This window comes from Botrytis fragariae (assembly GCF_013461495.1).
Source record: "Botrytis fragariae strain BVB16 chromosome Unknown tig00000260, whole genome shotgun sequence".
In the NCBI taxonomy this organism is placed as follows: domain Eukaryota; kingdom Fungi; phylum Ascomycota; class Leotiomycetes; order Helotiales; family Sclerotiniaceae; genus Botrytis; species Botrytis fragariae.
The window spans coordinates 1-112,535 of record NW_023501005.1 but is presented as its reverse complement, the minus strand read 5'-3'; the positions used below and the strand labels follow the sequence as shown (position 1 = coordinate 112,535).

The window sequence follows — 112,535 nt, the reverse complement described above, 5'->3', positions numbered from 1 at the left end:
TAACAGCCTAAATCATAATCACCAGAACAATAGACCTCGTGGAAAGAAATCAGGAATGAAATAAAAACTTTGCTTGTCTACGCAGACATCCTTCCGATCCTCACATTCAAGCGGTTAAGCTCCGCCGAAGGATTTGACCTCTAACTTTGATTCTTTTGCCTAGTAGGATTTTCAACTGAAGCTCTTGATAAAGGTAAAACCAATAGCGGTTATTTATCTGATTTTCGTGGTGGTAGGAATGCTTTTTCGGGTGAAGAAATATACCTTGGGTGATGACATGGAGGAAGATTTTTGATCTTGAATAACTTTGAAATTGACCGTTTGATATATGAGATGGCGATCATGACTATACAGTGACGCAGAGAAGATAGATTATTGAGGTTTATGCCTTAATAATGATATCAAAATAAGGAATTCAATGTCGTTCACTTGAAGGTTGATGATGAAGATTGATGATGAAGATTAAAGACCCAGATTGAAGTTTTAACATCAGAGAAAAGTATCATATATAGAGTGATAGAACTGTTGTTAAAGGGAAGGTCAATGGATACATCTCTTTGGCCCAACCATCACATCACTTTGAATTGAAACACATCTAGAAATAAACTCACTTGAGCTTTGTGAATGAAGTAAATCCGGCAAGAAATAGAAAAAGAGTCTTTCTTTACATATTCACAAACAACAACATGCACACATACAGAGCTACAGAGCTACAGATATTGATTCACAATTACTCATCTCTGGTTGGTTGGGCACAGACTCCCTCTTTTGGTATTGATGGTGGGGGTGAATCTTTATCTGTTTGCTATTCATATTCGAACTTCAACCTCATCATCTTTCATCTTCTACAAACAAAATCTCTCGCCATCTTTTTCTTCCAAATAGTTCATACTTTCTTTCCCTTTAGATTCTTCTTCAATTTACATTTGATACAACTCCTCTTCGAATCTGTACGCTCTCTTACAGCCATTCCATTACACAACCGTTTTGCATATTCGGAGAATATCAATACACGCACAATCATTCCAATCAATCGCGGGGTACCCAAACAAGAAACATGTCGTCCATCACCCACGAAGCAAGTAACCAGGCTGGTAGGTCGCACTACTTCTTTTGGATTCCTCTTTCCAAATCAAAATACCATGTGTCTGCATGACATTTGTGATACATTCTAACGCAAAGCTAATAGAGCCTTCGATTCTTGAAGCTGCCGCTGCACAACAATCGTGGTCTGTGGAGAAAGTAGTCCAGGATGAATTCCCCGTCGTACCAAAAGAGAATTCGGAATCGCCAGTACCATTCTTTCACATGCTGGAGAGATTGAAGACGACCAAGCGTGAAGGATGGCGTAGATTTGGTATCGAGAGGCGAGTTGCCCAAACAAACTATTAGATTGGATCAAGCTAACAGTCTCTTCACAGAGGAGAATCGATTTCCGATCACATGTATCGCATGTCACTCATTACCATGTTCGCACCCAAATCTCTCTCTTCCAAGATCGATATTGCACACTGTACCAAGATGGCCCTCATCCACGATATGGCCGAAGCACTGGTGGGAGATATCACGCCCGTTGACAACGTACCGAAAACCGAGAAGAATCGTCGCGAAGCTACCACGATGGATTACTTCACCAAGAATCTTCTAGGTCGTGTTAATGGTGGATTGACTGGAGAGGAAATCAAGAAAATCTGGCAAGAATATGAGGATTCGGAAACTTTGGAAAGCAAATTCGTTCATGATGTCGATAAGGTGGAATTAATTCTTCAAATGGTGGAATATGAACGTGCGGACAAGAATGGATTGGATTTGGCGGAATTTTCCTGGGTTGCTACGAAGATTGTTCTTCCCGAAGTGAAAGCTTGGGCTGATGAAATTTTGGCGGAGAGAGAGGAATTCTGGGCGGGTAGAGAACATAGGGTGTTCAGTGACCTTCAGAAGCCGGATGAGAAGAGAGTGGCTCAACATGATCAATATTATGGAGGAAAGGAGAATAAGATTGCGGAAGTTTAGACGTAATGGAATGGATGAATATTGAAAGGGTGAATGGCGTTGGAGAGAGGTAGATGATACCTTTTTTGTTGTAATAGATAGTTAGATACCAGATACAGATGCCAGACACAGATGCCAGACACAGATATCAGCATCGTTAATAGTTTACTCGAGTAGCAGTTTGGGAATTCCAAACATTTAATAGACATTCTGCACTATTCTTTGAGCTTGTATGTTATACGTGACTTGGAATTAGATGTTTGAATTGGAATAGATATAGATTGAACAATTTGATGGATATTCTACGAGTATTCTATTGAAACACTCCCATTGAAAAGTGTTATAGAGCTCATCAATTTGGGATGTATCTTGTAATTATACATCTGCATTTACCTATCTAAGCCAAGTTACTCAACACGTACGTACATGCATATATTATGCCCCTCTTGATCCTTCCCGTTTCATATTATACCCATCTGCCTATAGCAACAAGACATGTAAAAGCATAAAAAGGCATCTCATCGTATCAGAGAGCTCTCACGAACCAATGGGGATTCAACGGTGAAATGGATCCATGGAGGGTAAACGCGTGATTTGTCAATATTGAAAGATTTCACCCGTGAAAGGATGATTGATTCACCACGGCAACCATGGTATGTAGGGACTGTACTGTAGTACTGTACTGCACTGTACTGTACTGTACCTACTTATCATTAGTGAGGGAGGCTGAGGATAAAACATTTATGTACGCAGGGTATTTGAAGCTCCAGCGTGGAATTGGAATAGATCAAGATCAAGTTCAAGTTCAAGATTACCAACGTAGATTCACCGCCATCTATGGTTGGAAAAAATAAATAAAATACTGGACATTCTATTCCATCTTTTTTTTCTCTTTTTCTTTCTTTCTTTCGTTTCTTGCTTTTCTTGATTTCTTTTTATGCAGAATCAGAAGAACCAGAAGAACCAGAAGAACCAGAAGAACCAGAAGAAAACAACCACAGGCAGAGGACAAGTCTACATTTTCTGCGCATTCGGATCCATCTTCTCCATCTTCTCCATTTAATTTGATTTGATTTTGGGTCTTTGCGTCGGGTGGTGTCGCCTCTTGATCTCAGATACCTGCTTCGAATCCACAATACGGAGTCCAGGAACGTTGCGTCTCCATTCATGTACATACATGTGTTGTGGCGTGGTTGATACTTGGAAAGTTGAAAGATTTTTTGATAGATTGGATTGTTATCACGAGGTTTGGAATTCTGTGGTATTTGGTGGTACGAAGTGTTGATTCAGGATTCAGAATTCAGAAGTGATTGAGAGATCTTGATCTTGACATTGATCTTGATTGATACTCTTTAATACTCTTTAATACTCATTAATACTCATATTAATACTCACATTAATACTAATCACACAAACCGTTACCAATACCGACACCATCAATACTCATACCACCGATTGCGATTACGGATGACCATCTTTCCTACGCCTCGTTAAGATAAAGCAAATCTCTCAGCCTCGGGAAGATATCTACAAAAGATACCTACATCGATCATCATCATCTGTCCCGTATAAGCCGTGGAAGCTGTATTATCCATTGCATTTCATATCCGTGAATCTTTGGGGAATTCAACTTCAACTTCCTTTACTTTCATCCATCACATTTATTTCAACAGATCGAAAAAAATGTCTTATTTCTTACACTCCCTTCCAGTATCAGAAAATATGCCGGGGACTTTTGGTCTCGATTCTCCATCTCCTCAACATGACGTACCAATTGCAGGTTCCAAATCGAATATTTATCTTCCGCCATCAACTCCATCAGCATCTGCCACTTCGTCTTTATATCTCTTCGATACGCAATCAACGACCAGTACCGATTTGTTGAATGCCGGAGGTACAATGGTCGGGAGAAAGAGAATGAGAGATAGTTTACCATATGAATATGGTTACGAACGAGGAAATCAATGTGATGAGGGAGATTCCAATTTGGTTACGCCAGGAAGTCCCATGCCATTTGTGAACACCAAATATCGATTGGCAGGAGGTTTGGATACTCCGCAGGCGGAGAGACAGAATCGGGAAATGGGAATGGGAAGAGAAAGTGATTTTGGTGATACCAAATATCGAAGGGAATTAAGTGATGTAAAGGAAACTTTCGAAGCCGAGGGAGAAGGTCAATTGTATCGAGATGAAAATGGAAGACCGAGAGTTAGAGGACAACCAAAGGAAGATGAGAAACGTGGATGGATTAAACCTATGGTTAATGTGGTGGGTGGTGTGGTTGGAAAGATGTGGGAATTTTGTAAGATGGGTGTCGCATTTAAAGGATTCCAAGCCGGTGGTGGAAATGGTTATGTGTTTGGATCGACAACTCCAATGGAACCGACGTTTATGGATGAACCGAAGAATAATATGTGGGAGGATGAAAAATCTCCTGGTACACCGGTACCGGGTGGGTTTCCGATGGGTGGTATGGTTGAGAATTATATGGATCGAAATTACGTTCCACCACAGGAAGAGACAACACCTCCGAGACCAGCAAAGAGACGTCAAACTAGTTTTACGGCTCAATCAACTCCAGATGATATGTCACGAAATTGGGTGGTTGTTCCTCCACCACAAGTAATACAACAACCTCAACCCGAATATCAAGCACTCCAACCCGAATATCAACTCAATCAACAATATCCAAAATTACCACCAGTGCCTGCAGATGCATTTGCCATTCCACAATCTCAAGCACCTAAATCTAGACTGTCACAACAGAGAAGTGGAATTGCTCGATATAATATACCTACGACATCGAATTCGACTAGGAGACATTTGGTTCAACCTCAAATCACATCAAGTAATATGGGTGCCACCCGAAGACCAAATTATCAAAGTAATCCTCGAGTTTTAAATCCTTCACCCACTCTATCAAATTATGAGCGTGGTACAAATTATTCCACTCCCACTCGTCCTAGTTCTTCTCAAATTCCACGCACAGCTTCACCAGCAGGATCACGCATTCCTCGTTGGACACCGAATAGTCCAAAAACAGGACCAAATTCAAATGAAAGTCCAGCAGCAAGAGAAGCCAAAGCATGGAAGGCGAAACAATTGAAAGAGGAAAGGGAACAGGATGAGATGATGAGGAAGTTTGATAGACAGATGAAGGAATTGATTAGACAGGGTAATATGGCGTTGGGAACGAAAATCGAGGATATGGAGGTTGATGATGAGGATGTTTATTAGGGTGGAATGGAGGTTGAGGTTGTGGGGGTGTAGATGGTAATAGGGGGGTATGCATGTATGTTGCGAGTGGAGGAAATGGGGATGGTAATTGGGGGGAAGGGAGATATGCATATATGTATGCGTGGAGAGGAATTTGCACATACAGATGAAATGAACAGATGAAAGGCGTTGGGAATTGATGTTGATCTGATCTGGATGAACATGGCATTCGCACATTACGAATAGCACAGATTGCTGTTTGCTTGTCTGCCGTTTGCTCGCTCATCTCATCCTTTCTAATTCTTTGTTTATATGGAGTTGGATGAATGAATTATTCATCAATCATGGACAGAATTGGGATTAGGATTTGGTAAACGGCGTTTGTTTCTAGTTTGCTTTCTAGCTTGCTTTGCTTTACTTTGGCTGGATTACCTAGTTTGGTTTGGGTTGGTTTGGTTTAGATTAAGTGCGTCTTTGCATTGAGCGAATTTAACGATGAGATGATTTGATTTGATTTGATTTGATTTGATGGAGAGATGGGGAGATGGGGAGATGGGGAGATGGGGAGATGGGGAGATGGGGAGATGGGGATGGATGAGGAGGGCGAGAGGGGGGTTGTAGAAATGGGGGTGTTTTGCCTTTTTTTTTTCTTTTCTTTTTTTTCTTCTTTTTTGAGAGATGGGAATTGGGACGTTGGGAGATACCATGGTTGTTGCTTTTTATTTCTGAAAGGATGGAAGGGGAATGGGAAAAGGTGAAAGGGAGAGTGGGATAGGGGAATGTATGTAATGTAGATAGTGGATGACAATTAGGGGAGAAGAGGGGAGAGAAAGTGAGGGGGATAAAGTGATAGGGAGCAAGAATGATATAGGATACGATGGGATTGATTAGGACGCATTGGGTTGGATTGGGTCATGGATAGGTTGGGAAAATTAGGATAATGAATACATAAATCCCTAAATCTCAAAATCAGAATGATATAACAGATATACTGACGTGAGCTTGGGTGTAAATAAGTATATAAATATACGTATGCATATATATACTTGAGAAAGTAGAATCTTCTTTATATGAATGTATCTATCTATCTATAAATATAAATATAAATACAAACTCGATTTGTAGTAATGTAGTCTTCGAATTGAGTAGGTAGGTAGGTAGGTAGGTAGATAGGTATACATATAACAGATAACAAGATGATGGCAAATCTATTTACATATTCAGGATTATAAGATTACACTCACCTCCTACACATCTCCCCATATCACATCAGAAAATTATTTCAATCCAAGTTTCAACCCGAAACACGCACCTCATCTTTCCATTTCTTCTTTCTTCTTTCTCTCCTCTGCCATCCCCATCTCCATCTCAAACCCAAACCCAAGAATCAAGAATCATTCGGCTCCAGCCGAATCGAGTCAAGCCCCCCTCCCCTCCCCTCCACTTACTTACTAACGTTAAAGCACTACGCTCGCGCTAAACCCCATTCGGCCGTACTCGTTTAAATCAAAAATATGGATACGGATAGATATCCTGCCCGCCAAGCACCTCACACGACTACCACGCTCCAAGCAAGCAAGCATGCGCCAACCCAACCCAATCAAACCAACCCAATCAAGAAACTCGAATTTGGGGACGAGCAAAGAAAAGAAAGGATTGCCCATCCCAGCCGGAACATTCTTCCCCATCGAGTCGTATCGTGTCGTAAAGGTGCTGCGTTGGGTCGCTCGGTTGTGGGGAGGGGCTGTGTGTTTTTCATGTGCATACATATATGTATGTATGTATGTATGGATGTGCCTTCTCGTCGTTTGCGTTTCCTACCTGTCGGTCTGGTTATCATATTGAGCATTCTTCTGTATCTAAATCTATATGTTTGTTTTTACTTTATCGATTTGGGGTCTTGAGTAATACTATACTATACCATACTACAAGTGCGCAGACGTCTATTTGTACTGTAGTGTGTATTGGATATATAATAAAACCCCATTTATTTTTCATCTCGCTCTACCGCGATTCGCTCCTCAAACCCTTTCTTCCAGAAACATACACAAAGGCGCCGTCCTCCCTCCAACGACCAACAGCGAAAATGTCCGACTCCCCAGTCCCGACAGACAATCCAGTCTACAAGCTTTACCGCTACACGCCGAACATAGCAGCGGCCGTGATTTTCCTAATCGCCTTTGCAGCTACGATGTTGTATCACGTATACCAGATGATCCGGAACCGATCATGGTACTTTACCCCTCTTGTTATCGGCGGTACTTGTATGTCTGATTTCTCCTTTCTTCATCTCATCTGCATCTCGTTCCAGCCCCGCGTCCCCCATTCAAGATCGCAATCTCATGCAATGCGCAAATAGTCGAGGTCGTCGGATACATCTTCCGAATCATGGCGCATTCCAACAAAGAATCCATTCCCATCTATAGCATCACCACGATTCTGATCCTGCTCGCACCGGCGCTCTTCGCCGCCTCGATATACATGGTGCTCGGACGACTGATCGTCGCACTCGATGCCGAAGACCTGTCGCCCATCCGCAAAAAGTGGATGACCAAGGTTTTCGTCATTGGAGATGTCATCGCCTTTTTGAGTCAAGCCGCCGGTATGTTTGTTCTGTGTGCTCGGGTCCCCCTCCCCCGAATGTCGATAGTGAGTGAGGAATCTACATACTGATCGAGAGGTGATTTGATACAGGTGGAGGAATTATGGCTAGCGGAACCGCTAGCGCTTTGGCGACCGGAGAGCATATTACGATCGCGGGTCTTGCCATCCAGCTTGCCTTCTTCAGCGTCTTCATATTCACCGCGACTATTTTCCATCGTCGATTCCAGAGAACCGCAAATACCGCGCCGATGAGAATGTCCGTTCAATACATGATGAAGAACAAGAACTGGGAGGCTCTGCTGTACGTTTTGTACATCACGAGCGCACTGATCCTGATCCGTTCGGCTTTCCGCTTGATCGAGTATGCTGGTGGAAACGACGGGTATCTACTGTCGCATGAGGCTTTCGCTTACATCTTCGACGCAACGTTGATGCTTTTTGTAATGGTGATACTCAACATTTTCCACCCATCCGATGTCATGGGAGACAAGGCGACCTTGCACGGAAGCACGGGCATGTCTTTGCGTAGCCGGGGTTCAGGATATTGAAGTCTGAAGAGGGATAGCTGGAATTCCTGGCGGATTGATGAATTGTAGCTTTTTGGCGACAATGATATATCTTGTAGCATAGATGCGAAGCAAAGATGTAGAGCGAGATTGAATATAGCTGTAACTATGGTAAAACCCGATTATGTCGATATTGAATATACCTATAGAGTTATACCGGTATATATTTGTGCACTACAATACACCAAGAGACCTCTTGTCAATATTGATATAAATGTGACAATGAAAATAATCAAAAAATCTGAAAAGCTTTTATGACCTAACCATTTTTTATAAAGAAAAATCCGGGACTATCGAGACTAATTTGTTCACGTATAAGACTGAATTAGTCACATATATACCGATAATTGTTGATCGAATTTTGTGAATCAGTATAACCAGGTTCTACTGTATAATGCCCGAAAAATTAATTTGGAGAAAGCTGACCCCGTATGGCAATTTGACCTTGACCCTTACTCAAAGGCTGGACTTTGGAGTTTGTTCGAGGCTGCACCGATTATCAACATCACATAGCCTCACCGCCGCTTTCGGGAAGGCAAGGAGATCAGCGTACGAATCGCCCAAGATGGATGCGCTTGTCTCGACCAGATGCTTTCCCCACCCCCGGAAGAACCAGAACGAGTCGAGCCGACGCAACAAAACTCCAAAATAAGCCAGAATGAGAACGGCGAGAGGGGTTCGTTGAGTCAGAAGAATGAGATAGTCTCTGGAAATTAGAGCAGGCCACATAAGTCCAGCTATGATTGGCGACGTCGAGCCTCTGTCTACTGTGACCTCCCTGATAATCTCGAATGAATAAAGAAGCTGTTGAACGGCATCTTGGCAAACCTTAGATGTGTTCGTGCATATGTCGGCCTCGCAGCGAGCAACAAGATCGGATAGAGCACGCAGCTCTGTAACAACGTCGCCGCCAATGTCGGGGTATAAATTTGTAGGCGGACCACTCCGTATGGTAGCGTAGAGTTCATCACAAAAGATGTTTTCCTGCCACAAACTATGCAAGCCAACCATGCCCCTGACCAAGTTGGCGCAAGCCAAGAAATCATCAATGCCGCGACTGCCCTTGTTTGACTCGGGTAAGTTTCCATCTGCGCGAATAAAGCAAAATCCAGACATGGCCAGAAAGGCTGAGAACAAGAAGGCGGCGCGTTGACTTTCTGGCGAAATGTCGCCGGTGTTTATGAGACGCCGGTACTCTACCAGTGCCGCATTTTGGTGGTGGGCAGCCTCCGCCACCAGAACTTGAGGGTTTTCGCACCCATCAAGGGCAATATGTAAAGCAGATAGAGAAAGAATCCCGCGAAGGAGAAAATCATTTCGCATGGCTATCTGTACGACGGATGTCTGCCATACTTTCTGCTGTGGAATAATAGTGCTGAGAGAGTCATAAACATTGATCGTGTAGTGGTGAAGAAGTTTGAGGGCTTCAATGTTATATGCTTGTGGCATGTGAAATGGTGATAAGGGGGCACCAGGTGATGATACTATGGCTTGGGAATGAGTACCAGACATCTGCTGTGAACTCTCTCTCGTGGAGGTGGAAGGTAGTGGTTTTTTCTCCCACAGATATGTGCAGGTGATCCAGCGATCATGACAGTTCCCACAATTGGGACGACGTTCATCACACTTATTGATCGTGTTAGATATGGATATTGTGGCAAACTGCGCTGCGTAACTCATGATTACATACCTTTAGGTGCTTCTGTTTGCAGGCGGTGCATCCCTTCCGCGACTTCTTATGAGGCCGTCTAGTGGCCATAGGAGCAAAGCAACAGAATGGCCATGAAATTCAATGACTAATTACAATACTTGCATCGAGCAAGCTAGGAAATCAAGTATTGGACGAAAGAGCGACAAAATGTGTGGGGGTAGATGTACGGATGTTGACGGCGTAAGTACTGTGAAACACACCAAAAGGCGACCGAGCTTTTCCCCATTTTTATTAGTTTGGCCAATCATCACACTAGCCTTAGTTCAAGGCTAGCTTGGATTAAGCGATTATTATTATATAAGAATTAAAGATATTCCTTGAGAATCTCTTTCCTCTTTAGCTTTCTTATTGTATTTGATTGACCTCTATCGATATGCTCTAGTATGTGATCGTAACAGGAATTGCATGACAAAGCATTACAATATACGATAACTAAGCCCCTGATCTCTTATATTTCATCGATTTCATCTATCCCTTTCCCTTATAAATTAGATAAGATGAGAATAAAACCAAAGTTTGACTCATTACTTGAATTTTTCTTTTCTTTAAAATTTAAATCATAAATCTTACACCCCTTCCCTTTTCTCTCGCTTTCCCTCCTCCACTTCCTCTTTCTCCTCTGGCTTCTCCTCCCCCTACTCTCCCTTGATCTCTCGCTTCACCTCTCAACCCACCATTGACACTGTATTTCCGTTTAATTCGTACTTCTCGCTCTATTTCCTCGGAAGTGTAATCGGAAGTGGAAGTGGAAGTGCTCGATGATCTGTCCCTGCGTTTGAATTTCCCTCTGCTCGTACTCTTATTCCTTCCTCCATCATCGCGAGCAACATGAGAAACATGAGAGAGATAATATATCCTTTTCCTCTTACTCGTACTCGTACTTCTATCTTCATCTCTACCTCTCAACCTTGCTCTCGACATCGACTTCAACCGTGATAGTGACCCATCTCGAGGAACATCAATTGTTCTTGTTATATATCGAGTTCTTTCTTCAGTGTTCCCTCTTTCTTCTTCTTCTGTTTCTTCTTTTCTTGACTTCGATTTGGATCTGGATCTGGATCGAGATCTGGATCTTCTCGGACCTCGATTTCGATTTCGACTACTGAAATTCTGAGACCTCCCTCTCTGATGGTATATGATGTGGATATCTGAATTTTTCCATTTGGATTTATCTTGACTTTGATCAAGATCAAAATTTCGATCTCGATCTCGATCAAGATCTATATATTCAACGATTCCTTCTGACTTTATTTCTGGCGCTCTTCCTCTCTTCTCTCCTCTCTGTCTTTCTCGTTCTCTCTCTCTCCCGCTCAATCTTGATCTTGAGACTGCATCTCTGATAGGTATTGAATTCGGAGAGATGTAGTTATATTCCAAATCGCTCGCACTCTTTCTGCCCCTCTCACAACTTCTCACATTCCTTTCCCCTCTTCTGCATTGACATCTACCACCATCCCTACACCAACACCTAACGAACCCCTCATAATAAGGCGTAGGTGTTCTATTTCTTACACATCTCCACCCTTCTCTTTCACTTTCTCTCTCTCCTCTTCCCCGCTCTCTTCCTCTACTGCAACTTCGTGCTCTACTCCTCCCCCTTAGCCTCTCGTCCTCCCCACACCTTGCTTCTCCTTCCCTTTCTACGGAAACTCGAACGCCTGTTTCTTTTTTGCCGGCGTGTTGAGGAATGTAGTTGGCGTTTCTATTTTCGATTTCAACATCGGTGAGGTTTTTGATGTGGACTCGGGTCGTTTTGGTTGTGGGGGATAATATTGGTGGTGATGATGGTGATGGCGAAGTGATACGATAGGTGGATCTACTACATTCCTCACATCTCCCATCCCTATCCCTATCCCAATCCCCATCCCCACACCTTATACACTCCATACACCCCCGTCTCACCCATCCCTCCTTACCCCTACTCCTACTCCGACCCCTAGCACCATACAGTCCATACCAATCTTTCCCATTCCCAGAACCCGAAGTACGATATCTAAAATATGGAATGTCCTCTCTGCATGTATATGTATGTCGAATCTTCGGATTTGAAGCCCTGGGAGTGGGAGTCGTATAAGAAATCGATGTTTTTATTTCTTTTTTCGGTTCTTGACTATCCGCTCGACTATATACTTGGCCATATTCTTCATGATAGCTAGGTCTAGATTCAGTTCGAAGAAGCGATACAGAGCGATTTCTTCGGAGACGTGGTGATGGAGATGAACTGGAAGTAAAACATTCCTCCCCCTTCCCTCCTTTTCCAACCTTTCCAATCACATATCGCGGGCGATGAGGAGTGGTATCGATATATATGTACTCATATCTGACTGGAGAAAGAGATGTCATTGGTGATGAGGATGGAAAGTAGTGTCGATTCGAGTCTCGCAATGGAGAGGAAGAAGGAGAGTAATAGCGACGTGTCGAGCGGGTTTTGGTAGTACGGGACATGGTTTTATTGATTGGGAGGGGAATTGAGTTGAGAGTTGAGGATTGTTTGGGGGCTGAATTTGGAGATTTGGCTGTCTTTGATTTGAATCTTGGAGATTTGGATTTTGAGCTTGGGACTTGAGTTTAAGTTTTGGATATGTATGCACATATCTTGCCCTTCCGAAGTGCAAAAATAATCTCCTCTCAGACTATTTTTTATCTTCCACGAACACAAAAGAGAAAAACGAAAGGAATAGAACACGAGACTATGAATCTGCTTCATAACAGAGTGAGATAAAATAGAGAGGAGACAATAGCAGAATAAGAAGAAGAAGAAGAATAAGATTTAATGGTACTTCGCTTGCTGACTTACTACGTAGCTAGGAATAGGTCGATAAATATTCTCAGTGGTCCGATTAGAGGGAGTGAATAATCTCGGATCACAAAGGGGGGTGAGATGAAAGGGGCATTTGATGGTGGTGTGTGAGTGAGTAAGGGGGTAGGTAGTGAGGCTTTTGGTGGTGAGTGTGTGTATGTATATGTGTATACATGCATTCATTTTTCTACATACATATAAACATACAAACCAAATTATTCCTAACGAATATAATATAAAGACAGAAGAAAAAGTCCCAACACCATAACAAACGGAACTATGTCTCGAACATCTACAAACTCCTCCAATGAAACATTCTGGAAATGATGCATATACATCAAAACATACAACACGACGAATCTTCAACAACTTCGTCGCCATGACATCCTATCCTTGACTTTGCCATGAAACCACAATCGCAAATCGCATATTTCAAATCGCACACTTCCATCCTCATCCACATCCCCGTCTCCATCCCCATTCCCATCCCTATCTCCATCACCATCCCATCACCTAAACATTAACTCTCTTCAACTTAACCCACAACTCCGGTTTTTTCCACAACGCATAAATCCTATTCCTCTCCAACCAACTCTCACTATCCCTCGCCCCCTCCAAATCAAATCCCCACACCACATTCCCTAACAAAACCCTCATTTCAGCATACGCCAAATTCTTCCCAATACAATTAGCGGGTCCCACACTAAACGGTTGACGAGCTTTCCTATCATCGCCCTCAAAGATTTTCGGATCAGTAAGTTTCATATCCGGGAACGCGGATTTCAATTCTTCGACATCCGCGGTACCGAGCCATCTCTCAGGATGGAATTCATACGGAAGATGGAAATTTTCCGCAGAAAGTTGGGAGCTTATGAAATTGACACCGACGGATACTCCGGCAGGAACGTATTGACCAGCGACTATACTTCCACCTTCGGGAACTACACGGCCAAGAGTAGATGGGACGGGAGGATACATACGGAGTCCTTCTTCGAGGACGGCGTTGAGGTATTTACAGGAAGCGAGAGCATGGAGACTGAGATCTTCTTGGGTTTGGAAGGTACTTCTTAGTTCGAGAGTGAGGTTTTGAAGAACGGTAGGGGTTCGAAGGAGATAATATGTTACGCCATTGAGAAGAGATGCAGTCTTGGTTGTGTTAGTCAAGTTACAGAAACTTTGAGAAATGGAGGAATAAATACCGTTTCACTACCGGCGATAATCAATATGCTTGCATTTTCTCCAATTTCCTCACGGGTCATTCCTTTTTCCGTATCATTGTGCTTGAGAATATAGCTCGTGAAATCAGGTTTATCCCTCGGTGTATCCAGGCGTCGGTTTGCTTTTTCCCTTCCAAGTTGTCTATGACGTTCAAATCTACCTTTCATACCTCTTGGAATAAAAAAGAACGCAATAGCCCCAAGAATTGGATATTTTCTTGCCTCATTGATCACGGTACCTATTTCCAGGATCTTGAAGATTAAGTCAATCCAATGATGTGTTTCTCCAGTCTTGACACAACCAAAAGGTTCTCCAAATGCGAGATCACCGATCAAATCGAAGGTGGTATAATTATACCATTGACCGATGTTAATATCATTATCTGAAGTGAGAGAAGAAAATTTGATAAGTCCAGAGATGAATTGTCGAGCATAATCTTGAATAAGAGGCTCTTGAGATGTGAGGGCTTTGTCGGAGAAAACGTGTGATTGAAGGCGACGAAATCTTCGATGATCTTCTTCATTTGCGATTATTCTTTAATTAAAACATTAGCTCTTACAGTTCGAGTAACCAGTGCGGTAGAATGATGACTCACATATTACTACCTTGATTCTTCTGAACACCCCGTTCCTTCAGATCCTTTGGGAAGTTCTTTCTGTGATGATCCTTCACAAAACCATAAATGTCTTCCCAGGCGACAGAGGAATTGTAGTCTAGAAAGTTTGGAGCAACTCTAACCGCATCACCATATTGATCATGAAGTTCTTTAATCTTATATGGAAGAACACCTTTTAATTTCCAATATGTCATGGGAATTCTACAAGCCGCCCATAGTTTTGGTCCTGGGTAGGATTTTAGAGGGTGAAAGAATAGGTTATAGATGCAACAACCGAGGAAGTAAAATAGGGATCCTATGGCCACTGCGGCGACAATAATAATGAAATACATTTTGTTTTGATTGAATTGAATTTCCTGGAAATATAGTGTGCTACGGCCATTTTATTCTTCAAGATATCATTAACCTATATACACCACTGACCGATATTATATCGATTATAGCCACTGGTTTCAGCTCAGGATGCGGGGGAGCGGAATTTGTTGAGCCCGGCGGGTTCCCAAAATTTGAAACTCCGTGCCGACCCTCCATTACATTTTGTGAACTCCACATTGCCGATTGACGAATTAGATGTCAAATAAATAAGTCCTTTCGCATGTCGTACTCGACGAGTCATTGTGTGATTAAGTAAGTTGCCGAACGGCATTCAAGTGATTGGAGATAGATTATAGCCGGAAAGGACGCAGCAGAACAGGCAACCACGATAACTGCAACAATGGAGTGATACTGGAAGATGGTTGCGAAGACGCTTGTAATACAACACTCCGTCTCCTGCTGAGGGCGCGTGGCCATGCAAATGCGAAGATTTCACCGGCTTCTTTCAGATCCAGCAGTGATTTATGCATTTAATAATGCAATTTGCCTCAAAAGAATTATGGTGAGCCAACTTTGGCATTCAATAAGCATGATTATGCAGGAGTACTGCATTTCTCCGCTTGAACAGTGGCCAATGAAACAACAAACAAGGAAGGTATATAGGATGATATGAAGATCACTTCATCGTGCATTTCGGCATTGAGAATTGATCCCACCTACCCACGACCATTCATCTGCATCCAATAGTGTTGGGATTTCCCGGGACTGGAGGAGCGAAAATAGATCGATGGTAAATATTCCATCAAACACAAGATATTACCTAGTCTCATATGATTCCTATACATCATACCCTCGTGGCATAAAACTTTTGCGCCTCATCCAATTGTACAGTATAAGCCTGGTATATGCCATGATTTCCTTCCAACGCCGATGCTCATCAAATATGCAGTTTATCATAAATGTTGCGAATTCCAGTTTCCCTGATCATAACTCCATATCCTCATCCTCACTGTCACCATCACCCCCACTTCCAGTACCCTCTTGTTCTTTTTCCCTTCTGGAAACTTCCCTAGAAGCTCCTAATTTTCGTAGTCCATCCATAACACCTGTAATGAATCCTCGTCCCTCACTGACCTCCATTGCGCCAACACCTTGTAGACTGGTGAGCCCACCTCCTTCTACTACTAATGTGCTGCTCCTCATTTTTGCCATCCTCACTTCTCGTAGATCTCTGAGTAATTCCCGAACTTTATCTGGATCTTGTATATCATCACTTGCAGCTTCCAGTAAAATTTCACCCATATCAATCCAATGATATGGTAAATAACCAGGCTCTGAGTCTGCAGTATTCGACGGTAAAAATGGCGGTGATACTGCAGACGATGTGCTATGGTCGAGTGGCGGAGGAGGAGAGAAGCTCTCAGGATTATCGGTCTCCATCTTGAGTATTCTATCGAGGGAATGAGGATGAAGCCATGGTGGTGGTATAATATTGGCACGACGTTGTCGCTTGAGGAGTAGAGCTAGCCACAAAGGTAAGGGAGCACGATGCGGTGGCCGTAGAGAAATTGTCTTGCCCTATAGATACCATATTGATATAAGCTTTGAGTTTTGGTTACTGTTGTTGGAGGGGTAAATGGCGGGGTAGCTTACACCTAATAAATCGAGGCTCTCAAGTCGTTGCCGAGGGACAACTGTGACCATTTCCATTTCACATAGAAATGCAACCTCCATTGGTGTTAAGCCAGGTGGTAAAGGTAAAGCCATATCGAGCTACTTAGGTATGTTACTCTTTTGACTCCACTGAGTTACAAACATACATTGCGATCAAAAGCGGGCGCGCCTCGAGCTTGGAGTGTTTGATGCCTCAGGCACTCAGAACTTTAATTCCATCTCGAAGTCAGCTTGAGGACGACATTACTTTAGGAGATCTTTCTCACCACGTCCACTTCAATTGGAAGATCATAGATATGATTCGTTGCATACTTTCATTCTAATACCCTATCTATACGTTATTTGCCTCTTCAAAAATGACATTTCGATTGATTTTACAACTTCCAAGCATTTTTAATCACGAAGCAAGGGTGCAGCAAGTGCAGCACAAACTGTCATCGGGACATGTCTCAAGATGATCAAGATGCGGCATATTGTTGTTCAAAAGAAGGTTCATCTTATTCTGTATCGCTAGAGTGACCATGGTGTAGTCCTGTCATACATTAGATTCAAGCTGAACCTTTTGTTGTGCAGTAGGACGTAGTTGTGTATGGGCATTTCCAAACCGCTTTCGTCGCTAAGATATTGATAGCTCCACGATCGTACTAGTATCTCACGTAGGACCTTTTTCATTCTCGTGGCAGTTTGAAACCTGATTCGCTTTTTTGTGGGAATTTTCCTCGAGATACTCGCCTCATTTGGATGAGTTTATCTGCATCATGTCGTCCCAGCGGCTTGTTACGTCTATCGTTAAACATTTGATGTCTTTATCACGTTGTATCCGAAAGCTTCCGTAATTAAAAGTTTCAAAGAGCATCTCAAAAATCAAAGCTCTCTTCAACACGCTCGTCTCCGCAAAGAAGATACTCTATTTCATGTGCTTGTTCTTCATAATAATCATAGAATATCGTTGAATTCGCGACTTTTGAAGGTCTATTATTAGTCTTCAACATAATGTGTGTATATCATCAGATTCAAAGACTCAATAGCTACTAAAGATGCAGGTGAAATTCTCGCAGCTTATAAGATCACGCCGAATGATAGATGATCTGTCCGCATACTAATTCACGATTTTTACGTCATGTTTCCCTTTTTCTACAGTGATGTGCGCATGCACTCTGTTGCGTTGCATGTTGCTATGTTGTATAACTTGTTTTGAATCTCATTTTAATGTGGTTGGTTGGCTGAGATCGCATATGTTCACTCAGTGCGCCCCCATGGTATCACTTCATGACATATCAGGAATCTACTAATACTCCATCAAAACCCTATGATACCAGAGATCTCATTTCTTAGCTAAAATTTAATCTTGAACCATTGAGAAACATGTCGACTGCCCTTCACAGGATAAGTTCGGGCGTCTTTGCAGGACTACAATTTTACGATGAGGAAGAAAGAATTTCAGAAGGACACAGTAGAATTAGTTCTAGAGTGCCTGATGGAGTTCAAATTTATAAGGAAGAGAAGACGTCTGAGTCCCATTCTGGAGACTCTATAGCTGCTACAGGATTTGATGATGCTGCAACGAAACAGTTGATTCGGAAGCTTGACATACGTCTCATTCCAATTCTTTCTACTATATATCTGTATAATAATATACCAATTTGTCTAGAATTGCTGATTACTAACACTAGGCAGAGTATGCTTTCTTGATCGTGCCAATGCTGGCAATGCACGACTCGAAGGACTGGAAAAAGACCTTCACATGACCGGCCTCGACTACAATATCGCGTTGTCTGTATTTTTCCCCTTTTACGTTGCAGTTGGCGTTCCTAGCAATATGATAATCAAGAAAGTTTGTCCAAATATATGGTTGACGGGAATTGTATTATTTTGGTCAATTGTTATGGTATGCACGGGCTTGGTGCACGACTACGCAGGCTTTCTAGTTGCCAGATGCTTTTTGGGCATCGCAGAAGGTGGCTTGTATCCAGGTGTAGTTTATTATATCACCATGTGGTATCCTCGAAATGAATGCGGCTTTCGCATAGCATTATTTTTCTCTATGGCAACAGCAGCAGGAGCATTCGGTGGGTTATTCGCCCGTGGAATTTCCGAAATGTCTGGAGTAGGTGGTAAAGATGGATGGTCATGGATATTTATCATCGAAGGGCTTCTTACCTTTTGTGTTGGGTGCATATCATACTGGGCCATCGGGGATTACCCAAATAGGTATATCACAAGTTCCCAGATCATTTTTCATACATGTCGTTGTGTGTGATACTTACGTGAACTTAGTGCAAAATTTCTCTCGGAAACGGAGCGAAAAGAGGTTATGAGACGACTTACGATTGATCGAAACCTTCTCTCTGATGATTGGAATTCAACATACGTCTGGCAAGCTTTAAAAGATTGGAAGATTTATGTCAATATGGTGTTAGGGTTTTGCTTGTCCACGCCTATATATTCATTGTCTTTGTTTTTACCCACAATTGTGAAAGATATGGGATATACCAACAATGCTGCACAGCTCATGACCATTCCCCCTTACGTTGTCGCATGTTTCTTCACGGTCTCTGCCAGCTTTTTTGCCGATAGAATGAAACAGAGAGGCCGTTTTATTCTAGGATTCTTGGCTGTGGGCATAATTGGATCTGCACTACTTGTATCCAGTAATAAGACACCTGTTCAATATACGGGCGCTTTCCTTGCAGCTCTTGGTAAGCAAAGCAGCTTAAACAAATCAAACCACATACTTATAACAATAATTGTGTAGGTGTCTTTCCAACTCTGTCCCTTCTCACCACTTGGGTAGGAAACAATCTAAGTGGGAGTCTAAAGAGAGGAGTCGGTTTCGGTATGGTCGTTGGCTTTGCCAACTTCGGGGGTATCGTAGCAGCTTTTATCTATCGCTCTGTGGATGGTCCTAGGTAAGATTTTATTCCATTTCAGTGCATCAATTCTATTGTCAGTTTCTCGGTTCTCCGATGATTTATCTATACTGACTATTAACTTTAGATTCATCGAAGGACATACAATATTCATCAGTCTATTGTCTTTGGCTTTTGTTCTGACAGCTCTCATGATGATCTTTTACAAAACAGAGAATAATCGTAGGGATGCTAGAGATGCAGAACAAGGCTTAACTGCGGATACCTATACCCCGGAAATGAAGCTTCAACAGAAAGATGAGGGAGATGATGCAACGTTTTGGAGATACACTATATAATTTGGGAAACGAGCTAGGACACAGAGTTCTCGAGGATCGCCCCCAAGGAATCCTGATGGTATCTGTATGATATCAAAATTACTCGAGATTGCCTTCCTTTTGAGGTGCTATGTCTCGTTCTTCTCGATGCATGGATACAAACATGAGCGAGTCCAGATGAAATGAGCAGATCTAGCTAAGTATTAAAGACGGTCTAAGCCAAGAATGCTAAGCTTCAACACTTTTAAAGTCCGATCCTAATTAGATGACACATTCGCGCTTATTCTTCTTCGACGTCTCCAATAAAATTCCAGCTGCTAATACTCCACTTCATCGTCTTTGGTTATGTATCGTTACCACAATCAAGTACTGAGTCTTGTCATAATAACTTTGGTGACTACTGGCTTGAATATACAGACTGACTCTGAACAACGTAGAATTAACCTTATCTGATACCCAAGGCCGACTGTCCCCATATTTGTGTGGGATAATACAAGACTAATTATTAGTACCATACCATGCCTACAAGTGCGTTACTTCGGAGAAAAATGCAGACATGAAGATCATACTACCATATATACAAAACTAATTTATTTACATCCGACAACCAATCGAAAATCTTGAGTGACAGTCTTCTAGGCCCATTTTTTAATCTACAATTTAGGCTTGGGCACCATACCCCTCTCTTTAACAATCCTGGCTCCTTCGCTCCTCAACTCGAACTTCTTAACTTTTCCACTACCCGTCTTTGGAGTTTCCATTTTCAATCCTTCCTCTCCAAACCAAAATACATGGTGAGGAGCCTTATGCCATCCCAACTCTTTTCTTGTCCATTCTCGTATCTCTGCATCTGATAACTTCTTTTTGACCGCAGCTGAATCTTCTTCAATATCTAGGAATGCACCAACAACTTCTCCATATTTGGGATCTGGGATTCCAACAACTATAGCTCGAGAGATGGCAGGATGGGCATCGAGACGAGTTTCGATTTCAAGGGGATAGATATTTTCACCACCTATTTGATGGTTAGTTTCATCAAAAAATCGTACGATGGGAGGATAACTGACCTCGGATAATAATATCCTTAAAACGTCCAGTGATGGAGCAATATCCTCTCTCATCGAAGGAAGCTTCATCTCCTGTTTTCAACCACAAAATCCCCTCTTCATCTCTAACCATTACTTCTGCCGTCTTCTCCTCATTATTCCAATATCCTTTTTGTAGCGAATATCCAGATATGCAAAGCTCTCCTCTTGCACCTTGTGGGACGATATTTCCATCTCGGTCGATAATTTTAGCACGAAGATGTGGAAGGATCTGTCCAACAGTCGCTAGACGAGTGTCGATGGTATCATATGTATAGGCATTAAAGCAAGTGGGTGAGGTTTCCGTTAATCCTGTCAACTGTTAGTTATATACACTTCCATCATGATCATTCTAACTTACCATAACTGGATGTGTATTCTCTCATATTAAGTTCTGTCAACAATCTCTTCATTAAAGGTCTTGGTACTGGGGCACCAGCTATTATTCCTGTTCTCAGATTGTCACAGTTAAAACCCTCCGGTCGTGGGAGACTCAAGATCTCCTCGAACATGGTTGGGACACCATGGAGGGCAGTACACTTCTCATCTGATACCGCCCGCAGTACCGCAGAAGCATCGAATGTTTCCGCAGGGAGAATGATTTTTGCGCCATGTGTAATAACTGCCAAAACTCCAAGTACGAGACCAAAGCAGTGAAAGAGCGGTGGTGGACAGCACAAGATATCTTGAGGTGTGAAGGCCAATCGGTCGCCGATTGAGTTGGCATTGTTGACTAAATTACTGTCGAAAACTGTCAGAGTATTTTCCTCGAGTCCGGATAAAATTATGCTTACAAGTGTGTAAGCATTGCTGCTTTTGGACTTCCAGTCGATCCACTTGTGAATTGCAAGTTTACGATATCGTCTGGCTTTACCATGCTTTTTACTCTCTCGAATTCTGCCATTGAACTTGCTCGACCTTGACGTTTCAGTCCGTCGTAATTCATGAATCCATCTCGAGCACCCCTCAACATCACCACTTTATCCAAGAATTCAGAAGTGCCATTGTGCTTTGGCAATGGCCCTAATTCAGAAATAAGTCTTTCGGTACTCTGTTTCCCGATCTTTGGTACCGTAAACAAGACTCGACAACCTAACATTCGTCAGCGGTAATACTCAGAAATCTGAAAAGCCGCCTTACCAGCATGTTTCAGCCCGTTCTTAGCCTCTTGAGTTGTGTATGTATTATTCAACACCACCAATATACATCCCATATAAGCCGCGGCGAAGAACACCGAAATATATTCCGCACAGTTGCCAGCCAGTATTCCAATTCTATCGCCCGATTTTATACCTAAAGATAGCAATCCACGAGCCACGGCAATACTCTCTTCCTGTAACGTCCCATAGGTCCATCTCGTTCCCAGTGAAGGGCAGACTAGACATTCATTTCCAGCACGAATTCTTGTTTGTTGATCAAGCAAATCTCCTAGAGTAAGTGCTAACAGCGGCGGACTCGACGCTCCCTGGACAATCGACAAACGAGGAGTCTCATTCTCAACTTCGTAGAGAGATTGCATGGTGAAAGAGAAGCTGAAAATCTACTAATTGAATTGCAAGTACGAAGGACACACAAAGAATAGATCGAAAAGATCAGATAAGATAATAAAACCAAGGTGCATACAGGAACCAAGCAGCCGCCAAATGCCTAGGTTGCCCCACGGGACAGAACATACGGTATGAGTCGTGCATTGGCATGACTAAAACTTTGTCGGAGAGAATCTAGATGAGGATTCGGAGTTCCGTAAGAAGCGGAACCATTAATCGTTGCGCAGTTTTGCTGGAGTGGACGAAATTCCCACATGTCAAATCAATATGCATTTCGTGACGTAACGAGGCAGAGATCCACTGCATCCGTCACTAACTCAGACAAGGGTTCAACACGAGGATTGAGTTGGTGTGAAGTACGCCTATAGATCAGCATCATCTTCGAACCGAGCAGCTTCCGGATATGGGAGAATGCAACCATGAGTCGTATAGCAACCATTCACCCCCAGGGAGCCTTTCATGCGTCGGGAGTATGTATCCAACTCGGAGTTCTCGCATGAAAAACACAAAGACCGCCCAAAAGCTATCACATCATCCACGAAGAAAAAACCTTTTGCACCTCAAACTTGGCTCCATTGAAAAGATCTCAGATCGTCACTCATGCAGTAATAAAAACTAGCCAGTGGGACCCAAAATTCCACCCTTATGAACCCCGAAATATACCCCAATACTACTCTATCATTCGTTCAATCATGTCTTAAAAACGAAAACCCCACCAGATCCCCATCAACTCCGTCATCTAAGCCCAAAGCGGCAGCTCAAATCCATCATATGCATTCAAACTCTGCATATGATATCCCGGACGTAAAATTTTTCATCTGATTAGATCGATTGATAAGATTAAGCGTTACGAAACGATCCACTCTATTTGCGCTAAAAGATTTTTGCCGGGAATATACCATAAAACTGACATTATCAGATTGAAAATTCCGGATTCGGAGGAGAGATTATGAAATTGACAGGTGTTGATTTAGTGAGTGGGTATTTATCATGGAAGGTGGGCAAGGTTGCCCCTGACATTAGCCGGGGCGTCCTGCAAGATGATGTGGAGACTTGTTTTTTGAGATTTGTGTTGCGTGAGGTGTTGAGATATTGAAAGTGTGTTCAGCCTGAAAAGATTTTGGAAAGCTTGACAACTCTTGAAAGCTGTCAAGCTTCTCGGCTTTGAGTACTTGGTTTTGACGCGAATTTGCAATGTCACGTGAGATGGACGTAACTTTTCTTCTTTAGCTTTCAGCAAAATGTGGTGAAGTCGCCTTTTGGTATAAGCTATGTGTTGTCAAGAGTTTTGTGTAGCATTATGATAGAATGGAACTCTGAAATCTTACCACCTAACAGGATGGGATGATGTTGGGATGCTGGCTTTTTTTTACTTCATCAGTTTTGCTCTCAAAATCTTTATTAGGGACCAAAAATACTTATGTGCTGTTCTCTCTGAGCAAGGCTTCTCTTACGCATAGTCTTCGTTTCACTCTCCTTTCTGCTTGCTTGTTCTGTACCACAATCTTGATCTCTTTGACTCAGGCGTAGGGTTTTCTTGCAAAGCTAGTATTTTGCCGGTATCTCCCAAGACAGGTGGAAGAATGGCTGGATAAATGTCCAAAAATCTAAATAAGATTCAAGGAATGTTTACTGGACATTGAATGTTCTGCACATCTTCTGCGTCGGCAAAGGACCCAGGATCTTTTATTGGGACCTTCCTTGAGATCATCCCCAGTATTTATATCACACAATAAGCATTGCATATATATAAATGATACTACTCCACAAATGCCACTGTCCTGGTACACATCCCACGCATTCGCATTAATTTAACTTGCGTATATGACCCCGCATGATGTAGGGAGAGATTATTCCCTTCTATTTGGAATTTGTCCTGACGACTCAGGTCATGTTCAAGATTCGCCGATCTCATGTACTTGAGGTATTCTTTGCAAGGATTGTGAGAATTGTGCGGAGACACATGCAAGGCTCAAAATGGAATCTAGTTGGAGAGGAGGAGATCTTTCAATGTTATTGGCCCTTGGATCTAGCTACGGGGAGCGACAATGATGATAAGGATTGAAATTCTGCGCAATTTCAGTTTCAATATCAATGAGCTATAGCAAAGAGAGCATTGCGAGTCATCTCTTCAATCATTGCTTATAGTAGTTGAGTTAGACTAAAATCACATCTTCAAGCTTATCCGAATTCCATTCTTCTCCATCCATTATTCCATGTACATAGCAGTCTCCAATTATCTTATATTCCTCCTTACCTTTCATCCGACGTAATATATACGGTACTTTCCCGCCCTCGAGTAGGAACAACTGGTCGCCAATCTGCGCATCCATAGGTACAAGGCCTATCCACCTGGGCTCTTTGGCTATGAAGAATCTTCTCATATGAGTAGCAAAGTAGACCAAAGTATGGAAGCGAATGATATCTGAGTTTGCGTTTTCGGCATTCAGTAACTGCTTCCCTCCAAGACGAGGAGTGCCTTCGATCTCCGATTCCCACCATGAGTGGTGATTTTTGCGCGCTTGCGAATCGTTCGAAACTCTTCTATAATAATACTCGCTCGCTGAATTATTGCTTTGGGATGAATCAGAGGCTATTGACATACAGAGAGTTTGAGAAAAAGCATCCGAGTGGGCCGTAATTCGCGAGGAACTCGGATATGGCTGGTCGAATTGAGTCTCACTCTGCGCCAATTGCCTCCACTCTCTGTATGTCATGGCCATCTCCTCGTCATTATCAACTTCAACATCGTTTGGTCTACCGAGAACCTGAAGAGAGTTTAAAAATATACCACGTATGACGATCCCTAATTTTCGTCTTTCTTTCACTATGGCAGAACTTTTGCCGGAGGCTGAAAATTTAGGGAACAATCTGTAACGCTCGCTTACAGTATCCACCAAAACATGAGAGGGTCTTTCTGCTGTCCAGTCGCGGATCCAAGAAGGGCCTTGACCAGCCAAAATTCCCGTGCAATGCCACTTTCTTGGCCACAACTGGCTGAGAATATCGAGATTTCTCGCCTTATTGATTATATCCATTACTGTATTTCCATACAATAGGACAATATCAATGCTATAGTCCGGGTGGATGAAATTGACTTCTTCAGTCGCAAGAATACCTAGTAGACCGTATATTTTGTCTCGTGGATCTGAGCAACGCCGTTCCCCAAATATATTGAGAAGTCCTTCCAGACTACTTGATGCATTGCCATCTCGATATTCACGAACAAATCTCATCTTCATCAATGAAGTTGTAATGAACCCACTTTTGCGTGGATTACAACCGTCCTTGGAATGTGCAAGTTGACTATTGAAAATAGCCGAAAGGTCATTTTGTAATATGCTTCTCCTTCCTGATATCAAGAGGGTGTCTTTCCCTAAAAGAGCTTCTTGAACTGTCCACATTCGATTCCACCAAGGGTTCTCAAAAAGCCGGATGATCCCGGCGCCTGTACGTAAGTTTTGGGTTGAAAATGAGGCAACGTCATCAATATCACTTTCCCAGTGAGCTTCGAGATCTTTTAACATTTTTTCGAATGTATCGAAAACCAAATCGTTGTCCCTCTCCTCGTCAACATCATCTCCTTCCGGTATCAACTTATCCATCCACCCAGCAGTGAAGCTTGAAGTCAAGCATTTGTTCGTTTTTGGTTCCCCTAGCCAAGCAAGGACAATTGATGATTTTGAGTAAATTGTGCCCATATATTTAACCTGTGAGTTACGCTCGGGTATATCTTCTTGGTTGATACAGATTGCGTCGATCCACAAAACTCTTGGTAGATCACGATACCTCAAATACCGAAGCGCAGACTCCAGATTGGTGGTCACTGGAAAAGAAAGACTTTGGAGGTTGATATCGCATTTGTTTGTCAGATTCCCCCAAACATATGAGAGAGCCTCGTAGAATGGCTTATCTATCAAGGAGACCGTTGTCAATGTGCAATAAATATCTTCTGAAAGGCCTCCAGGTAGCAAAGTGACAAGTCTCACTTCTTTTTTGGAGACATCAAGAGTATGATATAGCTGCGTTCCTTCCATCATGATGGAAGCCTTTTTCTTTTGAAAATTGGCCTTTCGACAAAAATATACCTCTTTTCCTCAAGAAGGGGCCTTTGATCAAGGGAAATTCATCTCATGGTGTGGTAGCAGATGACTCACGATGACGAGAACTGTTGTGATACCATATTCGCAATGTATTACAATCATCAGCTTCTCAAGTAGCGTCTGGGCATTTATCGCGTTCGACCAATCAAGCTCAGGCTGCTTTGCATTCTGGATATTTTTGCATCTTGGCGACGACGCCCTGTTATACTGAGCTGGGGCTTGTCGGAAGCTGTTCATTCCGAGAAAAAACAATATCACAAAGTAAGCAGAAAATTAGAAACTGTGATAAGCATACATCAAGGATCGTCATTCCTACGCGTCTATAGCCGCCGCATTCAAGCATACCTACTAGGCAGCTACCATTTTTACGACTTCCTTTATTAATGGAACTTTGTTCTTTATACAGTATGAGTATACTCCAAGTACTGGTTGCAGTAAGACAAGATGAGAATGATGTACTGAAATAAAGCAATGCTACCTTGATCCAAATATAAATTTAGTAATCACCCCCTCCGATCGTCAGTTTACGAAGGCAATTCGGGGGGAGGATAGAAAATATGTATTGCTGCGAAGCCTCTTTGATCTAAGAAGCTGATCTCCTCTATAAGTAGCTAAGATATCCATGACTCTGAATTTGGGGTTCCTAGGTGGTCATTGAACCAGAGTGTACTCCAACTCCCCTATTCACAAACTCATGCTGCAAACATTCCAGCATCTACAATTACCTGATAATTTTGCTCGTAATTTCTTAGATTAACGTCCAGTCTTTCATTCATCTCAACTGTATAATCCTTTTCGCTACGAACGCAACACCATTAGGTGAGAATCTCTACCCAAAGTCCCAGTCCAAAGATTTCAGAAACCAACTACCGTTGATCCATTCCCATCTCGAATTCAAATACCTCTTCACGACACATCTCAATTATACCATGTGTGTACAACGCAACACTGTTTACTCGGGATGCGGCGATGCCACATTCCGTATCTATGGCTGCATTAGACAACTACAGCTACGGTGTAGTCCTCCAAATTGCCCTCGGTTTCAAATACAAGTGGTGGAAATCCCTGGAGTTTGCTCTGGCTGTGGTGATGGACGTCGTCGCCGTGCCCGTTGTAAAAGTCAAGATTCTGCTTGAGAAACTGAAAATTGGAGCGAGGATGGGATTTTGGCAGAAAATCCTGGATGGGAGTTGAAATATTAGTTGGTCAAGCCATGGAATTCCTGGCAGGAGCGGCTCTACACTGACTGGCCATGGATATAAAAATATAGCAATAGAATCTGAACCTAAAATCACTATATTATATTCGCAGTTCTTCCTCTATTCTTCTAGTTGAATTCCCGTGTATATACAGATGATTTTTCCGGGGGGGAAGAAAGAAAAACAGCTTCCTTTTCAAATCATATCATAATATTACGATTTAATCCTGCATTTCTCCAATACATGTTTATGAAATGAATGCCTAGTGATAGTGTAAATGAGCGAGTTATAATTTGTAACCCATCATATAACTTGCATGACGATATTTTCATTAGGGGTATTATTCATGTGGATCCTCTTCTGAATTCCAAACTAGTTGAATTGTTGTTCCAGCTCCTAATAACAAAGTACCAAATATGGCTACTTATGTGATGTTTAATTCAACATACATTCACTCAATTTTTTTTATGAATGAATCGTAAATCCCACTCTAAACAAACTTTTTACCACACTGCTCTTATAAGAGGCCACTTTGACACTGCTCATTTTCTTTTTAACTGCAGAAATTCTTCCACGGCCAAAACCTTCACAGCCTTCAAGACCTAGATTCTCAAGTAATCAAAATAACTCTCAAAACACGGCAGCGATGTGCATAGAACAGTGGACAAACTTCCCATGTGGGTATACAGCCATTCGCATACAAGGATGCCTTGAACAGCAGCAGGCAAATTGCAATCCTTCTTGTTTTCCGTTCTACCAAGTGACCTTTCTCAATGCCCCCATGGTTTTTGAACCAAAGCCCGATCAACAAGATGAGGGATTAGTCTTACGGAAGTCACACTTCTTAGCACCCGATGGCAACAAGATTGAGGATGAAACCGAAATACAACCACAGACTAACGAGAAGCTGGTGAAGGACCGGTAGATGGAGATATAACAGATGAGAGTCTTGGGTTTGAAGCCATCATGCAGAGAGTCTTTAGAAACTGGTGACACTGATGGCTGAATGCCTTGTATCGAAGTATTTTCTTCTGCGGGATTTCAAGACAGATAGAATCAAAAACGTCGCATTTCCATCTCTGCAGACATGTCGTGTTAGTATCCGTGTGCTCGCTCTTTTACAAGATTCTCCTTCGATGCTTGAAACTCCGTACACAAGTGAAGCAGACAACCCATTCATCATTCACTGAAGTTTCTATCAGGTGCCAATAATCATGATTGCTAATCTCGGTATGCTGTAGTAGATGAACACTAATTATTAAAATCAAATTAGAAACATTCACCTCAATATTTGCAATTTCCCGTACTAAGTGACATACAGCTACCCCCTCAGCCATCTCTATATCAAGGTTGGAATCCATTTCTGAATCATGATTTTCCATCTCCAAGAAACTCGAAGATTCAAAATCCGTCAAAGTCAAAATCCGTCAAAGTCAAAAAGTGCAGTCAAACTTCAAAACCTTCAACCAACACCTCATCAAGCAAGAGTCCCGATCACTTCGCCAGCTTCGTCGATACCAGCACATTCCCTCACAGACAAATTGGCGAATATCTTAATTCAACCTACCTCACCATGTGTTCAAGCTTGTTAACACACTTCGCTTGCGGACACGCTGGCATGCGTAACACCGAGAAATGCCCAAAATTTAGTCAACTCCAGCTCAGCCATGTGGCAGCCTGCCCAGACTATAAGGGGTACCAGCAAAATCAAGCCGGAAAGTGTTTGGATCCCAAATACAATTGTCACTGAATGTATTTTGGTGATGGATCATGGGGAGTGTGGAGGAAACGCTGTCAAGAATGGGCGAGAGGTTAGGTGGAAATGACGGAGCTAGATGACCAGATGAAGAATGAGAAGTGAAGAGTGTAAGAATGATGATATGGTTGATGTTCACAAAAAGGGCTGGGACCTGGTAATTCTAGTGGAGAGACGAAAGGACGACGACATCAAGGGAAGGGGTAGCTATTCATCTTCCGATCACAGAGCAGGAACCCTACGAATCTGAAAGAAGGGTCGAGAGTGAATCAAGATGAATATATAGCGAATACAAAAACATACCAATCAAAAAGCACTAGCTCATAGACTACAAAGCAAGACTAGAAGTGACTTTGATGACCCCACAATCCCCGTATGTTAATAATCCACTTCCCCACATCAAACGCATTCAAACTATTGTACTCGAATACTCTCTTGTACATCTGTTTTTCTCATAATTGTCCTTGTACACTTGATATTTGTCTTCTTCAGCTAGTCTAGAGGTATGAAGGGGATTGCATTATAATCGTCACTTTCCTCTCCCCTTGTACCCTCGCCATTCCGACCACTTACAACGAGATGTTTTGGGGGAGAAAGCCAGAAACTTTTCTTGGGAGACTTTGAGAATGCGTGCAGTCAGTTTTGATCTCCAAAAATGTACGAAACTACCAAAATTCGAAAGAAACACATGCCTACTACTGGAATCGAACCAATGATCTTAGCATCGCTGAAGTATCTTCAATACAAGTGCTACGCGTTACCACTGCGCCAAGCAGGCTAACCTATTAATTTTCATCGCATGAATTTTATATATGATACTACTACACAAGATGTTTTCTCGAACTCTCGGCAAAGCTACCAAAACAGGAAACTCATGATGAACTACATCAATCCCGTTCACTTCACGATCCGGAGCTCCATCGAAATTTCCAAGTTTCACACCGCTGAATGCGTGGCTGAGAGGTTTATGCCTGTTGAGAAGTGTACGTCGAAGTCGATGAATCATCACGCGATCTGGTACCATAGATTCCCCGTTGAGGTTGTGACGACCCTCCGCGAGGATACTGTTCCAAGTACGGAGATGCAATCCGGTAATGAAAGAAATCGCCAATTCTGAGAATGTGGCCTTGTTAGAGTCAGAGAAACCTAGTCCTATCATGAAGCGGCGTCTAATATCCGAGCCTTCTAGATGTCAGGAATGCAGAGAAAATGTCTCAAATTCTATGGCTCGTTCGTAAGACTTTCTAATACATCAGTTTTCTCCCAACGCCAGAATTTTAAGCATGTATATACGTTCGTTATTTCACAACATCCTGCCCACGATTCGGATCAAGTTCATAGGAAACAGCCCCGGGACGAAAAAAACGCCATCGAATTTTTTGGTGTAACCGGCAGAAGTCTTTCGGATTGGGCTTCCATCAACCACTGCATGTTATCCCTGATGACGAGTTCTACCTTCTTTCTTTCTTTCGTCTTGAGTTAAAACTCTTGACTCGGCAGTTTCACCCCACATAGAAGCAGGGGAGGAACGGAGCGATCCCACCTGCTCCACTTACGGCGGTATCGGGAAGGTGGGGGTTTGATACAGAGACACCCAGCTTCGAGCTTCCCAGCCAAGACCTTATTGCAGGATAAAGCTTTCAAGGGCGAAGCTTGCTCGTCGGTTGTCTGAGCTACATGCATGGCTTGATGTGTGAATCGTTGTCATACATGATGCATCGTGTATCTTTTCCGGATTTATCGAAAACAAATCGGCAGAATCTTTTTTTTCTTCTCGAATACGAGATTTGTGCGAAATTCGTGGCCAGAATGATAAAGTAAAAGAGAAAAGTAGTACTAAATTATTAGAACGTAGACGTTTCAAGGCAAAGCTAAGCATCAGTAGTTTCCATATTATGTACATTGATGTTTTCAAAATCTAAAAGTTCTACTGGTATTAGCACCAGAAAATGCGCCGAAAGGAATCAAATGAGGTCCCTGAACACCTTCCATCTATCATTCAATATCGTAATAACCGAGCCAGCCCGAATATCTACAACAATGCTCTGACCATTCTGCTCGCTTGTTCTTTCTCGTATTGTGATAGTAACTTCTCGTTTTGTGTTGTGAGTGACGCTAAATTCTATTGGAGACATGTTAGGCACAATACGCAGAAAATCTGGAGAAGGGAAAAAGGTAAACTTACAGTAGATGAGACCGCCGCGCACAAGTTTTGCAACGCATCTGTAGCTTGGAGCATGTCTAATTCCTCGCTTTCATTTGCAAAGGTCATAGACTCTTCACTCCCATCCAAAATGATATCCGCCTTGAACATCTCTCCAGAAACCATAAGATCAATGGCTCTTCCATTTCCTCTCTGCTCGGCTCCCTCTACGCTACCTTCAGAGAAGTCAACCCATCCTTCTTCCCTAACAACCTTAACACACCACCTGACATATTCTGTCCACTCTTCCATACTTGGATTCATTTCCCCTTTGGCCATCCATTCTCCCAACATCCCCTCCTCACTTAGATAATTGAGGAATGTATATCGACAAGTTGGATCTAAACTTGTAGCAAAATCTTGCATGAAGACAGCTTCATTTTTCAAGCCTCCAAGATCCAACTCAGGAGTTTGACTCAGGAATAAGATCGACAACGGACTCCGTTTCACCGTCGCGGTAATAGCGAGACTGAGTTGAGCGATGGAAAAGTTTGTTGAGATGATGTCGTATGCGCGCGCGCGGTTTGTGAGATGAGGATGGGGCCGGGGAAGAGATGTCTGGGGGGGATCGTAGCTGGGGGTTTGGAGAGACATTATGCTTTTGTTCTTGTTTCTTTTTCTCGGTCTTCTTTTGCACTAATGGTGACTGAATTGTAGAAGATGTTGGGGAAGTTTTTAAGGATTTCGAGGGCAATGAGACATGAAATGGGGTGGTAGAGGTGGAGAGAGGTATGATGTTAGATGTTGAAACAGAAGAACAAACTAGCATAGCAGGAGAGTCGGTCAAGGAGAATTCTAGAACCAAGGAAATTAATGTTGAAGATTGTTTGTCCGATCAATAGCCAGCAAGTTGAAATCGTGAAGGCGGTCAAAACATCAATTAGCTTTAGGTAATCTAACAATAAAGTTTGATAAAGCAGGGTACAATTTTTCCGCTGGGAAAGGAAGGGATTAGAGACGGAAACAAGAGTCATGCCATTTCATGTGATAAAATGGCAACAGCCCCTCGAGATCCCTACCTGTTGAATTGTTAGTTGATGATGCAGTCGCCAGTATCGGGACCGATGCCTAATCCATCATTATTTTTTCCAGACTGACTAGATTTTAGGTGCTCACTGCGGTGATCATGCCATCGTGGTGGCTAAATTGACACTAACCGGACCACGTCCAATGATTTTCAATCTGATAACTTAACATGTTCCACAATTTTAGGGTTCCAAAACCTTGCAGGAGAATTTCCATCTGATAAATATCCTTGGTTCTTGAGTCCACTTCCGATCCTCTACCATTTTTCGTCCTGGTTTGACACTTATTAATTTCCACCAAGATAATGCGGACAGTATGATACAAAGCTTGGGAGCTCGCCTGAGCCTGATTGAGTTTTATACCCGAGGATGAAAGATTCATGTGAATATTTCAATGGTTCTCATCTGATAAGATCAACCTTCTGCTTGAGTGGTTGCACCACATTACCCACAGGCAAAATGCATGTTCCTTGTAGTTGCATCTGGCTCTGAAGCCTGCTAATAAGCAGTGGACCCGCCATCGGCCCGGTACTGAGGGAAAATCGCAACACAAAACCCTATAACATAAGCTTCCGTACTTATGGGATTTGGCATAAGAGAACGTCAAGATCCGACAAGCCTCGCGCCCAGCTTTTAATAGAAAGAAACTTGTACCGGAGCTTTCTGTTTCAGGCTCTTGGTGCTTTAGACTATACATTAGATAAATAATCACGTTCTCTTTGTGGATACAAATATTCAATGAAGAGTGTTAAACACCATTCTTCTAGGTAGGCTTCATATCTGCTCCCTGGGGTCTGTGATTGTCGCGAAATATGGAGGCCAAGTTTGTGTGAAAGTGTTCGAACAATCGACATTTGAAAATAGCCGCGAAATTGTTATCTGATAAGATATGAATGAAAGTCACGTGGGTCAGTTTCGGCTTGAAATATGCTGCGCTTGGAACCGGTCCTCTGCGACATCAATCTGTCGCATTACTATTGGCCATACCCATGCAATGAATAACGAATACATCATTACGTTCAGATGGCTTCGTGATGATTATACAAGACTACGAGATGGAACTGAACTGTTTGAACGGGTAAACGAGCGCTATGCAAACGCAAATTGTGATGTTCCAGGCAGCAGTGCAACGCAACAAGATTTGAATAGTCTCAGGAGCAGCGACCACGATTTCTCTATAAATACAAAGTCTGTTGTCGATTGTAGTAACGATCATTTGGGTGATAGTAATACTGTCAGCCAAGGTCCCTCTACAGAATGGCCAAATAACGACACGAAGCAAAATGTGCCCCGCAGACCTCGCAAAGGTCACAAAAAGTCGAGACGTGGATGTTACAATTGCAAGAAACGTAAAGTAAAAGTACGATTCTTACTCAATCACATAAAATCTATGTTACTTAATAATTCCAGTGTCAAGAAACCTTACCTTCGTGTCAAAATTGTGCACGAAATCAACTGTCTTGCAACTACCCTACGCTTCCACCTCCAATATTACCCCTAAAGTCTCGCCAAATTTTTAATCCAAGCCCGGTCCCATATGGAAGCTTGCAAGCTACTCCAACGATATTCTCTTTAGATGAAATGTTCATTTTTCATCATTTTTTGATATATGCCCATCCCTATTTGCCTGTAGGGAGCAAGGAAAAGTGGGTTCGTCATGTCCCAGTCCTGGCTCATCATGTGAGTAGTTTTGCTCTCGACACTTTTGAACTGTAGCGGTCTAACTGACGATCTATCTCCAGAATTCTTTCTTACTTCACGCTATTCTTGGCTTATCAGCATCCCATATTGCAAGCAATTCACCTTTTTCCCCCTTTGATTCTACACTCAACTCAGGAAGTCCTACCAAAAGTTATCACACCCTGTCACTGCACCACCGCATACTCGCCATCTGCGGGCTATCAGCGCTATTCGCCAGACTCAATCCCTCGACCACGACGAAATTTCAAAGACAAACGATCCAAGCGACTCTCTACTTGCTGACGTTTCAATCTTGCTATATATCTGATCTGTCTGGCTTTTTTGAACTCTTACATTTTTTCCGTGGCTGCAGCATTCTACGTGGTAGTCTTCTCCTCGGCAGGCAAGAAAAAGAGATAGAAATGTGCTTTGATGGGGATGGAGATCATTGGCAACAAATGGAGGGGCGACTTCTTGATCTGCCTAGTATTCCCAATCATTCCACCCAGGATGCTAAAAGATCGTTGAATCTCATTAAATATCTATGCCAGAGGAGTAAAATCAATATGGAATTCTTTGGAATGCTCCTAGCCGTTGTCGATCAATGGGGAACCTCTTCTCTATCCGGTAGTCTTTTCCCCAGTATACCTTCTCCCTTTTGCCTCTTACATGATATGCTATGACAATCTAACACCTCAATAGCGTATTTCAAATTTGTTCAAATCTATCTCGCGATCAGTAAGATGAGTAATGGTACCTTCTACGCTTTTATAGATGAAACGAATCAAGTGGCGAGGGTATTGATTGCTCATTTTCTAGCAATTCAGAAGATCATGGGGCCTATTCTTTGTCGTGAAGCAGAAATAAGTAATCCTAGTAGTTTAAACGATGGCCTTGGAGTCAGGGGTGGGATCAGAGGCCATGAAAAATGGGTGGAGGCAATCTGGAGTCAGTTGACCCGGGACGGTGAATTGAAATGGAAGGAGTCAATGGAATGGCCAAGGGCAATTTTTCGGAGTGAAAATTCGGATAACTTTGGTTAGTCAAAAGTCTTGTGATGTGTGTCCCATACAATCTTCCGGCTGCACTGTATCTGTGCACACACAGGCCTCAATAGATTATAATCCTTAGAATGAGCAGGCGAATTATTGCAATACTACTACTATTACGGAACTAGTAGAATATGGTCAGATTGTTATACATACTATTGGTGGTTATACTCCATCATTCTCCGTCTGATTACATGACTATTATTTTCTCTTGGGCGACTTTTTCTCCTTTAAATTGCATTCTCATTCTTCCTTTGACAATGTGGGTGAAATCAGAATCATCCATCCAAACATAAACCACAAAGATTACCTCCTCTAGTACCGATATGCTCAATTTCTTCTTGAACAATAGTCCCTGGTACAATTTGGAAAGCCTATGTCACTTTCTTGGACATGATAATTCTCATCAAACTCGCATGCTTGGCAAGCAATGAAATCAAGATTGAAGTAGAGAAAATATGAGAATGTGTGTAGTCTTGGATTGATGTTTGCGAAGGATTTCACCAGAATGAGCCTTTTTATGGCTAGCAGCAAATAGCCACTTAAATTTTATTGAAACTAGAAGGTTTGCATCTACAGTATTAGAAGTGAATCTTCTTTATTCTTACCTAAATAACGAGACTCAACTCATATCATACAGGTAACATGTCAGATGTTCAAACGCCGAGAAGCATCGAAGATTCTAGGCACAGAAGATTCATTGTGCATACCTAGATATCAATTGATCTGAAGTCAATAGTCCAAACGTTGATGTTTCATTGTTTAAACCTGAAGAGGGATTGAAGAAGGCCATCATGAGTACTCATTACGAATGCTACCCCAGTCCTACAAACATCAGACAAGAACCCCTGAGTCTCGCTAATCCTGCTGTACATTCAACAACATTGAATCAACAACATTGAAGCAACAATCATCGAATGACAATCACTTCAATTTTTCGTCTCTTCAAGCCATCGGTAAACTCCATTTGCTCACCTCCGCAACTCACCTGTCTTATCAATTCACCAATTAGTCTTGCTCACATGACTTTTCATCTCCGAGTCTCCAAACAGGTAAGGGTTGTAACAATGGAATCTTCGAGGTCCGTGTAACTTGTTTAAAGATTACTTACTTTATACCAAATCAATTCTGATTCTAAATAATTCGAACAACAATTAACAAGTATGTCACCACATATTTCATTACTTCATCAACCCTTCAAGATCGTTTATCTGATTTGATTGTTCCTTCATGCTGATTTGACTTTGTACAGTACAAAAAGCGGGTGCCTTATGGTAGAATAAAATGGAAGAGGATGACCAGAATCCGTACTATCCTATTACCGACCGCCAGCGATATCCTTCTTTTCCACCTGAGGACACAGACGTTCATGCTTGTTCTGGCCAAAACATTGATCTCCAATTTCAACGCCATCAGCTTCAAAATCAATATGATCAACTTCAAATGCAACATGAACAGCTTCAGTCTCAATACAATCAACTTCAAATGCAGCACAATAATCTTCAAACTACGCACAATGAGCTTCAATCAAAGCATAATCGACTTCGATCCCATGTCTGCAATGACCCAATTGCTCTCCAACGTATAACCCTCGCTTTGAACCTAGTTCACGGTGCCAGTTTGGTTAAACATGATGAGCATGAAGCGCCTGCTGCAAATCTTGCGCCTGTTGGTGGTCATCGCTACATTACAAGAAGAACTAAAAAGACTGAAACTGTTGTCAAGGGAGAACGTAAGATGGAACCCGATGTCAAAGAAGAACCTCGAGTTGCAACTGTTATCAAAGAAGAACGTAATGTTGTACCCTTTGTCAAGGAAGAACGTATGATTTCGATTCAACCCACTATTTGTTTACCTTCACTAATTATATATAGCTATCGAAGATGACCGCTCCCATCTTACGCCTGATCGTGAATATGCCCCTAGTTCAGCTAGTTTATCCGATGAAGAAAGTAGGATTATATTATACGTGACAATGGAAACTTTTCACTGATAACTTTCTATAGTGGAGGATGAAGATTACGAACCTACTCCCGCACCTGTTGCACCAATTGTACGTTCAGTTGCAAGTCCAGCTACCATTGCACGTCCATTTGCACGTCCAACTACTGTTGCACCCCCAGCGACTGTTGCACCTCACGAGCTAAGATTTACCATGAAGGCGGATCGTGAAGCAAATATGTCAATTTACCATCGCAAGGAGTTTGCATATTGCGAAATCGCCATGACAAAAGAAGAGTATTACCATGTTAAGGGACAAAATTATGTTGCTCCACAAACCCTTGCTACGCCAGACAGGAATGGTAATACTGAGGACCGCAGGCGCCTTCGAATCACCTGGGCTGAGAGAGACCGACTTAACGCGTAAGTCTCATTTGATATGCATTTTTAATCACTTAGAGTCCGAGCTAATACATCAAAGCTGGCGCGCCAGACATGGACGTAAGCCACATGAAATCCGCGAAGGTACCAAGTATGCTGCTGCCAGAGATTTTTGGAGATTGAACCCCCCTCTCGCCATCGAGCCACGCAGGACCGTCGAGTGGAAAAAAGAAGGAGGAGACATTCCTGCCCCTTGAATTGTCTCTACTGTCTGATCTGAAAGTTATGGCCATAGGTCGAGATGATTGTATGCATGATCCTCGAGGGAACAGGCGAGAAATTTTTGAAAAAAAGATAGAAGATCTCTTAGTGTTTTCTAATACTAATATTACTTCTATTCGCTTCCAATATGTATTACCTGCCGTGAAGCTTGTTTGATGAACCATACTTATTGTAGAACTACACAACCAAGCACGAAAAAATCAGAAAACTGTGACATCGAACAACACTTTGGTTCTCATCGTCTCAGACGGCACAGGAGATGAGGTGGTCAAATGAGGGAAGGTAATACTGTTATAATGACCTGTTCCATATCTAATCAAAGTAGCAGTTTTATCTTCAAATGCTTGATTGTTTCTTCTTCCTGTTCCAAAGACTTCCCCAAATAAAACCTTTACCTTTTCCCTGTGACTCTTGACGGTATATTTGGGCTTTATAACATACCATACTATGACACACTTTGGAATTCATATGTTTATGATTAACGGAATCAAAGATGAGATTCTCTGGCTTCATCTCACGATAGTAATCGAGCATCCATAGCATTCAATTTAGTCTCCAATCCAAGGTCATGCTATTGTATTTCTGGCTTCCGGATCCTACTCTCGGCCTACAATGATAGTGCACATGGCATTCGTGCTGGATCTAGCAGTGTCATTAATATTATGATATTGAGGCCTCAAAGGCCTTTATATTATGTAGCACTTCATCGTTTCGTCACAGGAAGGAAGAGGACAAATATGCACTCCTGGATTGTTGGCAAATTATGAGACTGCTAACACTTTGATGAATATTTCTCCTAAAGGACCTTCATTGATCTTTCTTGGGATTTTGTTCTAGAAACATCAATTGCGGTTCGTGATCCGTTGAGTGTTTTTGTGTCTCTGGAGTGAGGTAGTTGTGACGTTTAGTCTTCGGCTTGGATTACAAGTTCATCATGCAGCGGCAACTTCTAACGTTCTTTTTTCACAAGTTTCCAGACCAGGCCCTTTCCCTCTTGAATCTACAATGATCAATAGTATGCGGTGATCTTGCACTATGATAAAAAGAATCACACCGACGAAATTATTAGTTTTCTTTTGTAAATGTCTAGCTTCCAAATCTTCCGAATTGGAGTTCTCATTCCATTTGTCTTGCAGATGTATTCCGGGCATCGCCTGGTCTCCTTTTACAATAGAGGCAAATTAAATCACATTTCTAGATCCAGGATTGATCATCCGGTGTTGGCTTGAAGAATCAGTAAGCAAGCCACTGCCTACTCACCTCGCTATTTATGCACGGCATATAACCCTCAAATTCCACTAAATTGGTCATCAAAGGCTAATGTAATAAATCCCAACCGGATAGAAATCCTAGTAACGATTCGGGGTCAACAATCGACGAGGTTCATGCCCATTTATGGATGCCTTATGTGCATGTAAGGGGTAATCGATGCGCAGATCGGATTATAATTCAGATATTGCACCTAACGCGTGGAAATATAATCGGTTTATGGTGCTCTCGCAATAGTAATCTGAAAACGATGATCGGTCTATGGCGTCTCGTATTGGGCTTTCGTAGAGTGCTGAGAAATTAAATCAATGTTGTCTTCCACGCGAAACTCTTACCTCATTCGGAGTACGCATTGGGGAATAGTCAGTGTTGAGTAAACGTGGAAGTGGAAATAAGCTTTTGTCTTCCCTGCAGAAACGTATCAGAATCCAAATTAGACGACTTGCATAATATTTCTGCGCTAGTATGAATTTAAGAATTTATAATCGGAGTTAATGTGGAATGATGATGCAGAACTGCCTTTCTCGACTAAAACCTCAGCTTACCCTCGAACAAGTGGAGTCATGATCTTATACCTGTCAGATTATATCATCATTCAATTTTCAGATTGAGAATAATCGCAAGTATTACAGTTACTACCTACCGAGGCAGTTCAGATGAGCCATTTCGTAGGTACATCAGAAATCAATATTTGTAACTCGATTTTTCTTCAGATATCTCGATATTCATTTAACCAACACCGATTTTTAATATCAACTGAATGTCAAATAAATTTTGAAAATACTAGAATTACTTGGTTGATTCTAACATGAAAAAATATCAAAAATATCATTTTTGAAGTAGACCTCCTCGCAATTTTAAGGATAAGTGAGAGTGAAACAGGTGAAGAATGATAATATTTGGTGTTTGCTTGCCCAGGATTCTTTCAATGGTTAACCACTATAGGTAGTAATCTACACTTGCTGGGGTTTCCCCCTAAAGTCGATATTAGAAATGAGAAAAGGAATACGGTACCGCGATGGCACCACAGTTTGTACCAGCTTCGAGTAGTTTCTTGCTAATCTTCATATTAGTGCTCAAGATTGACTGGCTAAAATCACAAGCGCTTAGTCTTATACCAATATACATTATTGACCATGATTTGCAAACCCGGCGATCATATGCATATACTACAGCTATGTTGACTAAACGTTCACTGCATCAACAGTACATTGCCAACGTGTTGACATTTCAGGAAATATGGACTAGACACGCCCAGTTCTTGACCCGGTGACACATCGGCAACGAATCTTGGAGAAGCAAAAGAGTAATACGTATTTAGCTATTATCAATAATCAAATTGCAGGAACGAGATTGAAAGCAAAATTCAAATCTTCAAGATCCCTCAGTTAAAGACCCGACGGCGAAAGCATCCTTGCTATGATCTTCAGAAATTCTATAAAGAGGTCGTGGAAGTCCCCCTCTAGAGAATCACTTTACCAGCAGAACATCACATCTACACATCTCCAATCGATCAAGCCTCCCACAACAGGAAACCTTCAGATACATTAATTCCAAGAATAAATTTCAAAATGAAGTTCATTTACACTACCAGCATCATCACCGCCATCTTGGCTGCTGTTGTACCAGCTCTCCCTGTCGCCGATGCCGAAGCTAACGCTGCCATGGCCCTCGAGAAGAGAGGCAGTACTCAATTCGCAGTCTACACTGATTCCTGTATGTCAACCTCGCAGTGACTTCCTCTTTGTTACCCTAACTGACCTTTGAATGACAGCTTGTGGTGGTGGCGCCGTTATCTTTACTGATGGAGCCGCTACTACGAAAGGCAACTTTGGCGCCACTCAACACAGCATCAAGATCTTGAGCTTGACCCCAAACTACCACGTCACCTTTTATACTGGTCTCAATCAAGGAGGTGACAGTTCCCAGTACGGAACTGCTTCCGTTGGAAGCTGTGTTGCAAATATCAACTTTCTGAGTTACGGATTCTACTCTGGAGCTTAGGTGATGGGTGCGACAGGACAGAAATGATGTCTAGGATGGATTAGAAGATGATGTTAAGATAAAACTCAAGGGATAACAACGGAAGGTGGAGAATTGAGGAAACAGCGATTTAATCAGACATTCATTCATTTGGCTGGGAATGACTGTCTCCGAACTGCAGCGGGGAACTTACAGACTTCTTATGTCTATCTTAGCGCTCTTTAACGAAACTATATAACAACTGCTCACTCTATATGTTTCATTGTAATTAACTTTGGGAAAATGAAGTGTAGTTCAATTCTTCCTCATACACATTTTCATAATTCATTGTTCATCGCCTTCCTCTTCCTCTCCCTCTTCATTATTGTTAGTACTGGGTGGTTGTGCTTGGATCGCCGCGAATCTGTCAGTATCCCTTTCAAGAATCTTATCGAACCAAAGCGGATGACTTCAGCACATCAAAAACAACACTTGTAATAGCTCTCGGCTTGTTGCAATCTGGCATATCAAACTTTTATTAACTTCCCTTCCTCTATACATGTGATCCTAGCTTTATCCCTCTCATCCACCCCCCCACGCCGGTCAATGGTGCACCCACAATTTCAGATGCTAGCGCCCAAAAGCCCCCACTAGGATTGCTACGCCTTTTCTACGCTCACACTATAAACAATCTGAATATATTTTGTGAATATGATGCCTTCCTCAACAAATCAACAATCTTTGATGGTCTAACGGTCATGATTTCCGCTTGTCATTAACACCGATAAGTCCGCGGGAGACCGGGGTTCGACTCCCCGTCAGAGAGTCACTTGTGATCCTGAGTTCATGCAACTTCATTCATTTTTTGATGTTTTTGGAATTTTCCATACAATTTTACTCGAGCCCGTTTAGTTTTGCCTGGCAGGATAAATGAAGGGGTAAAGTGGTAAAAGCGCTAGCAAAAATTTTCTCTTAGCGAGATGCTCAAAGGCGGTCAGTTAAAAATGGCAAGAAAGTACGTGTGCTTATATAATCGAAGCTTTCCAAATCATGTACGAGCATTCTCTTGTTGAAGCACGTTCACCAGTGGGTGCATGGATTGACGGGACACTTCCCAAGTTTCGAAATTTTTAACAAATTGGTTCTTCAATTATTTGATATTTGAATTTATGTTTTATTTGTTTCATATCTAATAAACAGTTGTGATAATTCTGAAGATATATAATTTGATATATCAATAGATATAATCAATAGATATACACGAGTTCATTTTTGCAGTGTCCCATCAGTCTGCATATCCACTGGTGGTCTCCTCCACTGAGTACTCGATTAGCTCTTATATTTGATGACTTGTGTCATTTATATTATGTCTGTTCTCTTATATGCAAGCTACTTGCTAACTTAGAGTCCTTTGCAAATAATATATAGAATTCGTCCAGTGCCAAGACCATTGTAAAATTGGCTTGCGGTCCCTTACTTGAGATTGCGAATGATGAAACGGTTCAAATTATCCATCACTCGTTCACTGAGTTTCTTCTAGATTCCGAACGAGCTCAGCACAATCCTTCTGGGTCGTTTCCTCAGTTCCCTGCTCTCGATCAGAACTCTGCGCATGAATGTCTGGTTCTCAATTGTTTAGCTTACATGCAGTCAGGTACACTCAGTAACGCCGTCAGTATATCGAACGATGTTTCGTGAGTAAAATGCCCAAGATGTGATCATAGAAACGATAGGTGTAGCTGTGATTGGTCAATAGCAACACTTTACAGTATCGGTTTTCGGAAAGCAAAGCTTGATCACCCTTTGCTTGACTACGCCATCCGAAATTGGACATACCATGGGAATAATTATGATATCGAGGACGAGTCTATTTTCAATGCAGTATCATCATATTTGAAGCCGGAAAGCATAGACTTCGAAGATGGCTAACACTTGAATAGGGCATTAGATTTATCACGAAAGATTCAGTGATACCATCGACAGCGCATGTGGCTGCGTTCAGCGGAATGAGTAGCTATCTAAAATTACTTTTATCCAAAACTGAGAATATCAACTCAAAAGACACTGGCGGCCGTACTCTACCACATTGGGATGATTAACGTGGCCATTTCAGAATAGTCGAGCTTTTACTACAGCATCGTGCCGTACTCGACAATGAAGATGATTCTCACCTAAGGCCTATTCACGAGGCTGCTCGCAGAAATTTCGCTCTCATCGTACTGGCTCCACTGGAAGCTGGTGTTAATCCAACCAGAAGTACCGATGATCATTCTCGGCCTGATTCGGAAGTGTGCTATAGGAGTAGAGAAGGTGAGCCTGGGGCTGCGCTGGATTATATGTGCGCAAATGGACATACAGAAACTATCCTTGTGACTGTACCGTTCCTCGAAACGAGAGGCATCGAGGAGGCATTGTGGCGATATTTAACGAATAGAAAATCGGCAGCGGTACGAGCCACACTTACCGACACTAACGTCTCGCTAAGTTGTGTATGCACCGGCACTACTACGCTTTACGCTGCAACGATGGACGAGAATCCAACCTGTGTAGAGCAAGTATTGATTAGGGATGCAGATCCGAACGCTTTTTCCGAACCACGATTGCTAGATCGTCGGCAGCATTCTGCAAAGCCTCAAGATAGGAATCATTTTCAGAGCACAGCATTACACGTTCTTACAGAGAGATGGGGTGATGACAATCGAGTTCATGCTAATGAGCAAATCTTTAACCTGCTCGTAAAGTATGGAGCAAATCTCGAGGCAAAAGACAGCAATGGACATACTCCTCTTTGGTTGTGTTTTATATCACGTACAACGTCGCGAAATCGGACATCCAATGTTTCCTGAATGCAGGGTCCAATGCGTTCACAACAGATGAAAAAGGACATGGCCCAGTATACCACGTGTTAGCCCAAACTAAAGATGTCGAACTACTAAAGCTACTTATTCATCATGGAGCCGATGTTTCGCAAGTCTATTCTCTATTATTAGCCCTCCGGTATGACGTCTCGTGTTGAATTTCATTTTTATAATCTGATTGCTACTCTGAGTTTGCTAGTTGACTTACGACAATTGTGATGCCATTTCTACTAATGGTGAATCATGTCTTGAGGCCTTATTCGCATACAAATTTACTACCAGAGATACAGATAGTTTTGACACCACTATTCAGTTCTTGGTCAAAAATGGCGCCAGATGTGATGTTTAACCTGTGAAACGCTTGTCGATCATTGAGCGCGTGGCAAATTCCAAGAACTACAAAATTGAAACTTTCAAATTCATGCTTCAGTACTGCACAGACAAGGAGACGAAAAGGCATTGTTTGCTTTTATTGAATAAAGATACCAAGGAAAAAATGATGAAATTTAACGAAGAAATTTTATTGTCCGGTGTATCACTGAAGGAAAGGGACGAGAAAGGATGCACTGCGTTGATTTAAGAGGATTGAATAGAGATATCTGCTTTGGATGTGGCTGATGCATTTGGGAAGAAGGATATCCTAGAGTTGCACAGAAAAATGGGCGGAAAGTGAAATGAGATCTTAATTATATTTCGAAGTTGAAAAAGAGGCTCATCACCTGTGAGGAAAGGCGCAGATGAAGATGAGCTTTTTGTCAAGCTCTTCTAATGTGAGAAGGCTTAAAGGTGCAGACTTGCTTGTTAATCAAGTTCGATTGTACAGAATGGATCCTAGTAACTCGATAAATTTGATATACAGGGCCTGATATGATGGGAAATCGAAACTGTAACATCGGATACTTATTGTTCAATTCGTTTGGGGCATCAATAGTCATTTTTCCAATTTTAATGTGACAAAAAACTTCTATATCGACAATAAGAAGGAAGATGTATATTGAAGGTGCTTCATATTCACAGGATCAAGGCACTCTGCTCGGTTGGAGTGACTGCTAATCGATTAACGAACTACCTCCTGGTTCTGCGCTACATTTGAGTGAAACTAACAATCATTAGCATTTAGACAAGCATCAAATAAAAACGCTTGTAGGGCTCTGCGATGCGTAACAAGTCCCATTTATCATTTAAATTCACAAGAAACAGAATATTAAGGGAAGAGCGACGCATAGGATTTTATGATGATACCCAACACCTTACATGCGCCCGCGATGCGCAATAAATCTGGTCGAGATGAGATTTGATAAGATATTGCTACGAAGCCAGATCCGCTAATTCTTCCTACCATCATTCCAAACCTGCAGCAGAGAAGGAAAGACTCAAATGCTAGCTACCAAAGACCCTCTTACCTCATCATTTTTAACCACCTCTCGCTTCGAAAAGTCAGAATTTGCAGTCCGTCCCAAATCTCATGTTTCCGAGGCTCAGTAAACTTGAAGAGTGGCTTTGTGTTATATGAAGACAATTTGTCTCATCAAGGTATGAGACGGTTTTTCATTTTGCGAAAATCGTATCAATCTTCTTCATTACTAACGTGTCTTCCTAAAAGTTGTTCCCAGATACCTCAATCCGAACTATTGAAAGCCTTGAATCAGAGTATGGTTTAGAAAAAGAAGGAGATGGTGGCCAAACTTAATGTTCAGGAGCCCATCTTAGGCAAGTGCAATCCGCTCAATAATCTAGTTGAAGAGCCTACTCCCTCCTAAAATCCAATCTCCTGGATTTGACACAACTTTTGCAACCAAAACTTGGATTTGTTGCGAACATGTCTATGTGGGATTATATGCATCTTCCTCCCTATGAAGATGGAGTTACATCCTTTGGCCTCAGCGGCGAAGAAGTAGTATTTCTAAGACAGAAGCAAATCATCTTGGGAAATGAATTTGAAGGACAGTGGAAAATTGACCCGGCCTTTCTAAGTAAGTTACGTCTCGTATATGCGTAAAATTGTGTACGCCGACTAATGGGTCTGTTTCAAATAGGCATGAGCTATTGTGAGAAACAAGAAGAAGTTCCAGAAAGCTCCATACGAGCGAAGAAACAATCAGTCCAATATTTCGTTACCATCGTACCGGTTGATGCGTCCACCCTTCCGCCCGTCATACTTCCAGAGAGCACGTTATGTATGGCTGCTTTGCTGAATATTGGTTGGACGTATGAGACAGCGGGGATGATCTTTGGTTCTTGGAAAGATAACTCCAAACCTAGAAAAATGATGACATGTGATGATCGTGATCCCACTCTCATCGAGTGAGTATTTCATACCGTAAAAAGACATCAGGTATACACTGACTCTCTGTATGTAGCTATGCAATCTCCATTGTTCAGATGAGAATGGACCAATTGACTATTGCGAAGCAAGCAAAAGTCAATGCAAGAAAGGAAATGACTATTCTCGGACTATCCACCAAATTCCAGGACGATATGCTCGATCAAGATAGCGATCTTCTCGGTGGTCATGTCCATACTGTGGATCTTTATTTTTGGATAATAGATGCGCTGGGCAAGCGATACAGAAACTTGGTATTAAGATTGAGATATCTGAAGAACTATGCGGCAACGGGCATGAAGGCGATGAATTGGTGATGGATGCAGCTCAAACACGAAACAGACATAGTTGGAACGCGGAATTGAATGCCGCTGGGCTTTCTGGGTTTTCAGGTTAGATTATTGCCTTTGTGTTACTTGAATACTCGCAGTAGATAGATGTTGTTAATGTATTTTAAACATTCATAATTAGAGAAGACAAATGGTGTGCAATGTGTTTCGTCCATGTGGAGGCGGGTGGGTCAGCCACACTTGCACTGCCACAATATGAATATCATGTTTTAACAGTTCGAGGGTCCAAAATCATCGTTGTTTCTTACGGTAACCAATTTCTTCGTGAGTTTCATATCCTACTGATTTCGATGTTGTGCTAATATCTGATCAGATACCCAAAATTCAATTATGATACCAAAAACCTCACCGAAATCATAAGATAAATTAAAGCCACATCTCGCAAACGCCAAAAGGTGTCCTCATGGCCGGTGCTATTTCCACTCTCCTCGTGGGAGTTCTCACTGCCGTAGGCAGATCAGATCCAAGTTCACGGAGAGGACTAGGTCTCAAGACTGCTCTTGCCGTTCCGTTGACTGTGGCTTCTCTTGCCGGGTTCTGGGAATATCAGGTGACCAAGAATGTTCCTGAGCCTTATTTGGTATAGTTCTCTTCATTTAAACCTTGATTTGATGCACTGGCTCATATTATCTAGGATGAAGTATTTCATATACCACAAGCTCAAGCATACTGTAGATGGGACTATGGTACTTGGGATCCAAAACTTACCACACCACCTGGATTGTATGATCTTCGTTCAGACAACATGTTATCCTAAGCATCACTGACCAGAAACTAGATATTGGTGGAGTCATTTTCTGAGCATAGTCTCTGGATTCACAACATGCAATGTACATTTTCTTCGCATAACGAATGTCATTGCCCTAACATCTATTATGATGCTTGCTTGGAAATGTCGGAATCTTATTATTCGAACCGGGGTTGAAAACCGCACTGATCAAGTTCCTAAGTTGAGATCCGCAGATTCATTACATACAGCTGCAAACATTGCCTTATTTCCTCCTCTATTTTTCTTTTCGGGGTTGTATTATACGGATGTGCTGTCTACCTGTGTGGTTTTATACCTGTATAAGCAATTCCTTGAGCAAGTAGAATCTAAGAAGATTCACAAATCGTGGAGAGATGGTGCGTGGTTTTATCTTTGTGGTGTGTTGGCTTTGTGTATGAGACAGACAAATATATTCTGGGCTGCCGTGTTCTTAGGGGGAATGGAGGCTGTGAGGACAATGAAAGGGACGTATCGTCCTGCTACTCCATCTCTGAGACACCTCCACGCATCGTCATTGGAGGAGTATCTAAAAGAAGTTGGTGAGCTTGTGAAATCGGAGCATCTACATGATCCACCTCTACATGCTGCTGGTCTCGAAGGTAATTCCTATTTCATTCCGGTTTCCCCGTCAATGTCCATATTTTTCACCCTGTCAACAAGAGCTAACAACCTCCAGATCTCATTCTCACACCCCTTTCAATTGTCTGGACCGCCATGACCCATCTCCCGACTATCCTACTCCAGTTGATTCCCCACATCTCACTCCTCATCACATTTGGTGCTTTCGTCTTCATCAACGGCGGCGTTGTCCTAGGCGATAAATCAAACCACGTCGCTACCATTCACCTCTCACAACTTTTATATCTCTGGCCCTTCATTGCCTTCTTCTCATTTCCACTACTCATCCCGACTCTCTTCTCCTTCCTCTTAAACGCAATCGACACTATTCTCCATCCATCCAAGTTCCTCACCTCCTCATTCAACACCCAACTCCGCGCCTTCATAACCCTCGGTCTCATCCTAGCGTCTCTCCTCGGCTCCCTTGTAATTATAAAATACAACACCATAATCCATCCATTCACCCTCGCCGATAATCGACACTACATATTCTACGTGTTCCGATACAGCATCCTCCGACACCCTCTTATCCGCTACCTCCTGGCTCCTATCTACATTTTCTGTTTCTTTCTGATCTTCGAAACACTTTCTGGATCCTCATTTAAATATACATCATCACCTAAAAAGGAAGCACCCAACAAACTCCACGACTCCTCATCTCCTCCTACCCCCACCTCCTTCTCACTACTCCCCTCCACCCCCCTTTCAACACTCTTCCTCCTCCTCCTCACCACCGCCCTCTCCCTCATCACCGCTCCCCTCGTCGAACCCCGCTATTTCATCCTCCCTTTCATATTCCTGCGTTTGCATTTCCCCACCCTCACAATCTCCGCCTCTCCCAAGATCAATATCCGTTTATACGTCGAGACGATATGGTACCTTTTAATCAATGGGGTTACGGGGTATATATTTTTGTATCGGGGCTTTGAGTGGACGCAGGAACCGGGGAGAGTGCAAAGGTTTATGTGGTAGACATTTTTTAAGAGGGTGGGGTGGTTTTTAGTTTTGGGGGTGTGGAAGCTGGAGGGGGGAGAAGTTTGAGTGGTTTAAAAGGTTCGTTGGAAGGGAGATTTAAGACACCATAGGATGAAATAAGTTGGCGATTTAGAGCGCGAATGTACTTTGTTGTCGTGGAGGATGTACATATAGTTGTAAGATATATATAGATAATCCTTGAAGGACATATTACTATCCTATATCATCTCACTGCTTCCAAGACCATACTCCTTTTTCCTTATTTCCCGCGCACCCACTCTCTTACTCACTAACTCACTTCCCAGCCCATTCATATACAGTATTCATTCAATATTATTTTTTCATTTGGTTCCTATTTATTTGTCTGGTTGAAGTCTTGCAAGTTCCATCTGATATAATATCACCAACGCCCCAAATCCCCATATTCCATTCTGTTCCATATGTTATGATATGATGTAATATAGTATAATCAATCCGATTCCAATAATTCAACATCCCTTCCATATCCATATTACCAACGCCAGTCCATGAGCAGTGACCCTATCATCAATCTTCTTGAGGTACCGGAATTTATGCCGTCTTTATGTGGTGTTGTAGACATTTTTCCTTTCACATTCCACATTCATTCGCTCACTTCTTCCCTGAACAAGATACGCAATCAAGCACGAGATTCCTCATCGTCCAGACTGTAAACTAACAAGAAGTATCTTTTGTTTCCTGCATCCATTTCGAACGTTCAAATCATTTAAGTGGCTGAGTCTACTTTGAATGTTGAATCATCTTCGGAAATCGACACCTTAAGCGTCATACCATGTTGGGATATTTATATCATACCCATTTCCTTTCCTTATCTCACATCACACCCCTTCACAAACTCAATCGATCCAAACTCATCTCGCCTCCACTCCTTCTCCTCTTTATCACTCCGAGCTGAAAATATCTCTCCTCTCCGCCCTGCGTGCGTCCCCCAATATACCATTTTTCCTTGCCCATTACATCTCGAAAGCCTTCCGAGCTACTATCGCTTCCTCTTCTATCTGCTGATGTTTTGAAGCCTGCATACTTGTTTGTGTGATACGGTGCATTTTGATTTGAGATCTGATTCGTACTTGAGGTTGGAGATGTGGGATTCGATATATTTGAGTTCGCATTTACATTTTGGTTTTGATTCAGATAACTCGAGGCAGCGGGGCTAGGACTCGAATCGTAGCTCCCCACGGGACTACTTCCGCCGTTCGTTCCACGATTTCGATCGATTCCTCTTAAAGCACTTGATGTAGCGTTCGACTTCGTGCTGGTACTTATTTGGCGCGGTTGTGAAGGTGTGGATTGCGAATGCGAGTGTGTGTGGGCAGGTTTTTGGTGCGAGGAAGAGCTATTGTTGCTTATGATGGGAGTAGAAGAGAGTTGGGAGGAGCGGAAGGAGGCGAGGAAGGTTGAGAGAAAGGGACGGGACTGTTGGGCTGGAGGTGGCATTCTGGACGAGGTGGGTTGTGTGATGTTGATGTTGACGTTGACGGTTTAAGGTCGTTGTATGCCGTACAATTTACGAGTATTTGTAGACCGGTGGGTGGCTGTCGTGTTACTACTTGACTTTTGAGGAGTCCAAGGCTATTGGTATTAAGAGATATCAGATGGAAGATTGTGGATCATGTATTTCATGCGTGGAGGGAAATCGTGGGACGATATAATGTATGGAGGCGGCTGCTGTTGATGTAGTGACCCGCTCAAGTACATTAGATCCGTCCAAGCGGATATGTCTCCAGGTTGATTTTAGTGGATTCCCTTCCTGGTCTGAATCGTGTGTATGATCGATGAAGTGGCAGATGTGTTGGTAGGTTCGTTGTAGAAGTAAAATTGCTGTAAAACTCGATGGTAAATGCTAATCCCCGCGGGTGGTTTCGATGAATTAAAGTATATTTGATTAAGGTCGTCCTTACTGTTTTTTGGTGTTGTGATTGAACCTCGGGTGTACTCGGCTCTTGCTCTTCCTTCCTGGTATTCCTTGTTTGGTTGTGTTTATGGCTTAAGTCACGAGATTGAATAGGAATCAAATGTCAGACCCTCATTATCTTGTCAAGGAATGGAAGCTGGAATACCAAAGAGAAAATGAGGGGAACACGGGATGATTAGTTTCTTGTCTAGCAGTGACTGCTTTCTAACGGTAAATATGTTTATACTGCACAGACTTATCAAATTTCGTGGACATCTAAATCGTAAATTGCTCTTTCCTGATAGAGAAAATGATCGATGTCGGAAATAAGCGGAATAGGTTTCGTTCGATCGGATGCATGTAGGTTATGCGGGACGATTAGACGATTACTTATGACATAAAAAGTAATAACGCGGGGACGAATTAGAACCCGATGATTTGAAAAGTCAGGTACGTAGTTAAAAGTTAGAATATTCATTAGGGGAAATATTAATAGTTTATTATTCTAGTTGTCAATATATCCTAACCTTAAATCCACTCGACGATGATAATGACAAACGTCGTTGTACAAGCAAAAAGCGCCGTCGAGAGGCTACGAGCACAACTCTGTACGGAGTGTAATGAAAGAACAATTTGATTGTGGCAAGGGATTTCTTTGAACAATCGTAGACCCGAGCGTGAGGAAGCTGCGAAACAATGCCAACCATCAAAATTATTCTACTTTCAGACGTATCGAATTCGGCCAACGCAGAACGTCAAAATGCACGTTTAATACCTAGGTAAGCTTCGCGGCAAAACAAGGCATATGGAAGTTATATCGAAGGGTAAAAGTTTGTTTATCGGACGGAAGGGTCAGTGATAATGGGAAGTATTGTAGAGAATAGTCCACGCAAATAAATTGGCTGAATTGTCACATGAAAATATAACAAAAAACAATCCGAATAGGATTTGCAGATGACTTTTATTGTTCAAGAAAAGCTTACCGAGGGGACCCCGAGTCAATGTAAGCAATGATTCATGGCCACCAGGGCCAAAGTACACCAATTCACTCCCATCAAAGCATATGACCCTGATACGTCTCCAAAGAAAACACATCGCAAACCTTTGGATTCCGGGAGGAGGATGGCGAGGGGACGACTGAGTAGCAACGAGAAGGATATCGGTACGTATATGGGAAATCTCTCATTCGAGTATTTCAGCTTTGGCTAGGGCATTTTTGGGAGCAAGTCTCAAGACATTTCTGATGCTAAGAAAAAGTTCGCTTGTTCAAATAGGAGAAAAGCAGCAACAGACAGGCAAGAATTGAGGTATGTCGCCCACTTGGGAATATAAAATGAAGCACCGAATATAATGTTAGAATAGGTTCGAGCCATTTCTAAGACTTCTGATCTCTAATACTTGTGACAGTGTGTAGATGAGTAAATACAGCGCTAAATATAACCATGTTTTTTGAAATGTTCTGAAAATTTAACTGAGGACGGTTTTGAAATCTTGAGAGATCATCGATGCTAAACATGATTATGTAAAAATGCCTGAGGCTGATAATAATTCTTCCGGCTACCGCCGACTAACATTCTCAATAACGAATACATCGTCGACCTCAATATTACCATTGAATTACCAACCACACATCCTCCTCTTCAAAATGGGCAGCAACGGCGATGTGAGTGTCTCCTGCCAGTGGCAACCGCTCCGCACACTTTGCTGACACGATTTGCGCTTTCAGTTCCACGTTTCCACAGGTATCACTCCTCCAAAGGGACCTGTCTCATACTCGACATATAAGTCTCCCTATGGACCCAAGTACGATGCGCGATTCTTCAAGGAAGAAACCTGAGACTGATGGGCCCGCAGATACAAGATTCAACCAAACATTGCCGGATGGACCCCAAAGGCAGCTTCCAAGGTGTATGTAGATTTTTTCTTTTGAACGGGCACGATATTTATACGCCAGGCCGTATGAAGTTTGGAACTACGATGCTATACATGTGGATGATGTGTTTCATGCTATGATTCGGCATGGCAGAATTGAGTCGGAAACCTGGCTAATTTTGGCATGCAGTGGCCTTACTTTAGCAGGATTTGGTGCTACCGCTGGATTCTTTGCTCTTTTCTTCTTCTCCGACATTCCTAGAGTACGAAACGATATCATGGTTGTAAGTTGACATACTATTGTATATTACAGTATTTTGGCTCATAATTAAACAGAAAATCCCTATTATTGGTGACCGCTGGAGAAAGGAAATTCCTGCATCCGACAACGTACGTTATTTTTTATTTGTTTGGCATTACTAGAATTGGCAATTGGCTCTTGGGCTCGGAGAAAGAAGATCTTGCCATGGCAAATCGTTAGGCTTCAAATTTGCTGTCTATAGCGTCAAGAAGCCGATGTCACAAGTGTACATCAGTTGTTTCCGTCCAGACTCCTTTTCTGAACCGAGTTCTTGACCAGAACAAAAAGTTCCACGCCAGTTACATATCATTTACTCGGCTACAGGCTGACATTGTTTTCTTCTAGCCTTTTTAAAGTTTGTGTCGCTGGTCCAGGGTTGGGAGGATGGAGTGAAGACAAGAAGTGCATGGTAGACAAAATATCGAATTGTACAAAAGATTATTTGAATTAGACTTCACATTCACACTCACCCTCACCATATTTCCATGCCGTTTACATGTAGCAGTTACCGCCCAAAATTATATATGATGTCGGTTTTCAGATAGCTCTAGAAGTTCATAGCAAGGCTGTTCTCGAAGTTCTCGAACCTTCCAAATTTGGAATTACCAATCCAACCTCTCGCGAGGCTGACATTTACCATTTCCAATAATATTCAATGCCAACACTCATTGTACACAACCTACTTTTCCTTCTTATCCTAAATTAATATCATTAAATTTGCTCGTAATACGATTCTTTAGTACAAATTCGTTCATCTCAGACTACGTTTCAATAATATCCTCAACAGCACAGCCCTCTTGTGTAACGAGGCTGAAATCAACCCCCATAATCAATTAACGCAAACAAATAATTTATACCGGCATATCGAAAAAAAACACCATTTCGGTGAATAAACTGGACGGCCTAGTATCTATACGTTCTAGGTCTATATTGCTTTAGCCGCAGACTCTTAACCTCATAGTCGGTCCAATTATCGTCTCCGCCGTAAAGTGGCATCATGGCAGGATCCAATCTACCTCACGATCCCAAAAAAGCTCTCGAGTTTAAGAACAAGGGAAATGATCATTTTCAAAACAAAAACTATGAGGCTGCTGAACAATTTTATAGTAAAGCGTTAGTCTATATTCTTGATTGATTTCCCTAGTCTTGCGCACTCCTTCAACCCTTCTGCTTCCTACCCCTCATCATCCATATACCCAACCCTGTCATGTCAGATAACCCCATCTAACACGCCACTCCCCAGCATCGCCCTCGACCCTCTCAATCCTATCCTCCACACGAACCAGTCCAAAGCTCTCCTCAAACTTGCCCGCTATCCCGAAGCAATCGCCTCTTCTGAATCCGCTATCGCAGCTATATCCTCCGCCCCCATAAACAGCGTATACATGAAAGCATACTATAACATCGCACAAGCATACCACGCACTACGCGACTATGATTCCGCGCTCAAAGCGGCGGAAATGGCGAGGGAACATTGTATAAAGGATATGCCGATCGGAGGGAAAGGACTAGTGGGGAGTGGGAAGAGTTTGCCGCTTATCTTAGAGCTGGGACTAAGGTGTAGGAAGGAGGGGTGGGAGAAGAAGGAGGAGAGGAGAAGGAGGGATAGGGGCTATCTGTTGGGAGAGGTAACGGGTTTGATGAGGAGGGAGATGGAGAGGGAGGGGGAAGAAAGGAAGGATATAATGGGGAAGGGAATGGGGATGCGATGGATATTGATACTAAAGAAATCACGGGAGAATGGGAAAAAAAAATTGAAGAGGTAGAGAGGGTATTCAGACTTGTTGAAACACAAGGAAAGGAAGGGAGGAGGAGAGAAATGCCCGATTGGGCAATTGACGGGATCAGTTTTAATGTTATGATCGATCCTGTTGTGGTATGTTTTTCTCATCTTATATCCTGACTTGACAGTCCCTTCATCCGACCCTGTTCATCATCACCATTGAGAAGATACTAACATGCCTCCCTCACAGACCAAAACAGGCCAATCCTACGAACGCACAAGTATCCTTCAGCATCTCGAAAGAAGCTGTACCGATCCCCTAACAAGAGAACCGCTACTTCCAAGTGATCTAAGACCCAATCTAGGATTGAAACATGCAATTGAAGAGTTTCTGGAAGAGAATGGATGGGCTGTTGAGTGGTAGTTGCACTTGAGAGATGAGAAAAGGAGAGGGAGGACACGAAAGTGGGATTTGGATTTAAATGATATGTTAAGCGAGCGTTGGTTAGCACAGCTCTTCTGCCTGTCTGCCTGCTTACATCAAGCGGTGCATTTCTTGGATCTTCTTTTCTCGATTGGCTTATTTGTGTGTTTGTTGGAAATACAAGGCGAGAATTTGAGGTGCGTGGAACTATGAAATGGATTTGAGATATTTATTTGAATCATTTCTTGAAAGTATGGATTGGAATTAGATCCTTTCTCTCCAAAATCTTGTTAATTCATGGGTTGGTTAGATTTTTGTGCGTGATGTCCTTTTTCTGTTTTGAGTATGGGGCCTGAGGAAAGGGAGTAAAGGGATGAATTCACGGTTGAGTACAACGATGAATGGGTGTTTCATAAACATCTTGGGCTTTCTGAAAAGAAAGAGGAGAAAGATCAGCAATACAGAAATCGCAGCAAGTGATGAAAATCCTAGACGAGGGGAAAGAGAAAGGTGAGGTGTCAATGATTTATAGTAATCGGAGTAAATTGCAAATAAATAGGGATTGGTGTGAAACCTTGAAAATCAGTATTAAAACTCAACTGCTTCTTTTAGATCTGGGATAGTGATATGCAGAGCAGTATTGTTGACATGTTAATCAAGTCAGGTAAGTCGCGACCTTTCACTCACTCAAAGTTCTTACACTCGGAAGATCCTGGATTCGTGTTGAATATTTGAACAGGAAATGTATGGTTGAATATGAATAAAGAGGAAAAGGGAAGCCAGGGGGATATGAAGACGTAGCATGGGTAGTGATTACCAGAGCTTAATTACAGGTAGTTTCCTTGAAGCTTTTTATTCAGGCAAATGTGAAATGGCAGACGGAGGATACTATTTCTTCACGGTTCAGATGATCAGAATCTAGGAGATATCAAAGAGAGTCCGATTGTTGAAGCGTACAGGTGTAAGTAGTGTTATACCCTGCCTAGAATACTCAAAAACTAGAAATAGAAGGAAGGATCTCCCCCATAGCAACTTTTCCCCTTCAGTCATAGAAATCCTCAATTCTTTCCTCGTCTTGCTTGCAATTTAGCACCACACAATATTCGGAGGAGATATCTGAAAGCACTTTAAATAAAGAATAGCTAGCGAAGCGAAGAATGAATATAAAGAGATACAGGTAACACAATCTAAAGTAGTATAGAAGTGCTGAGAATAATAAATATCAGCAAAGGCTGCGCATGTGAGAGCGTTCGGACCATTTTACTCTTTCATTCTGGTAATAGAAGGTAAATCATAAGCCGGTTCCTCCATAACGAAAAATTTCTATGGTACTTCTTTCTTTCCATTTTAAAAGCACAGAAATAAGATGGCCAGAAAGCGATTCGGTTGAAGGAGGCCAAAATGAAAAGGTCTGTAATCCGTCTTGTTCAAGTTGACACGATAGGCGTTACCCAGGACACACCCCTACAGATCGCCGTGGATAAATTGTGAATAATGTAGCTTGGTGCTTAATGGAAAATCATGAATGAAGGAAATGAAAAGCAATAATAAATAAAACGAAACTGGAATGAAAAGTCTTGTGTGGTTAATAATAGGACGAATGGGCGATATATGTATCACAAAGCTGTAACCAATCCTGCAAGTAGAATGGGCTTTCAAACAACTTACAGAACATGCAACTTGTGCTAGCCTTAGTTGACCTCTTTGGATATACCAGAGAACCAAATGTGTTTCGATAATTCCAGAGCAGTACTTCGTTCCTCAGGTAGGTACCTGAGAGACTTTCGGAGTAAGTCCTCGAGAATTTTTGCTTCAGCAGTAGATATCTTAATGCCGGATGGCTCAAGGTAACTATTAGAATGTTCAGGACCGCAACGTTCGACCTCAGTAGAAGTTACCATACTCTGAGTCTCATTATCTTCTGAATCGGACACGTTGGCAGAGGTTTTCGTTTTGGGTTTCTCTGCCGGTATGGAAAATTTAGTGAAACTTTTTTTAGGGGATCGGCCTGTCGATAGTCCCTCGGAAGATGGTGTCTTCTCCGAGCTTTTAGCATCTGAACTCTTGGCCTCAGAACTTTTAGCGTCTGAACTCTTGGATTTCGAACTCTTGAATTCCGAACTCTTGTCTTCGGAACTCTTTGGGTTCGACTGAGATCCCGCAGCAGAACCATTTTCGGCTTTGTTGGAATAAGAAATAGATATTCCTTGGCCAACAAGATTCGCTGACTTGAGAATAGCCTCCGCTTCGCTGGTTCTCAACTTCTCCGCCATCTCCACGAGTTGATCTGTTCCATCAAGCATATCAGTCTGAGGATGCTCCTTGAAATTTTCAATGCATTCCAGCGCTTCATTTCTCAGCTTATGTCGATGAGGAGGAGCATCACCATCGTGTGTACCGGTCTGCAAAATCTGATCGAGTATGTTTCCTGCTGATTTTGCATCAATTTCTGTTTGTTCTCTATACCATTGTAGACCTTCTTTCCACGCATCCCACCATTCATCAGGAAAGACGCCTAGAAGTCTCACTGCAGCTATCAACATCTCGTCCCTGTTAGGAATGCCATCATATTTGAACAACCGAGATCCTGTACGAATCTCAAAAATTGTACATCCTAGAGCCCATATATCTGAAGCGGCACTTCTGTAACAACCGAATAAGAACTCAGGTGCACAATAGCTTTTGGGCGTGCCAAGGTCAAAAGATGGGGCCGTTTGGAGGAAAGCGATACCAAAATCGATTATTATGATGTCATTTGCTATCCACTTGGGATTAACCTCCTTCATGTTGATTGGGGCAACGGTATAATCAGGAAAGGAAGAATCAGTTACTGGAAGCTTGGAGTTGGCATATATGATCTCTGTTTTCTGAGGAACACCTAGTCTTTCATAGATTTGTTCCTCGGTCCACTCGTCGATATTGGCAAGCTGTAACAGAATGTTGGCAGGAGTAACATCTAATTTTGTGGTGAGCTGATGGAAAAGTAAGAAGGAAGTTATATGGCATTGCAAACCTCCATGAACGACGCCGGTGCTATGAATATAATTTAAGCCATGTATAGCCTGCCAGCAAACATTCCTTGCCACAGACGCTTCCAACCGTCGGCTTCCTTTATATTCACCTGGACAAGAATTGAATTGTTTGATGCTAGGTCCTCCAACTTCAGAGACCAAGCATAAATGGTCTCCGTTTGGGCCCTTGTGAGTGAAATGATCTAGCAAAGACATGACGTAAAATCTTCCGTCATGCTCGGGACTGATACGATTAAAAATTAGTCAACGCAAGCAAGACTCTTGAATGCGAAACCGGATTTTAAGTACGGAATAGAACGGGACACTAATGTGAAATTTGCGGTTGAAACCTTAGGTTTCGCAATGCGAATTGAAACATTTTTCTTTAAATTCAAAAAGACTTTACTCGCCTCGACTTCATCCGACGTAACATGTCAACCTCTTTTGAAGTACTTGATAATCGTGCCGCAAGAATTTTTAAAGCAACATATCTTTCTCGCTTAGTATCTCGTGCAAGCCATGCCGTCGCGAATCCTCCATGTCCTAATTTGTGTATGACCTTGTAGCGATCGTGCTTGAAGGTATCTTCGAGATGTATGGGATGGAAGCCCCCTTTGCCATAATTTTTTTCGACAGGCTGTGCTCGATATTTGGCATCATCAATAGGCTTGGCATGCTTTGGATTGGAACGAGCATTGGCATCAGCCGTAGATTCAACATGCTTCACATGAATATTGGCATTGTCCATCGTGGTATTTTTGATTTCAATCCCTACCTTGGTTTTGCTTCAAGTAGGATGAAACGAAGTAAGTGAAATTGCTATTTCAATATAAATGTTCATTGATGTTAATTTATGAAAAGATTATCTAAGTATGTATTAACTGATATTGTGTTGAGATCGATGAATGGTGTCTGAGGTCGTATTTAATTAAATTCGCCTCAATTAAATCCGCTCCAAAATTTATGCTGACGAAGCAATAATCGGTTGATCATTCTTCCGTAACTAAATTTAACGTCCTCCTCGATATCAGACTGATAAATGACAACGACAGTCATGCAGGTTGTATTTCATTAGTTGATGCTCAACTTCATAATCGAAAGATCACAACAAAGGCAACATGCCAGTGTCATGCTACTTTGTGAAAAGTCTCCTCGCACAAACTTTTCAAGATCTGGATCATAACTTCATCGAAATGACAACGACGATGATATATTGTTCACTTGAATGTGATGCTGTAGCTGCAACAAAACAGGTAAGTATTGACTACAAACTCTAGATGAATGAACATACCTAGTCTACCTAGGCATTGTTCCAACTCATCTTTGAGTTCTGTGGCCTATTGCAAGTGGAGTTTAGAAGATAGACATTTCTAGAAGGAAAGACCAGCGGCAGTTGATCATCCAGCAAAGCTCTTCCGCAATCCATTGGGTGCCTTTCGATTGTTCTTGAAAGATGTCTTGGATATCATACGGGAGAAGTTTAATTTCATGCTTTCAAATTCAGTAGTTCTGCTAGCAATTGATTTATCAGTGTACTTTGGTTGACCTCGGGATTCGGCCTGTTCTCTCTACCCAAATAGGATGGATGATGGTTCACTATCTATTATTTTCCCTGGCGGTGATTTTCGTTTCATTTTATTCTCATTTCCTTTCATTTTACCTTCCTGCTACCACAATTCTTCTTCTTCGCGGTATGCTTTATTAGCTTGGAATGCTGTACAACAGATAATTTTTACCTCCGATTTTACTTCGTTTGCCAGTTTGTCTGAGAATCTCTTTACCGCCAATCGCAAGTACAAACAAACTTCTTTTCGCAGAAGGGCGCATTCTGCAGTTCTGGTGATTCCATTTTCATCGGACAAAAATTTCACAATCAACAGTATGGTCTAGAAGATTAAGGAGCAGCGCAAAGATGACAACGACACGCGGGAAGAGTGAGCTCGTTCTCTGTGATTTTTCCTCATCTCTGCTGACATGACTAGCTTCAGAATCTGGCGTGCTAAGCTTTCTTACCCTACGTACCAACCAATTTACACGCATCGCGACGGAGTATTCTGGTGTTACAGACATAGCTTCAAGCCTCCATGCGAATGTACCGAATGTAACCAACAATTTCGATCTATGGGATCTTAGATAAAGAAAATCTTCACATATAGCTTTATGTTATCCGACGCTGAAGCTCGACAGAAATCCGAAGGATTCGTTCAAAGCATAGATGGGAATCGGGCCTATCTCCAAGAACAATGTAGTAATAATGGGAACGCAATCATGAAAAAATGGAAAAAGAAAAGTTGCGGAAAACCGGAAGGGCTATTACGAAGCGTCGATCCAGACTTATATCCACATCAGTGGTTTTACGCTTATTTCAATCAATCCTTCCTTGATACTTTTGTAAAGAAAATCAGTACTGATGGATAATTCGACATCGATTTTACGCAAGGCAAACAATTGCGCAAGCACCGCACTTCTTGCCTACTACCATATTTGAACGTGGAAGGGTTGAGTCAGGATCCTATGAGGCTTTCAGGTCTTTTGTATAATCGTACAAAGTATTCCCCTGAGCAATGGGGTCCATATGACAATTGTCTGCTTGAAAAGCATTGGGCTATTGGCTCTTTGGCGCTGGATTATAATTCCCACAGCATCATAATGCATGGACCCAAGTACGGCACAATGACGCAATGGAAGGGAATTGAAGCGCATAGATGGACACCAATTGGCTTTCCAAGGGCTATTCTTATTCTTGAAACGCAGGCATATCTTCTTACATTTCTCCGATCCGTGGTTGAGCAAATTGTGTGCTCTTCGAACGCTTCTCTTGTGAAGAATCAGACAACGATGCTCGACGAGGCTTTTCAGCAAGGCTTGAAGAGGTCAAGTGGAACATTTGGATATACCTTAGAACTGGCTTCTCCTTATTTAAACCAACCTTTTTCGTCACCGCCTTCATTTGATATCGATACGCTATTAGATATCGCCAAGACAAGGCAGGCATTACAAGGGGACCACCTCTGGCTTGTCCAAACCGACCCTCTGTACGCTAGGCGCTATATAAATTTAGAAATGACCAATAATTTCGGAGAGAATTCAAAACCTTACCACCAATTTTTTCTCGGAGCATCTTCCTTCATTCAGTATTCAGTCATCTTCTGGTCGTAGTGAGATATTTGACGAGATACCAAAGCTGAAGGGACTTCTGACTCCTTTACATGAGATCCTTGATTCAAGAAGACCTTTGTGGAAAGTTTACGATGAATTGCTTGGAGCACTTGAAGCGCTCTTGTTGGACCAGCTTCAACGTCGTCTGCAGTATCTCGGAAGCATATTACCTATGCGCCTTCGTGATACATTCAGATTCAGCACTTTTCAACGGCTAGAGTCTATGGCATTTTACCACACTCGTAGAGATCTGAAGTTATTTCCCGATTTTGCCAAAGGTAGGCTAGAATTTTGCTTGTCGCTGTTAGCATTTCCTGGATAGCACACTGAACATCTGGTCCACCCCGAGAAAAAGCCTAAATTCGAGTATACAATGCTCTTTGCCATGTTGGACGAACACTTGGCTAAATGCGGCCAAACTAAAGATATGAAGGAGCTTGCCAGAATGGACGAGATAATGTATGCCGCGTTCTTTGATATGGCTGCAATAAATCAGATGCTCGAGATGGTTCGGTTTTATCGTCCTCGAGGTGTCAGGCGGGAAATTGATGAGATTACGAAGGTCGAGGATGGTCGTGGATGGCGTTATATCAGGAATAATTTGTAGGATCAGTACCAAGCAACTCGCCTCGATACAAGAACATGGGAGCCCAGTGGAACTATTCCGATGAGAGAAGATGGGGATCGGAAAATCGAGGCTGAAAAACTGCTGGTAAAATTCACCAAGGAATTCATTGACACACCCGAGCCAAGCGGAACGCGTCTCAGCCAGCAATGGCTCGATACGGACAAGCAACAACGAGTAGCACTTGGTAGGATGTGGGCTCAGATTCGGGCTCGTCACGAGCAAACACTTCGCCGCTTAGGGTTTGAGCAAGAGGACGTAGATTGTGATCTGGCAACTCTCTCTGCTGACAGTACCCCTGACCATATCGCGTCAATTGATATACGAAATAGCGAGATCCTTGCAGAGATAGTTGCCAGAAAAGCAAAAAAAGACTGCATCACTAGAACAAGTAGTGGTGCAAAAGCATCGAGGCCGCCAACAGCAAGAAAACTGCCAGATTCCAGTCTGCTCGAAAGTCAAGACCAGGAAGCTCAACATCGCAGATACGGATGAAGAGCTACCTTTTAAGATATCTGTCGATTCAGACTCGATTGTAAGTCCACCTCTCGAAGTCCCATCCACAAAAGTGTCTGTCAGTAAGAACTCGTACGCCATATTCCAAACCATGTTCCCAACCCGAAATTTCGAGAAGCGCACCAAGACAGTACCCTGGGATTCCTTCGTTAACGCCATGGTCGATGCTGGATTTGTAGCGAGTCAAAGTGCAGGAGGATCAGCCCTTCAATTCGAGCCTGATGCCATTTCGCCTTGGTTTGGATAGGGTAAGATAGTTTTCCATAAACCCCATCCTGAGCGTGTTGTGGATGCAACCATGCTGGGAGCAATGGCAAAGCGGATGGAGAAGTGGTTTGGATGGAGCGATGTGACTTTTGAAGTGGGTAAGAAATAATAGGTTTATTGTCTGGATGCGATTCGCACAGCACATTGGTCTGCGATGGTTGGTCCGGGTGGGACAATTGGACTCAGCATAGGTGGTATTGCCTATCCCAATACATTTATTAGACGGAAGTTTTCTGTCGTACTTTATCACAGTCAAATAAATAGAAACATTGAGAAAAAAACTGGAAGATAGAAAGACACCGCCGATTACAATAATAGCAATCTACACTCTATCCCTTAGATGCCTGGTGTAAATACCATTCTAGATACCTGTACAAATGATATCATATTTAGAAAACACAGAACTAATCACCCTTAAATCGAACAACTCAATTTTATATGAATGTATCAAGCTACACCACGATCACCCCACAAGATATATAGATAAGGATGGGTGATTCATTCATCCTAGGGCACAGTCACTATCATCGGTCACCATATCACAATTTTACAAAACAGCTGTATTTTATTTTAATCTTTTGTTATTGCCAGATAACTGCAAGTAAGAAAACACAGACTTGAGGTCTTGTGCAAGCCATAACCCCCCCCCCCCCCCCCCCCCAAAAAGATAAATCCTAGAACATTCGTATTACAAATGCAACCAAACCAGTAAGTAGTGAGGCGAGATTTGTCCCAAATAGCGATTTCATATGCGATGCGGAGTAGTCGGGATCCTAACACAAAAGACTGTTGGAAGTGCTGCCATTAGTATTGCGTATTTGTTCGACTGAGTAAGACACCTCTATCTGTACTGTACCGAATTGTTGAAAATTAGAGTAAAACATCGTCCTCCCTGAGCCTTCTTTGATCTGAATTAGATGTAATCGATCATTCAACATCAACGATTGAAATCTCAACATAGATCGTCATTCTCTTTCTTAAGCCATTGACCTGGTCGTTTGAGTATTTGTGAAAAACCTGCTGATGAAAATGCGGCTCATACTTCTTTACGTCGGAATTGTAAACCCAGACAGTCTCCAAGGTAGTAGTAAAAGCGTCCTTTTCTTTTCTGCATTGTGGGTTTCGCATTTTCTCAGTGACTCCTGGGGTATCATATGAGATAAGGCGATCCGGGTCGTCAGGGAACTGTCGTGCGCGCTCGACCTGCGCTCTGTATGATGGCGGAAGGTCGTCTCTATTGAAGCTCTTCTCGCAGCTGTAGATTTTAGAGCCCGGCAGCGCCTTGTGTGTAGGTATTTCCCTTGCAACATCCTCAGGCGAACAATTTCGGAAGAATGCTACTATTCTCTTGAAATCAGTAGCAGGGAGACTAATTTGAACATCTTGAAGAATGTATTTCGGGAAGAGCTACTCAATGTCAGTTGTTGTTACCGGCGGGATTGTGAAAGTGATGGACAAACGTTGTTGAAAGCCTTGTACATCTCTTTTAGCTCATCACGGGAGGCAGTGTCGACAATCTCTTGTTTCTTACGCGCAACGTTCAAGTCGTCAAGAATGTTATTTTCAAAAGCCACTTTCCGAAATTCAGCCAGCAAAGCTCTTGAAGCATTTGGGAACTCCTTTTTGAAAAGTGCCATATTATCTTCCTACAAGAGACATCAATTTAGCATTGAAATTCTCAAAGCTGGTCAAATATCAATACTCACAATCAAAATACGGTATTTAACATGAGCTTCCTCCCTTAAAATATCGATTTCTCTAAGCTTTTGAAAATTTTCATATCGGGTTGCTGTAAGTGCGTGTATCTTTGACTGCCAAATTTTCACATCTGGGTTCATGTCAACCGTAATTGTATTTTTGTTCATCCTTCTGATTTGATCCCCCTTTACTTTTGCCTCAGGTAGGTTCTCCATTGTGATGCCAGAGAGCTAATAAGACCTGAGTTGATGGCTTGATTGATTTGGGATAGAATACGATGAGAAAAAGTTGCTCATGTACACAAAATTAAGCTTCAGAATAGTTGTGTGGCAAAAGAAAACAAGAAGAGGATTTCTCGGAGCAAAGCCCCCTCCTTAAAGAATGGTCGCAATGCTCGCAGGAGTGAATATGAGTGGAACAGTCTCAATAAACTTAAGACGGTTGTATTAGTGAATATCGAATTTTGTTGAGTTGAGTTTTGATTTGTTCTGCACAGCTAGATGAACAGTGTGAAGGATATCATTGGGCACACATACTAGGCAGGACAAGAAACAACAACTTGAATTTAGGGTCACACGGTACATGAAAACAACACAAAACTGAGTTTTTATTCGCCATATTGAATCAAGTTGATTGAAATAAAATGGATGAAAGAGGAGCAAGAGCTCAGTGCCGAATAGCTTGCATAAGCCATAAATTATGAGAGGTATAAACGTATCTTGAAAGAGAAAGGAATAATGCTCGAGTGGATCCAAATAAGCTAGGAGAGGGGGGCCTAAGTGTAAAGGAGAACCAATACAGAGTAGAGCGTAATATTTTAATTAGAGAAGAGAGGAGTGCGAAGAAAGAAAAGAGAGAAGCAAATGAAAAGAGACTTCTCCTCTCATTTTATCTCTATAACGCTCATCTAAGAGATACCAGCCAAAAGAGTAGGCTCTTGATCTTTCTAAGATACATCACTTCCCTCCCTCTCCAACCTTCCAGTCAGTTCGATGCAAGAAACCTACCATTAATAGGAGAAAAGGTTGGGAACTTTAATCAAAACAGTAGCAAGATAGAGCCTGAGCCAGGTCTTGCTCTCCATCTCATTTAAAGGTCTCGTCGCCCAAGAGACTGAGCAAGAGAATCACACGTCATGGATCATAATCATCATTGTCGAAGATAGAATGAGTGAGTGCGAAAAGGCGATGTTTGGAATTGATGTCGAATATCACTGGCCAGGTGATTCGTGGCAATCAGTATTCAGCAGTCAGTTGGTGGCCAGAAAGGCAATGCGAATCTACTAGCACGTGATCAATTGTAAGATCTTGACTCCGTGAAACATCTTTACAGAAAGACCTTCTGTTAAATTCATGAAAACATGACCGTTGTGTTCGTTGTGTTGATATGCTCAGGGTAAACATCAAAGATCGTGGGGTTGGAGTGGAGTGGATAGCTTCCAACGGAACGGAATAACAACTCACCCGGAGCCAGATTAATTATTACGCATAGAACAACATTTTTAAACATCCCCGTGAGCAAGCAATCCGTCCCTCCATTTCCTTCGTACCCGGACAGACATTCAATATGTCGAACCCTCTCTTGCGCACTCTGCGTACATCGCGACCAAATCTCTCCTCTTCTCCATCCCGTATATCTGCCAAACGCTTCGTATCAACCACTACCGAAACATCCCCAGTTCTTACCCGATCGAAGAATCTCCTCGTTGGAACCTCGATAGCTCTCGCTCTCGGCTTTGGCTACCTATATATTACCGATACCCGAGCGAGCGTTCACCAATGGCTTGTGGTTCCCGCATTACGTGCCATATATCCCGATGCCGAAGAGGCCCATCATGTAGGAACCAAAGCTCTCAAAACACTCTACTCATTCGGTCTCCATCCCCGCGATCGAAGCTTCAGAAACGGTAATACAGATAAGGCAGATTTGAGCGTGGAAGTATGGGGACAGAGATTACAAAATCCAATTGGTACATCTGCGGGGCTTGACAAATTGGCAGAGGTTCCAGATGCCTTGTTTGCTATGGGTCCTGCGATTGTCGAGGTTGGCGGATGCACACCACTTGCTCAAGATGGAAACCCAAAACCTAGAGTTTTCCGTATACCGAGTCAGAATGCTTTGATCAATCGATATGGACTCAATTCAAAGGGTGCAGATGATATGGCTATGCGATTGAGGGAACGGGTTCGTTTGTATGCATATCAAAATGGATTGGGTGTAGGTGAAGATGCTGAGAAGATGGTTTTGAATGGAGAAGCTGGTGTTCCTCCAGGAAGTTTGTTGGACGGGAAATTATTGGCGGTACAAGTTGCCAAGAATAAAAATACCAATGGTGATGACATTGAGGCCGTTAAAAGAGACTACGTTCACTGTGTCGAGAGATTGGCTCCATATGCCGATATTTTGGTAGTCAATGTTAGTAGCCCAAACACCCCTGGTTTAAGAACTTTACAAAAGGTTGAACCATTATCCCGAATCTTAGAAGGAGTGGTTGGGGCTGCCAAATCCGTAGATCGGAAAACAAAGCCTAGGGTTATGGTCAAGGTATCACCTGATGAAGATCAAGACGAGCAAATTGAGGGTATCGTTGAAGCTGTTTGGAGAAGTGGTGTTGACGGTATAATTGTCGGTAATACTACAAACCGAAGGGACAAGCTTATCCCAGACGATATCAGAATTTCCGCCAGAGAAAGCAGGGTTCTTGAAGAACAAGGAGGATTTTCCGGACCACCAATGTTCGAGAGAACACTGTCTTTGGTCAAGAGATATAGAGCTCTACTCGACCGAGGACCACCACAACAAGATACCACTACTGAATCAAACGACGCTGGTCTTGTCTCCACCATCGCCGAAAAGGCAAAATCTCTCACGGGCAATAAGACAAATGACCAGAAAGTAATCTTCGCTACTGGTGGCATCACGAATGGAAAACAAGCACTAGAAGTCTTGAATGCAGGTGCAAATGTCGCCCAGGTTTACACAGCATTGTAGGTGTCTTACCCCATTCTAACCATCACCTCCATGTGAAATAAAACAAGAGCGCAAACATCTCACAATGTATACTAATCTATCAAATAGGGTCTATGGAGGTGTTGGCACAATAACTCGTATAAAAACTGAGATGAGCGACGAGATTTCGAAAAAGTAAATAGAGTTAATAAAATAGTAATATACCCAAAGTTGTACATATTGTTCAAGCGATGAATTCATTGAACTCAAGTTCCAATAACCTGTAAATAAAGTGTTCGTTCAATTGAATATTCGCGTCACATATCTCGTTAGAAGTAGGCACAACTTCAATACGTGTTTGGAACTGAGTCATTTGGTAGTCTTGATACGGGGTATATAATATTTAATTTACGAAAGAGTAAAAACAAACCCGCTCAAACGCCAATGCCCCCATTTTCCCAATGAGACTTATCCAAGTCCGATTTGAACATATCACAACTAAACTCCTACTCTGTTGAACTTAAGTTCAGACGACTTCCATTGCTTCCAGACAAGACAACGCCTTCATGCCCTCGGCCTCGAATGCTGCTACCATTCGCTCGCATTCATCAAGAAGCTTTCCTTGAGCAACCGTTGCCGTATGGTAAATCCATTGCTCCACCGACATTTGGCTTTCCGCTTTGGTTAGATTTCCTGTTCTGAGATTCGACATTGCTTCCAAGAAATGCTCATGTTCTTCTTCGCCGAAAAACATCTCAGCATCTACGGGTTCCCATTGCTTGGTAGTTTTGGGTGCTATAGAGCCTTGATTTGGAGGAGTGTTAGGTCTTTCAGGAAACTGGTTCTCCGCATCAGAAGATTGATGTTCTGTGTCTGAAAATTGGTTGTCCGCGACTGAAGATTGGGGTGGCGACAAGGGGGGTGGAGATCCGGGTGGAGATTCTAGTGGAGACCCTTCCATCCAGAGCAAGTCCGAAGCTCCTGCCTGATTCTGCAAGTCTGTAAAGGTGGGTGCTCGTAGTGGTGCAGCTGATGCTTGAGGAATAACAACTTGTGCAGTACTAGCCCTTGTAGTACGTTTTTTAGGTTGGGGATTTGGAAGGTCAGGTTGAGACATCTCGTCGTCACTTTTCCTCTTTCTCCCACGATTGGAAGATGCTGTTGGGGCTTTGGGAGCCTCAATTGGTTCGACTTTCTTAACCGTAGCCTTGCGACCTTTGAGTGCAGATGTCTTCACTTTTGTTGTGGCTGTAGACATGATACTGTCTCCCTCTGCATCATTTGCATCATCTGTATCGCTAGCGCCGTCAACGGCGGGCCGTGTAGATAATTGAGCTAAGGCGGCCTTTTTGGTCGGGGCCTTTCGACCTTTAAGTACCGATGTCTTCGCTTTCGTTGTTGCTGTAGACATGATACTGTCTCCCTCTTCGGCAGCTACATTGCTAACAACGTCAATAGCTGGCTGTGTAGATAATCGAGCTGAGGCGGCCTTTTTGGCTGAGACCTTTCGGCCTTTCGGCCCAGATGCTTTGCCTTTTGTTGTGGCTGTAGACATGATGCTGTCCCCCTCTGCTTCATCTGCATCACTAGCAACACCTGCATCACTAGCTACATCTGGGTCACTAGCTACATCTGGGTCACTAGCTACATCAATAGCGGGCTCTGTAGATAACCGAGCTGGGGCTGCCTTCTTAGCCGGCGCCTTTCGACCTTTGGGTCCAGATGCTTTGCCTTTTGTTGTGGCTGTAGACATGATGCTATCCCCCTCTTCAACATCTGCATCGCTAGCAATAGTAACAGCAGATTGTGTAGATAAACGCGATGCTTTCGATGTTCTGCCCCTCTTAGTAGTTGATTTTTTCAAGGCAAGTTCTGAGTTATGCTCGTCGATAAGTATGAAGAAAGGACATTCGGGCGATCGGTTAAAATGTTCATCCCTGTGAGAAAAGTTAGCTTCGGTAGTCAATGGAGAGATGTCCAAACATACAATGGCTTGTCGGATGGCTCCCATCCATCTAATGCCAATGAACAATAAGTACAAGTAGCCATATCATTCGATTCTGCGGTTGGAGTATATTTCCATCCAGCGTTGACTAACTGTTACCTCGTCAGTATAAATGTTGTCATGAGTAACAGACAGTCCATACCTGTTTAGTCTTGCATTTCCAACCCCTCTTTGCTTCATGAGGCCATTTTCCTGCAAATGTCGCAGTTCTAGCCTCGACCATTCTCAAACTGGCGGGAAATTCCCTGCTCAATTCTTCATCTTGTGCCTCAATCGAGGCAACAATCGCCCATCCACAATTTGGTGAATGCTTTAGATGTTCTTTCAATGGATCATCACCTTCCTCCCAGGCATCAATAGATCTATGGCAGAGAAAACAAGCGCAATTGTCAGGATTGGCTTGCGAAGGATAGTAAAAGAAACCTGCTTTTGCAAGCTTTGCGCAAAGTTAGCGAGCGGCAAGTAAACAAAGATAGAATACTTCATACTTCTTCTGGTAGCAAGGATTTGTGTGGCCATTTGAGACTTTTTGGAGCTCTTGATCCAGTGGTCGAAGTCCGACGGCCAGCAAGAGGTTGTGCGTTACGGTAAGATGCCACTCTACTTTCAAAAGTAATGTAGCCCGGGGCAACATCGTGAGCAGCCATTGTAGCAACACGCGTCGCGTCGACAGATCCTTTTGGATATTGCAATGCAGGTATTTTGTAATGCGAAATAATTTTTAATCTGATGAGCTTGAGCTGAAGTTTATCAGCAGTGGTAATTGACGCGTTTTGTTATACGAAGCCTCAAGAATTGTTTATTGTCGTGGGGAGAAAAGGTTGGATTCGTTGATATGTTTATTGAATGTATTCTGCCATTTCGAATAAAAGCGGTGTAAATCGTTAGCCGCCTCTATGGTTAGTAAGACCTCCCTTGAACGTTACGACATAGCTTAGCAGTCAGCCTATCACAGAAAACTACAAGAACTTTATTTTGTCTACAATAAATCTTCACTTATTCAGATTCTAGGTACTGTACTGTACTGTAAAATGGAGTACAGGGTCTTAATTGTCTAATTGATGATGCCTCATGTACATATCCAATCCTTCAACTCGAGATTGTGTGAAGGAGAAGATCAGCTATTCTACCAGTAAAATAGTTACATAAACGTCTTCGCCCCTTCATTTCAACTTTGTATCACGGAGTAGATTAGCTAGTTCTATTCTATTCATAGGTCTACTTTCTTGAATCCCTCATCAAGCACATGAAAATTCCCAAGGCTCTGCTCCAAGTTAGCTCAAGAACTCGGCTGCAGCCTGCCTGTAGTATCATGATATACGATGTTGAGAATCTTTCCCCTACCACTGCTTTCTCATGTCTTCCCTCAAAATTACAATGTCATGAAATAAGAAAGAACTCACAAAGTCGATGGTGTAGTTAGTACCAGGCAATAGAGCGCAGTTGATATAATACGGCATGGCAGTGATGTTGTGTTTATACACACACCATCTTTTCTATATCCAACCAGCATTAAGCCGTCGCTTTTGTGATGCTCAACCCCAAGATTTCAATTTCAATTTGAAGGGAACTATACCATGTGCTGTTCTCTTGACTACCAAAAACCGTCTTGTCTATGCACATACCTGTCAAAACATCGCACTAGATCCTCACCAAAGGTATCTATAACGAAGTCCCATGCGTCAAATGTACACGTTTCTCTAACCCATCCTCTGTTTCTTGGCCGGACTCTGAAGCCGCTTTTTTGTTCCTCTAGACTAGTACGCAAGTTTCCCCTTAGACCATCGGGATGTTGAAAGACTATCTATCGAGAAAAAGTTGTTTCGTGGGATGAGAATTGAGTGATAAGCTCGAGTCCTTCTCGTGCTTGCCACATGATATACTTCGGCCTAAGATACCTACACCTGCCATGTCATTCACTTAATAGGTTCTAATATCTGGACTTTAGAGACGACTGACCAGTGTCCCCAAGAAAGGCCTTCAAAGTAGTTTCCTTCCAAATATTGATATGAAGACTAGAGGTTATAAAAGCAAGAGAGTTTGTATCAACCGGATGATCAACTAGTATCACAATCGAATTTGAAAAGCATCTGGCCAAGTTGGAGTTCATTAAGAAACTATAGCCCCTAGAGAATATCATTGATTGAAATTCGTCGCAACCTGAATATCTCCGCAGCCCAGTATCCGCTTCAAAGTCCCCATATTATTTGAATAAATCAAAAAAAGTCTTCGCTTCCCAAATGTCTTCATGCTCTCATGTACTGTATCCCAAATGATTGAGCAGAACTAAAATCATCGCTTCCCAGACGAACCGTGTGTGAGTGAACTGATTGCCAGCGCAACCCTCACAAAAGCTGAAAAGAGAATTTCATACTCAACGATCGCCGTATCCCCAGATTATCACCATTAGTTCAGTTATTATGGAACAACTCTTTGGCCTTTTCCAAGCCCTTCTTCAATGCAGACTTACCCTGGTCATTATCACCATATCCACCAGAGGTTGTCTGATCATTATCATCATAATTTCCCTCTTCAGAACCAGACTTGGTGGATCCATAACCACTGGAGATTTGGCTGTCATCACCACCATAACTACCAGAAATAGCATCATCACCCTTTGCGCCCAAACCTTGAGAGCCACTCTTATCTCCACCATATCCACCTGAAACATCAGAATCAGCAGTAACATTATCACAGTATCCAGAAGAGCTAGCTTTGACTCCTCCAAATCCATCAATCTTGTCATTATTATATGAATCACCTCTGGCGCCAGTGGCAGAGCCAAATGCATCACCTGAGGATGTGACATCATTGTTGTAGCTGCTGCTTGTACCATCTTTTATGATGCTGCTGTATGTATCATCCGATGTCGTATTGTCTCTTCCAGTGCTACCATATGTATCCTCGGATGAGATGCTGTCGTCACTCAAGCCACTTCTTGTATTGTCGTTTCCGATGCTGCCATATGTATCATCAGATGATGCATTGTCTCTTTCATTGTCTCTTCCAGTGTTGCCATACGCATCTCCAGATGTGGTATTGTCTTGACCAAATCCACTGCCTGTATCATTGTTTCTGGTGCTACCATAAGCATCGCCAGACGAGACATCATCATCGTTCAAGCCACCACTCGTGTTATTGTTCCAAGTACTGCCATAGCTATCACCAGATATTGTATCATCCCGACCAATGCCACTGTTTGTGTTGTCCTTCCTGGTACTACCATAGCCAGCCTCTCTAGTGCTACCATAAGCATCAGCCGACACATTATCAGTATCATCACCACCTAGAACACCGCTCGTATTATCTCTTCCTGTACTACCATATCCTGCATCCTGCAAATCAGCCCCACACTAAATCACGTACCATACCATGTCCATATTCTCATCAAAACAGAAAGTGAAAAGGAGAAAAGATACATACCACCAGGCTGGCTATCATCATCCCTACTTCCATAACCTGCCGCAAGTTAGTAATTGGAAGTAGAGCGGAAAGGATGGTGAACAAATCATACCACTCTCCTGTTTCTCACCGTAGGTATCAGATTTTCCACCGTAACTGTCAGATTGCTCTTCGTTTCCGTAGCTGGACATGATTGCTTGTGTACGACTGGATTTGGTAATGGGAATGAGGGATTGGAAGTAGTATGTATGGGAAAAGGTGAGGGATCGTTGTTGTTGTTGTTGTTGTTGTTGTTAAAAGTTATGGGAAGTTGTAGAAGGTTGTAGAAAATTGCGAGAGGTTGTAGATATCAAGAAGTTATCCAGAGCAAAGTCGATAATTTATCAGAATCTCAAACCAAATCGAGAGCGGGGTAATATAATCCAAAATCCATCTCACAACTTTAGAAGGAGCAACAAGGGCAGTGACGTAGGTGGTTTCTATATCCATTCACAATTCCATATCCCACACTCGTTATCAAATGTTACATACATACAGACACCGTCTCACCACACGATTCTCCGAGAAGTTCCATTATCACAATATCACCGTATTAACCCCTCATTGCTAAATCGTGTAATGGTTCTACTGTTCCCAATTCATATCTATCTATCCATCACTAACAGAATCACAACCACACTCCAATCAGAAGACTCCCCACGAGCCTTATTATCCATAAGCCGCTAACCCATCATACCACCTCATTCCTTACTCTGTTCTCCAAATTCAAAGCTGAAAACATCTTTCCCTAAACTAAAGCTTGATAATGTTTCATGTAAAATATTCCCACAATGCCGTTCTAAACAAAGATAATGTATATCATGAAGAAAGGAGACTGTGATTTGATATGTGTGTAGTAGCTTTCAATCAATCCATCGTCACAATTCGCATGATCAAAACAAATAGACAAAAAAAAACCATGTCATAATCTCAAATAAGTTGGTTATTGAGTATATACATACATACATATACTACACTACAAGAAGAAAAAAGAAAAAGAATAGCGTGAAACGCTAGGTATCAACTCAAAGAAACGCTTCCACCATGCTCCAACCATTACTCTTCCACCATGCTGTGAACCCTCCTGTGTGCACCTATGTACTTTTCAAATACTCTTAAAGAGCATGCAAAAAAAGAGAAGAAAAAACAACTCCTGGAAAAGAACTCCTTTCATTCCTGAGTCCTCAACCTTCAATCCTATCCCTTTTTTCATGCTGTGCTTTGTCTTGCCTCATACGCCCCATTGGCAATCTTCCTACTAGTCTCAATTTCCACCCAATTACCTGCTGTTGGAGCTAACGATTCATCTGCAAATGGATCTGACTCTTCAGCACCTTTAGCTGCTTCCAATCTTGAAATACTGATGCCACTACCAGAAGTCGGGCGTTGAACTTCCCATCTGGCTTCCGCATGACCTGGTTGCTGAACCGCGCCATCTGAACCGGAAAATAAGGCACTCATTTTATGCCATTCATGACCGAGAGTAACATCCCCAAGACGCCAAACAATAGCGGACTTGTCACGGTAGTGAGTACCAGAAGGTTTGGATTTACACACGGCTGCTCCAGCACCTGTGTATTTACCTACGATAACAAGGTTGTTGAAAGTTATAGCATCCGAGGAGAAAGCTGGATTGAGGGCATACTCGATAATTAGACCAAGCTTATCACCAACTGGTTTCCACGCCGGTTTTAACAATAATGGCGAATAACCAGCCATATCCTTATCATCAATGTGCACTCGGTAAGTGAATGCGGGCGATGTTTTGTGTGATACCGACGCAAGGTCTACTGTAAACTCATCGGATTTCTCTGCAGATACTGGATGAATGAATGTTCTATTAGGACCGATAGCCTCTAGAGCGGGGAAGTTGTTGATTCTGATTGTTTCGGTTCCTATGCACGTTAGACTTTGCAGCTGCATGTGTTGGGGCTGACTTACCTGAAGCTGGTAACGAAGCATCGTTTGGTGACGAGATATAGCTTAAAGCAATCTCCCCACTAACCTTAACTGTCTTCACTGCTCCGTTTTCTAGTGTGGCGCTGACAGTCTCTATCATTGACGCATTGAGGCCAGGGCGATGCATATCAGCATGTTTGACCACAACATTATTGGAAAGAGAATGCCCGGAACGAATTGAATTTGCATCAGATATACTTGGCGCAGCATGGCCATGCTCCGAAATAGCTGCAAATGCTGCAGCACGTGCTCCTCCGGGTGAGAAAGCCGGCGAAGGAGGCAAATTGTTTTCTATGCTACTGACATCAAGATTGGGCGAAGGGACATAGACTGTGTTTCGAACATCTCTTCGACCTCGGACGGTACCGACTTTTCGACCAGGAGTGGTCAATTGAGATGAACGCAAAGTATTGGCAACGCTTGACAATGCAGCTTGTGCATCTGCATCTTGCTCGGGAATCGGTTGATCTCGGATGTCAAGCTTAAACTGAGGTTCATTTTGCTCGTGAGCTTCATTAAGAGCTTGCGATATAGGATCGTTCATGGCTGCTGGCACCGAGAAGCCTTCAGAATCTTTTTGGGCTTCTTTGAAATGCGATGGAGGTGGACCCGATGGTGGTTCCACTTCCGACAGATCCATCATTCCCGGACTTGGTACACCGTTGGAAGTAGCTGGTCTAATCGCATCTGATGCGTTTAATGAATCTTGACCCATGCCATGAGAGTTGCCATTAGGTTGCAAAGTGTCGCGATTAGATGGCGATTCGGGAAGAGCAGAAAGTCGGTTGTCTTGTGAAGAGGAATCTCGCAAGTTGTTTGATGAAGTATGAGGCGAAAGGGTTGGTCGTCCTGAACTGCTGTTGGAATTGCGATTCAAACTGGCGAATCCCTTGTTCGGTGATGGGGCGCGAGCAAATCCTCCATGAATGCTTTGGCGTCGACGTTGAAGCATCGTGCCAAATCGGCTCTTTAGCTTCGACTCTAGATTTTGTAAGTTAGCATAAACACATAATCATGTAGAGCAGTATTCTCTGTAGGAACAACAATAATTCAAGAGCTTTAGCTTACCACCAGAACCTTCTTGTCTTGATATATCACTAGCAGCTGCTGAATGTGTAGACCGTGGAGTCGGCGGAGGTAATGGCATTATGCCACTATCTCCAGCGCTTGAAAGTTGCCTGACGGGCCGCTCCATGACGGGCCTTCCCGCGGTAGATGCTTCAGACCAATTCCTAATTTCCTGGGCAGTATCTACCTCCAACAATGCTGTTAGGGTTTGCTCAACGGCCACTCGACTTCTCTCAATTCTATCGGCTTCGTGTGTTTCGAATTGCGTGAGGACATCGCGGAGGTGGTTCAATCGCCTTTCATCTACTGCTTGAAGACTCTCATATATGAATGGAGCTTGTGCTTGCCATTGTTGCTCCGCATTCTGTAATTTGGCAGCTGCATTCTCCACCTTTTGCGTACTTGCTTTCCCCCCCTTCCTACTGAGCTTTTCCGAGGCATGTTGCGCATCTTCCAACTCCTTAGCCATCGCCGCGAGATTCCCTTGTATTGTTGTCATTCCCTGCATTTCTCGATTTTGGGTAGCGAATTGTCGCAATGGTTGTTCAACATCCTTGGAGATTCGTTCAGCCAAATTGTGATGAGAATCCGCGATCGATTCGACCGAATTTACAATTTTCCTCCATGGTGTATCGAATACCCTAAGTTCCGGTTAGTCAATGTGGAAACCGAATGTCCCAACATGCCATACCCCAAATCTCCCCCAGTTTCTTGCAAAGGTTTGCGCGCAAGCTTCCGGAGACCGGAAGCATATTGTTCTTCTACTTTGCGGCGCTCCTATTGAATGTGTAAATAATATGCCACCGCAGCCATCCGATAGTATATATACCTGCAACCAATCCGCGATTTCCGTATTCACTTTATTTATCTTCTTCACACGCTCATTAAGTTTTGCTGCAGCTGGCCCTGGTTGTAATCGATCCTAGAATTAAAGAATTAAGACTTGGTGTGCTGTGATTCTGTGGAAAAAGGAATAACTTACCAGCATAGCCGGATACTCTTGTCGGTCTACTGCATCCATATTTGTGATTTGTTGTAATCCTAACTTCCCAATGAGTTGATCATCTAGTGTGACTAATGATTGTTCATGTTCTTCTTCTTTGTAGGTAAGTGGATGTCGTTGCAGTTGTACTTGTTGTCAAAAGGAATGAGTGCAGAACTATTTCTTGTAAATATAAATTGGTATGTCAAGTACGCTTTCTCACAAAAGGTACTAGACAATATAATATCGACATATGATAAATATCATGCGCTCTCGGAATTAGAAGTTCTCCACGATTCCAAGCTCGAAGGAGTGAAAGCGGCTCTTTCTCTTTCTGGAATTGATTGGTCGATGCTTTTCGGTTGCTTCCATCCATACATAATCCTTGTTGGAGAATCATGCAAAAACAAAATGAACAATGCAAATACTTGCTGCATGCTCTCCTAGGTGCAATTGGAGGAGCACGTGATGTATCACCTATTCTTCCTGTACGAGATGGTGAAACCTTATATCATGGAAGGAGGTAAAGGTAAAGCAGACCAAACCGGTCTGAAGTAACAAGTCAAGCAGGTAATGCTTATCAAACCTGTTGCTTGACCAGATACTTGAGGAGAGAGACAAAAGGGGAATAGTCTGGACATGCTGGATGCTCTACTTGTTAGCATCCATCGTATCGATCATCTAATGTCTAATAACATTCACGTATTCACGTATTCACATATTCACATATTCACATATCCACATATCCACTGCATTTGACCTCCTCATTCACAACACTGTACTACTTTACATGCTCAACTAGAGACAAGACTTCTTACATTCTCAATAAGACACATCCGAACTTTATCCGAAATCGCGAGAGATCATCTCCTGTCTAATACGAAGTAATCACCTCGGATAAAGCATCTTTACTGAGGTACACAGTCTGCACGAGAGCACTATCTAAATCTAGTTTATCGTTGTTTACATCATCTCAACTCAACAGTATGAGCTCTACATCAGATTGGAAGCATGATTTGAAAGCTTCTGAACGATATGATAATATCTCAAAGCTGTAAAGTGGCACCACTCCCCTTCAACAGGTAAATTGACATGGCTAATCTTCCTAATTATAGAAAGAAATATCTCTCAGTCGGTGGTCTTGGCGGCAACACGCAGAAAACTGCATTTGAAATCGAAGCAGAGGCTTATAATTCTTCGTCATCAAGAGTAAGTTCATGGTTTCAAATATAAGCATTTTATGTCACGTGAGCGATACAGCTTTCCCCTTTTCTTATGATGCTGTTCTGCTTGTATTTTTTGTTCTTTGTAATTCGCCGGGAGAACAAGCTTCTACTCTTGAGTTAAGTGGACGTTCAACTTATTGTAACGATCTCGCTGATACAATACATAGGCCACCTACGATGATTTGTGTAATCCTTCCCAGCAAAATGGTGAAGCCTCTTTATCAACAACATTGCCAACACCCAAAAGCCCCGGTATCATCATAGGATCTTATGAAAACTGTCACCATATATCTAGTGGTGCTGTCTCTCAAGTTTATAGGTGCGATACTGAAGAGGCTTCCTATGCTTTAAAAGTGATAACAGAAACTCATAACATGGAGCCACATTCTCCCACTCGTGAAATTGCTATTCTCAAAAAGCTCTCACATCCTTCAATAATATCACTTATTCAAACAATATATGATCGAGAATCAAGATTAGTTCTGATATTGCCATATATGCCACGCACATTAACAGATCTACTATCAAAAAGTAGCAATGGTCTCAACACACGCACAACTAAAAAGATCTTCAAGCAAGTGTTATTCGGGCTCGCATACCTTCATGCAGAACAAATCATTCACCGTGATATATCACCATCCAATATTCTTTTACCTCAGGATATCGATGGTCAAACTCCCGTTGTCATCACCGATTTTGGCACCGCATGGCACCCAACCATCTCCTCATCTGCTGAGCCCTGTGACCAAAAATGTCTTGAGGTTGGTACTACATGCTATCGCTGCCCCGAAACTCTCTTTTCTAACACGGCTTACACCACGTCTCTTGATCTCTGGTCCACGGGTGTTCTTCTCGCTGAATGTCTCCGCTCGCCTCCTACCCCACTCCTTGAAAGCCGACGCGGGGATGAAGATGGTAATCAATTGGGTTTGATTTTGAGTATGTTCAAAACCTTAGGGACGCCAACTGCGGAGACATGGCCGGAAGCAATGAAGTGGAAAACAAACCCTTTCCAGTGGTGGAACATTTTCCCGAGTAAACCATGGGAAGAATTATTACCAAATGCTGAGGATGATGGAAGGGATTTGGTCGCAAGTCTGGTTGTGTATGAAAGTGGCAACAGAATGACTGCGGATGAGGTGATTTACTCCAGAAGAAAAGTAAAAGCAATTCGCTAACCCTTATTATCTAGGCATTGAAACATCCATTTCTCTTGGAATAATTCAATCAAAATATAAGCAGCTTGGTTGCGGATTTACTTTCACAGATACGATAGCTGCCGAACCGGGTTAAGTCATTTAATGCTTATTGCCTCTCACACTTCAACTCATGTCTCACATCTCATGTTTCACGTTGACCAGATTCATCATTTTAATGCCCCAGAGATTGACATACTAGTACCTCAGAAGTTTTTTTCCATTGCTAGCTAGGTAAACCGATCATCTAAAACGAAGGCGACATTGTTCAATCCCAAAACAAAGTAAGAAGCACCACTTCGCATGCTCAAATCGTGATCACCCGCCCAACTTCCTTATAATCCAAAGATCCCAACGAAATCGCCAAGCCAAAGTAACCACCCCCTCCTACCCCTCAACTCCATATCCAAACACGCTATCCACTAACAAATCCACTTTTCCTTTCCAATCCATCTTTCCTCCCCAAAGCCCCGCCATAATATCCAAACCCCTTCCCACCACCCAATCCCACAACCCCCTCTAACCCCCCCTCTAAATAACAACAATCGGTGTCGTAAAGTAAGTCTGATCCTGACAATCCGTCTGATGACAACACGTCATATTCGCCGCGTCCAACGCTGGATAACAATCGATTCCGTATGGATACGGCGCTGTATTGTTTCTGCAGAGTGTGCCGTCGGTGGAGGGGTCGTATTCGCAGCAATTCCAGTGGCACTTTTTTGGGTTAGTTTTGTTTGTTTGAATGGAGAAGGGGGGTGGGGGAACAAGAGCGGGAGCGAACAAGAGTGGGAGGGGGAGGAGAGGAGGAGGGGATGGGGGTGATGAAAATAAGGAAAGAGAAAAAGAGCGGAAACAAAACGTACGGTGGATTGATCACCACCACCACTACCATTGAGAGGGATACCCTGGGGAACAGAAAAAACAGCGCCTGCGAGGAATGCTGCGGCGATGAGGGCTTGAGTGAGGAAATGCATTTTCTTATTAAAGTCTTTTTGAGTGTTTGAACTTTCAAGATGGATCTAATATCAGCAATGTGCTTTTCCCAAAGTGATGCGAGGGAATCTCTGTCTCTATATAGATAGAAGAACTCTCTTCGACCGCTTCTTCTCGGGTAAAAAATCACAGGTATACGTACATTCCTCCCCATCAACCGTTTTCCTTCACCACCCATGCACAGCCATTTATTCCCCAGAACAGGAATGTGGAAGTCAATTACCGAAAAGTGTTTCATTTCATTTCATTTCATACCTTTCTTTCTTTCCTTTATTTCCCTTCCCCCAAAGTTGGGAAATCAGAATCAGAATCAGATGAGCTTGGAGAATGTACGATTGTGGGCCGCGATACAAGGGAGAAGAAATGTACGGGATAGATCGGCTACAAGTCTCGAGATTATTTGCTGCGGATTTGGGGGTGTCTGGATTCTGGATTCTGGGATTGAGGTTTTGTGTCTGGATGTTGAGTGTTCATACGTGTATCGGTATCGGTATCAGTATCGATACTTCGAATTCATTTTTCTTTACTAAGATATTCGAGTAGAAATTTCTTAACTAATATATCTAAGTTGCCGCCCCTTTTCAATCTCTCTATCCAAATTCAAACTTCCCACTCGCACATCTCCCACTTCACCACCTCAATCTCCTCAAATCCCTCAAGCCCCAACTCCCACAAAAATTCCCAATTCATCCAATTCCAATCATGCGAAAGTACATATCCCACATAATCCAACATATCCACACAGCAAGCCGAAACCCAACCCAGATTCAACGCCTCCACACTCCTCATGATCAGGCAGTAACCATTCATCGATGATACAGCCTGTTCTTCAATCATCAACCCCAGATATCACAAGATCTTCGAGTATTGAAAGAGGAGTGACATGCTGTAGATCTCCTGATAATCTCTTAACAGATCATTTCCATTTTGCATTTTCGTGTTTTACATGTCACTCAAGATACCGAAGAATACCGCGATATACCGCAAATCTTGATACTTTTATGTCGAGCTGATCTAGTGGTATTCCGAAGTTTTAACCATCGAGTAGGAGTTACTGTGTATTTCTCAGCCGTGTGAAGTTATATGTCTGAAGAAGTACCGAAGTAGAGATATCATGATCCTATCTCGTTTTCTACATTGCAGTCTTCTGATATAATAATGTCATTCTTTTCAACAACACCACCCAAAGGAAGAAACTTACAGCTAAAATCTCCTGTTTCGATGCTTCTACGATTCAAGAGTCTCACCACAATAGTCATATCACATCCCCAACTATCCACCACATTCTAGTCAACAATCACTGCTTCTCACGCATACAAGTTCACATACACACACACAATCAACGCCTCAATCAAAATGATAACACCATCGCATTAATTCCAGGGCCAGCCCAGCTCTTAAGAGACAACTCCATAATGCGCATCTCTTTCATGTCTCGACTCCTTGTCTCCATGCGATGCCACAAATTCGCACCGCTAATTACTCAGTATTTTCATTACTGGAAGAATGATATCCACTACCCTTTGCCCATCGTTCATTACCATTATCCATTATCCATTTATGATTGACCATGTACCATTATCTATTAACTCATGAACGAAATATCTCCATGGAATAGATTGTCTGCAGAAGAAAGAAATCGAAAAATAGTGCACCCGGTAACCGTCTCCTTATCCATAATCCATTCCCCATAATCCAGAACGCGCAAAGAAAAACAAAGGAAAGAAGAAAAAAAAAGTCGAAAAAAAAAACGTCTGATGATATCAAGTCTCGTGTCTATGTCAGTTACAGTAATGGTCCAGCCATATGATAGGTTTTCTCGTATCCATCTCGTAGCAATATTGTTCAATTCAAATAGCATCGAAGTCGTATTCAATAGTATGTTCAACAGATTCGCCAAAGTTGATTCCATCGGCGATAAAAGTATTGACCTCATTGAGGAGATCGTCATCCCACATTTGACTCTGGGGTTGCATAAAGTCGCAACCACTGGTACTGGCGTAGCTGTTGAGCTCAAGGAATTCGGCAACGTCGCCGCTGATCTCGAAGTCCTCAAGATCTTCCTCTATTTGTTCAAGGGAATTGTTATTGACACTTGAGCTCATCTTGTTAGCGCCATGACTGAGATTGCGGTGTCGGTTACGGCGAGGCTTGGGATTGCGAATGGGAGTTGCTGGGCCATGTTGGTCACCACTTGAGTAGCTTGTAGGTGTAGTTGGACTCATATTAAAAATCATGTTGTAACCGTCGAACGAGGACATGGTGGGTGTTACTGGACTCATCTTGAAACTCGCATTATTGTCGCCAACTGAGTAGTTGACAGGAGTAACAGGACTCGTATTGAACGCGGCATTGTTGTCGCCAAATGTAGATGATACTTTTCTTGACGAATTTCCCATCCGACTAGAAGAGCTTGCATAACCACTGTCGTAGTCGGTTCCCAACGTACCAGTATTTTCGGCACCATTGTCGAAAAGATGATCTAAGATACTAACATTCCAGATATCTCCATGGGTGGTGCACTTCCAAGCACTACATCGGTCCGCAGGAGCTGCCGTATCTCTTAACTCCTGAATCCATCCTAACTGGTCAACTGCGCCTCCCGGCAAAACCTCCCAATACTTCTTTTTGCGGTTGATGATGTCACCAACAAAAAGTCGTACGACCGGATTCTCTCCCAGCTTGTCGACCCTGTAGACGCGAGCTCCAGAAAGAAGAAGCATTGGAATACGATGATCTGGATTGTCTGTCTGTGGCAGAACACGCTTGCGACCACTGTACAATGGCTCCTCAATTGATTGTCGGGAGTAGTACAATGTAAATTGGCGAGTCGCATACTTATAGTCAGCTTTGCACTCCTGTACACAGGTAGGAGACTGGCAGCAAAACACAGCCACATGCTTCAGGTGCGCATGTGGATGCATAGGATCAACAAATGGCACCTTTGTAGATGACTTTTGAAACTCGACATGGTCGTTTGTGTTGCCGAGGCGGAAAGATGAAGGGGCTCCAATGTGATCAATATGGAATGAATTGCAATCCTTTGGATCAGGGATATACTCAGCAAACTCGCTATTTGGCTCGTATTGATTTGCTGAATTAATCGAATATGAATCTGGGACGGACTCTGGAAAACTTGAACTCAGATTGAGTGAAGGATCAACCTCCAAAGAAAATGGGTGATTAAAATCTGTGGCGAGAGAAGGATTGATGGCGTTGTTTTGCATCAACTGTGGGTCAATTGATTCTTTCAGGCCATGCTCAGCTTGAGATTCGCTATCTTTTTCGAGGTTAGAATTGAAAGGAGAGTTGAGAAGGGAATTCTGTAGAGGGGTGATGGGGTTTAAATGAACGATAGTGGGAAAGATATCCTCTTTCTCAATGAGTCCCTTACTCTTTGAGGAGGAATCAATTGCTTTAGCTCTGGGTGCCATTGCGTTGGTGGTTCTAATGGTTGTTAATGATTGTGGTGTAATGATTGTGGTTGTGAGGGAAAAGGAGAGGAAGCGAAGTCGCTGAAGGAGGTACAATATGTGGGCGATCGCTTAGATCAAACTTCATCAAGGTATCTAGAGGGTACTGCCTAGCCATCGAGAGTGAATATTCTATATGTCGTCATGACTCCAAGGCACAAGAGATTCGGAGGTTGCCGTGCTCTGCACTCAGGCCTCAAAGTGTCATTCAAAATGCTTCATCTTTGTTCTTGATATGACCATTTCCAGTGATTTTGAACTATGTAGGACAGATATTACTTCCTGTGAACCTAAACTACAAATTCATAAGTCGACGGAAAGAAAGTAGCTAGTTTTTGAGCACCCGGAGGGTGAAGAAAAATAGTATCAAACTCATGCTCTGGAAGCTCACATCATGCAAAATCAGTGTGATGGAAAGCACTTCAAAAAAACGTCCAAGTGTCTTTGTCATTGTACTAGCCTTACTGGTACTTTGAAACTGAGGGACAGACAGGCCAAGATAGTGACAAAACGTAACAGTCAACTCACAACAAAGAAAGACTAATCATGAGAAGGTGAATATGAGAAGTGGTAGTCTAAGCTCGGGTAAAAAAGCTTCAAGTGAATATTGAAGGTGGTCTGAGTTTTATAATAGGCAGCTCTTGATAGGCCATAGGCCATCTCGTACCTTTTTTGTGCTAGTCATACCTTCTGAATTGGAGCTTCTGTTTCGTCAAGAAAAATCCCTCGTTAGGTACCCCGTGCCTTCTCTATTGGATATGAGTGCTCCTCGAAACTCACTGTTGACTGAAATTGACTACCAGTTATATCTTTGCAGCTTCAGAATCGAGTTTAGTTCTTTGTTGTCCCTGCATCTTCAGTATTCATTATTTAGAAGACGGAGAGCTTTGATTTATGTTATTAGTCAGGAAATAGGAAAGACTGAAAAACTGGAAAACTGGAAGCCAAGCACGAGAAAGAGTCAAGAGTGAAATAGAAACGAAAGAAGAAAGGCCTGAGAGACTTTTAAGTAGATCTAAAATTGGATTTCCAGTGCCTAGAGCCTCATAGTAGTATAATTCTTCAGATTCTGTACCGCCAACCACAAGTAGTTTACCCAAATTACCATTATTCCCCAGATTGCCCCGATTGCCCATTTTGAAATGACCTTCCCTCAGATTACTTTCCTCCAGACAGATCAATATGACTACCACCAAGATGTTCCTGTCTTCGACCAGGAGCTACACCTGAAAAGTGACTTGTATCCCCATTCCACACACGCCCACTCCAACTCCTTCCCAACATTGGGAACAAACATGCCCTGAAGCCATTCCGGCAACACCGCAGGTTCCAGAGGACGACTCAAAAGGTGTCGATCAATCTCTACAAAAATGAGACGGCCATTATCGTCAATGGACTCGACTAGAAATATGACCCTATAGCCAATCTCTACTCGAACCAAATACTGTGTTTTGCGCATTAGAGGCCCGAGACGTTCGAGAGCGAATGGTGGTTTATGGACGATTCTTCCATGGAAAGCTGCGAATAGAAAGGGAAACCAAGGGTCAGCCATCTCTGGCAGATCTCCATGATAGCGCACGAGAGGTAGTTTCTTTCCCATTTCTTCGATATCCTCGATTCCTGGAGGAAGAGTGGTGCGAGCCTGGTAGACCGTCTTAGTTAAGGATGAGCGTGCCGAAAGACAATATACTTACTTTCACAAAATGATGCAAAAATACCTTGCGAAGCGCATGCAAGTATGCTATATTCTCACTATTCTTGACTTCCATCATGTTTGAAGGTTGAATTTCCGGTCTGTGGAAATCGTACGTGTCTTCAAGAGATACATGTGAGGTTGATGATTATTTAAGGATACAATGCGTCGGCTGCTCTTTCCCCAAAATCGTCATTGAAAGGCTAATACACACACTAGAATTGAAAATAACATACTACAAGGAAGATCTCACACAGATCTTCGAGTCTTTAGTGTAAATTTCGAAATCAAGATGGACGCCATTTGACGCTTCAGAATCACATAAAGCTTCTGTTCGCAATCATCACGTCACAAACTTGTAAGAATTTGACAATCACATAATTCTCTGAATGTAAATTCTGTTTATCTAAAATTCCTTTTGCTGCAATATCCATACCATGAATAAAGGGTGCCGCAAGTAATCCATGCACTAGTACCTCAATGTCCCCATACCCAGGTATCAATTATCTCATAACACTGTCGATCCCCCAAGTTCCAACTATTTTGTGAAATTCCAGCCGAGACTTAGTAATTAAAGACACTATAGAGTTCAATCTTACCTAAGTATTTCACTAAAGCAATGATCAAACTTATCACATACTCGAATAAACAAGAGCCAGCAAATGGGTCAGGTCACGCATTTCTTGTGCAGATATGATTTCTCTTCAAGATTCGAAAGGGAAAAGGGCTATTTTCCCCTCCAAGTGTCCTCGGAACAATACATTCTGTGAAAAATATCCGTGAAGTTGACTTCAATTCATGCCCACCAAGATTTCGTTGCCTGAATACTTGCACATAATGTTATGAGACCAAATGATCTTTCAAGAAACCTCAACTAGACATCTTTCAAGACTTACACGGATCTTCTCGCTGTCATCTCATAGCCACTGCATGACATACTTGTACAGGTAAATCCCCTAGTGATTAGGTATTTGACCCTATGACAAGTAATAAGACCTCACATCAACAGGATAAATATATCATGAAATATGCTGTGCTGTGTTCTGATTGAGGCTAAAATACAGCAAAAATTGCCCGCTGTTTCTCAAATCCATCTCAAATTTCTCATCCATCCAGCCGCCATTTCGACGAGTCAAAGAGCGAGTCGCTAAAGTACTCTCTCTAATCTTGGAATTGCCAGTTCTGAAATGCATCTCGTCCATCTGAATCAGAGTTCTGTGAATTTTCAAAACTAGTAGCTGAAATGCTCTCATTTTGAACTACTGAAGATTCGAATTGCTGAATTTGGTTTTCTTTTTCTTCATCGCCGTTCCGACGAGTCCCAGTTGGTGGAATGCTCTCATCTTTGAGTACGGAAGGTTGCGGTTCTCCAGCTCTATTCTGTTCTTCTGAATTATTGTCCTTATCAGCACCAAAATCGATGAATGCAATGCTCTCATTGTCGATGGATGAAGAATTTTGAATTCCCAATTTCGCCTGCTCATTCGTGGTGTCTGTGTTGGCTTCTTCCGTAATTCCTGGTAGAGCATTTTCGCCTACGAGAGACTTGCTATTATTCATATTCTCCTCAAGCTTCTGCGTGACTCGGTCGGCTTCTTCAATCGTTTGTCTGCTATCCTCCGTTGCACATTCAAGTAGACCCCCTGAAGATGCCCCAAAATTGATGCCAAAGTTCCCTACCACGTTAGCCCCTGAGGTTTGAGAATTTTGAGTTTTCGCAAATTTCTTCAGGTCAGCATCTTCTTCATGCTTCCTCTTTTCTGTAGATGTCATTCGTTTATACAAAATTACACGCCACCTAGGATCCAGTTCATTCTTTGAACCACACCTGCATGTCATGCGAATAGTCATCGCTTCGACGTTCTCAACACGTTTGAAATCATTCAAACCTTTGGTCCTGAATGTTGATTGACATGAACGGTGACAATCATCGGGATCATTCATTGAACAATCGAAATGACCTGGATAGACTCGAAAAGGTCCACCAAATAAGTGCCAAAGGATTATGTCACGAACGTGGGGAGATTTTGGAGTAGCTGGGTCCCAATTTCTGGGTAACCAGAAAGACGTATTGTATTTTTCTTGACTATTTGCATCCTTTCTGCCTGGCATTACAATTCGTATCTCGAATAAGTACCTCGGATCGGATTTGTCCTCCAAATCTTGCCCCCATTTTTGAAACGATGTATGTTTTTCGTACCATTTGGGATTCTTCTCCTTTGCTATCGTTGTGTCATTAACACGCTTTGTTATGAATTCAAGACATGTTTTGAGCCTTTTATCAAGATTATCAAGTGATGGAGACTCGACCACCATTGTAGTCTTGGAACACAAACCGCAGTTCATCATGGGAACGAGATTTTTTATATTGGCTGGCGGTGGTGCTTGTATGGGCGGCCTGAGTGCGATAGTATCCTTTTCCATCTCAACCGCAACTTTGGGGCTGAATGATACAACACTACTCACGCTTTTTATGGATGAGGCAGTGCTGTCTTTCCTATCAGTGCCATCATCGGCCTTCACAGATACTATATTGCCATCTTCAGTGAATTGGTCAACGTGACCCTTGACAGGAGGCTGCGAAGACTTTCTAGATTCGTTTGGTGAGGACAAGGAACGACCAGAGAAACGAGGCATGGCTTTGACGACTTTGGAACCGGGGCGATGGACACAGTTTACACAGAGTATCTGAGCACGAATTCAGATAGTGGCAATGCTGAAGTTTCGATTGGTTTGTGGATAATGGGGATATCGTGAAAGGTGATTGCAACCACTTTCTAATTTCCGCAAAGAACGGCTATTAGCAAGGCAATAATTCATAACAGATAGGTAGCCTCACCTGCTAAATAAGTAATATTTACGGATGGAGTTTGCGAGTGAGTGGTAAGTATGCTATTCCAAGCTTATAACGAATGGGTTGAATTTTTGTTATAATGAGATGTAAATTATCAAAGGAAAACCTGTAAATAGAAAATGGGAAAGTATGTATGTATGGAACCTTTAATTGCACTCGCTCGAAATAGAAGGCTCACTTATTGCTACTGAATTGCATTCCTTGAGCAACCACGTTCATTGACAAATGCTTCACACCATGATTGGCAACTACAACATTGTACCAAGCCCCTTCATACCTTCCGATAAATGATTGATATCGTGTGATCTCATGCCATTAAATATCATGTTTGTAAAATTAATCGTGGAATAAAATCATCAACTGATGTTCTTCCTTCGTCTTGGAATAAAATCCACGTTTCTCTCCATCATCATGTCATTTCTTAAATCTCAAAGTTATTGAAACTCATTCATACATATATCATGCCACTAACATGCATCCACTACTTCCGAATCAGTCGGACAATGCATAATACATACTGCTCATAAGAGCAATCGATTACTTAGAACTTCGAGCATTGGCATAGCCAAGAACATTCAACGCAACAACTCTTCCCGTAACTCAACACCACGCTGGCATCATCAAAACTCGCAGCAATCAACCCCTTTTCATATTCTAATACTTCCTCATCTCTCCAAGCAGTATGAGACCACATTTGTCTGACCAGTGAAATCTGAATAGAGGCACCATTTTCGCCAATATATAATGCAACCTTTGAAGAGGTAAGGTATCTGCAAAAGTGCTGAGATATTCATTTGTGAATGATAATAGACTTCCCGGATGACTTTAGACTACTCTCAAACTTCTTGTTGAATTGCGATAAGAATCTTATCCTTCTGAGGTTGTGTCAGTAAACTCACAAACTGAAGCTTTCCTTTCAAGTCTTGGCCACGACTGATTGGCATCATACATCACGTCGATTCTCTTGCAGCCGAAAACCGTTGTCTGACCGCCCGAGAAGTTCAAATTCGGCAGAATTATCTATCTCGTGGCTATAAAAGCTCTAGCCCTGCATTAATCCCATTACAGCTAGATCGGCTGATGCTAGGAGGAGGCTTGAATATTACTAAGCACGGTGCAATCAGATCATTGGGCAATTTCTGTCTGAACTACCACCCCACCACCACTTCAATTCCGTCATTGATTGTTCGGCCTTTGAAATTTCTCCACTGCTTATAAACTTATCTCTCCCCTCCATATCAGAGCAGTATTCCTTATACTTCATCCAAATTATTTTGTACCATTTTCTCCACCAAAACGTCTGCATAACATGGGCAAACGACAATTCAAATCGCAGGCTTCTAGCACTCGTGCTTCAACTGCCACTGGCGCCGGCTTCGGGTTTGGCTTTACCACAAAAGCCACCAGATTATCATACCTTACAGAACCATCAGACCTCTCTTCCATCAGTGATGCAAATGTCATTCTATCATTCAAGAATCTTTCGAAGAAAGACGCTACAACAAAGTCGAAAGCTCTAGAGGATCTGCGAACGTTCGTTCAGAATCAGCCAAACGAACAAGGAGGCACTGAAGAAGCAATTTTAGAAGCATGGGTAGGATGCGCCGAGGGAATCTTAGAGTGCTTCTGCTAACATAATATACAGGTCGACGTCTATCCTAGAATTTCCATAGATAATGCACGTCGTGTTCGCGAGCTATCTCACAGCATACAGTATGAGCTTCTAAAATCAGCCCGGAAAAGAATGGAAAGATATATACCCAAAGTCGTAGGAAGCTGGCTGGCAGGAACCTATGATAGAGACCGAGCAGTGGCACGATCAGCAATGGATGGTCTAACATCTTTCCTCGATACGGATGCTAAAATGAATCTGTTTTGGAAGCGTTGCCAGAATGAGATCCTCGACTACGCCGAAGAAGCCTTGAATGAGACTCCTATTACTTTAAGTGACGAAAGATCCGTCCCGATAGAAGAAGCAAACGAAAAGTACTTCCGTGTGAATAGCGCCAGTGTATCTCTTCTCGCCAATCTGCTAGCCAAGCTAGGTGATGATGATATGCTTAAGCATCAAGATAGGTACGAAAAGGTTATTTTCGGGAACAAAAAACTATGGACGCTGGCATCATGCGAAGATGCTCCCGCAAGAAAAAGTACCGATAAATTACTCGTACTATGCCTAGAGAAGCAGACTGAACTGGTTGAGAACAACCTTGAGACTATCAGTCGTGCATTCATATCTGAGGCATTGAGATCTCCTCAATTAACATCTGCTTTGCAACTATTGCAGACTTTGCACCAGCTAACCAAGCAATTTCCTCAAGTATGGACTTCTGCATATAAGGCTAAACGATCTACTGCTACAAGCGACCTGATATCTTTTGTTCAAAAAGGCTCACAAGGCTCTTCCCCTGCTTATTGGCAAACATTGCGAGCTCTTGTGGCAATTCTACCAATAGATGTTCTGCCTCAAAACCCCAATTCTATCCTGGAGTTTTTGGGGGTATTTCGCAAGAGTATCAACCAGAGGGAGGAGAGCAGGGCCAACTCTTCAGAAGCATGGCTCGCTTACGGAGAAACATCCAACATTTGTATCGTAAACCTGTCAAGTTCTCAGCAAGCGGAGATTGTACAGAAATCTACATATCCCATGTTTGAGCATTATTTACATCCATCTCCAGAAACTTCCGAATGGCTCATCAGAAACAATACACCATCTTCAACTATATCTGCTTTTATCTCTAGCTTAGGGAAGAACTCCAATCTACAAAGTTCTCTCGCCGAAGAATGGCAAAAGCTCGCCCAAAATTTTATTACAAGAATTCAAACATCAATGCCAGAGCAATCAAAAGAGTATTCATCTTCTCAAGATGCTGTCATGGCTGAAGGCCACCGGTGGTTTTCACTTCTGTCTGACGTCTTCAAATTAAAGGATCTTACAGCTGATGAAAACCCACTCCTTCAACCTTCGAGCAATATCATAGATAGTACTCTCCAAGTAATTATCAACAGGAACGGGAAACCCTACTCGGCTGGGGCAGTATTAGAATCAGCGCTGAGATACTCTCCGCAGCTAATGGAAGCCTCCCCCACAGTCTTGGAAGCCGTCAAATCGTTCATGGAAACCCATCTTCCTAAATTTCTTTTGTCGCCATCATCTTCATACTTAATCTCAGCTTTAGACCAACTTCGTTTAATTTCTGGGCAGCAAGACTCTTACAAGAGTATCTGGCAGACGGCTATTGATGCTCTGTTATCGACCCCCAGGAATTCACAGCGACAGAAAACCATCACAGCTCTGATATCTTCAAATGAGATTTCGGATTTGGTCCGTGATGACCAAGCTCTCCAAGATATTCTCCTTGAGACTTCCCGTGATGTGGTCGATGGCAATAATGAGGAGTGGGCACTGTTCGAAGCGGCGGTAATTTTTAATGGGTTCTCCAAATCAACAGAAAAGTTATTGCTTCAAAGCCTAATCTCTTTACTAAATGCTTCTAACCCCAATGTAAATCTTGTATTTCAGGCACTTGAATTACTATCCAAAAGACAACCTGAAGCTATTCGAGACGGAGACGCGCACGTAGATTTAATCACGAAACTTTTGGCATTGACAGAACTCTCAGATTCTGAGCTTGGCAAACGGGCTATGAATTTACGATCAGTAGTCGACAATGAAAGTGGTGTCACTACTTCTTCTGTAGTTCATATACTCAAAGAAAATCTGGAAAACGCAAGTCCTCAATCACTGACGTGAGTACAATCCTTGGAGTCCTTGACCGCAATTAGTAATTGTCCGGGGGAGCAATGACTGATGTTAGTTTTTAGTATCGATACACTTGTTCAACAGGCCGAAGCGGTTATCAGCACCTTGGATGATAGTTCGCATCATCCCGAACTCTTTCCAAGTGCAACTAAATGGTCTGAAGCTTTAGCCCCTCTGTTGGATCAAGCACCAAATCCTACTTTAGGAGTGATGAGACCATTCGCAGGAGCTGTATTTTTAGCGCACGCACAAAATGGTAACAATAGTAGTCGCCCTGGCAGAGATCTAGATGGCTATTCCGTAGCTCTCAGAATGGCAATGTATTCTGCACATTTAATTCGAGACCATCCTGACCGCTTGTCAAAGGATGCTCTTGTCGAGATTATATATCTCATGTGCTTGACTGTGGAACTTGCTAATGACCAGCTCGATCTACTAGAGAATAACAAGCTTTTCGTGTTATCGTCGGAAGAAGCTATTTCTGGCGTGCGCGATTTTGTGGACCGGATATATCAAGATTCATGGTCATTCATCGTACTACACTCGAAAGCTTGGCAAGATGGTTTTGAGTCAGGGTCACCCCTTGAATTTTCGGGTGTTGTTCACATCCTTATTTCAAAGCTGATAAATGCTTCCTGTGGCGATACATCTACGTCTTTCTACTCGGCTCGTGTGTTGAGCCATCTACTACCCAAACTTGTTGAACAACACGGATGGCAAGTTGGAGGCGAAGAATGGATCTCCAGCCTTGAAATTCTCAAATCCTCTACATCGAACATTCTTGGGGCTGTTGCCATCTTGACAGGGCTTCATGAGACCCTCAGTACTAGCCAGCTTGTCAGCAACCTTTGCAACCGGATCATTAGTGATGTTGCTAGTGCCGATGCCCAATCTGAAAAAACTCTCGGTCGACTTGTTCTCCTGAATGCAACATTATCCGTGTACAACAATGATGATCTTCCTGTGGCACAAAATCGATTAGTGTTTGCGGTCAAGCAAATTCTTTCATGGGCCCCAGAAATTTCAGACACTAATTATCAGCTCTCTTCTGAGTCTTGTCTTGCTCTACAAAAGTTGCTCCCGGCGATTAAATCTGTCTACGGATCGTACTGGGAGAAGACCCTCGAGTTCTGCATCAAAATTTGGGAATCAATGGAAAATGAAGATCACCAGGACCAAAAGCTCCCCATGATGGGGATGTCTTTGAAACTGTTCTCAAATTTACAAAGCTTACAAGATGCTAATGATGACCTTGAGGATGCCCGAGCTCAATATGGAGAGACTGCATCTCATTGTTTGATCAAGCTCACCAAGTTATCCAGATCTAAATCAACGCAACCAGTCGAGTTTGTTGATAATATTTTGTCGCGGCTAGTAATTAATATACCTTCAAGTCATATTGATGACATCTCCGAGTTCTACCCTTTGGTAGCTTCAGAGAATAGGATGGTTCAATCTGCAGCATTTAGTGTTCTTCATCGGGCCATACCTGCAGAGCAAGAGGAAATCTCGGTCAACGCCCTTCTTGAAAAGAAAGATGCGCAATTGCCAGAAGAATTACTATCTCTTCTCTTAGACGCACCATCTATTCGCAACTTTGATGACGAAGAGCTTGCAGAATTTCCTCCTTCGATTCGTAGCTATTTACTTTCGTGGCATTTGGTTTATGATGCGTTTAGCACAGCGTCTTGGAAAGTGCGCAAAGACTATTGCAATCACCTTCAGTCAGAAAACTGCCTTGGATCATTTTTAACGTTTTTGTTCGATGTGCTAGGCCATTCAGATGGTACGCCTCTCAACCTTGAAAAAGCACATTTTGATGAATCATATATTCGCGCATACGATACATCACTAGCAGACAGTGAAACAAATGAGCGAAACTTCCAATGGCTTCTCATTCATCTATATCATTTATGTCTTAGACACACTGGTGATCTTGCAAAGGCTTGGTTTTCTGACTGTCAATCCAAACAGACCCGACAAGCAGTTGAGACATGGACAGAAAAATACTTCACTCCACTTCTGATCTCTGACAAACTTGATGAGATCGAGGAATGGGCAGCTTCGAAGGAGGCCAAAGAAGGAGGCGAGAAAGAGCTCGAAATTAAAACATCGAAGAGCGCACGTTCCATCTTTGCCAGCTACGAAATCGATGATACTAGCATACAAATTGCCATTCGATTTCCACCCAACTATCCTTTCTACAACGTCAAAGTCGAGGGTATCAATCGTGTTGCCGTACCAGAAAAGAAATGGAGAAGTTGGCTACTCATCGTTCAGGGTGCTATCACATTCTCAAACGGTAGTCTGATCGATGGATTGACTACTTTCCGTCGTAATGTCGAGGGTAGTCTTAAAGGACACACCGAATGTGCTATCTGTTACAGCATCATATCGAGCGACAAGAAAACGCCGGATAAGAAGTGTGGAACTTGTAAGAACACATTCCATGGACAATGTCTGTTTAAATGGTTCGCGAGCAGTAACCAGAGCTCGTGTCCATTGTGTCGTTGTGCTTTTAACTATGGTCGTTAGGCTGTTAGATGTGGGAAGTGGAAATTGTAAACTAAAGAGATGGGTGAAAGTATGTTATGGTAGATTATTAGTTTTTAGATGAAAGAAGAGGAATTTGGAGCGATAGGGTTTGGAAAAGAGGGATTAATGACGAGATCTACTCTTCAATTTGTAATAGATATAGATCAAATTAGAACAAATCAGTATCTAGATGATGAATTCATATTTCCTTTTGTAAATGTCCAATTCAAGTACCTAATTGAATGTTCGCCAGTAAGACACAAACTATGATATCAATCCTCCTACCAGCCTGCGCATGTGCTCTCCTAACATGCCTCAGGCACACAACCCCACCAACAGCCAACAGCCAACAGCCAACCAACCAACTTTCTCCCGCGCGGGAAAGGCCGTGCACCAGCCAGGCATAAGGGAAGCACCCTGGAACACCCTGACACTCCTCCATCCAGCTCGGGAAACCTCGGGGTTAGCATCCATAGTGGATCCCCTAATCGTATTACCCCGCAACCAAAGTGCATGAATGGTGGTGGACATACCCGCATGCTACCTATACCGAGCCATACTCAGCCTTTGAGCTATCCTGTTCTTGATCGTATCGTATTGATTGAGGTAGATGGGTAGGTCAGGTTATCTACTGGTGCTTTCCTCTTCTTCCTCTTCTTCCTCTTCTTCTTACTCACTTACGTCCTTACTTGCTCACGTTCTGGTATCGACATCGATATCGATACTCCCTCACCTGCGAGTTGAACGAAGAAGAGTTATCCATCCTTGAGAGAGTTTTTCCGTTGGCTACTTGCAATCAGATCATACGCGCTTACTTTATTTGTTGATTTGATTTGATTTGATTTGATTTGATTCGGTATCTAATCAGTTCATATTGGTCAATCAATCACAAGCAAAAGAAAGGAAATCAAAGTTTCCTTCCTTCTGTCCATTCATCCATCCAACAAGCACCGGAATAAAGCGACCAATCTGGTAAGTCTTCAGCTCTGGCTTAAATACCACTATCCTTTGTGTTTTTCCTTTTGACACTTAATTTCCATGTACAAAAGGGCTTTTGACATTCGGAGGCTATTTCCTTGTTTGCAGTTGTTCCAATCTTCCGAAAGCTCTTATTGTTATGTCAAAAGTACCATTCTGACAAGTTCGCCGTCCTAACTTAAATAGCATCCTCTCTTGATTATAACATTTCATTTGAATTCACCTACTTCAACGCAATTCCTGTCAAATAGCCAACTTTAAAGGCTGAGTTGAATGAAACTTTATTCGTGAGTATAATTGTCCCTGAACGTATGACATTTGGTTAAACCTTATTTAGGTCCCCGAGCATGATACGATCGGAATAATTCTTCGAGATGCTGTCCCAGCTCACCACCTCGGTCTCGCAGACCACATCTCCTCTGATTCGATATGGATCTATTTCTACCTCTACCAATCTACTCCGAATATCGAATCGTAGTTGGCACAATGCACAAGGGTTATTGTCGAACCGAGGTCCGCACAATCAAACACGAGCATTTCGAATGGGTTATTGGTCTTCATACCTTGATCATGGATTTGAAAAAGAGCTCAATCGCCGTCAGCGACTCTTAAAACAGAAATATGTTGAGGCCAAAAGCATTAAGCGTGATGAGCGCGTTCCGGATTACAAACGTGCCATGCATAACTTCATGCGCAGCAAAACAATCTATTTTTCTCCTGCTCGCTCCAAGTACACATTCAAAGCCGATGTTGAAGGCACGGATAGTGGTGTGGAATCAATCCGATTATCGCAAGCTGACGAAGCATACTGGAGAAATCTGAAGTCAAAAAACCAGTTGGATAATGAATTCGAGCTGGAAAATGAGAACTACCAGATAGACCCGATCACAAATCGAAAGGTGTTCAAAAATGAACAGGCTGTAAACATTCCCGTAACGAAGTTCAGGGGATATCGTCAGCGATTTCAAAACTTAGTCCCGCCAGATGATGCCACTCAAGCTGATATTGATGCCTATAACAAACCATTCATGTACAATGAACCTGATGGGAAATTTCCCGAGAAACCTGACTCTGTACGAGAATCTCTCAAGGAATACGATAGTAAAGGATACAAGGCATATTTTCATAACGAACCGGACGGACAACCGCCTCAAAAGGCAGATCCAGTACAAGAAGGACTCAAGGATTACGACAGTTGTACATCTTATAACGCTTTTCGATATAGAGAGCCTGATGGAAAGCTGCCAGAGCAACCAGATTGTGTTCAGGAATCATTGAAAGATTATGATTCACACACAACTTATGGGTTTTTCCGTCACAATGAACCCGATGGAAAGTTGCCCGAAAAGCCAGATTCGGTTCGAGAAAGTTTGAAAGATTATGAAGCGGATACTTCTTATGGATCATTTCGATATAATGAGCCTGACGGAAAATTTCCAGAGAAGCCAGATGCAGTACAAGAGTCGTTGAAGGAATATGATACAAGCAATTCATATGGATCCTTTCGATATAATGAGCCCGATGGAAAACTCCCCGAGAAGCCAGATGCAGTTCGAGAAAGTTTGAAAGATTATGATGCCGACACTTCTTATGGATCGTTTCGTTATAATGAGCCCGATGGAAAGTTTCCTGAGAGCCCTGATCAGACACGCGAAGCATTGAAGGAGTATGATCAGAAGCAAGCAAAAATCACCCAACATCCTGGTTCCGAGTCCAAGATTCCTGGCACGAGCTCGTCGGAAAAAAATGTGGAATCAAAAACTTCGCTATCCTCAAAATTTTCGCACAAATACCCCGAGCCAGATACGAGAGAAGATCTTGACCTGCTTCGAGCAAGTGACATTCGCGCTGCTTCGGGTATCATCAAGAGTACAAAGAAAGAAACTCTTGAAGAGAAGTCCACTAAGAGAGAGCAATTGGAAAAAGCTTTCGAGGAAGCGCATCAAAATGTAATTAAGTATGCTCAAGACATTGCATCGGAGCAAAAATTGAAAGGACAGACACACACCAAGATACAGGAAACCCCCGGCCCTCTGCCTCCAAGACTAGGGAAGGTTCTGAGACCCTTAACCAAAAGGATCATAAGAATGCAGGACAAGTCGAGAAACGAAAAGTCACAGGAAACTTTGTTCGGGATTTTCCAGAAGAATTTGAAAAATCTTGGTCACAACAAAAAGACGGCACAGGAGAATTGATGCCAACAGTGTCTGAAGATGCTTGGGGCTATGACAAGTCACCCAAGGGACTAGAGCTTTCTTATTCAACGGAGGTCAAGCAATCTGTTCAAAAGGCTGAGAAGGAATATATTGAAGGTCTTGGCGTGAAAGAAGCATTTTCTCGAAACCCAAACACACCAAGACTTCAAACATCCTTGGATCGATCTGCGACAAAGCCAAAATCTCTTCAACCTAATTTGGCCAAACCAATAGCAGAAACTGATCCGTACTCGAAGGTACCTCAAGGCTTAGAGACGTCATATAAAGAGGAATGCGCAAACCAAGGCGAAGGAGATTTATCGGTATATGTTTCATCTTATGGAAAGCCCAGAAAACAATCTAGTAAGGACAAAGATCTAGTTCGCGAAATCCGAGGAATCTATGAAGATAATTATGGAAAAATTGGCTCCAAACATCGCCAAGTACCTATAAATGATGCACCAGCGGCAAGTTCGCCCGGAGAAAAGCCCGCGTCGGGCCCTGAGCCAACCACTTATAAGGTTTTGGCTTATGATTCGACAATGCAGTCTATTAACATCGCTGAAACAACATCTATTGTGACTGATACAGCATCAGCTTTGACTCCTGCAGAGGTTCTTCTTCGATTGTCTAATCCTGCAAAGTTCTTTCCACATTTCCAACCATTGCAGGCTGAGGGTTATGAGATTGTATCCGGAAGTGGAGATGTTCTTGTATTCCGCAAAGTACGACCAGTAAGACGCTCGTCCTCGCAGGCCGATCTGAAGAATAATACAACAAATCCGATAGATGGTATGCAGGTGGCAACAGCGCGATTCGCCAGTCCTACAGGTTTCGTGAATCATGATTTACCAGAATCAGCAGAACCATCATTCAAATCAAACATTGACGTTCGACGCGAAGAACCAGTATTCAGTGGTAAATCTTCCTGGAAGGATCACTCGGAAATTAAGAGCAAGAAGTCTGGCAAGGCAAAGAGAGTATTATTAGGCGGTGCCATTGTCGGCAGTGGATGCTATGCGATTGGCGTGGTAACAGAGTTCTTCAGAACTGGAGGCGTGGATGGAAAGGGTCCGCAGGGATTTTGAATCCGAGATGATATTAAGTTTTATTGGGGAGTTAATCTGGTGGCATATTAGCTTCATATTCTGTTTTTATATGATAAAGGGGAGGGATCGGAGTTTTTGGCAACGGAGTTTTCGATGATATTTGAGTTGATAAGCATTGGTGTTGTTGGGAGGATGGATATGCATTGCAAGTTGCTAGCCAAGTTACTTCTTTTCCATTTATATGAGCCATTATTCCCTCCTTCCTAGCTGTATCCTTAGATCATATGCCACTCGATCTGACATTGATATCATTGTTTTATGTGACCATTGAATTTTGTATAGCAATATGTATGTCCATGTTTTGAGTGTCTGATAGACAACGATAATCTTGGGAATCTGTTGTTTTGAAAATGTTAATACCATATAAAGAAAAATTGTGTGCATGGAGGGGAGAAAGTCCCTCCAATAACCAATTTTTAACTTTTACTGTGCAGCAAGACCCCACTACCCCGGAGTGGGGGTACTCAACAATCCGGTGTAAAGGATACTTGGGATCACGTGTGTCATTTCTGCCCAGTCAAAGCATGATTGACCGCCTAGAATTTCTTAGTCATGATCAGTAACTCCAACATTCCAATCACTCCGAGCTGGTTTTAGTCTTTCATCATTCACTATCTGGTTTATGTACAGAATTATCAACTTAAGGTCTATATCAATTCTATCATTATTTTGACAGACCATTGGATATTTGGTCGATTCCCTCTGTGTGAATAGGGGTGTTGGAAAGAGAAGGATTGCATTTGGGTCTTAGTGAAAGGTTGCCAAAATGACGGACAAAACGGCAAAGTACAAGACGGAGATCCAGCAGGTCAGTTGCTCCTTTGTTTGAACAGTCATGTTCGATTTCTTTATTGGCAATACCTTGTGAATTGGTGATGGGCGAGGGTTGGGGAGGGGGGATTATGAGGCTATATCAAGTGATTGCTGGCGGTGAGGTGTTCACTCCTCAGCCATAGTGAATATGTTTTCTGCGAGGTTTTCGCCTGTAGGCTTATTTGATGGTTGAAATATCTCGGTTTTTGTAAATAGCTTTGAGGAAAGCAAATCAATAATATGGCTTCGAAACTGGCTAACGCAAAGGTTCTTCGTTGGTTTGCACAGATGATGTATGTTTCTGGAGAAACCGCAGAAGCATCATCTGAGACTACTGGTATGATAGAGGAGATCGTTCGACAACAAGTTATTGAAATGGTTAGTAGATATCCTTAGGCTTTACTTTCTCCTCTCTCTGAATTATCTCCATTTCTTCAATCAAATCACATGACCCTAACTGTTCCAGCTTCGTCAATGTACTGAACAAGCATCCCGTCGCGGTAGTCGTTCAATATCAACCGACGATCTCATTTTCCTAATCCGACATGATCAAGCTAAGGTCTCTCGTCTCCGAACCTTTCTTTCCTGGAAAGACGTCCGTAAAAACGTCAAAGACTCCGACGAAAAAGGCGGCGACGCAGACATCGGAGCCGGTGACGAACCCGTGGGAGCCAATGCCCCCATCCCAGATACCACGAAGAAGAATAAGAAAGCCAAAGTCGGTCTCCCATGGGAAGTCCCCTCGTTATACAGCCAAGAAGTACCAGAGCGCGAAGACGAAGAAGATGAAGACGAGGAGGAAATGAATTACGCAACCTTACAGCGTCTCAAGAAAGCCGATGAGCGCACCAAGGCCATGACGAAGGAAGAATATGTTACCTGGTCTGAATACCGTCAAGCTTCGTTTACCTTCCGTAAAGGAAAGCGATTTAAGGAATGGGCAGGCTTTGGCGTCGTCACGGATTCTAAACCTAACGATGACATTGTCGATATTCTCGGTTTTCTGACTTTTGAAATCGTGCAAACATTAACGGAAGAAGCTTTGAAGATCAAAGAGCAAGAAGACTTAGGCAAGGAGAAGAGCGGCGGTGAACAAACAGGCAAAAAGAGAAAAGTACAAGGATTGTTTGATCCACCAAGTGAGGGAAGAACTCCGGTGGAAACGAGACATATTCAAGAGGCGTTTAGAAGATTACAGCAGAGACCAACGAAACAGAGAGCGATGTGTAACTTTACCAGAGGTTTGAATAGGACCCCTTTGAAATTGGTAAGTTAGATTGGCGACTTTGGGAGTGTGAGGTTCTTTTACTAACGCTTGATAGTTCTAAATGTATTATGAGGACTTTTACTTGAGGCGCGAGGCGTATGGAGACTTGAGAGGATTATGGATATTTGTTATGGAGGCGTTGCATACACATCGGATTGGCGTAGCAACGGTGTAGCAAAGGTAGTTAGTTTTGGGTTCTGAGTGTGGGGGATGCATTTCTTGGGACACTGCATAGGATATCATCAACGTATCAGAAGGTGCCATTGACATAATGTTAAGACAATATAACTTGAAAAGCTTCCTCGCATTGCAATTGATTAATTAATTGATAGCATTATTCATAATAAATCCCATCCCTATCCACAGGAACGAAAATCTCATTTCCCAACCCGATCTATTGAACCATTCCCTGGCTAGTCCTCCAAGTCTGAATCTCGCTCTCACTAATCTCCCTCAACTTATTTACGCTCGCCGCCTTGCCCGTAATAACTCCCTGTGCAATCTCAGCTCCGCGCGCCAGAATACTCTTGCGTACAACGGCATATGTAGCCGTCTTGGCTTCGACCTTGATAACACCGATACGTGGATCGTTGGGACCACCATCGTGGGTTCCATCGCCGAGATCGCCGAGCCAGGCTTTGAGAGCGGGGGAGTAGTATTTCTTGACGGTTTCGCGGTCGGTTTCAACGGTGGAGAGACCTGGGTGGGGAGGTGGTGTTAGTTGGGGGTGGGATTTTGGAGGGAGAGGAGAAGAGGAGGGGGGGAACATACCGGAAACAGAAGCCCATTCGCCGGAGGAATTCAAGAATGAGATGTTGATGTGAGAATCGGTGGCCAAATCATCGGTCTTTCCAGACTCGGTATTGGTGTGGAAGAGAAGAGTGGTTCCTCCATTTTCCTGAGTTTGAATGGTTAGTTATCATCTCTTGAGACGGGTATGGTAATTTTGGAGGGAATGAAAGGAGGAGAGTATGTGTCCAGGGGCTCAGGCTATCAGATCTATCTGATCTGAATTCGCGATATCTCAGAAGTTGTAGTATCCCCAATAATCACTCAACAGACATCCCAGCCCAACCCTACCCTAAGAAGTATGAAACACGACAAAAAGAAGAAAATATATACCTTTGCAGCGACAGCCATACATCTGCTCACCAACGCGCCCGTCTTTCCATCTCTCGTAGTCATCATACCGAATTTGCACGCATCGATAAATTCATTTAGATCCTCAACCTTCTCTTTCAAAGTAGGAGTATCAATGTTCTTGGCCTTATATGGATCGGCGTCTTTGGAGCCGGTATCTGCGTTGCTGAAAGACATTTTGGCGTGGATTGTGGCGAAGTTGTGTTTGGGAATTGGGTGTTGGTGTTGGTATTGGGGGTTTGATTGTCTGGGGAGAGATGAGAGGATTAGTTTGTTGTTTTGGGGACGGGAAACTCTGGTGAGGAGACGGAGACGGAGTGAGGATTGCATTGTGTTCTGGGTTTGGTATATATTGAGAAAGAGTTGAGGAGGAAGGAATTACTTACAGAGCTTGTTTTCTTGACTGAAAGTGTAATTGTAGTAGAAAAGGCGGAAAGTATCTAGATGATAGTAAAAGAGTTTGGACAGTCGATTCGTAGTAAAACAGTTTAAATAAACAAAGTCGTCATGTCATGGAACGCATATGTTGTTATAAACAAGGTAACTGGTGCTATGGGAGCTACCCCGCTTTAAGCATTGATCGGTTGAGGGGATCATGACATGGCATGGGATCGGAAATCTCAATACGTCATCATAATCGCATTGCTTGACTAATCGATTTCTTGAGATTGCCATGCCTGCTCTGCTGTGAGAGATCGACGTTCATCGGATAGACAGACATACACGTGGATTTGTGGGTATGAGTTGCAAGGGGCTTAGATTGAAGGATGGACGGGTAAAGAATTGGATCCAAGTCTTGTGTGCAAGAAGAGCGGGAAGAGGTTAGGGAGCGGTCCGGAAAAGCTGGCTTAATCCGCGTTCCCGAAAGCGGATATGTATGGGAGGTTGTGTGGCTAGTGTATTATTTTAATTGGCCTCTTTTACTGGAAAAGATATCTATTTCTATCTCAAACAGTTTCGACATCGATACATTGAGTCTGGACTCTGATTTGACCTTGCGTTCATCTGGCATGCGTTGAGGATCGACATGTGATGTCATTGTGGCTGTAGATCTAGCGGGTGTGGCGCGGAATTGTCACGTACATCATAGCTTACTAGGAGCTGTTCAGACCTCAACTGGGATAAAGCTATTGAAACATTACATTACATAAAGTCGTTCATAAACCCACATTGGGGAACATCAAAATCCGGTATACGATAGTAATACAAGGGAAGTTTTGATTTGATAATCTTAGCTACTTTGACGAGAACAAAAAGCTGGAAGCAATACGTTTCTAGACTTCATTCATAATCGATTAGGAAATGTACTTGACAGCAATCCTCCCTCGCTTATAGAATTATATCATTCTTCACGATATGACGAGTTACCCCTTTGTATCGCTTCCTTGCTCTACGTCAGTTCTCCACTTACGCACCATCTTCATTGAAACTGGGAGGTATAGACTCCTTGGAGCCAAATCGTGTAGCCGCCAACCCGCAATACTACCTATTACTTATAAGATACAAATGCTGAGATACTTTTCACAATATCCGTCCGGAATCAATAAGTAGCTCAAGCGTTGAAGGCGGGCCCACTCCACAAGAATATAAGGGTGTTCTTGGCTCAAATCAAATAAATTTACTACAACATTCTTTGCCACTTAGGCGTATAGTCTATCAAAAACGGAGTCTGCAAATTAAGATATCATCTGCGACTCAAGAAGCAAGGCTTGCAAGGCTTGACAGTCGACAGAGCTAACAGCTCCATTTTGATAATCCCCCAAAACGTTCTCCATCGTTCAATAGTGTTGGAATAGGTCGACTGGACCACTATGGCCATTTGAAGTCGCGAGCAGCTATCGTTGTAGGTGGTGATTTCGATATGATTTCTCGGAGATGCAAGCCCTGTGTTTGGGTTGCAGTAATTTAGTAAAAGGTAAAATTTACCCTTTTCAAGAGCCATGAAGCCAAGCAGGTCGACTTGTCTCGGGGGCTTTCTTCTGGGCTATATATCCAACGTCACGAGCTCGATAATAGAACGCCCTCGTCATGTGCAACGCGATTTCGAATAACGGTGTCTTGATATAAATTATTATCTGAGTCATTGGCCTGTCCCTATCTAGCCATATCCAATACCAAAAGACTTCGATTCACAATATTGCTACTGAAAGCTTGCATTAGAACCGGAGCATCACGAGACAGCCACGGACCCAATTCATGAGAAGAGACTGTAGATACACTAAGGTATGTTGACTTTATCAACCTTAGTGGAAGCGCTTAACAAACATCTGGTTTGGTCAGGGCCTTAACTATGAAAGGGAGTCGAGGAGATCGAGAGATTCTCGCTATATTTCATCCGCGTTCAGCATTCCGTCGATACAGCATGAGGGACGTTGCTATTGCGAATATGGGGCGGCAAAGCGCTACGACATTGTGATTAAGGACTCGAAAGTTTTAAGAACTGAAATCCGGTTGCTTTCAAGAGAAAAAGGTCTAGAGATTCTTGATTGGTGCTTCAGCGGTACGCCATGTTGAATTTCTTTTTCGAAGGTGGGTTCAGGGCCACAGAATCTGGTATAATACTGGAAGCAGATGCGGTGGATTTTGTCGTCATCTTTCCATTCCAATCTCAGTACTATAGGTTCATCCATTTCTACGTCATTCACTCTCACAGACTGTATCTCACTCAAGAATGCATCGTCATGTACGACGTACAACTCCTCTCAATACCACTCCTTTCCGTACGTAGTTGCAGTCTTGGAATTAAAGGGCGCCCGTAGACTTCGGCGCCCAACCCCTCGACTAAAGGTAAATTGCGTCGCAAATTCAGATGCCATCGAGAAGAAATGCAGCAACATATCGAATCAAGTTCGAAGCGGGATCAGGCAATCGAATTCAAAACTACCAATGCGACAACTCATATGCCAACGAAGGGTTGAAGAGAAGTCGCATATTGATCGGTCTTTTCCCCGCTATGCACATGCGACAGTAAGATATTTCGAAAATTATGAATAAAATCGAAGGGAATAGGGGTGTAGCAGAGGAGTAAAGACAAGAATACAGCGCGTGGAATGTACCTGGAATTGCGATTGTATATTCATTCAGGTCGTCGGATATCAATTATCTTGCGTGTTCCTCACTACATTGCGCTCCAGGTATGCGTTAATACAGCATTTTAATGCTGTATGGGACTCCAGAACTTCAAATCGCGAAAGAGGCGTAGTTGTGCAGCTTGAATCCTTCTTGAAGGATCTCGCAGCTCGGCCTTTCGCTCTTACGCTATTAATCATCAATTCGCCTCGGCATAATTAGTTTGATCGTAGGATCTTACATGCGTATGAGAACTTCATAAATGGGCTTCAGGTGGGGGCCAAATACTTTCATCGTCCTTCTTGTATCTCAGGCACAGCTGCGGCACATCATCTTTAGGACTGCCTTCGCTCTTTCGGCTTTCAGCTGATGAACTCTCCTTATTAATCATTGATGTAAATTTGGAGGATTGTTACAAGGTAGCAAATTGTGCAGTGAAAGTATGCACAGCAAGGGTATTCGTGTGTTTCGTGAATAGCTTCACATTTTGTATAAGTAGAATACCATTTCCTTGGCTTTTTTTTATCATCACCTCAGGTCTTCCTATATCTACATAACAATCTTCTACACAAGATAAGCTTATCCAAACGTTTACATGTCCAAACAATTCAAGAACGTCCTCAGATCTTTCACCAATAACAACGATAAAGCTGTCCTTGAAACCCAAACTCAACCTAGCACTACTATCTCCTCTAAATCTACTTCAGCAGCAACAATGTCTACTATTCCACCACCCCGCGCCGTGGTAACCTCGCACACCGCCTCCGGCACCGCCATTATTTCCTCGGATTCTCAACTTCCCCTATTTCATCCTTTCGGTCCTTCGGCCTCAGGTTTCACGACCATTCACACTCTTCCTTCTCTTCCTGCCTCCCTCACCACCCCTATCAACCCCAATGCCGAACAAACTATCCCTCGACCAGCTCCAGCTGGTTTGGTAGTTTGTACAACTGATTTTCCGCCCCATTATGTTACCCCCACTCATCGAACCATCACCTGTGATTACATGATTGTCATGAAAGGTGAACTTGTCCTACGTGTTGATGAGGGGAAGGAAACCGTTTTGAAAGAGGGAGATATTTGTGTGCAGAGAGGCACAATGCATACTTGGGAAAACAGAACTGATGAATGGTGTCGTAAGTTTGGTTTTGCTTAGAATTTTTAAGGGTAACGAGACTAATTGTGCAATAGGCTGCGTGTGTGTTATGACTGGCGGCGAAAAGATCGTCATGGCGGATGGAAAGGCATTGGAGCAAAGTTATACTCCACCAAAGCCCAAGAATTAGATGGATGATCTAGTTGGTGTTTATTTCAGGATGTGCGGTGATGATTGGGTGGTGGTAGAGGAGAACAACATCATGGGAACACTACCGAGCACGATAGAAAGTTCTATCGATGGTGCTAGAGCGAAATGATTTTGTTTTCTTGGGATACACACTATGCATCATTGCAATTGGCACATTTATCCATCAAGCAAGATCACTATGTCTTTTTATCATGTTTATTTATTGCATTTCATTTTAGAATTCAACATCCCTGGGGAGTGCATGGTTGAGTAAAGATGTTTTTCTGATGATATATGAGGTGTATGCAATACTTTATCTACTATTTTGACCTGCCCTACTACTTTTCTTGAACTCTGGATCCGGTAGGATTGTCGCATCTTTGCGTGGAGATTCGTATCTTAATTGATATGGATAATGTTCTTTCTGGTGTCGAATCGTAAGCGTAACATTATGTAATAATGCAGATCCACAACGTACACTTTCAAGTGAATGTTGGAAGCGAAATTGTAATGATAATGATACTTCGCGGATCTTTTCTTTCTTTGAACCTCCTAGGACGCGAGAATCTTATTGTAAGGACTGTTCGCGTCGAGTGCAGGTTGTAGCACAAAGTTCCGCCGATGTTTGGTGATACTAAAGTTGTGACCAAGTCGGTCGCGAATTTGGGTCTTGTAGAACATCTATACATGTCTTGGTTGTGCAAGGCGATGACCTTCAGCAAGGAGTTCTTCTGCGGTGAAGGAGCTTCTTTTAATGCGTTAGCATGTTAAGTCTTGACCCCTTCAATGTGCTCCAACTCACTCTTCTTCTTCTTCTTCTTCTTCTTCTTCTTCTTCTTCTTCCTCCTCCTTAATGCCATCCTTCATCTCTTCGTCTTCGTCGTCGTCATCACCATCCTCTTCGTTAACCTCCGCATCATCATCATCATCATCATCATCATCATCACCTGCAGTACTCTCTGTATCTTCCTCGATATCCTTCGTATCCTCTTCCGAACTATTCCCAATCTCTTCATCCGAGCTAGAATCCTCTACAAGAATAGCCTCATTTACGAGGTACTTTTTAAGATTTCTAGACTTCCACGGAGCCGCCATCGATGTCTTGCCACGAGCAACTTCGACTGACAATTTGTGGATTTGCTCAGCAATATATCCACCACTATTAATAATACTCCTAAAACTCGAATCCTTAAACCCACAAACACGATCACATCCATGATAAACTTTAACATCTGTTTATTTCCCCAATACACAGATCCACTTTCGACCGAGCACCCACGAGTCCAATCACCCGTAAAATCCACTTGATCCCAACATCTCTTCAACGTCGCCGCATCAAACCCAAAATACTTAATAATCACCAACGAAGGATTATTCTCCGACGCCTTCGCACACAGCGCTCTCATAACATCATTCTGGTATCTCGGCGCCCTGAAGGCTTCTCCAAACATCCACAAATCCCACACCATCAATCCCTCAATATCGATGTTTCCAGTATACAACCATTTTCCAAAATGATCCATCAGATCGCTTACAGTGGAGCAAAACATCTTGGCTTCGAATTTTGACTGTGCTTCGTCGAGACAATCGAGGATGCTGAGGGACTGGTTTGGGGCGTGTTTGTCGAGGGGCTTGAAGCGGGTGGAGATGGCTTTTAAGATGGTGATGGGCCAGTGGGTGGTGATTGTGACGTGGTTTTTGGTGTAGGTGATTGAGACCATGTTGCCGCGGAGGAGGCTGGAGAGGAAATCGGGAGGGTTTTCTTCGATTAGCTTTGAGAGAACCATTTTGGTGGGTGGAGAGGGTTTGGAAGTTGAGAATAGATCGAAGTATGAGGTTGTAGGAAGAAGAAGAAGAAGGAAAGAAAGAAATTAGGAGAAGAAGAAGATAAATCCAAAAACCCCTTGCTCAACTACCCCGCTTTGAAAAGTTGAAAAGTCAGTAAATGGGGATGGGTATCCAAAAATTCACTTTGCAAAACCGGGCTATTCACTGCTCGAATTCACTACTTCAATTCAGATCTGAGAACTGAACTGAACGGAACACCCATGAACATTTTCTCATGTTCTTCATCATTTCATTTTCTCTTCTCGAGGGTATGGAGAGATGTTTGCTTGGCATGTTCTATGTTGCTGAGCTTGTGTTCGTTTTCTCTTTCAAGGGGGTGCTTGTGTTGTACATTGTTATTTCTCGTTTTGTGTAGTGCATTGTTCATCGTTTCTGTACTGAGGTTATTGAAGCTGTGATGAAATGCAGTCTGTTTCTTGTATGGTATTCGGCTGACTGTTTGTTTCCTTTGCTAGTAATCTAGGATTGTCTCTCTTACTTCAACTACTGGCTTCGATAATTGTTCTTTAGTTATTGATGAATTCAACTTTATTATCTGGAATTCTGCAATTTTGCGAGGCATGGTTGTTCTCTACGAACTAATTTTGGGGAAATAAGTCAGATATAGTAATTTTGTACTATTCTGTGTGTCGAACTCTTCGAAACTACTTGGTTTTTTTACTCACTGATATTATCTGTTAATTTGAGGTCTCTAATCTTTTCATTAGATTAGATAAACACTAGATATAATAATGAACTCTTATATTCTTGAAAGCTCAGTTTTAAAGTTTCGAAGGCTTTGGAAGTTTGGATACGATAATTATTCATCTAAATCTGTTTATGCTTATTCTATAGTCCATGAATACATTTTATTCCCAAAAGAATCACACTTGGTGAGAACTCATTAAATCATAAAATCGGTAAACAGAAACAGTATCACATCAACTCTGAACTCTTCAAATTCCCCAAACTCCGAGTACATTCCTCTATAACAACTTCACAGAGCCAAACTTTCTGGTTTAAAACCACACGCTTTTGAAATTTGGGAATAAGATCTTCTCAAAATACTTGGCTTAGTTCTTTATCTTTTTTTTTCTTTCTTGATGAGCTATATACATAATAAACTGTGTCGAGATTACACATATATTTATAGGGCTAGTATCTGAACTAGTACAAAGATAGCGAACTTGAGAAGCAGGGGAGCGCAACATATGTAATAAGATGGTACATCGTGACTAGCGATCTGAAGGCAGATAGTCCCGAAGCTATGGAGGAAGCTAGGCGGGATGTTAGAAGGGAAACTAGCGAGTTCCAAATTCCATCAGTAGGTAAACAGCATTGTTTAAGACAGCTCATGAATGCTATGAACTCTGAAGTCAGTTGAATATGAGAGAGAGAGATTCCATGGTACTTGTATTACAAGTTTTCATGATCTGAAGCCGTTATATATCATACATGCATGCTTTGCTCTCGAGCTAGATTCTGAAGCTGATATGAAGCTAAGAGTACTGAGATCTGTCAGGGGTATAAAGTGAAGTTGAGGATAGTTCGTATCACTTCTGAACCTTTCGTGCTACTCTATAGGTCTCAATTAATAATCATAATACTGATTTCGTGATCAATATAGTGATGAGGTCACACAACGGAAGTGGTATTGATCACAGTATTGATATCTATCTCTTATTATATGCCATTCATTTCGAATATTGTTATCGATATCTTATATAGATCTTCAAATGTGTAAATTCATACTACTATTCAATTTAATAATCAAAGGATACTCAAAAATAGATCATAGATGTGCTTATACCTATACTAAATCTAAACTAAGCAAATCGTTTTCCATTCAGCGCCTTGAAGAAACAAATACTTATTTGATTCCTCACTCCTCGAATTCACGTACTTAGGGTCCTCTTCTGAAATTAAATTATCATTCTCATCCAACAGAACCCGATACTCGTATGTTCCCTGGTTCTCGATATTTCTCGTGTGAACATCATAGCCCAGGACAGCAAGTCCCGCCCGCTCGTACTTGCCGTCCGCTACAGGGTGAAGAACTATGATGTTATAGGTATTCGGGTCTTTGTAGAATTGGCCACCGCTTGGTAATACCAGGCCCAATTTGTGCAATTCGAAATTATACTCTCTATCGAAACACACCGGCACGCCAAGAAATATACCCGGCCTTGCAAGAAATGTTGGAATAATTCTGATGGGCGGCCTCCTCAAGTTTTTTTCATTGAAATACTGAGGTCGTAGGTAGCCATCAACTTCATGAAATCGTAGCGGGATAATGAAGGAGGTGATATGTAGTTCCTTCGGATGAATTTCGTGATGTAGGTTCAACTGACGTTCCCGACAAAAACTGTTCAAATCGACAAATCTGTCCTCGAGAGGAATCTGAATCCGAAGAACGCGCTTTACTGCGGAAGTCAATCCTTCTTCCTCGTGTACTGAATTTTCAAGCGGCTTGTTGGCTTCCAGCTCTACTGTATGAGGCCGGATTTCCAATTCATGAAATAAAAAAGTGTTGAATTCGACTGAACCACCCCAGCCTGACCAAGACCAGCTGGGCAGACCATCCCTTCGATGAGCAATAGCTTCATGATTCCATAGCAGATCAAAGAATACCCACCCCTCTTTAAGATACCCAAGCAGCTGTAATGGAACTCCCCAAAGGTGGGACAATGGTCTATCGTCGCCCCCTGCAACTGACTCGTAATATCTCAGGATGCCAGCAAACGCATTCAGGCTGTCACAATCGTAGGATAGATTTCGCTTGCTGTATCCACTTATATGTGACCTAAGTCTGTAGCATTGAAGTGAATAAGCCTCAGTGTCGTTTGGAGGCTTCATTGACTTGAACTCATAGCCCAGATTCTCGAACGGATGACTACCAGGGTCCAATACCGTCTCCTTTGCCTGTTTCTTGTTGCAGAGAAACATTACTTCGCTGTCTGTGAACACTAGTCGTCTTTTAGAGAAGTACCATTCTTGGTAAGTCCACCCTCGCGTAGCCCATTTGCTGCACACAATGGCTGCTTCAACGTCAGAGAATTCAATCAGGTGGATCTCGCCAATTTCTGCATGGCCTTGATAGCGTGGTACACTGATTCCTGCTAAACCATCACTAGCACTGTTACCAGACGCTGCGACTATAGTGGCGTGGGCGCTGCCATAGACAAGATCCATCTGGTTGATCATAGACTGCATATGAGGGGAGTTCGGGTTTTGATCGATGCACTGTGGTGAAGCTTCCATTAGTTCTGTTGTTCACCGTCATGCATGGAGTTTATTTTGCCATAGCTGTAGTGACTCACATATCGATCAACCCATAGATACCGGTAGCCCAAGGCCTTAGTCACGATGAAGGCATCTTGTACGACGGGTGGAAACTCTCCTTGAGTACTTTTGCAAGCAGATTTATCACCCCAAACATAAGACAGAGCGATGTATTCACAATCTGGAGGAGCCTGGCAAATTGTTTCTGTGGTGACATCAATTACACGCAACCTCGCAACTTCGACCCTCGTAGACTGGCACTCTCCATGATCTTCGAGGCATTTGTTTAACATTTGTCTAAGAAAATCAAAATTGACTCTCAAGGGTTCTAGTATGCGAATGCCGACGGTCTCATTGTTCCTGAATTTTTGCGCTATTATGAATCGGGTGTAGTCATAGTAGCCATTTATTTTTGTAGAACCAGCCACAGGTGATTTAACTGCCAGTTTAACACACGCCTCTCCGAAACCCCAAATCCCACTCAAATCCTCACAAACGTCCAAACGTACGACCAGCGGCTGGTCACTCAATTCTATAGACTGATTAAGGACGTCGCTGCCAGATTGTGGGTTGACAAGGCTCCCAACAAGGCGGCAGATGCGACAATTCGAGTTGAGCAATTGGTTACGG

The 112,535-nt window shown here is 42.6% G+C and overlaps 38 protein-coding genes across 38 annotated transcripts; 19 read left to right on the top strand and 19 right to left on the bottom strand.

The window, feature by feature from the left end:
- Positions 1-1,057: 1,057 nt before the first annotated feature.
- On the top strand, positions 1,058-2,013 carry Bfra_012040 (putative hd domain-containing protein; the record flags this gene model as incomplete). Its single annotated transcript, XM_037342361.1, has 3 exons — positions 1,058-1,094; positions 1,190-1,371; positions 1,411-2,013. 3 exons carry the CDS (start codon positions 1,058-1,060, stop codon positions 2,011-2,013), a joined length of 822 nt encoding a protein of 273 aa, XP_037187658.1.
- Positions 2,014-3,675: 1,662 nt separating this feature from the next.
- Positions 3,676-5,229, top strand: Bfra_012039 (uncharacterized protein; the record flags this gene model as incomplete). The annotated part of the gene is made up of 1 exon (XM_037342360.1): positions 3,676-5,229. One exon carries the CDS (start codon positions 3,676-3,678, stop codon positions 5,227-5,229), a length of 1,554 nt encoding a protein of 517 aa, XP_037187657.1.
- Positions 5,230-7,294: 2,065 nt separating this feature from the next.
- On the top strand, positions 7,295-8,360 carry Bfra_012038 (putative rta1 like protein; the record flags this gene model as incomplete). Its single annotated transcript, XM_037342359.1, has 3 exons — positions 7,295-7,472; positions 7,568-7,810; positions 7,903-8,360. The coding sequence occupies 3 exons, from the start codon at positions 7,295-7,297 to the stop codon at positions 8,358-8,360; spliced, it is 879 nt and encodes a 292-aa protein (XP_037187656.1).
- Positions 8,361-8,834: 474 nt separating this feature from the next.
- Positions 8,835-10,137, bottom strand: Bfra_012037 (putative c6 zinc finger domain-containing protein; the record flags this gene model as incomplete). Its single annotated transcript, XM_037342358.1, has 2 exons — positions 8,835-10,004; positions 10,069-10,137. The coding sequence occupies 2 exons, from the start codon at positions 10,135-10,137 to the stop codon at positions 8,835-8,837; spliced, it is 1,239 nt and encodes a 412-aa protein (XP_037187655.1).
- A 3,265-nt stretch (positions 10,138-13,402) lies between these two features.
- On the bottom strand, positions 13,403-15,055 carry Bfra_012036 (putative toxin biosynthesis cytochrome p450 protein; the record flags this gene model as incomplete). Its single annotated transcript, XM_037342357.1, has 3 exons — positions 13,403-14,035; positions 14,089-14,641; positions 14,703-15,055. 3 exons carry the CDS (start codon positions 15,053-15,055, stop codon positions 13,403-13,405), a joined length of 1,539 nt encoding a protein of 512 aa, XP_037187654.1.
- A 967-nt stretch (positions 15,056-16,022) lies between these two features.
- Positions 16,023-16,805, bottom strand: Bfra_012035 (putative dna replication complex gins protein psf2 protein; the record flags this gene model as incomplete). The annotated part of the gene is made up of 2 exons (XM_037342356.1): positions 16,023-16,616; positions 16,692-16,805. The coding sequence occupies 2 exons, from the start codon at positions 16,803-16,805 to the stop codon at positions 16,023-16,025; spliced, it is 708 nt and encodes a 235-aa protein (XP_037187653.1).
- Positions 16,806-18,077: 1,272 nt separating this feature from the next.
- On the top strand, positions 18,078-19,920 carry Bfra_012034 (putative high-affinity nicotinic acid transporter protein; the record flags this gene model as incomplete). Its single annotated transcript, XM_037342355.1, has 5 exons — positions 18,078-18,337; positions 18,390-18,923; positions 18,990-19,411; positions 19,468-19,621; positions 19,710-19,920. 5 exons carry the CDS (start codon positions 18,078-18,080, stop codon positions 19,918-19,920), a joined length of 1,581 nt encoding a protein of 526 aa, XP_037187652.1.
- A 632-nt stretch (positions 19,921-20,552) lies between these two features.
- Positions 20,553-22,503, bottom strand: Bfra_012033 (putative long-chain-fatty-acid- protein; the record flags this gene model as incomplete). The annotated part of the gene is made up of 5 exons (XM_037342354.1): positions 20,553-20,914; positions 20,967-21,296; positions 21,346-21,725; positions 21,779-22,076; positions 22,125-22,503. The coding sequence occupies 5 exons, from the start codon at positions 22,501-22,503 to the stop codon at positions 20,553-20,555; spliced, it is 1,749 nt and encodes a 582-aa protein (XP_037187651.1).
- A 2,184-nt stretch (positions 22,504-24,687) lies between these two features.
- Bfra_012032 (putative heterokaryon incompatibility protein) lies at positions 24,688-26,571 on the bottom strand (the record flags this gene model as incomplete). Its single annotated transcript, XM_037342353.1, has 1 exon — positions 24,688-26,571. The coding sequence occupies one exon, from the start codon at positions 26,569-26,571 to the stop codon at positions 24,688-24,690; it is 1,884 nt and encodes a 627-aa protein (XP_037187650.1).
- Positions 26,572-31,621: 5,050 nt separating this feature from the next.
- Positions 31,622-32,386, bottom strand: Bfra_012030 (putative lysine ornithine n-monooxygenase protein; the record flags this gene model as incomplete). Its single annotated transcript, XM_037342352.1, has 2 exons — positions 31,622-31,711; positions 31,775-32,386. The coding sequence occupies 2 exons, from the start codon at positions 32,384-32,386 to the stop codon at positions 31,622-31,624; spliced, it is 702 nt and encodes a 233-aa protein (XP_037187649.1).
- A 1,425-nt stretch (positions 32,387-33,811) lies between these two features.
- Positions 33,812-35,540, top strand: Bfra_012029 (putative c6 zinc finger domain protein; the record flags this gene model as incomplete). The annotated part of the gene is made up of 4 exons (XM_037342351.1): positions 33,812-34,177; positions 34,228-34,497; positions 34,560-35,139; positions 35,200-35,540. The coding sequence occupies 4 exons, from the start codon at positions 33,812-33,814 to the stop codon at positions 35,538-35,540; spliced, it is 1,557 nt and encodes a 518-aa protein (XP_037187648.1).
- A 1,290-nt stretch (positions 35,541-36,830) lies between these two features.
- Positions 36,831-38,125, top strand: Bfra_012028 (uncharacterized protein; the record flags this gene model as incomplete). The annotated part of the gene is made up of 4 exons (XM_037342350.1): positions 36,831-37,368; positions 37,421-37,498; positions 37,553-37,910; positions 37,969-38,125. The coding sequence occupies 4 exons, from the start codon at positions 36,831-36,833 to the stop codon at positions 38,123-38,125; spliced, it is 1,131 nt and encodes a 376-aa protein (XP_037187647.1).
- A 2,865-nt stretch (positions 38,126-40,990) lies between these two features.
- Positions 40,991-41,423, top strand: Bfra_012027 (uncharacterized protein; the record flags this gene model as incomplete). Its single annotated transcript, XM_037342349.1, has 2 exons — positions 40,991-41,135; positions 41,194-41,423. The coding sequence occupies 2 exons, from the start codon at positions 40,991-40,993 to the stop codon at positions 41,421-41,423; spliced, it is 375 nt and encodes a 124-aa protein (XP_037187646.1).
- A 962-nt stretch (positions 41,424-42,385) lies between these two features.
- Bfra_012026 (putative ankyrin repeat protein) lies at positions 42,386-44,819 on the top strand (the record flags this gene model as incomplete). Its single annotated transcript, XM_037342348.1, has 8 exons — positions 42,386-42,396; positions 42,821-43,075; positions 43,106-43,262; positions 43,322-43,454; positions 43,500-44,189; positions 44,234-44,352; positions 44,439-44,582; positions 44,670-44,819. 8 exons carry the CDS (start codon positions 42,386-42,388, stop codon positions 44,817-44,819), a joined length of 1,659 nt encoding a protein of 552 aa, XP_037187645.1.
- Positions 44,820-46,058: 1,239 nt separating this feature from the next.
- Bfra_012025 (uncharacterized protein) lies at positions 46,059-46,879 on the top strand (the record flags this gene model as incomplete). Its single annotated transcript, XM_037342347.1, has 3 exons — positions 46,059-46,212; positions 46,276-46,543; positions 46,600-46,879. 3 exons carry the CDS (start codon positions 46,059-46,061, stop codon positions 46,877-46,879), a joined length of 702 nt encoding a protein of 233 aa, XP_037187644.1.
- A 436-nt stretch (positions 46,880-47,315) lies between these two features.
- Bfra_012024 (putative alpha- glucosyltransferase alg10 protein) lies at positions 47,316-49,271 on the top strand (the record flags this gene model as incomplete). The annotated part of the gene is made up of 4 exons (XM_037342346.1): positions 47,316-47,492; positions 47,547-47,635; positions 47,691-48,280; positions 48,358-49,271. The coding sequence occupies 4 exons, from the start codon at positions 47,316-47,318 to the stop codon at positions 49,269-49,271; spliced, it is 1,770 nt and encodes a 589-aa protein (XP_037187643.1).
- Positions 49,272-50,141: 870 nt separating this feature from the next.
- Bfra_012023 (uncharacterized protein) lies at positions 50,142-50,750 on the bottom strand (the record flags this gene model as incomplete). Its single annotated transcript, XM_037342345.1, has 1 exon — positions 50,142-50,750. The coding sequence occupies one exon, from the start codon at positions 50,748-50,750 to the stop codon at positions 50,142-50,144; it is 609 nt and encodes a 202-aa protein (XP_037187642.1).
- Positions 50,751-52,832: 2,082 nt separating this feature from the next.
- Bfra_012022 (putative alpha- glucosyltransferase alg-10 protein) lies at positions 52,833-53,655 on the top strand (the record flags this gene model as incomplete). Its single annotated transcript, XM_037342344.1, has 6 exons — positions 52,833-52,870; positions 52,934-53,010; positions 53,062-53,115; positions 53,270-53,363; positions 53,416-53,469; positions 53,503-53,655. The coding sequence occupies exons 1-6, from the start codon at positions 52,853-52,855 to the stop codon at positions 53,653-53,655; spliced, it is 450 nt and encodes a 149-aa protein (XP_037187641.1). The 5' UTR covers positions 52,833-52,852.
- Positions 53,656-54,377: 722 nt separating this feature from the next.
- On the top strand, positions 54,378-55,527 carry Bfra_012021 (putative u-box domain-containing protein; the record flags this gene model as incomplete). The annotated part of the gene is made up of 4 exons (XM_037342343.1): positions 54,378-54,493; positions 54,624-55,015; positions 55,075-55,256; positions 55,354-55,527. 4 exons carry the CDS (start codon positions 54,378-54,380, stop codon positions 55,525-55,527), a joined length of 864 nt encoding a protein of 287 aa, XP_037187640.1.
- Positions 55,528-57,218: 1,691 nt separating this feature from the next.
- Positions 57,219-59,286, bottom strand: Bfra_012020 (putative protein kinase protein; the record flags this gene model as incomplete). Its single annotated transcript, XM_037342342.1, has 2 exons — positions 57,219-58,782; positions 58,940-59,286. 2 exons carry the CDS (start codon positions 59,284-59,286, stop codon positions 57,219-57,221), a joined length of 1,911 nt encoding a protein of 636 aa, XP_037187639.1.
- A 1,142-nt stretch (positions 59,287-60,428) lies between these two features.
- Positions 60,429-60,671, top strand: Bfra_012019 (uncharacterized protein; the record flags this gene model as incomplete). Its single annotated transcript, XM_037342341.1, has 2 exons — positions 60,429-60,472; positions 60,521-60,671. Coding segments are annotated over exons 1-2 (171 nt in total), but the record flags the coding sequence as incomplete, so codon positions are not given.
- A 381-nt stretch (positions 60,672-61,052) lies between these two features.
- On the top strand, positions 61,053-63,085 carry Bfra_012018 (uncharacterized protein; the record flags this gene model as incomplete). Its single annotated transcript, XM_037342340.1, has 5 exons — positions 61,053-61,573; positions 61,674-61,975; positions 62,123-62,259; positions 62,305-62,719; positions 62,769-63,085. 5 exons carry the CDS (start codon positions 61,053-61,055, stop codon positions 63,083-63,085), a joined length of 1,692 nt encoding a protein of 563 aa, XP_037187637.1.
- A 947-nt stretch (positions 63,086-64,032) lies between these two features.
- On the bottom strand, positions 64,033-65,018 carry Bfra_012017 (uncharacterized protein; the record flags this gene model as incomplete). The annotated part of the gene is made up of 3 exons (XM_037342339.1): positions 64,033-64,512; positions 64,566-64,751; positions 64,812-65,018. The coding sequence occupies 3 exons, from the start codon at positions 65,016-65,018 to the stop codon at positions 64,033-64,035; spliced, it is 873 nt and encodes a 290-aa protein (XP_037187636.1).
- Positions 65,019-66,163: 1,145 nt separating this feature from the next.
- Positions 66,164-67,951, top strand: Bfra_012016 (putative dihydroorotate reductase protein; the record flags this gene model as incomplete). The annotated part of the gene is made up of 3 exons (XM_037342338.1): positions 66,164-66,181; positions 66,295-67,790; positions 67,882-67,951. 3 exons carry the CDS (start codon positions 66,164-66,166, stop codon positions 67,949-67,951), a joined length of 1,584 nt encoding a protein of 527 aa, XP_037187635.1.
- A 327-nt stretch (positions 67,952-68,278) lies between these two features.
- On the bottom strand, positions 68,279-70,404 carry Bfra_012015sa (putative chromosome segregation protein; the record flags this gene model as incomplete). Its single annotated transcript, XM_037342337.1, has 4 exons — positions 68,279-69,689; positions 69,740-69,849; positions 69,900-70,193; positions 70,246-70,404. 4 exons carry the CDS (start codon positions 70,402-70,404, stop codon positions 68,279-68,281), a joined length of 1,974 nt encoding a protein of 657 aa, XP_037187634.1.
- A 1,764-nt stretch (positions 70,405-72,168) lies between these two features.
- Bfra_012014 (uncharacterized protein) lies at positions 72,169-73,350 on the bottom strand (the record flags this gene model as incomplete). The annotated part of the gene is made up of 3 exons (XM_037342336.1): positions 72,169-73,085; positions 73,181-73,216; positions 73,272-73,350. The coding sequence occupies 3 exons, from the start codon at positions 73,348-73,350 to the stop codon at positions 72,169-72,171; spliced, it is 1,032 nt and encodes a 343-aa protein (XP_037187633.1).
- Positions 73,351-74,407: 1,057 nt separating this feature from the next.
- Positions 74,408-77,246, bottom strand: Bfra_012013 (putative saff domain-containing protein; the record flags this gene model as incomplete). Its single annotated transcript, XM_037342335.1, has 6 exons — positions 74,408-75,093; positions 75,140-76,138; positions 76,226-76,866; positions 76,917-77,002; positions 77,055-77,147; positions 77,208-77,246. 6 exons carry the CDS (start codon positions 77,244-77,246, stop codon positions 74,408-74,410), a joined length of 2,544 nt encoding a protein of 847 aa, XP_037187632.1.
- A 947-nt stretch (positions 77,247-78,193) lies between these two features.
- Positions 78,194-79,655, top strand: Bfra_012012 (putative serine threonine-protein kinase csk1 protein; the record flags this gene model as incomplete). The annotated part of the gene is made up of 4 exons (XM_037342334.1): positions 78,194-78,261; positions 78,323-78,416; positions 78,601-79,572; positions 79,626-79,655. The coding sequence occupies 4 exons, from the start codon at positions 78,194-78,196 to the stop codon at positions 79,653-79,655; spliced, it is 1,164 nt and encodes a 387-aa protein (XP_037187631.1).
- Positions 79,656-80,160: 505 nt separating this feature from the next.
- On the bottom strand, positions 80,161-80,603 carry Bfra_012011 (uncharacterized protein; the record flags this gene model as incomplete). The annotated part of the gene is made up of 2 exons (XM_037342333.1): positions 80,161-80,343; positions 80,493-80,603. 2 exons carry the CDS (start codon positions 80,601-80,603, stop codon positions 80,161-80,163), a joined length of 294 nt encoding a protein of 97 aa, XP_037187630.1.
- Positions 80,604-82,472: 1,869 nt separating this feature from the next.
- Bfra_012010 (uncharacterized protein) lies at positions 82,473-84,056 on the bottom strand (the record flags this gene model as incomplete). The annotated part of the gene is made up of 1 exon (XM_037342332.1): positions 82,473-84,056. The coding sequence occupies one exon, from the start codon at positions 84,054-84,056 to the stop codon at positions 82,473-82,475; it is 1,584 nt and encodes a 527-aa protein (XP_037187629.1).
- A 1,225-nt stretch (positions 84,057-85,281) lies between these two features.
- Positions 85,282-85,867, bottom strand: Bfra_012009 (uncharacterized protein; the record flags this gene model as incomplete). Its single annotated transcript, XM_037342331.1, has 2 exons — positions 85,282-85,737; positions 85,790-85,867. The coding sequence occupies 2 exons, from the start codon at positions 85,865-85,867 to the stop codon at positions 85,282-85,284; spliced, it is 534 nt and encodes a 177-aa protein (XP_037187628.1).
- Positions 85,868-86,949: 1,082 nt separating this feature from the next.
- On the bottom strand, positions 86,950-88,425 carry Bfra_012008ia (uncharacterized protein; the record flags this gene model as incomplete). The annotated part of the gene is made up of 1 exon (XM_037342330.1): positions 86,950-88,425. One exon carries the CDS (start codon positions 88,423-88,425, stop codon positions 86,950-86,952), a length of 1,476 nt encoding a protein of 491 aa, XP_037187627.1.
- A 1,526-nt stretch (positions 88,426-89,951) lies between these two features.
- On the top strand, positions 89,952-99,201 carry Bfra_012007 (putative c3hc4 type (ring finger) zinc finger containing protein; the record flags this gene model as incomplete). Its single annotated transcript, XM_037342329.1, has 6 exons — positions 89,952-90,236; positions 90,288-92,392; positions 92,468-94,839; positions 95,260-95,554; positions 96,397-97,875; positions 97,968-99,201. 6 exons carry the CDS (start codon positions 89,952-89,954, stop codon positions 99,199-99,201), a joined length of 7,770 nt encoding a protein of 2,589 aa, XP_037187626.1.
- Positions 99,202-99,988: 787 nt separating this feature from the next.
- On the top strand, positions 99,989-101,363 carry Bfra_012006 (putative spt3-like protein; the record flags this gene model as incomplete). Its single annotated transcript, XM_037342328.1, has 4 exons — positions 99,989-100,030; positions 100,324-100,413; positions 100,502-101,302; positions 101,358-101,363. 4 exons carry the CDS (start codon positions 99,989-99,991, stop codon positions 101,361-101,363), a joined length of 939 nt encoding a protein of 312 aa, XP_037187625.1.
- A 333-nt stretch (positions 101,364-101,696) lies between these two features.
- On the bottom strand, positions 101,697-102,904 carry Bfra_012005 (putative protein bli-3 protein; the record flags this gene model as incomplete). The annotated part of the gene is made up of 4 exons (XM_037342327.1): positions 102,829-102,904; positions 102,425-102,689; positions 102,074-102,200; positions 101,697-102,001 (listed from the first exon to the last, which is right to left on the bottom strand). The coding sequence occupies exons 2-4, from the start codon at positions 102,617-102,619 to the stop codon at positions 101,697-101,699; spliced, it is 627 nt and encodes a 208-aa protein (XP_037187624.1). The 5' UTR covers positions 102,620-102,689; positions 102,829-102,904.
- Positions 102,905-106,106: 3,202 nt separating this feature from the next.
- On the top strand, positions 106,107-106,797 carry Bfra_012004 (putative cupin domain protein; the record flags this gene model as incomplete). Its single annotated transcript, XM_037342326.1, has 2 exons — positions 106,107-106,647; positions 106,703-106,797. 2 exons carry the CDS (start codon positions 106,107-106,109, stop codon positions 106,795-106,797), a joined length of 636 nt encoding a protein of 211 aa, XP_037187623.1.
- Positions 106,798-107,477: 680 nt separating this feature from the next.
- On the bottom strand, positions 107,478-108,583 carry Bfra_012003 (uncharacterized protein; the record flags this gene model as incomplete). Its single annotated transcript, XM_037342325.1, has 3 exons — positions 107,478-107,544; positions 107,599-107,955; positions 108,000-108,583. The coding sequence occupies 3 exons, from the start codon at positions 108,581-108,583 to the stop codon at positions 107,478-107,480; spliced, it is 1,008 nt and encodes a 335-aa protein (XP_037187622.1).
- Positions 108,584-110,444: 1,861 nt separating this feature from the next.
- On the bottom strand, positions 110,445-112,535 carry Bfra_012002 (putative tol protein; the record flags this gene model as incomplete). Its single annotated transcript, XM_037342324.1, has 2 exons — positions 110,445-111,866; positions 111,944-112,535. Coding segments are annotated over 2 exons (2,014 nt in total), but the record flags the coding sequence as incomplete, so codon positions are not given.